Here is a 144,179-nt window from a genome sequence, read left to right as displayed (position 1 = left end):
CATTTTCTTTGCAGGGTAGCATTTAGGCTGGTCAAACTTATTTCTATATTGCAATAAGACTAAAAGTGAAAGTGCGGAGATTGAAGATAGATAGAGAGAGAAGAATTTCATTGAAAATAAATGAACCCCAGTCCAAGTTCACAGGGCGGCATAATTATCGCTAACATACCCCGAAGTGCTTTTTATATACTTTTGTTTCTGCTTCTTGGTGTTAAAAAAAAGAAAGTGCAAAGCACAGGGGTCATCGTCTACCTTGAACATTTTTCCAAGGCCCTATATACTAAAATCACTAAAATTTTAAGACTAATCATATGCTACCAGGCACACTTTCTCAGCAGCCAAGACGCGAAGTATTTGGCGGAGCGTGAGCAAAGTAGATAACCAGGCTTTTAAGCTTGAGTGGTAAGAGGCTTCGTAAGGCGAGCCTTCTGTCTGCCTCAAAACGTACACGTCATCCACAGCTTGATTTTCCCCGAAATGCTGACTTTTGTTTCGTAGCGCTAGAAGTTCTCAGTATACCCTTAATTCACTTACTGAAAGCTGTGCAGGCGAGCTTAAGATTGAGATGTATAGGGGGAGCGAATGTTTGCTCTCTTGTGAATTCAGTGGAAATGAAAGAGGACGGAAGTTTGTTTGCCACGAGAGTTGACCTTGTAGGGCGAAGAAATACTTGGTGGCTTTCCGGCCGTAGAAAAGAGCAATAAAACAGCAAAGCTAGCCTTCCTAGGATTCACACCAAAAAAAAAAAAAGCAGTCAGGCAGCGGGGGCTCTCTGACTAGCTTGTTTACTGCTTCTTATTATGCAAGTGGAAGATACGGCTAGTTAAGGCAGCTCCTTTGTCTACAAACCATACAAGAGCTGATATCAAGAACGTCTGCTGCGACTTTTTTTAAGTAAAACCTTTTTCGCTGTTCTTTTTTCTTCTGGTGTGTTTAACGGACAGAATTTTTATTCCGCAGAAGTCCCAAAAGAAATCACCGCATTTGTGTCAATTTTACAAATATATACGGCACATGAGACACGAACCAAAACGGATAACATCGCAAACGAATGCAGCAAAAATTCTAAATATACATTGTTTAGGAGAATCTAACACTTTTATATAGTGCCCACTAATGAGTGCACGTCAAAGAACCCCAGGTGGTTGAAATAACCGGAGCCCTCCACTACGACGTCTCCATAATCATATGGTGGTTTTCGGAGGTTATAACCCATATATCAATCAATATATAGCACCCACGACTCCTTTTCACAATTAATAAAATTCCTGAGGATCACACCAATGAGGCGAAAAAAATAGCGTAGCTTGCAAGCGTGCAGCTGATGTGATGAGCACCTTGTCGCGGCTTTTGCAACTTTAGTCTTGGTCATGTAATATTATACGAGCTTTCACTTGCTATTGTAAAGTTTCAGGAGATGGTGATTGTTCTTGCAGAGCTTCATGATATGATGGTTATTTTCGCTCTGTTTTACGATGTTGTGGTTATTTTCGCTACATTTTAAAAGGTGATTGTTGGTTTTGCTCAGTCGCTTAGGTGATAATCAGTTTGCTAAGTTTTTCAATGTCAGGCTTGGCTTTGCTCATTTTGGCGTAGTGGTGCTTGCTTGTTTTTTTTTCAGAGCATATACCATTCACTCCTGGGTAGTAACTTGGTTAAGATGAGAAGGCCCTACACTCAAGAAGTTGTTCTGTTTCAAGTTTAGGCAAATCCAACAGTGGCGAAATGGGGCTATGCTAACCTCAACGAATTCTGTAGAACTTATTGGATATTGGTCAATAAATACGTTATCTAATAATTCTAGACTACCACTTATTGACCACTCATGGTTATCTAGGGTGACCTCAACCAACATTTTGTATAAATTCGTCATTATATACTGATAAAATATATTTTAGCTTTGATTGACCACACCAAGTTATTGGTCTGACATATTTGGGGATACTGAGCACAATTGGAATTAATCAAGAATTTGTAGCTTACACCGATTGCCGATTAGCTAATAATTCAATCGATTGTATTGTGGTATTGACTGTAAGACCAGCTTTACTTAGCCAACCTCATTCATCGCCAATTAGTCAGGCTGAACTGATGATGAGTTGTAGAGGTCTGTGCAGCAGCTGGGACAACCACACCATAATGCAAAAAACTAGCAGTGTCCAGATGACGTCCCACAAGTAATGACAGAAGAAGTCAACAAAGCCTTGGAGGGAATGCAAAGAGGCTAAGCTGATGGTCAAGATCAGTTAGTATCAGATCTGCTGAAAAACGTAGGAGAGATATTGTTAGAAAAATCAGCGACCATGCTTACAAAGTGGCTCCTGACGGGGAGGCAACTAGAATCTTCGAAGAATGCTAACATCATCTTAATTCGTAAGAAATAGGATGACAATAATTTGCAAAAGTACGGGCCGGTCAGCTTGCTCTCCGTCGCATACAAGCTATTAAGGACTTTAGGTAATTGCTAACAGAATGAAGACTACATTAGAAATCAATCAAGCAAAGGAACAAGCAGAATTTTGAACGAGCTACTAAACAGTCGACCACATTTATACTATCAATCAGGTGATAGAGAAATGCTCAGAATACACCCAACCACTATACATAGCTTTCGTAGATTACCAGAAGGCGTTCGACTCAATAGAAGTATCAGCAGTTATGCAGGCACTGCAGAATCAGGTTGCCGACGAAGCATATTTGAACGTCCTGGAAGAAATCTACAGCGGATTAACTGCCACTATAGTGTTTTTTTATTTAAGTAAACGTCACAATACCAATAAAAAGGTGTTAGGAAAGGGATATCATCTCCCCAATGCTATTTGTGGTGGCCTTACAAGAGCTTTTCCTAGGCCTAGATTGGCGAAAGCTAAGGATACGAGTTAATAGAGGGTACTTCAGTAACCTGCGCTTCGCCGATGACTCTGCATTTCTGAGTAATTAAGGGGATGAATAAATGTAACTTGGTTAAGATGAGATGCTACTTTTCTGCTCTCCTTGTCTACTTAATTAGACAAGGAGAGAAGAAAAGTAGGTTTTAAAATTAATCTCAAGAAAACCAAACTAATGTACAACCTCGGAAGAGAACACTGGTTTGAGATAGGTAGCAGTGCATTTGAAGTTGCAAAAGAGTACGTATACATAGGACAGCTAATAACCACGGATCCTAACCCCGAATTGAAGTAACTAAAAGAATAACAATGAGGTGTAGCACACAAGGCAAAGATTCTCATATCATGAATGGTATATTGCCACTTTTCATTAGGAGGAAGGTATATAACACTCGCATCTTGCAGGTACTTTGCTTGGCGGAACATGTGAGAGTCATTTGTCCTGCAGTGCACATAGCCAGGCTGGTGGTGATGATAGACCACTCATGACATAGCCTGTCTAAGGTGTGCTAAGCTAGGCCATATTAGAGAATTTTAGTACTGCGGAATGGTGCTACGTATACGCATCACGCAATCGCCTTGCGTTACGTGGCGTCTTTGCCACGAATGGGCTTTTATTACGCTGTAGTACGCGTGTATGTAACGAACGTGAAGCGTATTGCACCATCTGGTAGATCAGTATAGAAGTTCGTGTTGTTGAAGACCAATGTGAGTCAATGCAAGTGTGCTAGCCGAATTATGGCCTTATTTTAAGGCGCTGCAGTACCGGTGCTCACCTTTGATGCCGTCATTTTTCAAAACGAAGTCTCGTGCTGTTGAAAACGTGTTGGAGATTGACGCAACCACATCATACGTACGCACGCACACATAGCATGACGTAGCAGCCGCGTACGTAACTAGATACGTGTGGGTTGCGGTCTGCGCATGCGCACTGCGCAAAACGTGGCGTCCCTACGTCCACAACGCCGCCGCGTGCGGTACGTACAGGTTACTAAAACTCTCTATTATTGGGAATATAGCACGGAGCAACATTTTGAGTGGTTTTACTTTAAAAATCAATTTTTAAATTAAATTCACAATCAAAATCAAAATCTCTCTGGAAAACAACATTTAAAATTACACAGGAAAATGTTTGACACTAATTTCCAGCAACTCGACAGAACAGATACTAAGAAATAAGTGGTACATAAATATACCACAGTCTTCATAGCCAGGCGGGAAAAGTGGTACAAATGTGTACCGCTGTCTTCAGGTGGTAATAAATTGAAAAAAAAAATACATCTACCGCTAGTGGGAACCACGTGTGAAAGCGAAGCAGCGGAGAGATGGTTCGCTTGATCTACAATTTTGAGAGCTTGTGCTGGTGCTAACGGTGACACTGGCATTGGTGTGAACGCTGGCGCACATCGCGGCGTTGCGTAGGAGAAAGGGAGGCGTGCGTTACATCAGTTTATACCGTGGAAGGCGCCCCCAGCAAAGTATACTGCGGTCGCACTGCCTGTCATGCGTGCCGCTCGGTAAAGCAGAAGTTTCGTAGTGAAGATAGTAAGGGAGCGCAGGAAAGGAGAGAGAGAGGCTGGGGACATGCCTGCGCTGTGTGGGTGACATCAACGTCACTTACAAATCTTGTCACGTGAGCACATCAACTACTTCGGAGATTGCCCTGCGAGGTGCCATTCATTATATCAAGCAAGAACGGACTAATCAATGGGCAGTATTCTGTGACTCCAAGGCGGCTCTACAGTGTCTTTCGTCGGCACTTCGTCGCAGGACGCATGAACAACTTGTGTGGGAGATCAGAGAAATGCCACACTATGTGAGCGGAAAAAGACCCAGCGTTGTGTTCTAGTGGATACAAAGTCATTGAGGTTTCTCCGGCAATGACCTCACCGATGAAGCAGCCGGAAATGCACACGCACAAAGAAAAATTGCTTCCGTATACCTTTATTTAAGATTGACGCAGCTGGATACTTAAGTAAGCTGGTGCAGAGCATGATAATCCAGAAGAGGCAGTGACCACAGTTCGCGCATCATCGACTGTATTCTCTCAATTCATCTCTACTACTGTGTGTATACCTTCTGATTTTTCCAGCAAGGGAGGTACAGCGTCGTGCCATATGCGTCTGGTTGTAGCCTTCACCAATGCCTCTTTATTTAGATCGGTATAAAATCAGCGTGAAGTGCAACGAATGTGCTGTCGATGAGACTATTGAACATTTTTTTTTCGTTAGTGCCCGACATACACAAATGGGAGGCTTCAACTCCGCAGTGTTGCCGACTGGACAGGAGTGATTTCACTGTCAAGAAGGTATACTGGGACCATGACACTGTCCATCCCAGTTCCGAAAGGCAAGGAAAGCGCTGTTGCTTTTCCTCAAAGACACCGGCCTGGTTCATCGTTTGTTATGTGAGACGTAAAATACGCTTCGGCCCAGTCAGTCTTTTTTTCTACTCCTCTATAACTTTACCTCCTCTCTCACCTTCCCCAGCGCTGAATAGCCTACCGGGGCTCGGCCTTGCTTGACCTCCTCGCATTTCTCTGTCACTCCTTGAAGAATCAGTGGCAAATCAAAGGTAAAAGCAAGAAGCATGCATTTCACAGAGCTGTGATCGTGAGCATTCGCGCTCATAAAGTGAAATATAGCATATATGTTAATTCATGCACAAGTGACACTATGCTTTCTGGTGAGAATGTCATGTGGAGTTTTCAGTATCTGTAAGGCTAAAAATATTTTGCATTTTATTAGCACATAGTATCATTGTCGCTTCAATTTTCAGGTGAAACTGCGGCTCTGTAGCCACCCAGCTGTTTCAATCGTTTTATTAAATTTCAGCCGGAATATCAGTCAATGGCCAATTACGAAGTTATTTATGTCCAACTGATAACTAAGCCCTTGTCTCGCCTCTGATAGTCTTATTCTATTTTATTGGCTAGTAACAAAATGGTGCCCCTTATCAGATCACCCAAATAATGGCACTGCAGTATATCCAGAAGTTTTCGCTGTGGGAACAAAAAGTTCAATTAAGAATTTAGTTATTGAGTCTACAATATGGAATCGAAAACCGTTTTTTTTTCTTAAAAGATGTTTACGAAGAAACAGCTAACATTACGCGAATTGAAAAGTTTCCTGTCTTTGTAAACTTAGCGAACTATTGTATTGCATTTTTGTCTTCAGGAAACAGTTCACTTTGTCAAGAACATACTACTTCTATATGAAGTACACACGCATCTCAGGACGTCAATTAGTATTGAGTAACGTAATTCCCATGAATATATCTTGGTTGCACACCTCATTTGAAACTGTCATGCTTGTTTCTCATAGAATTCATTAACCTGCTTTGTATTTCTCTTGGAACACTAAGGACGTCAAACCACGGCATTTCTTGCTCATTTTAATTGCCCTGCTGTGCCTCTTGCTCAAACAATTCATCGCACTGTTTTCCACACTCGGCAAAGAAACAGACAATATTGTACATTTTAATGAAAACACCTCAGTAAAGTGCGAAATGTGCGTTTGTCAGAAATTAGGTTTCCTTCGGTGATATTTCAGTTTGTAGCAGTATATATACTCCGGTCCATATTTCTACGCTTAGGTCCTATACGTTTCTACTCACTAAGGCAACACCGCTTTGGGCACCATGACAAACGTTCGGTCGACAGCTGCTGGCACCTAGCTGGAGACCGCATGGTACGCTGCCGTGCGTAGAAGGCTGATGTGTCTCCGTGATTCATCAGGTCGTAAAGCGGCTATAAGTAGCACCAGGCTCTGCTTTACTACGGTTTTCTCACCACTCCTTTTTTTTTAATCTGTACGCTTTATTCGTGTGTACTGATGTCTGGCCCCCCTTTTCCCTTGCTCGAATTAGGGCTGCGAAAAAAACAAACTGCACTTGTGAACTGTGAAATAGGCTTGGTATAGTCGGCAGTAATGAACACTCGTAATGGAATACGATCCCACTGCGCTTTACGCTGCAGAAAAAGTGCGACGCGGGAAAGAGGTTGTCCATAATCTTAAGCAAACAGGGTTAATGCGTTCGTTGTGCCAATCCTGTTATTGCATTTAGAAATTTCATGAATTGTAAACAAAGTGCTTGAGCCAGAGAAGGGCATTCGTTGGCCAAACGCGTTTAGAAAGCTTACAAGGGTCATTGGGTGAGTTAGTGGCTAACTATAATAGAGTTGGAGACACTGCAGACTTTTTCGTACTTTTATCTGTGTAAGTGCATGTAATAGACATACATAGAGCGTACGCTGCAGCTTACAATTGCTCTGCCACTCTGCAATTATGGCAAATACAAAGTTTCGAAATTTTCTAAAAAGTGCACGCTAAATCTTGACAAGAAAAAAATAACACAATCCGAAATTAAAGGGGAGTTCTTTGTCAACGTCATGGTTGCTCCTTTGGGAGAACACGTTGTACTACTGCATTGTTTTAGATACGTCATCTCTCAGGTACAATATCTTACATAAATATGTCATTAAAGAAAACAATCTGACCATCGTTTGTGCGAAAATAACGCACTGAAACTCGCCCATCGGACACATCCTAAACACAGCCTATGCTGACACATCTAACATAGCGTGTATCATTCTCTAAAGGTGTAAATTCTGAGCATGTGACGTGTGGTCAACGCCGACACTCACCTGTGTCCCATATTATTTACACGTATATCCAGCAGCAAGAAGGTTTACGTAAACATTACAGAATGACGTGTTCACGTCTTACATCCACGAACTGGGTTCAGTGCATGATAAATTGAACCAGGTGGTACAATAAAAGTGGAAAACTGGTATTCCAGCTTTCGCCGCTTCTCTCTTCCAGACTAGGATTTATTCCGCAATCGGCTCATATGTCACGTACGTTGCCTTCAAACACAAGGGACTATGAAAGTCACTATATTGCCGATGGCTCCACCAGAAAGCTGGCAAACGCCACGCTTTCAACGCGGGTGTGACGAGAGGCCGAGAGCATCTGGTGCGCGTGGAGCCGATACGCTGAAATTTTCAGGAACATACGTGTTTGGCATTTGTCAACGTCTACTCTTGGAAGCTAAGCGGTATAACGCATGCATTTATAAGGGACTCGACGCCAACTTTCACGCACCTAACGTGAACCCGGAAGAAGTAGAAATGGCGATGTGGTGAAGCTGTACTTTCTTGATGAAGAATGAAGCGAAGACTTCTGACGAACGACCAGAAGCAATTTCTATGGGTCTTATACGGTTGCAGAAATGCATAACGACACTCTTTTTTTCTGTGCGAGTTTAGCGGTTCTATAAAGTGCTATACACTTCGTATAATTTATGAGCTGTCCTCACGTGAACGTTTGACAAATTACGTTTTGGGCACACGCTTCTTTTTATTTAATTGAGAAGAATTTCTTTGAGGTGACATTGAGACATTTGTTATATTATGTGGCCATTTTTGAATGCAAAGGGTTCCTTAGCGACAGTGAACTTCAGCAACTTCGAATCTATCTATCTATCTATCTATCTATCTATCTATCTATCTATCTATCTATCTATCTATCTATCTATCTATCTATCTATCTATCTATCTATCTATCTATCTATCTATATTGCCGCCCACGTCTTAATACTCCCTTGATCATTCCCTTAGCTTGGGTGTAACCTAAAATTAGTGTGGAAGGGTGAGAAGGTAGGACGAATATGACCCACTGACTATGACACCAATAATGTCTAACTAAATAATCTATCTTTTCTTTGTAATTAATAAAATATAATCGGCTGCTACTCATTTCAGTCGGATAGTGTAAAATAAAACACGGTGGATGCTCATTGTGTTAGCTTTAGCTTTTGGTCATTAGGTTAGCTTTCGCTTATGTTTACGCTCCCTTGATAATGGTCCCACGTTAACACGTGTGACCAAAATTAGGGGAGGGAACGATTGAATGAAACGTTACTTGTTCATTTGTCGGTATGAAAAGGTGTGGCATTCAAGCCTACGCTTATCTTAGAACCGAAAAGAATTAGTTTCATTGAAGGTAGCGCCCAAGATAGATGACCATTAAAAAAAAAAGACAGACTGTGGTTTAATCCATTATTATGAACCAAAACAATCAGCTCTTCGATATAACTAAAGCTAGGTATGACTTTCCAAGATTGTAGGCAGGAAACTTCTGCTTAGGCATATTTACCAGGTGGTATTTTTCATGCGTCTAAAACATTGCCCGTCATTACTATGGTTGTCTTTCTAATTGCTTCTGAAAGCGTAACTGAAAGTGCAACCATCGAAGTGCACGCAGTTTCCTAAAATGTGCGGCCTAAAAAAATAAAAAAGCACTTTTATAAGTGCCTGCAACTTCAGCCTGAAACAAGTTAACAATTATAAATATTATGTGAGAATTTTCTTCTCTTCGTTCTGGAACATGGCGTTTTATTGCGCATCCTCACTCGACCTGATGCTGGACCGAGCTTCCGCAGAGAAACGCGAAACGAAGAAATTGCGTGGTCAAAATTTTCACTTCGTCGATGCATGACTTGATCGGTGCAATGCATGACTTGATCGGTGCATGAACGACGCGTTTTTTTAACTATTATCTCACCTGTCCAACTCCGATAAACGCATGTGTGTTTGAGCTTGTACGATCCAGCTGCTATCACTCACGGTAAAGTGAATAAAGGAATCCCTAAGTCCTGACATGGCCTAAGGGCATTCGCGCTATTCAGCACTTGCTTGGCGCAATCACTTGTAAGCTATGGAAGGTGATCCATTTCTTCACCGCAAGGTTTCCCGTAGAAGCGTTTGCAAACGGGTAATTTTTTCAACTAGAAGCAAATAAGTGATGCTTGCCTTAGCAGCTAACAATTGTGAAGTACGGATTGTTTGTATTCAGCCTTCCAGATAGCAGGAACACAAACTTTTAATGTTGCAGAACTCGGTCAACATCTCCTTCTGCCTACAATTGAATACTTTGACATTTACAGGCATTGTTTCACCCTATATCTTCATTTTTCGTTATTTTTTTTTTGGTGAAGCATCACCTTTCGAATTGTGCATTTTTTTCAACTTTTCGCGAACCTGACAACGATTGTATCACTTCTTCTGGGTTTGAATGTCACGTTTTTATTTTGTTTTCCTTCGCTTGTTGTCGCCTTCAAGACGCGAGATACGATATACGATAGATGGCCTTGTGAAAACAAACTCTGCCAGTGTTAGATTGACACCATGGGATAATATGCTGTATAGGTAGCTAATGAAGAATTCTTCACTGCCATTTTTTCTATCCAGCGACTCCCACGGAAGTTTTGTGCAGTGGCAATAGCAGCTACATGCCAGAGATGTCGCAGAGAGCTCAACGTGGCTGATGTGACGTGCTTGTTCATGCGGGTGCTCCCCATAAATAAAGATAAAGAAAATATAACAGACCTAACTTTCCTTATTTACAAGTAACGGGGACGTTGGGTCGAACCCTGGTCACAGTGGCTGTGCATCGAAGGGTGTTAAATGCAAAAAAAAGAGTGGGGGACTTGCATTTAGAAGCATGTTAAAGAACCTGAAGTAGTTAAATCAACCCGCATATTACAATGACTAAGCGTTGTTTTGTTGTGATTTTTTACTGTCACATATAGTATACGCTTGCGTTGTTTTCATAAATACAAAAAATTGCTTAACGCTATGTTGTCGAAATTTTTGGTGAATATGGGGAATTATTGACTAAGATTTACATGAATTCTAGGGTTTTCGGAACAAAGAAAAGCTGATCACGACCACAATGCAAAAGACAGAGTACTCGTGCCAGGAATCAAATGATCATCAGAGCTGTCCAAAGTAAGAACATCTGGCCTTGAGGGGCAGAGAAATGGACTCATAGAGTTTTTTTTTTCTACCACAAGATTTAGTGGAAGTATTCGAGGCATAATACTTACGTAAAAAGAGGGAGCGGAAAGGTTTTTTAATGTTTTTGTTGAGCCTGGTGTAAAACATGTCTTCGTTCTCACAACGTTCATCTCTCCATCCAATTTCGTAAAACCTCTCGTGGTTTTTCACAGCGTCATCTATCCGCCGATTTTTACTTCAGAGGTTCACATGGTGCAGCAAAGCTTCATATTTCTAGACAGCAAAGGGACCGACAACAAAGTTTCATCTTACCAATTTTCTCTGGCGTAACGGAAATTTCATCGGTCTGAGTATCTTAACACTGGATGGTACCGTGAGAGACTCTGTCAAACATTTCTTAAGAGATGTGCGTCGAAAGTGAAAAATGCGCGAGTGATAGCACATGCTGCAAGCAGTAAGCGCCAGAGCACTTCGTCTTGTTAACGTTTCGAAGGTTGATGATGGCATTCCAACGCTGCCACCAGTTGTCAAGGGTTCGAAGTCGATGGCCGTAACGGCGAGCTTCTTTAAGGTAGCTGGCTTCCCGCCGTCGTCCGCATAGCCAATCTTCACTAGTGAGCGGACGCGTTACGAGAGGTAGAACGAAGGTTTATTTACATGATAGAGGAAAGATAGGAACTGCACAGGGATACTGAAGTTCCAGCATTATGTGCAACAGAGATTCAGTTTATGATGCAGCTCATGATTCCACCCATGATTTAGCTTCTAATCAACTCACACTCACAAAATGAAGCCTGGAAAGTCAAAGCAAAGACCAAGCACCCACCACAGCACAGCACCATGTCGTGAAGTCCATCTCACCTCTGCCAAGCAGTTTTTAAGGTTTCGAAGATTGATGAGGGCATCCCACCATTGCCACCAGTTGTAAAGGATAGAAAGTTGATGGTGGCATCCCACTGCTGCCACCAGTTGTCAAGGGTTCGAGGTCGATGACGGAAAGCCAGCTACATTAAAGAAGCCTACTACTTCTGCCATTGACCTCGAGCCCTTGACAACTGGTGGCAGCGGTGGGATGCCATCATCAACTTCCTACCCTTTACAGTCTTCAAGAGCGACAGTTTGCTGCGCATGCGTACCGCGACTAAAAGTGGTCCACTGGCTTCCACGAAAGCAGCACCACACCTCAACATGTGACTTCTTTTACCTCTTGTAAGCTGCAAAGATTAGACCGGAGGGGGGGAGGAGAAAGCAAACAAGCAGATAAAACAGAACGAGATCCGGTTAGCCACTGGAGGATCAGGCAAAAAGACAAGAAAGACGAGAAAGAAGGAAGAGAATAAAATGAAATAGATTAAAAGTTAACCTCACTACAGCGTGTAGAACTCAGCCGCAAGTCAGAGGCGTTCACAAAAACCCGGCGTCCTCAAAAAACATGAAAAACTTTCACTGCCTTGTGGCCTGTTCAGAAATGTGGACGGTGCTGTAAAATCACTTGCACAGCTATTGGCCGATCATCCAGTCGCCGAAATGCGTTGGCAAGTACTTGTCTCTGAGGCATATCGAGGGCAGAGATAAAACAGGTGCTCGATATTTTCATAGGTGCCGCAAATATTGCCTGCCGCAGTCAATGATTCTGATTAAGGAGGTAGACACTTTCGTGAAAGCAACTCCTAGCCAAAAGCGATAGAGAAGTGAATCTTCACGTTGGTGCAGACCAGGTTGAGGTTGGAGTGGATTTATAATAATATAGATAGTCTGATTAAGAGGTCTAATCTTGGTGCGTGTGACACGATGAGACTGTGTGTGATCAATTCCTAATCCAGCTTCAAGGTTCTTTCTCAAGGCTACGTAACATACCTGTTTTTTGTTCCATTTCAACGTTATTTATAAATATAAATCCTATTCACAATGAGAAGAGGATGCTGGCACGTGTCACTACATTTCACAGTACTTTCATTTGTGTACAACGATCTAAACACATGTTGCGCTTAGTTTCCAGTTTCTGTAACTATACTTACGGAGTTCTTAGGTGGGGATCTTTATCTGATCTTTCGAGATGTCGCCTATTGACAGCTTCTCCCCGTTTTCAGCGGGATTATTTGTCTGCCTTCTTTGACACAACAGCTACGCGTATTGCATAGAAATCCTAAATAGTAACGGTGTTTTCATGGAACAAGCAGGCGCTAAAATAATTTGACTTTCACCTGGGCATTCGTAATATAAGCAGGCGGTGAAAGTCCCGGTGAGTTTTTAATCAAAAACTTCTCTTAACGCACTAGAAGTCTTTAACCTTATAGTGGCACACCAACTTGTCCAGGTAAATTTTATTTTCGTGAATTCTTTGCATTTACAGCATGAAAATGACAAAAAGCGTGTAGTGCATACGAATTGTTTCGTTCGTCTGCAAAACCTTTACAAGATTGGCCCTGTCATCTCCGACCCAGTCATCTCGATCACCTGGATTATCGGCCTTCTCAGTTAGTCTTTTTATGTGTTGTTTGTTTTCGTGTATATTGGTCAGCGATTCGCGTAATCAATACACAGCACACGCAAACGCTGTTCCAAAACACCTTGAAGAAATTATTGCTTGTCATGAATAGTTTAGAATAGTTGTTTTCAAATGCGGCAGCGGAGGCTTCATCTTTTGTTTCAGATATGGAGTGGGTCTTTGATAGCCTTCTCGCAACAAAACCACTTTCGAACGTCGCATCTACGAACAAAGAAGCAGTGTTACTGAGGATCCTGTGATATAATGTGAGTTTCTTCTTAGCTGACAAAATTGTGTTTTTTGTGGGAGATCCGATTTGCATATTCTTTCCGCAAGCGGTGGAGCGCCGCACCACCTGATGTTCAGCGCCAAATGCATGCAGGTGCCGCTATTAGCTTCACATGCCGCCATATAATACCACTCCGGATCGAGTTATGCTGTCTATGAACAAAAAAGATAGTGGCCGCAGGGTAGAAAATATTTTTTGAGCCAGATTCACTCTTAATAAATTGCGGGTGTCGTATCATCGTCATCCATCTTGCTTTACGTATCGCCTTGCTCAATGATGCCCGGTGGAGTTCCCTTAGAGATTCATGTTACTGACGGCTGTTTTGCTCTGACATTAAAAAAAAGCCTCTTTTCATGGCCGAATGAACTGGAAGAAGCCAAAAGGGTTGAAGTGCCCCCTTGCAAGCCGTCGACACACTACAAAGCCGGGTTACTGCAGAAGTACTGACTGCTGATTTGAACTTCTAGATTGCGTGAAAGGTCATTCCTAGTCATACGGGAAAGTAATGAGAATAATTGGGAAAGTATTGGGAAAGTAATGAAAATAATTTGGAATGATTGTTCTCTGGCCTCCTAGTCTAAATACTATTCGAATTCGGAATTCGTGGCGTAAGTCCCAAAACAGAGTTTATTGTGAAATATTATGAGTTTTAAGGTATTAACAAAGTTATACGCTGTTCCATCCCCGCTGTGCTAGAAAATACAAGCGCATCTTGCTATTCGATTGCACTTATTGATGTGGCGTGACAGTGAAGACAACCTCTTTTGCGTAGTGTGTAATGGCCTAAATGAAGGACATTGATTTAACGTTGTTTTCTGAATTAAATGCAGTCGAACAAGGTATAGAAATGCTTTCATGACGCCTCTTTTAATGAGAAAGCCCACTGAAAAATTCACGCATTTTTTCTAGTTCTCAAATATTTTAGTTATTCGCGATTCTTCATTACAATTTAGCCATAGACTTTGCGAGTTGACATAACTTAGAGACACTTTTGATTTACGCCACGCTGACACACACACACAAAAAAAACTCCAAAAAACCTTTCCACAGATTGATTTCCATAGCTCTGAGGCGACAATTTGTGCCATGAGACTCTGAAGTCTTGGTGAGAGAACAATTTTGAGTATCCAGTAAATAAAACAGGAAAAAGTCCAGACGTAGAAAGCAAGTGCCTAGAAAATTTTGTCAATCTTTCTGTGAAACTGACTGTCACGCAGCCAAGCACTCGCACATCACGATAATAAATAAATAAATGCACAAATTAGTAAATAAAAACACACAAGAAGCTTTCACAGCAACAAGATAAATAAACATTTAGAAATTTGTACACGAAATCATGAATGTCAGCAAAACGTTCATGAGAAACAAACTTTAACTTTCTTATTCTCCTTATTTTTTGCTTCTTTTTAGTTTTTTCGTGTTCTTACAATAAGGGGCTGGCGAAAACCATGACAAGCTCCATTTTCGGAGTACACGAGTGCTCAAGGGATAGCGATTTTGGCGAATGTCACCTAATGGCGTCTTGTTCTTTTGCTATATTTCATTAGGGGAAAAAGGTCACTGGATGACCATGGAAGTGCCAAGAAGACATCGCACTTTGTTCGCCGTCATAGGAGTGTACACGCGTCTACAGAAACGGAAGGAAGTCGAGGGACAAGCATCTTTCAAGAGACCTTGCAGTATACTTTCTGAGCATATTCAGAAAAACGATGCCAATCGCTATTCTGGATCCCGAGAAAACGCGAGCCCACATAGTATGGCGGAGCATGCAGCCTGGAAATCAGAATAAATTTTTAAAGCCTGTAGAAAATTGCCTTTTCTTCTCTCGACAAATGACAGTACAAGCTAAATAATCACTCGTTAGGCCATTGTATCAGCCGCTGGTTTATTGGAGCATGGCGCTCTTGGTCGTTACCAGAGGCGCCACGACTTGGGCAAAAAAAAAAAAAAAACGATCGTAATTCAGTTGCAGACAGGGAAAACAGAAAGTTTACTGCACGTGAATGCTTAGTTTCAGAAGCTATTCTGGGCTTTCTAGAACAGAATCTGATAGAGATGAGCATGTCAGCCGAGGGGACCCTCGAAAAGAAAATAAAAAAACGGGAAGAAGCACTGATAACAAGAAACGCTATTCATTATAGGCTTTTGTCTATATTTCAGAAGCACCTTAAACTTTCTTTAAAGTATATGTTGAATGTTTAAAAGTTTTAGCTCTCAAAAAATCAAGGCGGAATGTTTGATGAGCGCTGCCGACAAACTGCAACTCAGACCAGGGTGTTTCTATTTTCCGATTTCATTATTTTCCGAACTCATTTGGGTGCTACAGCACTTCCTTCGTAAAACAAATTTGCTGTAGTTGCGTGTGACGGGTGTGATAAAACGCGTACGCGAGCTGAGAGATTCAGTGACGCAACATTCTCAATATTGACATTTAAACGACAACCAACAACGTTTCTGCATCACACAAGATTGATTGATTGATTTGTGGGGTTTAACGTCCCAAAACCACCATTTGATTATGAGAGACGCCGTAGTGGAGGGCTCCGGAAATTTTGACCACCTGGGGTTCTTTAACGTGCACCCAAATCTGAGTACACGGGCCTACAACATTTCCGCCTCCATCGGAAATGCAGCCGCCGCAGCCGGCAATCGAACCCGCGACCTGCGAGTCAGCAGCCGAGTACCTTAGCCACTAGACCACCGCGGCGGGGCTGCATCACACAAGAAATAAACTAGTAAGGGAAAATACGGTCCCATGGTCGTTTCTTTACGCTACTTTGTACTATTGCAGAAATATCCGGACATACTATGTCGTAAGCATCACTCGTATCATAAAAAGAAACATAAGAACAACATATCACAGCTGGTGCGCCATTGTTCCGTATAAGTGCATCATGAGGTCGGCCATCAGATGTCTGGCACAGCCGTTGTTTTCAACACCTTTTTAGACTGGCAGAAATCCGCCACTGCAATCTTAAATTTTTTAATGTAGTCGTGGACATACATATTTTGTTTTTGTTGAAATCGACTGTTTCGTATTTTTTCCGGCACTTGTTGCTTCATTTCCTTACTTTCTTTCAAATTTAAAAAAAAACTGCGAATGTATTCGCCAAAGAGCAGTTCTATAGAGGTTCAAGTTCTCTGATGGATGCTCTCAAAATACTTTCCCCTACACACGTAACTTTTTTTTGCGTAAGCCACAAGCTTTTGTTCTGTTGTAAGCGAGACGGTAGCATGTGTGCTTCGAGAGAGAGAGGAGGTGAGACGGTCGTGTACTTCGCTTTCGGTTTTGAAACACACATTACACAGAGCTTAGGACAAAGTCTCACGATGCGTCCATCGGCTTTCATGCAGTGCAGTATTACTAGTGGGAGCTTTTAAAAGAATGTACAAAAAACGTCATTAATTCCGAAATACTCTTCCACACAACAGCATACAATAGAGAAGTGCAAGGTGTACGTGCGTGGCTAGCTCGTATTTTAAGAACACACATACTCTTTAACGATGCAGATTATCTGAGTCCCTCGGCAAGTAAATATAGCTATTTCAACTAATCTTTGTCATGTCGCACGTAGGCATCAGTATGTGGCAATAGGCTGGTGGCGAACTTTTGTGCTACATGAATGAATGAGAATTATCCTCGATAAATTATTTTCTATTGGGCCTTTGTGTTTTCTCATTTACGTCAAAATAGGCCTTCATTTCACCTTCTATAGTTGTGGCTAATGCTAGCAATAAGATCCCGGGAAGACACTTTGTTTCAAAAGGGTCACCTAATAAATGTTTGTGCACTTTTTCCACAAATATACAACATGTTAGTATTTGATACATTCACGTATACACGGGTAATTGTCGAATAGCATAGGAAGGCTACGTGATGAGTTGCGAATGGGTCGGTATATCACCACACATCTTAAGTTCATTCTCGTACCGGTACTACCTTCCAATTATCTAGAGTTCAACAGCGGGCTACAAACACAAAATTTCTAATAGCACTGGATTGAGTTACCACGCTTGTACCCGAAGGTGGAGATTAAGCAAGCACACTCATTTGGGAGGGTTATTGTGCTGGATTTATTGCAGATAATTTGACTTGGGAATGCACACACACAAAAAACACACTTTTCATTCCTTTCATTTCAGTCATGCAAAGGAATCTGATTTTTATAGTGATTGTTCTTTGCGGGACGCTCGTTGAAGCGATTGTATCTGGCAATAACATGAACTTCGTAAGAATGTGATGGAGGATGCCCAGTTAGACCCGAAGCGGCGCAAGAGGTTGTTGTTGCTACGCAGGGACTAGATGCCCCAGAGTTTTCGAAAGGCGACAGCAACGCAAGAATTCACAGTCTCGCGTAATGGAGCGGCCAAATTGAACCCGGCCCCGACAAGACGCGAAAAAAAAATGCGAGTGTCCAACCTTAGACCCTTGCCAACTTGGCAGCGACAAGGTTGCAATACCTGCGTGAAGCACATGTCTCCTCTTTCTTCACTCCCTTGCTGACTTGCTCATCAGGCGAACAGAGAAAATACGAAGATAATGAAGGGGTCGTGCAGCTGTTGCGCTGAGGAGATGTTTAAATGGTGGAGCTTTTCAAGTCGAGCATTGCTGATTACCAGCCTAAACCCGCACGCGGTCTTTTCGTCATCTGCATTGTTTTCCTAGTGATTTGTTTCACATGTAGGAGATGTCCTCCGAGTTGAGCAACTTTCGTGAGTAAGAAAGCAAGTACAGCCAGTGAGAAAGAGATACATAGGAAAACAGAGAAAGTTGGGGAAAACTTTTTTTGATGAGGTGGGATTCAAACTTTGGTGCCGACTATCAGCAAACAAGTGTCGAGGTCAACGGGCTGCCCATGCACGCTAGCAGAGCACACCGTAATGAAGAGCCCTGTATAGTATAGTACAAAAAGATGGTGGGAAAGTAAAATTTGGCTGAGGAGGCTTGAAAAGAGGAAAAAAGTGACTAAAGCAGTGCATGTAAAGAACGTGAGAGGAACAGAAAAAAAGAGAAACCAGGCGAGAAATAAAAAGCGAGTGAGAAAAAACTTGAAAGAAGCGCCCAAATGAATAAAGAGAGGGAGAAGGATGAACAACAATAAAGAGAAGGTACCAAATCAGCCCAGATACGCAGTCCTATAGCGCTTGGCATCACCAGTACTAAGCTGCCTTTGTTTTTAATTTTTACTTCAGTGTACAACACGTGCAGCTTCAGCATGCACGCACTTTTTTTTTAATGTGGGCTTTGCATCTCCTAGTACCTTGAAATAGAGTCGTCTGAGGCCTCTCCTTTGAAAACGAAGCTTAGACATATCTTTTTTGGATGAAATGTACTGAGCAGCACTAACTCAGTAACCTCGAACATATTGCAATATACGTTTAATAAAAACGTGTGATAACCGCATAAAGCTTAATGTGATGACGTGCGATATCAGCATAAAGCTTAATGATGTTCATAATTGGTAGGAATAGTCGCAAGTAATGGCGACCAAAAAAGTTGAATAATGACTTTTCTTTCTGCTAGTTTTTGCATATAAGCAAAATGAATTATGCGTCCAGCTAATTGCATTTGTCTATTACGAGAAAATTATATTTCGTAATTATTTGATATTACGGGCTTCGTCGTTGCACTTTTTTCTTTTGTAACTGCGCGGCGCGCATCGCCAGAGTCAGGTATCGAAAGAAGAACGACGGTAGAGATGGTAAGGTACTGATAATAAATTTATATGGCTGTGATGAAGCGCCCGTCTTAGCTTCACACAAGAGAGAGGGAGATAGAGAAAAAGGAAGGCCGTGAAGTTAACGAGATATTAGCATTCGGTTCGCTACCCAGCACTACATGTGGGGAAATAGGGGCAAAAAAGAGGGGGTAGATAGAGAGAAAAAAAACGCACGTGCACTCATGAGAAAACGAAAACACATACACGAAGGTGATTCTGGTTACAATAATTCAGAAAGGCCGCTCAATCGCCAAAAGTGCAGTAGGGCTTTCAGGGCCTTCTTTGTGAAGTTGCATCTTGTCGATATTGTAAAGTTAGTTCCTCCGACAGGGGTTGATTATCTAGTTTTCCGAGGTCCTTGCGAAAGCATAGTCGTTGTCTACTATACTCTAGACAGTCACAAAGGACGTTCACGAAAAGATGCAGCTTTGAAATTTTGCGTACAATCTTCAGGATTCTCAATTCATTCGTCGGAGCATTATTTTATTTACGGCTGTACAGTTTTGACTTTATGTATTAGGAATTCATGGATACCAGACTAGAGCACGATTCTTGAACTTGACAAAAAAAAACTGGCAGATTCCACCTGCAATCGAGTCGATGATATGCGAAGCACGAATGAGGAAGGTTGATATGTCACCTTAAAGTCAGCTCAACGTTACGAGGTGGAGGTAAATGATGCCGTACCAAACTTCTGTCTCATGAATATTATGTTTGGATTTGTCGTTAACCTCCGCCATTTATTCATGTCACGTGATACCAAATTTATTATAAATGAAGCTAGCGAAACGGCAGCGAGCACGCTATGAGCATGGTGTGTTGTCATGCTCTTACATGACACGCGTGTCAGAAGTATCATGTTTGCACCAGTCATATATTTCGTCATCCATTGACGTCACGTTTCACCAATTTTGGTATATGTGGAGCTAGCAAAACGGCCGCGAGCGCATCATTAAGGGCGCAATATACTTCAATGTAGCGCTGACGCGCGCGCACGCTGGACGTTAGCGAAATTTAGTTTTAGCGATAGCGTTAACGTAAGCACCAGTGGCACATACCCGAAATAGGTATAACATTTGACCTCCAAGGTGGTGCCGGTGAGATTTCTTCTGTGCGTTGTTTAACAATAAAAAATAGTGCTCAATGTACATGCCAAGGCTGCTAATGGGGAATGAGAGACAGGAGCATTCGGCTTTTAGTCAACGCGCACGCTGCGATACCCATTAGCAGCCATTGGCATGTACATTGAGTACTGTCGGACAAGAAAGGGTTGCTACATTATACTCGCTGGGTTTAACCTCCGTAGTTTTAGAAAGTTTTAGCGAGCGTAGAGCCGCAGGGCCATCAATACAATGAACTAGTATATACCATGAATGAATTCAAGGTGGTTAAAGGGGGGAAGCAGATACGAAGCGCAAGCCGTAGGAAAGTAAAAGCTGAATCCTCCTGTCTTTCATTACCCCTTAGCAGCCATTGGTATGTACATCGAGCACTTTCTGACAAGAAAGAGTTGCTACGTTATACTCGCTGGGTGTAACCTCCTTGGTTTTAGAAAGGTTTAGCGAGGGTTGGGCCGCAGCGTCATGAATACAGTGAACAAGTAGATATCATGAACTCAAGGTGGTTAAAGGTGGGAAGTAGACACAAAGCGCAAGCCGTAAGAAAACGTGCGTGTGCCTCCTCTCGTTCATTCCTTGGAATGTCAATTGGATGGATGGCGGTGCTTCTATATGAGGAATATATGATGAAAAGATGCGAGGTGGTGGTATTTGGAGTGTTTAATTGGTGGACGAACGGACACACAGATATATGCATGGATGGACGCACGGATGGCTGCACGGACGGATGGACGCATGGATGGATGCAGGAGTGGATGCATGGACGAACGCAGGGACTGACGCCATATGGACGTGCGGATGCGCCAACAGGCGCACGCACGGACGGGCGGATGGACGCACGGGCGGCCACAAAGACGCACGCATGGACGGACGGAAGCAAGAACGAATGGACGGACGGATGCTTCGCCCCACTCTCCTTCATTCACTCCATGGATATGCTGCCATTTTTCTAATTTATTTTATATCTCTCTATCTCTATCCTCTTTCCGACCCTTTTCCCCACCCCAGTACAGAGTAGCAAACCAGTTCTTCTGGGTCAACCTCCTAGTATCTTCCTTTTATTTATTTCTCTCCCTTCCTTGTTACAGCATCATTTGGTGGAAAAAACGAGAGTTAAAAATGACGCTGCTAGAAAAAAGTGCGAACATTACGTTGTACCAGGAACAGCCGTTTTTAGAAAACGGGGTAAATGCGGAAGTGAAAGAACCCCGAGGCTATTTTGAATTTATGGTTCTTGTGTCAACACATTCGCCCCATGATAAAGATGTCAAAATGCCAAGCATTGTTCGGACTTCTGTGGGCGAGTGCTCGTTAGAGGAATTAGCATATTTATTCGAATGGGTCGTATAGTCGTAGGCAGTTTTGACTGTACCGAACAGCGATTGCGAACTTCGAACTTTCCAATGGGTAAAACTCTTAACTGCCGAGCTTCATTTGAATATTTTGCCATTACTTCCTCGTGTGCTTTTTTTCCCAAAAGGTGTTACTGAATGGAGTGATTGCTTTGGCAGGTTCTCTTGAGAACCGCTTGCCGAATGATGAAGACATATAGTGAGAACGCCTAGCGCCAGAAATTTTTATACAAGTCGCCGCCTGGAAGCATAGTCGTGCCTCCGAAAGCTCTCACTCTCGAAGCCGTAAGACTGATGATAGTAGTAACAAATACTTTGATATAACATAAATTCTAACTAAAACACCTTTTCATGTGGTTTTGGGTTTTTGTAATGAAAATGGCGACGTCATTGTCACAGTGTACAAAAAAAATAGTCAGGGAATATTGCATAGATACAGAGTACTGGCTACATCGTATTGTTTCGCCTGTGAATAAAAATGTAAAATAAGAATAACTGTAGTGCGAATAGCTGAAAAACAAAAGCCAAACTAAATATCTTTCATCCACAATTATTATCTAAGTAAAATATATTATCCCAATTTTACGCGGCTTTTTTCAGTGAAATAAACAGTGAGTATTATTATAAAGCTGACATATTTGTGACCTTGGTGCCTGAGGTGCAGTATCACCACCCGTTTTTCTTGTGGTCAGTCAATTTTCGTGGAAACAAAAGCGTAAATAATAAATAAAAACATAGAAAATCACCGGTAGTACTGTTTAGGAGCCATGCGTTGGCGCTGTAAATAAAGATTATTATTTATCATCAATGTTAAATTAAAGTTTAATTATTCATAATTTAGTATATTCTGGCATTTGTCGACATTATTAGAGTAGGTAATATGCCAATCGAATAGTTCAATAATGTATTAACATTTTAGTCAGTCACTGTGACGTGACAACACTGGCACTTTGAGAGCCACGGCATTGACAGCGATAGTGAGGCGTTCTTATACACGTATTTGTAAGTCTGTAGAAACTTGAGCTGAATGGTTCATATTTACAGTAGAAAACATCACTTACAACGAATATAAGAACGACCAAACATGATTAGCTTTGACTGTCAAAAATTTGCCAGTACGTTGTGCTGAATGTGGTTGCGATAAGAACTTCAACTAGAGGCGCGTTGTGCCTCACCACTGAGTTAATCGCGCCCGAAAGATATGTCAGGGTTTCGCCATCCGTGCTTAAGGTCACTCATATGCCAGCACTCCATGAATTGCACGTTTCTGCAATTGCATGAATTGCAGAAAGAAAGATCAAGTATATGAGCATATCCAGTTACTCCACAAAGTCAGCCGTATATATAAAACATATGTGACTAGAGAACGCCTATGTATGAGTGTATAACATTTGTACATATGTATAACGTCCCTTCGTAACGTGTTGCTCTACAAAAAAATTGAACCACAGCCACCTTCACTCCGTATGCATCGAGAAACCTCGATTCCCATGGCACATGGAATCTGCCGAAATTGCTTTAACGCTAGCTGTTCAAGCGGCAAAATCGATTGAGATAATAAACTGTTGCGACGTAGACCGGAGTTTCAGCACTGTGTTGAGGTCGTTGATAAGCACAAAGGGCGGACTTCACACTGAAATGAAACCTACATCACCTTGAGGCGTAATAAAGTTCCTGGGTATCTTCGAAGCAGTCCCTGTAAGCCTTCTTTTAAGAGACACAAAAAGAAACAATAATTTGATTAAAATTGCTGAACTGCAACTTGTAAGCTCAGTAGCTATAAATATCACCGTCATAAATTCATGATTAAGGGAAACATAATGCTTGAGGTTTTAATTTATAAATTCGCGCCAAAATTCTCGTGTTTGTTGTCACTAATTTAAAAATCTATTTGTTCGTATATTCGCAACATTCGTTCGGTGAACTTTTCTGAAACTTCTTATTCTAATCCTATGACACCCACACATGACAAGTTACATTATTTTTAGTCACTCGAAGATCCGTAGGACCCAGTGGACACTTTCAAAATCTGTGAGGTGACTGTGTTTGGTGCGGGAGCCTTGAAGTCTCATTGCCACTCACATTGTTCTTTGCGTATTTTCTCGCTTACCAAACGTGGTTTTGCAGTGAAAGTGATGTTTTCAGAATTCAAAATTTCTGCTTTAAAAGACACAAAAAATGTTTTTTTTTCATTACTGTCTGTTTAAAGTCGTGAATAGCAACATGTTTGATCTAAAACAGTCGAAGTGGAACTATGACAGTTAGCAGTACGAAATCTTCTCTGTATGCGCGTAGAATGCTGTTTTGCACGTGACCATATTAGTTGGACGTTTTATTTCTCTTCCTTTCCTCAGTCTTTCCCTATATTTTTCTCTTTTTATCATGTAAAAAGCATGCTGTATGTCACATAGCTAAGGGCCCAACCTTTATTTTTACTTTGTTTTCTCTTTCGCTTGAGTTGTAGTAATCACTTGTTGAAAGCTGCCTCTAATCAGCAGAGGCCACAAAAATTTCATGTGAATATTTTTGGATTATAACTTCTTGTTGCTGTGCTACAAGAGTTTACATTACGCAGATGGTTATTTCAATAAAAGCTACTGGGTAGTTGGTATTGATAATTCTAAAACTAAGCATGTACTTCTAGTATACGTCAAAGCAACTCAAGCATTCAAAATTGATCCGGCGTCACTACGTACAAAGCTGCTCCCTACACATGGACGTATTATTCCGGCGAATCAGTTCACACAAGACAAAACACAGGAAAGCAGGACGGGACAAAATTCGTCTTGTGTCTTCCTATTTTGCTGCCTTCGTTTTTCGTGCTGTTTACCTCGAACTTTTTCAGTCTTTCTCCCTGGGTGAATGTGCTTCAGTGCTACATGTCCGTTCACAAACATGAAAATGTGCAACAGGTTATTAATCCTAATCACATTGTTGCTTTGCTGAAAGTTCAGTGATTCTTTTAATAACGTTCAACCCTGCAGCTAACATTGCTGGTATATAAAGTACATAATTATACTAAAAGCTGAATACCCACCCCAATTTCAAGCTCGGTGGCGCTCTTGCGATTGCTCCGTCACCCATTTCACTAATAATTGGCAGAAATTGACCCAAAAATCTCGTTGAAAACTAGTTTGCTATAATGACTGCCACCGAGGTTAATCTTCATTAAGGTTCCGGAAAGTGTCAAGAGAAGCTCGTTGAGGTAATGGCACTAATTGACACCTTCACGTGCCGTCGGGTTCTGTGGCTTCTTCCACTTATTAGTCTCATGCATTGCACTTTATCCTCATTTTTTACTTGCACCGCCTCAATCACTAACCACACCATTTTCTTGGTATGGCTCCTACTAAATAATTATTGGACGTACACGCTGAGAAACTTTATTTATATTTTGAGGCTTGGCGTTTGTATTGCATGTGGCCTGCCTTTTTTATAGCTTTCGTTACCTGCTTCTGAACATTATGGTCCATGTGTCATTCCATGTGTACCTTTGTAATATATATTAGCTCGAGTTCACCCGAACAATCGTTTGCATAGCAGCTAGTATGAACATATGGATGCTGCCACAGGAAGTGCGAATCTCGTAGATGATACCAGTGTTGTTAGAATGTGCGCTTGCGTGAACATTCTAACATTAGAACTAAAACAGGCAGTTTTTGGCAACACACTATGCTGAATATGCATGCACACTAAACTTCCATCAGACGCGCATTGTGTTGCATTGCAGAGTTAACCACGACCGCGAAATAAATGAAGCCTTCGTCATCCAAGTTGCAGGTCACTCATGTATCCGCTCCTCACATATCACACTAGGAGACAAACAAATTAACTGTCTCTGCACTTGAGCCTTCCACGTTATTTCTACAATCAGGGAATGTGCGCATGTGCCATAAAAGTCTCCCTCCACTTTGGTTTCCCCTTTCTAGAATGCCTATATCTTTATACGGCAAAAAAAAAGTCACAGTATTGCTAAAAGGGTGAAGCAATGAATGTGATAGGAACATATTCGAATGTTTTACTATGCAAGGCTAGCTTTTTCAGGAGCAATACCAATTGTTGTAAACCTGCACAGGTAACCAAGTTTCCTGCGGTGCATTTACAGTAGATGACCACTACAAGGTTCGTGTAGTGACGGCATTGATACACTAAGTGAGGCTGGCAGTCCACTCATTTAGATTTGATCTCGCGTGACTTCACAAAACGCTTGTATGAGAAAACACGGCGGCTCCAGGTACACTTTTGGCACCATTTTTTGTGTTGAGGGCGCAGCCCGCAGAAGCTCCCGCCTGCTGTGGCCCAGAGCACAAGCCTGCACTGATCGGGACGGCGGCTTTAACGTTGGCATTGACGATGACGGCAAAAACCAGCTGAGGCTGTTCATATCATTGCTATCTTATGCGATGTTATGAGAAGCATGCTGACGGGAGGTGAATGTGTTTTATTTTTTTATTGAGCGAGACGTTCGGAAGCGGCGCTAAATATTTGCACGAATCCACGTGCACACATACGTTGAACATCCGCGTGTGTTTTATAGTAGCAATTGTATACAGTTTCGTATCGATGCTAACAGGAACATGGATATTAGCAGCATCAAAAGCGGTAAGCTGATATGAAGCGCTTGTGTTTCTGCTGGTGCGTGCGGGGATCGCAGCCCTCAACACTGCTACAAAGATCTACTGCAGCGGATGGCACGTACCTAAAATTTACGTTAACCCGACAGGACTGCTGTATTGTATGAGGACATATGTAATGTTTATAGAATCGCATAGCCAGTACTGCAACTACAATTGACGTAACACGAACATTGGGGTTCATTTGAAAAGTTTATCGGAGGGCTGGCGGGGCCCTTTTGTTGAATAAATCATTCCCGCGCTGAATGCTTGGTTCAATTTCTGCTACGACATTGACATTTATTGCCTTCATTTGTCCGGTTAACGCTGCTTATGGGAGCTTTTTCTTAACGTCCGATCGTAGAATTACCCATGTCTGTTCTTACCATTGCATTGGCACATACCCGCCCCGGGTTTTTGCCACTGCTTTCTTTTTCTAAAGTGTCAGACGACGCATGCGACTAGATTATGACATTATTTATGTCATTGATTGATATGGGGGGTTTGACGTCCAAAAGCCACCATATGATTATGAGAGACGCCGTAGTGGAGGGCTACGGAAATTTAGACCACCTGGGGTTCTTTAACGAGCACCCAAATCTGAGCACATGGGCCTACAACATTTCCGCCTCCCTCACAAATGCAGCCGCAGCAGCCGGGATTTGAGCCCGCTACCTGCGAGTCAGCAGACAAGTACCTTAGCCACTAGACCACCGTGGCGAGGCCATTATTCATGTCATAACCAGTGAGTCGTATTCGACAAACCATCTTACCCTCCAGTACTAATTGGGGTGTACCCCAAGTTTAGATAGATAGATAGATAGATAGATAGATAGATAGATAGATAGATAGATAGATAGATAGATAGATAGATAGATAGATAGATAGATAGATAGATAGATAGATAGATAGATAGATAGATAGATAGATAGATAGATAGATAGATAGATAGATAGATAGATAGATGGATGGATGGATGGATGGATGGATGGATGGATGGATGGATGGATGGATGGATGGATGGATGGATGGATGGATGGATGGATGGATGGATGGATGGATGGATGGATGGATGGATGGATGGATGGATGGATGGATGGATGGATGGATGGATGGATGGATGGATGGATGGATGGATAGATGGATGGATGGATGGATTGACGGATGGATGGATGGATGGACGGACGGACGGACGGATGGACGGACGGATGGACGGATGGACAGATGGACGGATGGACGGATGGACAGATGGACGGATGGACGGATGGACGGATGGAAGGAAAAAATAGTGATTTGCGGTGAAGTGCGCAGATATATTAGTTAGATATCTCCCCGTGGTTGAGCAAGCATTTTGCGACTTATAGATTCTTTTGCACCTGTAGCATAGTGACCACGGTTTTAGAAGGAGGTTTGCAAAATAGCGCACATGTGCTCAATCTCACAGACGCCAAAACACATGTGCCTAAACAGTGATGTTAATTTCTGTCTTTTGATCAACACGAACCCAGTGATGTGGTCTTCTGTCGTTGTGGTCGACTCGAACTATTTGTGAGCTGACAGAGCTTGCGAAACCCAATGAATGACATTTAGGAATGAAATTTTCGACTTGGCAATTGCGCAGTTGAACACACGTGTCCATTGTTTTTCACAAATGCATGAAGCGTTTCGTTTATCTAACACAAAAAGCACTCATTGATGAAATTCGCTTAGCTGCATCTTTCGTAAGCATCATCAAACGTAGCAAGCATTAGCGACCACGTGTAAATCAAGTTATGCTTTCTAATACGCAGTTGCGTAATAACTCATGAGGTTCTTGTGATGCCACCACGGGTTGTGTCTGTGGATGTAGAGAACCAAATTACAATAGGCACCTAACATGTACGCTTAATTGCTTACAAAGAATAAAGCCATTGCAAACTAGTCACGTGCTTTGTGTGTGACAAATCGTTCGGATCCCCAGACGTGTGAATCGAACGCTGATTTATTTATTGAATTATTATTTGGGGGGAGGGGCGATATGTGTTTACGTACAAAAGAGCATAACAGCTTGTGGCAGAAGCTTTGCATGAAGAACATATGTTAAGTTGTCGATGGTTCGCTTTTATTTTATGAAGTTCTTCTAATTTCTAGCGAAAGCAACGGAATGATGATCTCCTTGTCAGATGACATCACTGATCTGTGTCTCTTTTACGAACTGGTGGATGTACCATGCTGAATAAAGAAAAATGGCATATATAGCTCGGACTTGCACTACCTATATATGAAGTGTTTTCTCTACACCAACTTGCTCGCTGACGCACATACTGGATAGATGTTACAGAAGCTGCTCAGAGCTTAAGAAAACACCAAGATTTTCTGCTCAGTGTGGCAATAGAGCTCTAAACGTGTCTTAAGTATTTGAATAGCACAAAAACTGAGTATTGAAGCATTTTATTGATTTAAAAGCATAAAGGTACCTATCAAATGCTTTTTTTGTTTCGCAGTCTTCTGAATGAAAGGTGGTAAGCCTTAAAAATTATTGTTTAAGTGATGCTATGCCATTGTCGAACTGAACACGTACGCTTGAACCGCACTTTGTCACTCGGGAAGAACTAGTATCAGACTTTAAGCCACAAAAAGGGCCTTGTACTTAAAATGGCATTCACATAAAGAGCATAGCATTTAAGCAAGAAATAGAAACGCTCCTTTAAAATTTGTGCAAAATACTAAGACATTTTAATGGCAGTAACTGTTGTCACAGCGTACCTTAATTTCACTAGAAGACGTCCTTTAAGTTTTTGCTCTGAAAGCATGAGTCACTTGGACATACAATAAAAGAACGTATTATTCATACCATTTTTATATTTCACTTATTCCCTGAAGATTACCTTGTGTTGTGTGCATCAAAGCATGGTCACTCTTGCACCACAAAACTAAACACAACCCAATAAATAACAATGCCTGTGCAGCACGTGCTGTAAGTGTCGGCGAAAAGGAGTCAATGACCATACTCTGTTGGATATATAACAAAATCATTAGACCTCGGATGTTGACTAGTCACCAGATGAAAGGCGGAAGCACCGAACTGAGAGTAGTGGTCGCTGCAGCAGGAATTAATCAGTAATCCTCTCTCGGATTGTCGTCGCCTTTCATTTCCTGGGTACGTGCGTCTGACCAGCAGACGGGAGTGGGTGTAATACGTGCCAGACGTTGACAACCTCAACTCTTCCTGTTGACTGCCAAAGAGCTAATTCCAGCTGGCATGATGTGACTTTCCTAGCTTGTATTTTTATGGCAGAGCCACACATCATATGCCTTCAGCAATATGAACCTCAATCTCTCAACAGAAAGACAGTTACACCAGTACAGTACAGGAATTTCGTTCGTGCACGTGTGGAAAAGCTATGTTTACAGGAAGACGCCTTATTGCACCGTCAGCCAGCATAGCGTAAATAGTTTGCATGACAAGCAGTGCTACCGCAGCTGCTTGAAAGCTTGTGCTTCACGAGCAGCATTTATATGCATGTTTTTGTCACAGTTTTTCGCTTATTAGTCTCAATTAAAACAACTAGCTAGAGAAATAAAAATTGTCAGAAAAAGTTTTTCAGAGTATGAATACAAATGAAGTGTGATACTTGTGATGAAATCTCTTTAATTTTTTCGTTTGGGGTTCAGGAGGTACTGCAGGCTATATTGGAACACTGTCTTAAAGTTAGTGGTATTGCGTAACCTGGAAACAATTTTTTCCTTACAAAAATAGAAATGTAGCTTTTTATCATCAATGCCAGGGTTGCAAACGGCACTTTACGAACAAAAAAGCAGCCAAGAGCTGACAACGTGTTAATTATCGGCTTTATATACAGTGAAACTACCACAGTACTAGTAATTGGCCATATGAAGTTAACCTCATGCAGCTTCCTTAATTGGAAAATTAGATCAAATTCTGTTACACACAAAAGAGACTTATGGCAAACAGGTGGCAAGGGTGTACATTTCGTACAGCTGACTTCACGAAAAAAATACAATGTGGTTTTTTCACTGCTATGGTAAAGTGAATAAAATTACAACAATCTAAAAATAATTACGTGCGTGAATACATGGTGTGATTGGGTCAGAAAACGTCAGTGTGTGGAAAAGTATAGATAATGTTTGTCGTTGTGGAAATAGTTCGGCAGAAACAATTTGAACTATTTTCGAAATAGTTCGGAAATAGTTTGGCGACAAAAGTTATTGTCCGTGGGAAATGAAGAAGTTGTTTTTTTTCAGAAAACTTTTTGGGAAGGCAGCAAGGTATTACGTTGTCTTCTCTTAACGTAATAATGAAGTAGCTAACTAGCGTAGAACAAAAACAAAGAGACAGAAATAGTGTGAAGCCTGTTAGCATGTTAGCAGCTATGGCTGCCTCAAAGTTTGGCATGCATTGAAGTAGTTGTTATGCTTTGACTTTGAAGAAGCGTGGAGAAAAACTAAACAAGATAATCACAATAGCTGAAAGCGCATTTTATTAGTTACACTTGCTAGAGCACGTCACAAAAATAATTGTGTTATACAGCAACTCATATACAGTACAGCGTTGAGAGTAATTGATTGCATGTCCGCAGCATCGGTCCCCTTCCGACTATGATCTACTTATCATCCTTATGTAATGCTTAACGCAGCAGCAGGGCTTTATTTATAAACACATCCAGTCATTCTAGTGACCCCACGTTCACGTGAACATTACCTTGTTGCCGCGCTAAACTTCGTTACACGGGTGTGCGCACATCCCTAAGCGCTACCCAGGAGCTTTTGAATGAGCAATCAATAGTCAGTGAAGCGTCATTTAATTTAGTTAAAAGCATAGGTGTACGCATGGGGGCCACTGTAGCCACCAGCATAATACATTTTACGTGTAATGCGTTCCTATTGTAATTGTCTAAGTGAGGAGAGACTGATTTATAACATGCAATGATGGTAATTGTATAGCAAAGCATGCTACCATTATCTAACCAGGTGAAATATTGAAGTAATTTGTTTTTTCCGCAAAACTGCACTCAAGGATGCATGCCAGGATGCGACACAGAGAAACGAAGTCACACAAGCGATCTTTTGCAGCGGAATTTCTTATGAAGCCACAACACGGTTCACGTGCACGCCGTATCTGTCCGTCGCCACCACTGCCGCTAGTGTCCGCGGACTATCGCATGAAATGAGAAAAAAAAAACTTTGTAAAAAAATTGGCCATGGATCTGCGTGTTACACTGCAAATGTCGTCGAAAGACGATTGTCTTGTGACTGGAGAGAGTGAACAAAACGTTTATTTTATGTTTTGCACAAGAAAATTGGTGAATGGTATTCTGGAAGCGCTGCCTCAGAGTGCCTCCACCGTGCAGCGGAGGTGAACGAGCACATCGAGTCACGTCACACGTGAGAGATGAGCGCTATCTGGCAGTTATCTTGGAAAACCAAGCGAGCGGCGCGCGCACCCTTCTCAGAGGCGATAAAGTGTAGAACGCAAGGCGACAGGTAGGTACCACCACCGTGTCGTCTGAGCAAAGCGTTGGAAACACTTGCCTTTTCGTGCAAGCGTTGCATGGTCAGCGCAACGTGGTAAACAGTACGGTAAAGTGAAAAGTTGGGCGAGTTGGTGCTGGTTCATGATGATACGGGGCGCGAAAAAACGACACACAACAGAGAAGAAGTACACAGACGACGCGCTACTAGCAACTAGTAGCGCGTCGTCTGTGTACTTCTTCTCTGTTGTGTGTCGTTTTTTCGCGCCCCGTATCATCATGAAACAGTACGGTCCCTGAAACTACCTATGTATGCATTTTCTAGTAAGAAACACAGATACAGAATATTGACGTGTTATTATGGTGCCTCATATATACGCAATAAATGATTTCAATGGACAATTGAACAAGTATGAACGCTGAATCTTGAGCAATATTGGTGGGCGCTGCAGATGGGGTTGGCCGTTTAAAGTGTCGTTTGGCCACTTTGGGGCTGTTTATAGGTTATCGTTAAGGGCGGACAAACAGACAAATGCATGAACAGACAGACAGAAAAAAAAATTCTGTCGAACGTCCCCCCAAAATAGACTATTGTCTTTAAACCACCAAGGAGGCAACGGGATTCGAACCAGGGATCCCCTTCCTGCTAGCCCAGTATTCTACCTCTGAGCCACGTCGGTGCTGGAAACTCCCCTGCAAACTGGCTTTAGGAAGCTTGACGTCGGAAAAAGTTTCACGTTATTATGAGTAATAAATTGATTTAAAACAGCAAAGAAATGGTCAGGTGTCACATAATGCGATATGTGCAGAGTGGGTCGTCGACTGTTCCAACCATTTACAAAAGCTTGATCTTGTTGATATATTAACAGTAGAGCATACCCACTGCGCAATATTTTGGGGATTATAAAAGCCTGTGCCATAATTCATGGTCGTCAAGCACTGCACTGAAAATTGCACAAAATTCCTGCAAGTGTGCAACAGGTACCACGCTTCTCCGAAGAATAACAAAGGATGACATAGTGAATGCCTGCCTACTGCACAATGATTAAAGACGTAGTGGGTACCCTGCAAGTATGTGTGATAGTTACCTAAAGAGTGTTTAAAAAGGCTTTTGAAGGCCGATCTTTCAACTTTTGCTGTGACAATGCTGCTTGGTGTGTGTTTTTTTTGTGCCTTTATCAGCCTGTGCGGTGTCCTTGTATGTTGCAGTGTGGCCAGTTCAAGCTTGGCTTAGCATATTGTTCACTGCTTCGTTAACAGAAAAACAAGAAAATAATTTTTTCAAGCGTTTCCATTTTCATAGCATGACCACCTCTGAAAGATGAATTTAAGGCTTTTAAGTGGGATGTATGACCTGTTTTCGGCAGGTATACACTTTGTGCCATACGTATTCTCAAGATACATTAATGAAACATCTTCTATAACAACCCTATAGTATTTAGATGAAGTGTAGTTTAAAGACAGAATGGTATTTGACTTTATTCGGTAAACCCTCAAATTTCTACAACACGCACAAGCGCACGCACAGGCACACACTCATGCACACGTTACGCCTTCCCAAACGTTAACTTACTTTCGCATATCGGTGGAGACCCAAAGTCAAAAGGTAAACGCCATCTGGCTACTATGATTTCTGTTGCATTCTCGAAGTTCAAAGCAGTCATCCCTTACCAACACCAATAAAGTAAGAATGTGGTCCTTGGCTTCCTGTTGTTGGACATGGGCTTCCACATCTGTGAGTTCATCAAGGTTTACCTAATATTTTCCTACACTTTAGTTATTTGCCCCGCCACGGTGGTCTAGAGGCTAAGGTACTCGGATGCTCACTCGCAGGTTCGCCGGATTGAATTCCGGCTGCGGCGGCTGCATTTACGATGGAGGCGGAAATGTTGTAGGCCCGTGTGCTCAGATTTGGGTGCACGTTAAAGAACCCCAGGTGGTCCGAATTTCCGGAGCCCTCCACTACGGCGTCTCTCATAATCATATAGTGGTTTCGGGACGTTAAACCCCACATATCAATCATCATCATCATCATCATCATCATCATCATCATCATCATCATCAGCCTGACTACGTCCACTGCAGGACAAAGGCCTCTCCCATGTTCTGCCAGTGAACCCGGTCCTGTGCTTGCTGCTGCCAATTTATACCCGCAAACTTCCTAATCTCACCTGCCCACCTAACCTTCTGTCTCCCCCTAACTAGCTTCCCTTCTCTGGGAATCCAGTTAGTTACCCTTAATGGCCAGCGGTTATCCTGTCTACGCGCTACATGCCCGGCCCATGTCCATTTCCTCTTCTTTATTTCAACTATGATATCCTTAACCCCCGTTTGTCCACTAATCCACTCTGCTCTCTTCTTGTCTGTTAAGGTTACACCTACCATTTTTCTTTCCATTGCTCGCTGCGTCGTCCTCAATTTAAGCTGAACCCTCTTTGTAAGTCTCCAGGTTTCTGCTCCGTAGATAAGTACCGGCAAGATACAGCTGTTATGTACCTTTCTCTTGAGGGATAGTGGCAATCTACCTGTCATAATTTGAGAGGGCTTGCCGAATGTGCTCCACCCCATCCTTATTCTTCTAGTTACTTCAATCTCGTGGTTAGGATCTGCGGTTATTACCTGCCCTAAGTAGACATAGTCTTTTACAACTTCAAGTGCACTATTACCTATCTTGAAGCGCTGCTCCTTTCCGAGGTTGCTGTACATTACTTTCGTTTTCTGCAGATTATTTTAAGACCCACCTTTCTGCTCTCCTTGTCTAACTCCGTAATCATGAGTTGCAATTCGTCCCATGAGTTACTCAGCAATGCAATGTCAGCGGCAAAGCGCAGGTTACTAAGGTATTCTCCATTGACTCTTATCCCTAACTGTTCCCATTCTAGGCTTCTGAAAACCTCATGTAAGCACGCGGTAAATAGCATTGGGGAAATTGTGTCCCCCTGCCTTACACCCTTCTTGATTCGTATTCTGTTGCTTTCTTTGTGAAGCACTATGGTAGCAGTTGATCCCCTGTAGATTTCTTCCAGAATGTTTATATATACTTCATCTACGTCCTGATTCCGCAGTGTCTGCATGACGGCTGATATTTCTACTGAATCAAACGCCTTCTCGTAATCTATGAAGGCTATGTATAGTGGTTGGTTATTCTCTGAGCATTTCTCTACTACCTGATTGATAGTATGAATGTGGTCAATTGTTGAGTAGCCTGTTCGAAATCCTGCTTGTTCCCTTGGTTGATTGAATTCTAATGTTTTCTTTACTTTGTTAGCAATTACCTTTGTAAATAGCTTGTATACTACAGAGAGCAAGCCGATAGGCCTGTAATTCTTCAAGTCCTTGTCAACTCCTTTCTTATGTATTAAGATGACGTTAGCGTTCTTCCAAGACTCTGGTACTCCTCCCGTCAGGAGACACCTCGTAAACAGGGTGGCTAGTTTTTCTAACACAATCTGTCCTTCAGCTTTCAGCAGATCTGATGTTACTTGATCCTCACCAGCAGCTTTGCCTCTTTGCATGCTCTCCAAAGCTTTTCTGACTTCTTCTATCATTACTGGTGGGGTGTAATCTGGGTTACTGCTAGTTCTTATAGTATTAAGATCGTGGTTGTCTCGGCTACTGTACAGAACTCTGTAAAACTCCTCCGCTATTTTAACTATCCTATCCATATTGGTAGTTATTTTGCCTTCTTTGTCACTTAGTGCATACATCCGACTTTTGCCTATCCCAAGTTTCCTCTTCACTGCTTTGACGCTTCCTCCGTTTTTCAGAGCGTGTTTCTGATTCTCTCCATGTTATACCTTCTTACATCGCATACCTTACGTCTATTAATCAACTTCGAAAGCTCTGCCAGTTCTATTTTGTCTGTTGTACTTGACATTTTCATGATTTGACGCTTCCTAATTAGGTTCTTCGTTTCCTGTGAAAGCTTGCCAGTGTCCTGTCCAACTACCTTGCCTCCAACTTCCACTGCACACTCCGTAATGATACTCGTCAGATTATCATTCATTGTATCTACGCCAAGGTTGGTTTCCTCACTAAGAGACGAGTACCTGTTCGGCAGCGACACTCTGAATTCCTGTACTTTCCCTCTCAGTGCTAGCTGATTGATTGGCTTCTTGCGTATCAGTTTCTGTCGTTCCTTCTTCAAGTCTAGGCGAATTCGAGACCGTACCATTCTATGGTCACTGCATCGTACCTTGCCAACCACTTCCACATTCTGCACGATTCCTGGGTGTGCAGTCATTATAAATTCTAATTCGTTCTTATTTTCGCCATTAGGGCTCCTACATGTCCGCTTGCGGTTTTCTCGTTTTCGGTAGAAGGTATTCGAAATCCGCAAATTATTGCACTCTGCGAATTCTACTAGTAGCTCTCCTCTGGCGTTTCTAGTGCCGATGCCATAATCTCCTACTGCCTGGTCTCCAGCCTGTTTCTTCCCTACCTTTGCATTAAAGTCGCCCATCACTATGGTATACTGTGTTTTTACCTTACTCATTGCCGATTCCACGTCTTCATAGAAGCTTTCAACTGAAGCGTCATCATGGCTAGATGTAGGCGTTCAGTTCAAGGTGATATGTATTGTTCAGTTTAATTACAATACATACCACCCTTTCATTATTGCTATATAGTATTCCTCTATGTTGCCAGCTATGTTACTGTCAATTAGGAACCCCACTCCCAGTTCTCTTCTGTCAGCCAAGCCCCGATAGCAAAGAACGTGCCCATTCTGTAGCACAGTATAGGCCTCATCTGTCCTCCTAACCTCACTGAGCCCTATTATATCCCATTTAACACCCTCTAGCTCCTCGAATAGCACAGCTAGACTTTCCTCACTAGATAAGGTTCTAGCGTTAAACGTTGCCAAGTTCAGGTTCCAATGGCGGCCTGTAGTCCAGAGATCCTTAGCACACTCTGCTGCGTTGCAGATCTGACCGCCGCCATGGTCAGTTGCTTCGCAGCTGCTGGGGACTAAGGGCCGTGACTAATTTGACGTATGCATGTGGGAGGTAGTGGCCAGATACTGCACCAGGGTGGCCCATTCTTCTCTGGTGAGGGAGTGCGTTCCCGGCGGTGGTTACCGGTGAGGCCGCACCCCAGGCCTCTTAATGCAGTTCCATCAACACGCGCATTTTTTTTTTTCGGTTGGGAATTGCGCGGCACCAGGATTTGAACCACGGACCTCTTGCATGCGTGGCGGATGCTCTAACCACTACGCCATCGCCGCACCATATTTTTCTTATTTGATACTAAATCATTTATCGAAACAAATTGACATTCATGTGCCAGATAGCTTTCAAGTAACATGAGTGGGAGCCCGGGAATGTCACAATGGTTTATTTTTTCGAATAAAATGCCGTGGTGAATGCAGTCAAATGCTTGTGTGAAATCTACAAAAAATTTCTGACCACTTTGTCTTTTTGTTGAAACTGTTGTAGAATATATATATATATATATATATATATATATATATATATATATATATATATATATATATATAAATAAATATATATATATATATATATATATATATATAAATATATATATATATATATTTTTTTTGATCCAGTTGGACGAGTTTTGTAGACTTACTTTTTTGAAAGTCATATTGCGATTTTGTCAGGCCATGTTTAGTGCAAAAACACGATAAACAACTAAAAATAATTTTTTCGAAACCTTTAGAAAATACAGGGAGAATAGATATTGGTCGATTATTTGCAGCGTTATGCTTGTTCCCTTTTTTATAGAGAGCCATTACGTGTGCTGTTTGCGTTTTCGAAGGAAAAGCCTCTGTCGAAACACAGAGATTAAATATGTGTGTTAGTACAGGACTGATCTGATCGATAACATATTTCACTGGTTTTATATGCATTCCATCGGCGTCGCAGCGGCGGCTGTTTTTTAGGGGGCGACACTGTATCAATGCCCAAAGCTATTGAACCACAATCCATAGTGTATTGCGTAAACAACAAATATAGCGTTTTGTTTGCTAGAAAAAAAATGGTGGCAATACTGTAAGAATTTAAAGTAGTACTGGTAAGAACTCTTTCAGTTGTTTTTATTGCGATAGCAATTATATTGACACTCTCGGCTGGATTTTCCTGCCGGTCGGCGTCACTCACCGTATATGTATACGTATGTATACATTGTTATGTGCCGCTCACCTCGAGGACGAAGTGAAAGACTAGGTGTGTCTGATCTCACCACACAAGACGGAAAATGCTTTTGGTACTGGGTGGTGGCTGAATCTGTACGTCTTCGCGCGGCGTCATGGCAGCAGTGTTAGAGAGCCGAAAAATTGCTGCTTGATTCGTCGGCTCTTTGCTTCTTCGAACCGTCAGCACTTCCTGATACTGTCACCACACTGCTAGGACACTGATAGTGTCCCTGACACTGCTCCACCATTGATGGTGGAGCAGTGTTTATACACAAGCAAGTGAAAGGTGCCGTCAGGGATTTCTTTGAGAATGTGGCTGACTTTGTTGGTTTCGGGCATTTGGCCATCAACTTGCCGGCACAATGCTAAGAGGTCTTGTATGCACACCACGTACGGCTCAGTTGAGGTTGGAGCCCGGCACGAGAGTTCTTTCTGGGCGGCTCGTTGGCATGCATTAGGCTTTCCGAAAAGGTCTTTCAATTTTTGTGTACACACGTCCCAACTGGTCAGATCCACCTCATGCGTATCAAACCACACACTATCCGTACCCCTGAGGTATTAACTGGTATTTGCAAGCATCAAAGTCGGATCCCAGCAATTCGTCTTGCTGGCGCGCGGTTAGCCGTTCAGCCACTCCTCCACGTACACGTTATCAGTTTCGCAGAAGGGGGCCAGGGTCTCGAAGGTGGGTCACAATAACGTGGCTCGGTGCAGTCGGCATAGCGAGGGCTGGATTGACGGAATTGTCTTTCGACATGATGGACTGTTCAAAAAGCAACGAATAAATCGAGCAATGGTCTTCCTCCTCGTCCATACAAACCCACTCTGACATCGTTCACGTTGGCCGTTTGAAGCCTTACCACACACCGGACTCCCCCAACGCACATGTATAGTGACCACTCTCACTACCTTCTTTCTCCGTCTGCAGCGAGTCGGTGCCTTCGCTGCCGGAGGGTAATGTTATGTGCCGCTCACCCAGAGGACGAATAAGTGAAGGACTAGGTGTGCCTGCTCTCGCCACCTTGGTTGTTTTTGGCTGCACTACTGTGGGTTGTGAATATTGTGAATACTATGCCCGTTTTATTTCCCCCCCGTAACATCATATATAATATCAAAATTCAAGAAAGAAAATCAAAACTAGATGGAGACTCTGGCGTTCGGAACCGAACTTGGGTCCCCCGAGTCATGAGCGCGAGGTGTTAACCACTGAGTTACCGACGAGCACGTCCTTCAACATACAAATGGCAAGCTATTTATATCTACCACTTACCGCTGCTGACGGGCATCTCGGGGGGAATTGTGTTTTCAGCATTACTCTGCAAGATGCCACTATAAGCGCGCACTCTAATCTCCCAAGCGTACTTTGCCCTGCTCAGGGAAAGGGAGCGACGCTCCCTCACGCGCCCTTGATTCATGGTGGGAAAGTGGGGGGGGGGCGGATAGTAGGTCTTCGCCGGCCTCGGGATTTACCTGGAAAGATTCTGTTGTAGTTACCAGGCACACAAAGGCCACTGCAATCTTTGCACAGTCTCTGTTTTCGAAAAAGGTGCGCTTTTCAGACACAGCGAAGTAACAGCTGTGACGCCTATTTGTGTGCATCTGCACTTGGGAGTACGTTTCGGGCATCGTTTGTGCGTGAGAAACGCGGGGCATGTTTCGATCTGCTTTCCATTCAGCGCGTCACCTTCCAATTGGTTGCTTCCAATTGATTGCTTTCAATTGATTGCCTTTGCGGCAAAGCTGTGACTTTTTTGTTTCATTCGTGTCATATGATATGCCTAGACTTCAGAGACCTAAAGCATACTTCCTGACCTCAATGTTATGAGGAAGCTTAATTCAATCTCTTCTTAAAATTAGTCATCAATTTCTGCTGTACCTTGACGTCACGTTATGGTATGAACGTCCCGTAAATTGTTTGCGCAAGGCATCTTGACGTGACCGCAACCGCTTCTTTTCATCACCGATTCAGATAAGCAGAACAAGCCATTTTTTATATATTTAGTAGCTCACATCATTAAAACTAGCTATGCTGGTACGCTCAGCCATCAAAATTCATACCGTAGCCTAGACACACGCCAGCATCGATACCAACTGGTGTGCCATGCAAAAAGAAATTTGAACGTCAAACTAAAATACCTCATGATCTTTTTGTGGGCTTTGGAGTTGCTCAATGATATCTCTGTATACACGAGACTAGTATTGCGTAGTCAGGTTCTAAATTTAGTGTATAGGTACCCCTGGAAAAGAAACTCCGGGGACTACTACAAGTTTTTTTTTTTCTACGAAGTCCCTAAGTTGAGACAAAGCTCGTAACTTATGGACTAGCACCAAAACTCTTGACGCTTTTTTCGGTTCAAATTCACCCCACATTCAACCCTCGATTACAGGCACAGCATAGGACGAAGAAGAAAGGCCACCAAGATTGAAGCAACATTTCACTTCTTTATAGGGGCGTCTTACTCACATGCAACTGTGAAGAAGCATCCTGCCCAAAGGAGCACTAATAACTCTGTCAAAAGTAGTTTAAAAATGGAACATCACAAAACTCAGTTTACGTCAGTAAGAAAATCTCCAAATGGCCTTGCGTTAAGTGATAGTCTCCAAAGCGCTCCCTATGGTGCATGACAGAAAGAGAGAAGAGCAGTCTTTTACAAAAACGTCATGCACAAAACAAAAGTGCTGCGAAAACCAAATTTTAGGCCGCGATCTCAGCACTTCCCAGAAGTGCAAGATTAAAAAAAAATGCTTGGTCGCATTCAGGGAACGTCTTTTCTTCTGGCGTAAGCAGCTGTCTCGCTTCATTACGATCTCGATCACTTTTTTTGCCTCGCGCCGCAGCTTTTCACGCATCAATAAGAAGGTATGTAGAAAGCTAGTGAAGGTAATATCGCTGAATTTCAGCATTTTCTCATTGACAATTTTCCAATCGTGTGCGTTGTATCATGCAGTGTTCTACTCGCTCTTTTGGACAGACCAGCTATTAGTGTCAGTGCAGCTCAAGCATGCACAAGATATGCATATGTGGAACAGTGTTACAATATAGGCTGGTATGATAGGTGCTTATAATTAGGGATTTTTCATGTTTCTTAGTATTAAGCTTAGGTATTTATAACAACTAGCGTCACCCTGTCTACAGTCGCATTGCACCTTCACGAACACCCTTTGGTCAAAATTTTGTAGATGGTCAGAATGCCGTAGTTTTGAGACGTAAAGCCCCATTTATATATTTTGCACCCTCTGTAATAACTTGTGATGTAGTTTGAGTGGAGCCAAATAATAATTATGCAACACGAGCTCACGGTTTGTCTTTATTTATTTATTTATTTATTTATACATATATTTATATACATACTGCAGTCCTGTAAAAGAGCAATTGCAGGAGTGGGATCATACATTGTATATAGTGCAGAAAAACTCGCAACAGCAAAGATACTTGAGAGATAACCCCAAATCCACAACAAAAACACAATTATAGCAATAAGGGAATAAAGCTTTTGTTATATAATAATCTTCAAAAATAGTCACATAATCATTCAGTGCCAGCGATCAAATGTGACCACGTAAGAAATTACATAATACGGAGAAAGAAAATATACTTAAATGTATCCATGCATGCAAAAAAGGTAGCAAGAGTTGCTCGTGAAAGTTACGCGTGTAGGAAGGCTTCGCAAATGACAAAAAGACTGTGTTTTCGAAGTGCGATATAAATGGTTGACTATGTCGTGCAAAAATTATAATGATTGTGCATCACGACGTACCGAAAGAAGTTCTAGCTTTGTTCTCATTCGCATTCATTTTGTGTTGGACAAAGAAAATGAGCCCCTGAATTTACACCTACAAGCTTCATTTAGAGCGAGGGTCTCGTTCTGGCACATTTAATTCCTTCAGCTAGTGAGTGAAGCACTAGTGGTCAGCTGCCAGCTTGTAATAACATTGCAGGCTACGTGATGCCCCCCGGCAAAGAAAGTGTGTTTCACATTCAGCGTAATGGCTTGTGGTCGCTCTGAGTGACACTGTCGTGTTTAAAATGCACATAGGTGGACTCAAGGATGACCCCCTCTGTAGCTCAATCGGTAAACATCAGCTCAAAAACCACACATTTGCTCCCTCCCAGCGGCAAATTATCTTATTACCTACGTTTTTAGGGAGAAGCACAGCAGCGAATGCTGCACAGTGACGCACTGGAGTACCAACTCAAGGCTGTCCAGAGGGCCCGTGTGGCGTAATATGGGCTTGGCTTCTCTGTCCCGACGTGGGAGCAGCCAGCGTCAGTCGTGGAGTAACCCTCGGGACGTTGATGAAGTTCTATTCGTGATGTCCATCCGTTGGTAAACCACCACCCGTCATCTATAGGAGATGAACAACAAATGGGTTGTCAGAATACTGTCAATGAGAACAAAGTAAAAGGCCACAACACTGGACAAACACAGAGTATTAACCCCCTAGCAGCAGTAGTCTTCAACAAGCTCCGATGAGCTGCCAAGTGCAAGATGAGTGAAGGAAATGAAATCATCCATGTCCTCGTTTTACTGCTAGGCACAACAAAATGAAAGCAACAGAAACGTAAGCGACAAAACGCATACGGGACATTCTTTGTTGTTTTTTCCTGCATTGCAATAATTACGACATAAACTTAAATGAATACGTTGGGTGCGAAAAAACACCGCTTCTCATGGCAAGGTCTGAACCCAGAAAGCTCGAATTACACGCCTTATGCTCCACCAATTCAGCTACGACGAAAGACGCTTTCTCATCCTCTTTCTTGATATTTTCTGTGCATGGGAGAGTTATCAAGCGCCACTCGGAAAGATACGAGTGGCATGACTGCCGCTCCTTCACTGTGGCAGAGGAGAAGCAGAGGGGGCTTTCACTGTGAAGAAATGACGTGTAGTGCCTCACTCTCTCTGCCTGAATGTTTTCCTGATCGCTTTTCTGTTTAGCATATCACCTTTTACGGCACTGGTAGGCGAAGCAGATCTCATGTGCAGTGAACTGTAGGAGACGAGTCTGTCGTATTCTGCCATGTGATGTCGCCGCCAATCAGCTTAATGCTCCATGTGCATAGAATATTGAGTGCGTGCTCGCGCCGAAGAGAAGGCTTTTCCCTCTTATTCTTCGAGCGACTTGATCAAGCTCACTCATCACCTGTAGAAAAAAAATACTAGTGTGCTTGACGTAATGTAGGCATTAGCACGCATTAACTCCAACACGGAACAGAAAGACATAAAAAGAAAAAAAGGAACAAAAATTAAGAGACAAAAAAATGAAACAAATATTGGGTCAGGAATAAATAAATTGCAATGTAGAGAACAAAAACAAAAAAATGTAGCATTTGGTGAAGAAACAAGAAGGAGCAAAACAAGAAAAACAATGAAGAGGAACAAAGAAGGCTGCCGACCTCCGCATTTCCTTCGAGCTTGAAACCATTATATTGCGAAATCACCCTAATTTTTAAACACTAGTTAACATCCATGCTTCTCCGCATGGCATTGCTCTTTCTGTTTTCTGTTTTTATTGTGCCCTCTCAGAGAATACAAGAATTTGGAAGATTGGTATAGAGCATTCTTAGATCTTGCAACAATAATACCAACGAAACTTGTTAGCTTGATGGCTCCCTCATCGCAGCACGAGAACGTTAGTTCAATTCCTGGAAACAATCGTACGAAATTTGGTTGCTTAATGCCTCCCTTATCGCAGCACAAGCTCGCCAGTTCAATTCGTCAACATTGTGGCTGCATCTACAGACGAATTTGAAGGGCATAATCATCGCCGTACCTAAGTGTAGGACTTTGATGAACAATACTTGTAGGTCACATTTGATACGGTGTCACCGTACTATGGCATGCCTCGCGACGGTATTAAGGTTTGACATATACAAACGGAAAAGTTGTGTTCATTAAATGTTTGGAGCCAAAAGTTGGTGAAGTAAGCTTAAGCACTTGAAAAGAAAAACACAAAGTGTCAAACAGAGAATAACACTCCAGCTAGCGAATAAAGTTTGCAAATGCTCGCTCACTGATACTAAATGCCGTAGCAAAAATCCTAGAGTGCACTTAAGACTAAAAGGACAGTAAGACTACCAGCACGGAATTCGCATTCTACTCCCCAAACATAAAAGTAGCCGGGCAGTTCCCAGCGAAGAATAAGCACAGGCACAAGCCGAATAGAACAAGAAGTTTTACGACACCCGCAATAATAGTTTAGAGATGGATGTAAGGGATCGACCAGCCGCGCACAAGCTTGCATGCTCGAATACGCTGTTTTCGCCAGCAGTATATCGAGGGAAACTTGTACCGTAACTCTGCCACACTCTACAGTGGCTCTAGTTACGGTACAAGTTTCTGTACCTGTATTTACTTCGTTATGTTGTTCCATTGCTTTACTTAAACTCAGGATTCGGCTGCGACAGTCCCCTGAGAGGCGCCATGGTGGCGCGGGAGGCCAAGCTTGGGTAGACACTGGCTGTAAGGCGTTGATGTAGAATCCAGTCATGAGCTTCGTCCCTGAGTGCCCGTTTTTTCTTCTGTCCTCGTTCATTTGGAAGAAAAGCTGTGGTTAAGTAGGAGAGAACGAGCCATCACTTAATCATTAAAGAACTGATTCGTTTGCGCCCGTGTTTCTTAAGGCGTGTACACAGTTTACGTTTGAATGCCGTTTGGAGGCCAAATTTTGAACAAGCTGAGAGTGTTCTGCATTAAAGCATTAAAGCGAAAGTGCTTCAAAGAACACGCTTAAGGTGATTCTTGCTAAGACACAAAAATGAAAACAAGGATCAAAGTCGAGTGTGTAAACGATGGCGGCTCAAACATGAAAAGATATTGAAAATTTATTATTGTTAGTATAAAGAGTAACTGAATCATCCATGCCCTATAATGTTTCGTATACACGCATAAGATTGCATGAAACTGTAGTGTATCTCTCTTTTTTGTTTGTTTTTGAAATCGCTATCACGCAGACTAACGAAGAGAACTTTCACTAGCCATTTCCCCGTGAGTATCGGTTCACTAATAAGCGATTATTGTAGACTGAATGCGCAAATCAAATAATAGTGACCATTAGTCTGCATTCGCATAAGTCGCTACCCGATTTGAAAATAGTACTTTAAGCATTTGGAAAAGGCTTCGTTCCCACAACAAGTCAAAGCCACCTGCGCCTCTTGTAGACAGTCTTGTCCTATAAGCGAAACTTTAGGTTGACTGCTGTTGCATTTTTGTAGGAGAAAAGAATTATCTCAAAAGCTTCTCCGTGTACTTTCACTGAAATTCGTTGCTGTCCTCGTAGGTGCACCCTTTCGAGAAGTGCAGTCCCACTTCGCTGGAAACGCTGGCAGAATGTATTCTGAAAGCGACGTGACTTCTTTTCTGAGAAATTTGCACTTCGACGAGAAGGCAGTATTGCAGCCGCGGCGGCATAGAAACTAGCTGTCAGTCGCAGATGCGGCAGGGAGCCAACAAAGTGTCGTGAATGTCTCTACCAGCTTAACCAACGTGAGAACATGGGCTTTCTTTTCGAATTGGTGCAATATTTTTTTATAGAAAAGTTCGTTGTGGGGCAAGCTAAACAGGTACCTGCACCATTTTGTAATGTCGTTCACTGGAATATGCACTCCCCATTTCGCCATCTGAACCGTCAATCTGAAGATAAAAGTAAGCATAAAATCTACTGAGCTTTGGCGAAAAGAGTCAGTTATGCCTTCTATTAAAAATAACGCAATTTCTTTAAAAATATACTTCATCTTTGTTCACTTAGCATAGGCACAATTCTGAGCATTCAAATTTTGACGCATTGCTTTAAAATTTTTGAAAGGCATTTATTGACAAAAAAGTAGCACTTTCGCCATAACGCAGTGCCGGCACAACGCGGCACAATTATTGCGATAGTAAGACATCGAAATGTTATACGAAGTATGGCTAGAAGATTTAGAAACCGTACAAAATGTAGTGAAGAAATAAATTGCGCTTGAATTGACAATAATGTAGTAACCACAGTATCTAAACACGTGTTGTTGTTAACAGTTCACCGCGTTACGTCTGACAGGAAGCGAAGTCAGTGTTCGGCATCCAGAAACGTGACAAGCCACTGGTTTTCACATTGAAGTGCTTTAACTTTGAAGCCTTCGGTGACTATCTCCAGCAAAACCCGTAGGCACACCGCGCGGAAGTTGTGCAGCAAGAAGATCATATGGTCAGTCTGCAAGGTTCCTGGTGAGGTGTACACTGCTGTGACGACGAATCCGTGCGATGTTTTAACGGTGCAAGTTTCACCACAACTCATGTGGTGCAGCGAGTTGAGTTTGTTTATCTAAGGTGATTATGGTGGTGCGCCTTTCGTTTGGAACCCGAAACTCAGAGGCACGACAGGACCAGCACCTTCCCGAATTGTTCAGAACTTGACTAGAGCAATTTTTCCTGTATATATATATATATATATGTATGGTACATGTTGGCGATGGCACTAATCAGCTGATGAAACTGTCCATACAACTGCTATTCCAATAAACGTGAATAAAATAGAGTATACGAAACAACGGCGTCTACAGGCGAGGTATTGCATTTTGTAATACGTTTTAGGGGCGGAACACCTTAGGGTATAACCTTGTCCGTTCTCCATTGTCCGTTGTCTGGCAAGACCGATGACGCTGATTACAATGAATAGGTGCCCTAGCACATGCGCAGCCAATGAAAGGCAATGAGGGTGGCGATTTGGGCTTGTTGGTATGGTTGCATGATGATGGATGGTAGCGCAGACAACGAACACGGACACGGTGTTGTGTCTATGTGCCTTCTTTTGTCCGTGTTCGTTGTCTGCGCTACCATCCATCATCATGCAATGAAAGGCACTCACTAAGCACCATGACGATGACGATGACGCTAATAACGATGAAGAAGAAGAAGCGCTTTAGCATATTCAAAAGACTCAATCACGTTAACGACCATAGAACATTCTCTTTCTGCCTTGAGTAAAAACAAACGTGGTTAGCTGGTATTGGCGGCAAAACCACCAAATTGCCAAGCGGGCTTAGAGTTGAGGGTTCGGAAACTCATAAGATGCGTGAGCTAGAGGTGAGTGACGAGCTTCCCGAAATGGCTGTGGTTTCGATTTGACGTATCTACAACGAGAGTACTCGCTCTACTTAATTCTAGCTGAATGATAAGGGAGGTGAAACAAAATGGAAATGATTTGGAGTTCACGTGAATTCTAATTGACCCATGCGTGGCCAACGTAGCCTTAGATCGCAAGACGGGTGCTATGGGCAAACTACAGCAGTTTCATTTTGTTTAGGTGAGTGCATTAAGCGTGCCGTAATAGCAAGGTCGTTTGTACTGGCTCACTAATAGTGAGTATAATAAAATCGAAAAAAAAACGCTTGAAGAACTTGGTTGAAGTGTCTCTGCGCCATTGCATTATTGTAAGCAACGCCAGTCTTGTCCATTCCTAAGAGAAGGATCGTTTCTACGTCCCGCCGCGGTGGTCTAGTGGCTAAGGTACTCGGCTGCTGACCCGCAGGGTGCGGGTTCGTATCCCGGCTGCGGCGGCTGCATTTCCGATGGAGGCGAAAATGTTGTAGGCCCGTGTGCACAGATTTGGGTGCACGTTAAAGAACCCCAGGTGGTCTAAATTTCCGAAGCCCTCCACTACGGCGTCTCTCATAATCCTATAGTGGTTTTGGGACGTTAAACCCCACATATCAATCAGGATCGTTTCTACGACAAAAGTAACAGCATATTCAACTACATGACTGATGATTTTAAACGTCTGCAGAAACACTGATTGCCGACACTGATAACCGGTACCTCAGAGGCTTTCAAGAATAGACTTAGATCTAACGACAGAGTTTATCATGGTATTCCGAACACTCGCTCCGTCACGCGGTCCCTGACCGTGTTGCACAACTCAACTACACACTTAAAGGGGCACTGACATCAAATTCACTCATGTCAAGATTTTTGCGTCAACGAGTAGCTATCGATCAGCTAGAAGCGATTCGCGACCTAAAACACGTCTGAATGACCAAGTAGTATCTGTAATATTGATTAATATATCCGCTATCGCACGTGGATCAAACTGGGTCGAAAGCACGCCAAATTGTAGTGCTGTCAACGCTACCACGCGGTCACGTCGAGGCCGCTGCAAAGCTGCTGCTGCTTCTACAAAAAAAAAAAATGGTGATGTCACGCACACTGGCATTTCGTCTGCTAGCAGCGCACGTGCAGTCAGTACAGCTGTGTCTCTGATGATGTAGATGTTTTCCACCGGCTACGTTAAGTAGCACCAACTCATTCGTCCCTTCTCCTTTTAGTCCCGGTCATGAGAAGGAGCCTGGTACTGCCAGTAAAATTCAACTGGTTCGCCAACACAGGATTTACCCTGTAGCAGTTCGGCGCGAAGTGAAGCGAGCAAATGTGGCTGTTCTTCACAGGCGTCCAGGCTCTCTGTTCATCGGCGCGTACAAAGTAAACCTACTGGCTGCGTTGAGGTTCATGATTTGAAAAGGCATGAAACGCCACTCCCTTTCTGTTTTTTCCGGACCTCGACGTGCAGGGTGGTTCCTCGACATTCCGACACGTATTTTCACTATAAATGATCGTACTCATGCTCTGGAGCCCACGTCAAACCAGTTGATGCGACATCATGAATCGCACGCACGCTTAAACGCATCAAGGAGAGTCGATAGTGAGAGCATGACTGGGAGTCGACTCCAAACACGCTCAGATCGTCGATGTTGTTGTTACTAGCGTATCGTCACTCAGGAACGTATTTCTGGAATGTATCACACCGAACACGTAGCACTAGTGTCGATGTTGCAAGGCAGTCTATTTTATGTTTTTTCTGCGTGGGTTTTCTGCGCTGTTTGATGTCGACTTGAAATAGGTTCCACGCAACGGATGCCATTCAAATATGGCTAAGAAGACCTATGCATACCAAGCGACCGAATGATGGGCACATCTCGATCTTAAAATTTGATGTCAGTGTTCCTTTAAATCTGTGCTGGTGTTATTTTGAGTGCTGAAAAGCCACCTACAATGAATAATCCTGCTTGTCTCTGGTAGGCAAGCTCGTACTAGACCAGAGCTGCTTTCCATCAGCCTGCGCCATCAACAACAACAAAAAAGCCATGCTACAAATAACATCCGCCCCCCAAAATATCCTGCATTTGTCATGCGAAAACCCGGCCACCAAAAAAAAAAAAAAGCCAAACCTACGTCCTCCGTTCTATTCCTAAGGTCAGGTCCTAAAGCCACGTTGGGTGCCAACTGTGAGTATTGCGCATGCTGCTCTTTTCCGTTTTAGAAGCTAGGATGAGGGAGGCCTTAGGTCACAACAAACAAAAACAATTACGCACACCTCGATACCCATGACAGCGCTGGCCCAGGGAAACAAAATGCTAAGGAGATGATCGCAACATCCAACAGCACTGATCAACTAGGCGGAAGGTAGAATTCATTTTTCTTCGTAGCCGAAGCACCTCTCCCTAAGGCCGCACAAGCTTCCCATTTTGAAGCGCACATGCGGGCCATGCGCACCGCCACTGTGGCGCTATCTGTGTACTAATTAAAAACGCTCTGTTACACACGGAAATGTGATTCACCTGCATAAGTTCTGTTTGTCTCAATTTCCAAGCACAAGAGTAACTCTATAGTAAAATATTAGGCTCCCACGCAAAAAGGTCTGGGTTCTAATCCTGTTTCATTTGAAATAGATTGTTCAGACATTTTGTTTTGTTCTTACTTTCTGCGAAAGCGGTTACGGACACCACCAGTGGCAGTGGCAGCTGACAACTATGGTGCCAAGAACAGCCGTTGTTGTGATCTCATAGCAGTTTTCACTGTAAAAATGAAGCCGACGTGACCAGCGTAGTAGTAAGAGTCGAAGTGCACCATTGCCAGCAGAAGAGAACGTTGACTTAGTTCCATGAAATTCAGAGGCTGTGTTCCAGCTGTAGACTTTACTACACATCTCCCGACTAATGATCAGTGCTTTCCAGTTGTGAGCCGCAAGCTCACGCGTTCCTTTATTGCACTTAAACAAAAAAGCTGGCACGTCATAGAATAGTTCCACGTGTAACCGTGTTGCCTGGTAAGCTATCCCTCACCAGCGAATGCTCCAAATAGGCGCTAAATAGAGAGCGCGAATGCCCTGAAGCCACATCAGCGCTCCGCGATCTCTTTCCTTCTTCACACAACCACGAATTAAATCCGAATTATCGTACCCGCTGAGGCACACCCAAAACATTTAGGGTCGGACAGGTGAGATAAGAGTGAAAGTAAGCGCACTGTTCATGCACAGTTATAAAGCCGTTCGAAGTTGCGCCGTGGAACCTTGGTTCAACACCCGGGTGAGCAAAGATGCTTAAAGAACGAGTTTGCATGCGATGTTCTAGAGCAAGGAAAACAAACTCTCATAGCGTTATTTGTTTGTATCTTTTTTATACCATTGATTTTCCCAAACTGCTATTGGCAGTCTACACTTTCGTTTGTTTCACGCCTAAACAAGCATGAGCAAAACACCTTTTTTTTTCTGTGATCTAGAAAACTTTTTGTTTTAGCAAAAGTGGATACTTTGGCGATTTGCTACAACATATTGCAATAGAACAGTTGAATAAATGCATAAACACTGTAAAAAATACCGAAATGTTCAAGAAATTCTAGGCTAAGCCACTACTCTGCATGAAAACATTAAACAACAACAACACGCAAGAACGTGGCACTCATGCAAGCGAAAATAATTACCAGCGTGAGATAACGGTTTTATTTTGATGGGAACACTTCATTTGATCCAGAAGATACGCATGCTGGCCAAACACATGGGACTGCACCTGCACAATGGCAGCTGATGGCTGCTTCTTGTACATACGCAGAGATGGGGCTGCGAAAAATTTCTTATTTGCAGTCGTCGATTCACCAGCGCTGTTGTTTGTGTCCTCTACCTGATCATCTCTCTTTTGCAGTATTTTATTTTACCTTTTACAAAGATCTTGGGTCGCGCACATGTTTATAACGACAAATAGATGAATAGTCGTCATCACTACAATTTATCATCTCTTAAACACCCTTTTCTAGCTACTACACGTGACGGGGGCGGGGGAGGGGAGCATCAAAAAGAATGTGGAATTTATTACACAATAGTAAAACAAAGTTAAAGATACCCTGATTCAATTTCATTACTGTTTTGATTTCGAAAGCGAAACATGAAGACAGAGCAAGAGTAGAAACATATTGCAAAAGAGCAGAACAACTGGTAGACACGAAGTTACTTGGCAAAGGGGGCAAGTTAGGAACTTAAAAAAAAAACATGACAGTATATAGGTGCGCCTGATATTATTAAAATCCTGCTCCACCTAAATATTTCCTCTATGCGATAATTATATTCTTGAAGTTTAAATCGTGCAAAAGCCAGCATGTTCAGCGATGAACGCTTTCTACTGGTTACTATTCGACTGACAGCACCACGATAAAAGCCATGAAATATTAATGTTGTAGTTTGGTTGATTACAATGAAATCTTAATTTTTGCGTAGTTCTTCAACACAGACTAGATTTTAGTACACATCTATCTATCTATCTATCTATCTATCTATCTATCTATCTATCTATCTATCTATCTATCTATCTATCTATCTATCTATCTATCTATCTATCTATCTATCTATCTATCTATCTATCTATCTATCTATCTATCTATCTATCTATCTGCCTAGTACTTTTAGCTCGCCTGGCTGTTTCAGAAATGTTATCGATACCGAAAATGGGATGGCATAACATGACTACATGGCGAGCAGAAATGACTAGTCAAAGCACAGAAACAGTAACATGTATGCCATGAATGTGAAGATTTGCATTTCATGGTCTTGCTGCTCTTGTGATTGTTACGTTTGCATGACTTATTCGGTTAACATGAATCGACATTTTTGTGCTCGTCTCAAGGGTAATTTTCAAATTGATTGAAATTGTAGGAGCATTGCGAGGTAGGAAACACGCTCAAGCTCTTGCGTGAATGGCGTACCACCAGAGGTAAATGATGTATCTTCATAGCTCACCATTACAACACCATCGCATCTTGGGTGCGTGGTTCAGTATTCTAATGCAATCCGCTGCAAGGTTAGAGTTTCTGGTTCAAATACCGGGTTGGATGTTTCGAAATTCGGTCCCTATATGTCATTATATTATGATTTGTTACTGGATTATATATATATATATATATATATATATATATATATATATATATATATATGAGACATGACGGCGATGCTAACATAAGAAATATGCGAAGACTTTATGTATTTGCTATTGCAAAAATTCATTAAATTTAAGTAAATGTACAATGATAAAGAGCTAAAAAATACAGAGCTCTTAAAACACCATACTTAGTTTTACTAGCAACAGAAAAAAAGAATTCTGTAAAATGAAGAAAAAATGTTATCTGATGTTCCGTGCCAATGTATTGAAGAACATAATACACGCTATGAAAGACGAGTGCCAAAATCTTTTTATATATATTGCGTAAGCAATTATACTCTGAGAAATTAGGTTACCGCAATGTGAAAGTGAATTTCAAATGAAGAATTAGTTGATATAGCAGGGGTTTTTCCTAAACAAGGCAAGCTGATTGCTGGCCACGCTAGGCCAATCATCTAAGCAAAACAGGTCACGAACTTGAAAGAAATCTGTTTTTGCCATTCTCTCAGTTTATCACAGTAAACAGTTTTTTTCCTTTGGGAGGGAGAAAAACAAACACATGCAAATTTAGTATCTTGTTTGACTGACATTAAGCGAGTGGCTTGATCTTACTGTTGTTCGAGGTGAGGAAAGCCTGTAAGTATTTTCGAACTGGTAATAGTAAAGAAATTTCATAAATTACGCTGTTTTGCTATGACACCAACAGCTTAAAACACGAGTATATGCAACAACAGAAGTTGTTGGAAATTATTAACTTGTTAATACTTAGCAAGTGGCGTAAGTCAGCATTTATTGTCAATGAAAACATCGAAACGACCGGACGGAGTTCCACCTTATTATCCCCCTGGAAAGTGAAACGCTAACAGCGGTATCAAAATACTGCACACTCGCACAAATATTTGTAGCTTCATTGGTCCTGTGTATTCTGTACTAAGCATTATAATCAAGGAATCGTATTCTCGCCGATACATGCTGTAACAAAAACTGATAGCACTGCACATATGTGAACTCTCACGATTGCAGCGCTGAATTGGTGAAGTGCATGCTTCTCGTTTCCTCTTCGTAAGAAGTGCCTCTTATTCTTGACGCACGCAGCTTTCAACACTACCCGAGAGGGATAGCAATGCACGCACCACAGCATCAGACAGTTCTGCTTGTCTTAATTTCTATATTTGCATCGACGATGTGGTTGTGGCACGCAGATCCGCTCATCATATTCAACAAACATACACAAAATTTACTAGATCTTCAATAAGCAATGCAACGCCTAGCTGTTAGTTGGAGAATTGTTTCTTTTGCAGCGTTTTATTATTTTTTTACTTTTTCTAGTGATGAAACGGCAAACACACTGGTTAGTACGTTGTTATGGGTGCTAATGCCTCTGCCGTGCTTTTCTTTTTGGGACAAAACCACTGCACCGAGGTGGCTCCGTAGAGAGCCTTTGCTGCGTCATTCTCCCGCACGAATTTTGTCTACAGGCTGCACACGTGCACACTCCCCACTTTACTCTAAAGTAAAAAAAAAATGCAGATGTGGTATTGACTAGCTGCAAAAAAAAAATCCACTTTACTGTGGGAACCACGGAAGCAGCGCTATTACATCGGCTGCAGCAAAGCGCGAGGTGGTCCGCTCACAATGGCACGATGCCGCGAGCGCGCTCCAATCTGAGAAGAGAAATGACAAATTGTGTTCTCTACCAATGAAACACACCGGCCGTTGTCGATGTCGTGCGTTCATATCTGCGAATATGCATACGTACGTACGCATCAAATGGGCAATACAAAAATAACGCGAGAAGGTGTAGAATTCGAGGCTGTTTTCTCCACCGCCTCGCCCAGACGGCGCATCTCATTCTGGATCGAGCTGGGGACAAAATTGAAACGCGACTTCAGAGCCATTTCTCTCTTTCATACGGGTGCAAAGTCCCTTCCGTCATCTAAACGAGATCGTCGCGTTCTAGCTCGGCTTTAGCTCTGCGCCCCTCCTTGTTCTCCACCTCATTGTAATAATAGTAAGAAACAAAGCAGATGGTAAGGCACAGGCGATTTCGTACAGAATGTGAAAGGCAAAATCCGTTTTGATTTTTGCGCTTTTTTTCGGAACGTGTCACCATCATCTAAATAGACCCCCTAGGCAAGGAAGTCAGCATTCAAAACGGGAATTGTTTGGATAACTACGTTTAGCTGCTTGGCGTGCTTATTGAAGCACCGCCAAGGCTTTCATGGCCTTTTGAATGTCTTCGAAATTAATATGAAAGGCACAAGTTGTGGTTTACGTCAATTGGTCATAAAAAGAAAAGATATAAAAAACAAAAGTGTGACCACCAAAAGATATTCGCAACAAACACAACATCAAGAAAATCTGATAGATGACGAGTAGGACAAACAGGCCAATGAGACATTGGTGGCTGACGACGTGGGCAAATATAAGGAAGCAGCTGGAGCGCAACGAACAAAAAAAAGCACATGATAGTGCCCCGAGTGAGCCTACTGTATGCTAACACAACGCTGCAAACAGAGGTAGTTGCTTCATCGAAAGAGTACGCACTCCGAGTCGACTCGTCGAGTCTTCAGGACCGCAGAGAACAGGGCGCGAACAATTTGCCACCAGCAATAATTGGTACAGCCAAACTGTCTTGCATCTATCTATCTATCTATCTATCTATCTATCTATCTATCTATCTATCTATCTATCTATCTATCTATCTATCTATCTATCTATCTATCTATCTATCTGTCTGTCTATCTATCTATCTATCTATCTATCTATCTATCTATCTATCTATCTATCTATCTATCTTGTTGCTTACGCCAGGGTGCTCTCATGGTAACCTCCTTACCTTGCAGTAAACCAAAATTAGTATGGGAGGCTAAAATGGTTTGACGAATACGACTCAGTGGTCATGACATGAATACAGTCACAATCCCTTCGCGTGCATCGACACTTTCCAAAAAACAGTGACGCATACCCGGGGGCGAGTATCTGTCACTGGTATGCGGGTCTGTGCCACCGGTTTTAGACAGTTTATGTCCACCCTGGAATGGCGAGAGCAGACATGGGTAATTTTAACGCTTGATCGTTAGAGAAAATCTGACAACGGCAGCGTTGACCGGACGAATGCAAAGAATAAGTGTCGTGGTTCCAGCAGGAATGGAACCCTAACATTTCGCATGCAAATAAAATATTTTACCACAGAGCCATGCCAGGTCTCGGAACTACGATTCAAATAGACCCTATAGATTGTGTTTGTGAAACACGAATTGTGGTTGCAGTGCTGACTTTCCACTTTCATAAACATTACGCATGTGCTACTATGATACTACCGTTAAGTCGGGTTAATACCAGTTGTATATAACTAGGTGTCATCCCCTGAAGTTGATTTTTGTAGCAGAGTACACAGCTATAATCCTCGAGAGCAGCAACACTTTATATTGTTTCTTCTGTGTTGCCGAGTCCACTGTGGCACTGAGCATTTTTAGGCGTAGTGAAGCATTTTCTTCTTGGGCAATGAGGAGCGGATGTATATACAAACAATGATGGATAAGCGGGCGGTGAAACTGCGCTCTCTTAATCATAGCTGCTCGTTCAAGTAAATATACATACATGTAACATTGAAAAGTTTCTTTGTAGTAGACTTTGATCCCCTCCTCCATTTTTCCAACATTGCATGACATTCCCATACAAGTCATTGAGGTCCCCAATTGTCGTGCATGTCGATCCTTTTTGCCTCATTCATGGCAGTTGATTCGGTGTTGTCTCCCTATACAGATGCACATTTGAATACAATCAACAGGTTATGCCGCAAATAAACACTGAAACAGTCATGAACAATCTTATTTTTTCATTAAGATTAGCAATTTTTTTTCACAATAATACTCGTTTTACGTGGAACAGAACAAGTGCATTCTAAAAGAAAGCACTTGAAATATCGTTGAGCTCATGTGAGAGAACGCTTTAATGTCATTTCGTGTGCGCATTCATTAAACCGAGTCCTTCAGACAGCTGCTTCTTTTAATACGGGAAGCATACGATTATTGTCTAGAACTTAAAGAGCCAGAGGTTTTAGTTTTGCATTGAATACCTATTCAGAATGCAAATTACTGTGCGCAAAAGATTGTTCTTCGGGGGAGTGATGCATAACTACGGAAAAACGCTGTGTTTGCTGCTTTCTTTAGCTACCTGGGAGGTTATCGCCACGATCTCTATAGCTCAAACACTCTCGTCTTGTAATCTTCACCTAGCACAGCGCTATGGCGACTGCCAGCGTCTTAAACAAAGGCTATTAAACATTTTAGGTGAAGAAAAGATAGCCTCATTGCTTATGTAAATGACAGCCAAGCAGCACAATTTGCATTATTGAACGGGTTTATAGCTCTCGTAGCGAATGGTTGGAGGTCGGTTCCACCAAAAATTTGAATTTTTGTTGACAGTGATTCGAAAATTTTCTTTTTTTTTCCAGAACTATACGCTCTTCATGCACGCACAGACTTCATTTCTCACTGATTCAACGTGAACTCGCCTGCCAAACGCATTCTGTTGTTTTCATTCTGTGCGCCGAGGCAACCTCTCAGTGCTAACGGTGGCGTACTTTGCACGGTAGTAAATATTACGGCTTTAGTGAGCATACTAATTAACACCTGTGATAGACAAAAAAATTTAGCTCTGAAATCTTGCATTTCTAGTCTGGTAATGAAGATTCTTTTGGATGGCAGCTCGCAAGCTTCCGTAACGGTAATGAGCAGCGTCACCAATTTCGTTGCTGTAGCTGTCACTGTGCGGGACGAAATCCGAAGACACAAAAAATGAGAAAAAAGAACACTTAGGAGCAATTAGGTTTTAAAACTCGGGGTGTGGCGGGTCCTGCGTGGCATTCGAGCGGTATATCACAGAACTACGCTGGTACTTGAAACCATTTTGCAAAATGACCCTATACAGGACTCATGCCGAGCACTAAATCGCGTTAACCTATTTAGTTTAATAGTATTCAATTTAAGTTGATTATAGCGTGGCAAAATAGTAAAATAACAACCAGCCATTACAAAATGCTTATTGCGCAACGACTGTGGGGTTTAATGCTTTCCAGGTACTGTAAAACACTCAGCCATCGTCATTTATCATCATCCCCACGCAGCCCGAACAAAGTGCACATGATGCCCTACAGAGATGTAGCGGGTATCTCGCTTATACACAGAGAAACGAATATTGGTGTATTAAGTGATTTGTTACTCCCCAAAAATAATAAGCCGAGTGCGAAGAGCTGGGCCCAGACGTGCAGTTTAATGACCCACTACTCACCTTCCATGAAATTACCTCCCACTACCGACACAACACAAGCCGATACCCTTTACCCCATTCAAAACTAGAACGCGCGCAAGAAGTAGCCTTTAGAATGTTACAAACGAGATCGTACCCATCACGGGGCCGACTCAGCCATTATAACTCAGACATAAATTCACAGTGCCCAGATTGCACAGAAGTGTACTGTTCACTCGCGCACATGCTCTGGCAATGTCCCGCGTTACCTCAGGGACCTCTCACCAGTGAGTCCGACTGGGAGGAGGCACTCAGGAGCCCCAATCTCCGAAACCAACTTAAGGCAGTCCAGAGGGCCCAAGAACTGGCGGAACGCCACCACGTTCCCGCCCCGACTCGGGCGTCGCCTACGGTAGCGGCTGCTAGGATGTCCCACGTGGGCACCCTGGTGGCTTAAACTCCTCAGGACCATATATTAAAGTTCTTGACTGACTGAGTGCATACCTCGCGGAAAGCCGAAACTTCGAACAGTTTGCGTTGAAGGAGCAGAAGCATGGGATCAGATTTCGCATTAGGCATTATCGCAATTGTTGGTGAATTTTCTGATGTCACAATCTTCAATAGCGCAATGCGACATGTAGGCCCACGTACTCAGATTCGGGTGCACGTTAAAGAACTCCAGGTAGTCGAAATTTCCGTAGCCCGCCACTACGTTAAACCCCACATATCTATCAGCATAGCGACATCGAGCACTCGTCATGAGTTACACATTTGTAGTGACTGCCAGCATTCATAAACGCACGCACTTGACCCGCAGGCGAAAGGCATGTTGTGCGTTATATGTTAGTCTTAACACTCGCTCCTTCTAAACATAACCTCGTGGCGACTACGTCTGAGTTAGCTCGTCCTACATTCAAGGCCGTCTTTCAGGTCACTTTTCCTGACCTGACCCACCATTTCTCTATCCACCCTACCTTTGTGTAATGTTTCATGGTACACTTGAGATTGAGTGAGTGAGTGAGTGAGTGAGAGAGTGAGTAGGTGAGTGAATGAAGGAACGATTGAAATGAAAGTAGGTAACGAGACTTGTCGAAACGGAGACCAAATACAAAACAAATAAGCTGACAATTACAATGTTAACTTTAACAAATATACAGCAATATTCCTTAATAAAGATTTTTTATCAGTACACAAAATATATTGATGACTCCTTGCTTGAGTGCGTTTGTAGAAAAGGTGTTATTCTTCTTGTGAACACCTCTATACTATAAGAGACACTTCTTGTGATAAAACATAGGACCATGGGACTTGGTTTTGCACGGACATCGTACTGAGTAAAGTTGCCCCGCCACAGTGGTCTCGTGGCTTAGGTACTCAGCTGTCGACCCGCGGGTCATGGTGTGGAATTCCGGCTGGAATGGCTGCATTTTCGGAGGAGGCGAAAATGGTGTGGGCCCGTGTGCTCAGATTTGGGTGCACGTTAAAGAACCCCAGGTAGCGGAAATTTCTGGAGCCCTCGAATACAGCGTCTCCTATAATCATATCTTAGTTTCAGGACGTTAAACCGCCCATGTAAATCAATCAATCAATACATAAGAAAGCTGCGACTTTCAGTTTGTCAGCGTTATTGAAGGAAAGTGCCAGTCTCTTCATTTCTCTATCTACCCATCCTTTGTCTCAGGTTTCCTGTGACGTTTGAGATTTAGTGAGTGAGTGAGTTGGTGAGTGAGAGTGAGTGAGTCATTGAGTGAGTGGGTCAGAAAGAATGACGTCAAAGGTGGCCTTCAATAGAGGACCAACTAACCCATACTTAGTCGTTACGAGATTAAATTTGGAGGGAGTGAGAGTTAAGACTAACATTGCTTTCTTGCTTTGCACAAGTCTTTCAGTGTGCTAAAGCTTTTTTTAAGAAAACACTCAGCGAAATCAGCGAGGCCGATTCATCGTGGCTATCTATCGATATATTCATAAAAAACTGTGGTTTGGGCTCGTGCTCTTAATAATAAGAATCAAATTTTGTATATACCATGGATTGAAATTATTACAGCACACTATACAAAAGCAAGTTCCGTGACCTGTGACTGAACATGAACCTCCTGTACATGGCAAGTATGAATAAAGGCCTGCAGCATTTTCAGTAAGAAAATTCACAATTTAAACTTTATGATAATTCATTATGCGCATTTCAGACACATAAAACAAAATAAAAACGGGAAAGCACGTGTTCTACTTGACAATGACGCAAAAAGGAGATTAGCAAACCTAAACTGCATCGAAAATCTCGAAGTTGTGCTACAGCTTTGATGTAAAATAATTGTGATGTAATGATAAATAAACCCATAAGGAACTTTTTAATTTTTTTGTCAAATATGTTCACTGTCATAGATCTTAGGACGGCGTTTAAAGCACAGTGCTGCAATTTGTAAAGACTTCCAGCAGAATAATTCTTTGAGACAGCCCGGTATGATAAATCCACGTGCTGAATATATTATTAGCGACGGTGAACAGCTACTGAAAACAAAACACATAAAATAAAAATGCTTTAGATTTTCTAACACGTCATTTTAATGCGGCAGTCCTGTTTTATTTTTGTATTTCACGTAAGAAAAACTGTGTGAACTTCAGCGAAAAACAGAATTATGCACGTTAATTTTTTTGTTGTAAACTGAGTGTTCATTATATGCATGCTTCCTCCGGCACGTGATGCTTCTAGTATGGCCAAAATTAGTCCTCAACACCGTTAAATAACAAAGTGCATATTAAAATAATTAAGGCGAACAAATGTGTGCTGTCTCACACGGCACTCACCAGAAGGGAGAAGAATGGGTTGATGAAGGTTGGGTATGAATTTAAAGCATGAGTAAGGTTCAAAGGTTCAAGAGTGCCTATGCTAATATACGTAAAGAAAAAATAGTAGGACTTAGTAGGGATTATCCAGCATAAGTAATGACGACTGTTGGGACCGGTGTGGTTTATAACGTTTTGAGGCCAATCTTTCTTTCTAACGTTTTCTGAACGCAGAATTTTTTAACATACCTCTTTATTTCTGCTAGAGCAGGCTTCCGTCTTTGCTGCGGGAATTTCGCGAACATAAGCAAATTTTTTGAAAAATGAAACCGCAGTCTTCGTCGACGTCTGTTGGTCCTGTCGTCCTGTCGGTGAAACGCGTTTTTTTTACAGGGAGTAAACTGTCTTTATTCGCAGAAGCAGCGAACACGCTTGTATTTGCCGGAAATAGGAGAAACTGGCACAGTTCCAGAACTGCAAGTGCTTTTCTAAAAATTGCTGCTGTATTTGCTAATATAAAGAGCCTTGCAAGAATTTAAACTAAGATCATAGGAGAAGGAAACTAATTTCATGGATTTTCTGTTTTCTCAAACCATTTTACGCACGTGAAAATTCTCTCTGTTTTTGTAACATTCCTTACGCGGTTTCAAAGATTGGCAGGCATTCTTTTGTTCAGAACTGACTACGTCATGAACCCAGGATGTCAATGGAGTCAACTTTTTGACGAGTGATCTTCATTCTTCAAGGCTGAAGGAACGAAAACAGGACAGCTTGTCGAAATGTTCAGTACGGTGACGCACCACGGTCAAAAACTCTTGACCTCGCAAAGCGTCTGTCTTCATCTAAACTTGTGATTAGTTTAGTAATTAGTCAATTAAACATCGCCTGCATGCTTCGTACTTGTCTCTAATAAGTTATTCACACTTCATGAATAAGAAAACGTGTTATGGTTTCTTTTCGAATTGCGTGTGGATGATGCATGAATTTAGGTAAGAGTGTAAAAGAAGACCACGATGCTTGTTTCCGTCTCCCATGACACAACAATCATTTGAAAACGTTTCATGAAAGATATGCCATCGCTAAGAGCACTGTATACCAAAGTGCCCTTTGTATATAAAGAAAATTTTCATGTTAGACACACTAACTTCTGGCAACCAGTCCGGTCTGTCACGATGGCCATAAATAACGCCTGTGCTACGCCTCTGAAACATGGTACTCTGTGACCCCAATACGAAGGCTCGTTAAATAAAGTGCAGTAAGGGAGCGAAAGTGGTCTTGTCAACTAGCTGCGCGACGAAGATAACGCGCTGGCGATGTAGGTCGATGACCGCAGTACGTTTACGCGAGCCCCAATGAACCGCGAAATGCGTAGCCACGGCCATTTCCCGGATCCCTGGTTCATGTTCCAAGGAAAATAAAGACAGATAAAACGACTGAGGGGACGACGCCTTACATTTGGCAGACAGGCTTGACCCGGGGGCAAGTTAACAATCGTACAGCACAGGCCTTCAATGATCAAACCTACTTGCGTTGCAGTCTTTAGCTAACCGGGCAAAAATATTATGTTTATTACCCCTTACACAGCATTACAATAGACGCAATAATCACTCCGGTAAAAAGCAGAAATCAAGCCCGGCAAAGAATAGGAGCAACCAAGGTTAAAAAAATGTTGTGTATTGTATACGTGCTGGAGATGCATTGACGAAAATTGACAAGAAAATGAACAAATATAGTGGCAGAAAGGAAGAACAACCAGAAGCTGCACTTATTCTCCGCCCATAATATTAGGAGCTACATTGAAGTGAGGAAATAATCACTAGGAAAGCTATAAATTATGGTGTCTGGTTCCGAAAGCGTCTCATCCGTGAAGCCATTGCGTTTGTTTTTCTTCCGCCTCAACGTCAGCACAACACGGGATTTTCGATACTCAGGGCTAACACGATACGATGCTAACACTTTGAATTGTTTTGGGGTTATTTCGCTGTGCTGTCTTCCAGCTATACTTGCATAGTTGATAGAGAAGAAGCAATCGCGAGTTCCGACATGAGGTTTGCGATGCGGCCTAGGGCTGACGCTTATTGTGATAGCACATATAAATCAATCTTCAAGTTAAACCACTGACTATTCACAACTGACACATTACATGCTACGCTCATTCCGGGCGACTATCCCATTGCACATTATTAAAAAATGCAAGCCGAACCGCAGAAACGTTGCGTAGAAGTGTAAGTGAAGAAGCTCCACTCCTGCATTACTTTTTTCTATTTATAATTCCGCTTATTAGCAATAGGTCCTTGAGTGGTAGTATAGAAACACATGTATCTCCAGCTACAAAACATTGCAGGTTTCAAAACGACCGAATTACTCGGGGTCCTGCGCACGATGTCCCCTAAGCGAACTAGAATTACGTGAAAGCATCATGGTATCATTGTCGTGTACTGTTTCACACGAAAAACTCTCTGACCCAAATTATCACCACATTGTCACAAACAAACGCGATGAGGGCGCCAGCGAGTTCCGGTCGATGTCACTGCACCAGTGCTCGTCCTGGCGGTGGAGCTGATGGCTGAAAAACGAGTGCTGGCAGTCTCTCTTTAGCATCTATTTTAAACAGAGGTACTCTCGTGTACAAAAAAAAAATTAAAATTATAAAAGTTGAATAGGAAGCGTCTCCTTCGCAGAAATTTTACAACTGCCAAGTACATTCTCTCGCATCATCTCGTTCGTAGTAGTGTCATGTTACCTCTATTATAATTGTCGTTACGAAGTCTTCGCATTTTCCCTGCCGCTCAATGAACGCGCAGTGCTCCCGCAACAAGATAGCTTGCAGAAATGAACATGCAGTGCGGAATCGCAATGACGCTTCGGCCCACCCATCCTCCTCTCTCCTTTAGGCGCTGCTTTCTCGGGCGACCATTTAGGCCCTGAGCTATACGAATTACCCGGGACCCCTGGTGCACGCCCACCATTACTAACATCAGCTGAGCGTGATAAAGGGGTGTTCATGGAACTGAGGAGTTCGCCCCATTTTAACGACGGCCCTCATCAGACGAGTTTTGTTAGACCATATGCATCGATATGGAGAGGACAAAAAATAGCGCATTCCTAGGGAGCATGTACGCGCTGGTGTTGTATATGATAGGAGGGGACTGCAAAATTTGAAAAAAAAAACACAATCTGCATATTTTGGTCATAATTTCTGCAGAATAACCAGACAAAGTGTAGATGTTACGTATGACTTATAGCGTGACCCGAAGGATGCGGTACTGAATTGAGGCCACGCGGCCGTATTTCGATGCGGGTCTTAATGTCAGAGCCTCGTGTGCATATATTTAGCCACACTCTAATGAACACCAGGTGTCTCAAAATAGCGCATGCCTCTTTTATAGAGATATCTCGTAATCATACCGTGAGTTTAAGACTTGATCATAAGATATTTATTCATATTTTCTCTCCATGAAGCAAATAATGTTATCAATTTACTGAAGTATGCATTGCCCAACCAATGGGATGAGACCGGGAATTAAGTGCACTCCGCATTTACACCCCAGTTTGCGGTCAAAATACTTTCTACGGTCATGGCCAAATAGACCGAGAGTTAGTAAAGATATTTTCAGAAGAACATGTTTGTCTGCTTCCATCGTTCCTTCCTGCTTTAAAAAGCAATGAAGTGCTGTAAATTGGTGTTTCGTCCTGCTGTTTTTCTGCAAATGAGTAAAAGGCGTCTGATATATATGACTGTTTGAATATGGTCAGTAAATATTAGTTGATATATTTCTTGCCGAGTGGCCGTTTGTGCATCTTTAGCAGGCGCACCTCATTTATTCGTTGGCGTATAAATATTTATGGAGAAAAACAGTTGTAATTTGACACGGATCTTGTCCTTCATGCCCTTCCTATGTGTTCTTCGTTCGATTTTATTTATGAGTTCGATAATTTACGTCTATGCACCGCCTTATTTCCACTTAGTCTCCTTCACACAAAGGTAAGATAAAATATAGAACATCCTCAGCTCTAAGGAGCGGACGTCATAACAGCCGCTCTTTAGAGTATACTTCAGCGTAATAAAGGTACGCAAGTATACTTCAGTGTAATAAAGGTACGCATTTCATGAAGCAAAGGAGAAATTTTTGTGCCTCCTTTTTATTGGCCGTCCAGAAAGACGTTCAAAATTAAAGCTAAAACGTGTTTGTCCTGCCACGAGTATTAAGATTATTTTACATGTGCTAGGCTAACAGCCACAAAGACTGTTAGCACTACTCGGCGCAGAACATGCGGTAACTTTAGAGAAGGTTCGAACAGTGCTGTTCCTTAATAAAGCAACAGAGGCAATCCAGGCTAGTGTGGAAAAGCGAGATGATCTGTGTGAATAGAGATGTTTAGGCTTTGCAAACTCTTCCACTCTTCTTCCGGTGGTTCGTATCCTTACAACTACTTTCACAATAGTGCCATCTTGCCGCATCACAATAACTTTTGCCCAATAACTGCAACACGCGGCCTTGTTTATGTTTAATTCTTCATAGGGCTCCATTGAATGCGTTCGAAACAAAGCCTTCACTTCCCCGGGAAAGGCGTCGTACCTAACAGTAAGCAACTGTAAAGTCTCAAACGTCTGGCTTCAATTCTTTTGCCATGATACAATGCGCCATGCCTTCGCATGCCGGTTGATAAACATACGTCTCAAGAGTACTGGAAATTGGGTGAGTTGGCACTCATTCATGGCTATATTCTCACAACATAAACACAGACAAGAAGAAACAAACGCCATGTGCACAGACTCATTCTGAACGCTCAGTTGTTGCGTCAAGCTCGCTACTTCAAGGATCTGATAAAAGTGACTTTTGCTAGAGAACAAACTTTAAATAACAAAAAACAGGAAGTACAGGGAATGCTGATGAACAGCTAACAATGGCATCGCAGCACTCTGGAAATTTTTTCTCGTTAGGCTACCCAGAAAGAAAAAATGAACACAAGGTACCGAACAGAAAATACTTGTTCTAAGTCAACACGACATTCCTCATAAGCACATCCAGTTACTCAAACGTTGTCCGAAGTTCACATGGAGTGTCGCCGTCTGGAGGCAGAACGCGTTCTGCCGGCAGTTGTTAAGAAATACCGATGAAGAGTACCACCCGAGGTGCTTGTCAGAATGCGTAGATGTAGAGTATCGGACAAGGAGTCGTTGTCAAAAGCCTGTGAGTGTTCGACCACTTTTGTGTTTTCTTACTGAAAAAAAATGTGGTTAATATTCTGAACGGTTCCTTTGTTGGGTTGTCAGATAGCTTCTTCACAAAAGAAGCCAGTGGAGTCGTTGAGAATAAGTTTAAAGAAGTGACAGTCCAGTCTGCCAAAGTAATGGAAAATGCACTGCGTCTATTGTCAAGTCTATTGGCACTGCGACTATTGGACACAAATGCAGGAAGTCTTCAGAAGGCACAAGGAATAGAGGTAGACATGTTTTTTTCTTGACAAAGTGCATAAAAATCGCATTCCTTTCCGGGCGATATTGTCATAAAGACACAAGTGCTTGGAAGCAATTTCGTGGTTTCTACAACAACAGTTGTCTGTCCTGAACATTATTGACCCTTACAGAATCTGCAACTAGCAATCTTTGGTTAATATTCTTCAGAACAATAGCTTTAAAAAATTTGTGTTACGCCAATGGGCAATAACGCTTTCGAAAATTTTCAGAATCACTTCTAGCGGTTGTATTTTTGGCAGGCTTTGCGTATAAAGGGTATCTAATGCGTTCGGAAGACCAATCACATTTGAAGAAAGTTGTTCTCTCCAGTTTGTTATGGTATCGAATGATTTTATTTTTCCGAAAGCCCGATTACTGTTAATGGGCGTTTCTCGACGCAATATTCTATTTAGTAGCAATGTTTGCCTTCAGCACAGTGCTCTAATCGTTTATAACAAGCTATATTTTACGTGTGATGCACCATTAGAAGTAATCTAAACCAACTCACAACTACAATATTATGATGAGGCAACAGATTGATGGTTCTTCACCTCAAAGTGTTGAAGCGCTGAATTGTGCCTTCGCGACCTTCCTCAACTTGGCGGGAATGAACAGAAGTGATTTTCCGAACGCGTGAACTGGGTCAAAGTAATTTTAATTTCTATTAAAAACTTTCCCGTAAAAGTCTTCAAACTGTCATTGAAATTGGGATGGACTTGGCAGTTTTATGTAATATAGTTACTCATATTTGTGTGATAGTTCATGGCAGCGATCTTCTTGATAAATTTCCAACTTCTTTTTTCTGATTTGTCACCCAGTCCAGTGATTTACACTTCGTCGCGTATTCTGTTTGACATTTCATTCGAGTTTACGTTCTTGTGCCCCATTTCTCCTCTACACTTCAATTTTTTACCACACATGCGTGAATGCAGACGCCTCATCATTTTTTTTTCTTTCCCGTCATTTTTACCCGTTGAAATGGAATCAATGATTCTGGTTATATTAAAACGAAATAAAGCTCGCCTGGTTTAATTCCTTCTTTCTTATTCGTCGTTCTCTGAACCGAAAGTCTTACGCCTCACATTTCCGTAGTGTGTGGGGGAAAAGAATAATATCATTCCAAATGAGAGGTAAAGCGTGAAAGATGCGAAGGTGGGACACAAGGCCGTGAGCATGATTTTACAGGTTTAATATGGCTTGATGACATAGCGCAATTTTCATTTCACTGTTTTTTTTCAGTTTTTGTTGTTCATCAGGGAGACCGCACTCCACTTTTTTGAAAGCGTACTGTCACTATAATTAGGCTCATAAAATCGGGGCGCTTCCGAGTATTATGACAAAGCAAGTCGACGTACAGCGGCGAAGTCCTTCCCGAGGCAAATCCCACTCTGGAGGGACAAATTGACGTCTTGACGCTTCCACGCTCACAACAAAAACACGGAATTGTCTTTTATAGTTGTAGAGTTGCGCTGAGATGGTGGCACCAAAAAAAAAAAGAAATGGCGCATACAACAGACGTTTATCGTTTGCTCATGCTCTGTGTCAGGTGGAGGACACGTAGTGAAAGTCTATGAAGATTAATGTAACGCCCTCTATAGCGGTCAGCAAAACTGTGTACATGCAAGTCTTGAAAAAGAAGTGCCGGCGCGTGACAATTCATTGAAGAGAGTGAGTTGAAGGTTAGGGGACATACAAAAACTCTGCTCATTGAACTGATCAATATTATCTGGAGTTTCACGACCGAAAACCAAGATATGATTTGGAGTGACGCCGTTGTGGATGGATTCAGAAATTTAGACGATCTCTTGTTCTTAAACATGCACTGACATTGCACTGTACATGGGCTTGTACCGTTTCGTCTCCATTGAAATATTACCGCCGTGGCGGGGACTCGATCCCGCAACCTCCGGGTCAGCAGCTGAACATCGTAACAACTGTGCCATTGAGGCAGACGACTCGTAACGAATACTTTTCTAAAGGAAGCGACATGAATATATGCAACAGTCATTGTACCAATTTCTTTTAAAGTTTGTCAAGTCTTTGTGGAGTTTCAATCGCATTATCTGAGCACATGCCAGACACAGCATAATATATGAGCCCGAAACGAGGCCACATTACTAAAGTGTATATACGCGTCTCGCTGCTAAGCGACTTGGTTCTTTGAGCAAACACGATAGCTCTGGTTGTAAGCAGACATGCATTAGGGAATGACGTCGTAAATATCGAGGTCGGGACTTAGCACATGGGCCGTAAGCGGGACCCTCAAAAACGACGGGAATATCAGATCGCTCTACTGAATTAGTTGGCTGATATCGCTGCGAGTATAAAAAACAGCATAGTTGTGAGCCTAAGATATGCTTGTAGAGATTGTTGCTGGGCCATTATGGACCGAGACAAAGCTGTGACCCAAATAGTTTAGCGATTTTAGGATTGATGAATATGAGTATACTGCACATAGTCTTAATCATGAGCTCGGATGGTTAATCTGAAGCTTTCGGGTGTAAAAATGTTTTTTTTTTTGCACCGAGCTTCTGCCTAATAACGTATTGTTGAATTTGAGTGACGCGCGGCAAACGCTCTCGCATTGACTGCTCTAACTGTGCACGCTGTCACTATAGAAGTGAATTGGTGAGAAATGCACACCACTGAGTTGCGGCCATATGGTCTACATATGGTATGGCCATATGGTCACTGAGTTGCGGCCATATGGTTTAGTGATCTGTTTCAATACTTGAGTGATATATTTATACCAAATATCTAAGTTTTCAAGCAAAATGTTGTACACGGCAGTCACAATCAAACAATCAAGCTGGCTGTAGAGGCTTCCCGTGTGCACCTTAATTTGTGCCTATTTGCTGCACAAACGCATGTTGTCAGATGAGCGACCAATACTGGGAAGGAAATGTTCGTTTCACATTGGAATGTGATACCATAATAGAGCACCGATGACATTTAGCTTGCCCACCCGCAGTTACCTTCGCTTTAGAAGAACAAAGCTAACTTTACTTGGTCGAATTCAAGAATTTTAGTATTCGACGTCCACATTGAACGCATCACGCATTATAATATACGTAACATTTCGACATGCACATAACTGCGCCCGAATCATTCATATCAACCAATGTTTTAATTCAGTATTGTACATGATGTTTAATGCACGTCTGTGCTTTGGCTTGTTTCTAAGCACATATGCTCATATGAAGGGCTTTCAGACACTACAAACTAAACAATGTGCTGTGCTCCGGGGTGCTAATGGAAAATCGAAGCCTCTTTAATTCCAACACAATCAACACAGTGACCAATGATATAATTCAAGTTTTTATCGACAATATGTGAATTATATGGCCGAATATATCTTGATACAATGTTTGAGGTGACAAACTTTCGCTTTTTGCAGAATAAAGAATCGATTGCCCGAAGAATCCGATTAATGGGGCTGACCTCAATAGCGGCTAGAGGAACTCTACGGTCTCCTATGGACACTCCTAAGAATATTTCTTGTTCTTTGTTGATTAATGTATTGAATCGTTTTCGCGTCTTCAATAGCTTGCTGCATGCGTGAACCTTTCACGATTTCACACGTCCTCGAAGATAAGTTACATTGGATTTTTTTTACGCCTCACCTGATTCTAGAATGTGTCCGTGATGGGTCCCAGTTTGGGTAAGCGGTATTGTCATGTGATGACGACATAATGTTATGCTAAATTATGGCAAATCACGATTACTTCAGAGGGTAACATGATGAAGTAATGATGTTCAATAAAGTGGAATGCTGGGCCAGTTTGTAAAACATAATGTGGAAATATATGAGCACACAAGGTAGCAGGAAAAGCACTTGACAGGAAAGACGCTGGGATGATGGGATGATGGTTTCTCGACCAATTGTGTTGACGCCGATACCGTGGGACGCCAACAACGCTAACGGTTCTTTTTCACGTTTGACGAGACGTTTAAGGCTTTCCGCCTTAACATGCTGTCTTGTGTGTCTCACGTGCTTCGAAGGTATTTATGACAGACTGCGGTAGTTCAGTGACTACGTTATTGAACAGCTGAGCACAAGTTCGTAAACGCGATCTCCGGTTCAGGCTATCACTTTTATATGGAATTGAAGTTAAAACACCCCATCGTTCTGTTTGTGCGTCAGGTGTGTGTTACAGAAACCGAGGCTTTGAAAAGATAATCAGTTTGCATGATATCACAACCGAAAGGCCTTATTTTTGGCTCGTAAAGTTCCACAATTTATTGTAGTTTCTGGGCACCAGCTGTATAAAGAGGTCGTACGCTAGCTGTATACTGTTTATGTCGTTGGCAATGACATTAGGCTTTGCGAGCTGACGTCTTCATAAAAAAAGCAAATAAATTGCACCTTCCACGTCAGGCTTTTACGTTCCCGCTCCAAACCTTCACAGATTTTACGTTTCAGTTTTACGGTGCACACAAACATTGTTTGCTGCGTAAACGCCTTTGTTTCCCCTATTACAAAATGCATTCCTAATGTTAAATATACAAAACATCGTATAAGTGTTGCAGCTGTCTCAAGAAGCTTTAATATTTGATGCGTTATGCTTGCAGTAAACAAGTTTTCAAAAGAAACAAAATAGCTGCCAAGAATCTTTACTGAAGGAGAACTACCTGGATATGTTTTAAATGTTTCCTGGGAAAGTTGGTATGAGCTTTTTATCGTTTTCTACGTTTTAAGGGCTGATTATTCTTAAACTTTCTGCGTTGGGCAGCAAAGCAATTTTGAGTCAGCCACTAACTGAATAGGTGCGGACATATACAACTCCTATACCTAGAAAATTGTATAAAGGGATAATGTTATATATTTCAAAAGGTTGCAAACATTTCATTTGCAATTTTGTGAGCAGCGTCACATAACAAGACGTTTAGTAGCACAAGTTTCAATTTCGCGCTGCCAAAAAAGTTTCACCATATTTACAGAGCAATTAGGACATGTTAAACAAGCTGGATTGTTGCACTAAGTAAGACTAAAAGCTCTATAGGGACGATGTGCTTTTGTTTTGTGCCCCCTAACAGTGGGCTCTTGTGCATAAGCCTATAGAGTTGTGTTGCTGCAGGTCTCGCGGGCAGTTGCACGTTGTTTCTGCTTGCTGACGCACATGCAAGCCCGGGCTCTTTTTCAACGAGACTTGCATTTCACTGAAGTTCCTTCACCGGGTCTGTGACAGCGTCCATTGCGCGTCTTCGATATTTTACTGCATAGTTCTTAAGCGAGCGACACGAGTACTTCAGCTAAAATGCGACCACAAGTCAGCAGCGCCAAACAATTAGACACAAGAAAGGCGCACGATAGCAAACGCACGGTGCAAAACTTCTATTACAGGTCTGATTCAGAGTAAAATAGATTAGCGTGTGGCTAAAAGCCGCTTGATTATATTACCTATGGAATTGCATCATGGTACACACCTATTGTAATCACTAAAGATGTTTGAAAGTGATTCAAAATAGAGTAATTTGGTTACTATGATTTTCCTCACATAGCAACAGTGCTACAAAGTCATCACACGTGAATAATAATTTGTGCTTCATGGATCTATTTAATATATCCTCGCCATTTTTATAATTAGGATATTATAAGTTTTCACAGCAACCATCCTTCCACAGACATGCCTTATTAAAACTACCATTGCCCCGCCATGGTGGTCTAGTGGCTAAGGTACTCGATCGGCTGCTGACCCGCAGGTTGCGGGATTGAATCCCGGCTGCGTCAGCTGCATTTTCTATAGAGGTGAAAATGATGTAGGCCCATGTGCTCACATTTGGGTGCACGATAAAGAACCCCAGGTGGTCGAAATTTCCAGAGCCTTCTACTATGGCGGCTCTCATAATCATACGGTGGTTTTAAAAAGTTAAACCCCACATATCAATTAAAACTAACATTACAAGATTCGTGAGTATCTCACAAACTAGGGTAAAAAGGCACTGCATTTTTCAGCACTATCACTGCAATATCACATCGAAGTACCATTACGTTTGAAATTCGTTGAGACTCACAGGTGTAACACTAACCTTAATTATTGTTAAAATTCTTCGGATGATCCTTTATCTATAAAGTACTTTCCTCATTTTTTGTTATCAAATATATAACTATTTATTCGTCTTCCGCCCTTTTCGCTCTGTTTTCAAAATTGCTATTTTGTAGATTTCACTATACAAGTTCAATGGCGTGCTTTGCAGATTTTCTACGATGAAATGTCGTTTTTTTGTTCCTTAAGGCGATGTCTACTGTTTGATAATATTATTTTAAACATGCGTGCTGCCAACCAATATTGTTTGCTGTATTACTTACTTTCATTATGCAAAGTTGGTCTAATTTCAGAAAGTGAAGTGGGACCTTCTTCTGTATGTGCATCTTATACAATCATGACAATTTATCAACATGAATAATTTGATTCTGAATATCAAATTTAGTATACAAAACTGTCATTTGCAACTTACTAGAACAAACACTATAACACACTAAATATTTTCTCATGTGCAAGCTAACCCGTTGAGGAGCTGCTTGAGTCTTTCCATTTCACTGCCGATTCGTCACTAGAGCCTATGCGTGTGGTTGTGCCACAATTTCCGCAGTGCTTTGTGGGATGAATCCACGACTGATAGATGGCGTGCTACTAGTGTAAAGCGCAGGCCTACAGCTAAGAGAGTGACGATTTGACTATTAAACCACTGACATCATCAATTTTTTAAGTAGAGCTATTGCAAGCTTTCATCTCCACCTCTCAATCTATAAGCACCTACTTTTTACTATAGGTAGCTCATTAAAAATGACGTGGTGCAAGAACTCTCACAAAGTAAAAAATACCCATTTAGTAATAATAGTGATAATATTCTGAATTCACAGTCTTGGAATTATACGATTGTGAGAGACGTGTTAGTGGAGGGCTCCGGAAGTTTCGGCCACCTGGATTTTTTCAACGTGCACCTAAGTCTATAAGTACACGGGCCTCAAAGATTTGCGCCTTCATCTAAAATGTTTACCAATTCAAATACAGCGGTGTGCGTTGACCTACTTTGTCAATTAAATATTAAGCTACAGTGGCTTACTTCCCCACTTGAAAGCTGATTTTGACAATGCTCAGTATTTAAACGTGAAGGTACATGAAATGGTCCATTACCTCCAGTCAACTTACGTAGAGTTCGAAAATATACGCAACTGAGAAGTAAACGGCAGTATATCATTCCTGAACTAGTTTGTAAAGAAATAGTACGAGAGGGCGATTGGTGGTTAAGTAATAGCAATGACAATTATCTGGTTGCTCTGGAACGAGATACAGAATTATTTTTAGCGAAACGATCATTGTGAATGCTCATGACTTTTTTCTGGACTGGCTCAGTGCCATCACCGCCAGATTTAGCGATGCCATTCCAGATCATAGATACATATTCAAGTTGAGAAAGACATATTGCGGTGTACAATTTATACAAGGCTGTAAAAGAACCTAATTCTCGAGAAATTCTGCAAACACAGCAGAAAGAACGAAGACCATGCATGGCTGCACGTTTAATTCAGCGAAAAAAAAATTTGCGGGCTACCGAAAAGAACACTAGCATCACTGAAGTCATAACACCTACATAACGACTTGCAATTCAGAGAGAATGTATATCACACAATAGATGTTTTGCGAGATATCTTCCTGAACTTGGTCTTTGAGATAATCAAGAAGTTGTCTTCACGTGTTGTTGTGTGGGTTCGCGCACACACATTGACGCTTCGACTGGCCACCTGCAACACATCAGATCATTGCTACAACCACGTGTTCATCGTTATTTGTCAACCACTAAGCCCCATATGAATACGTTCTAGATTTCTCAATAAACGTTTCATTCGTTCTGCTGACTACGTTAGTATCTTGCTGGGTTGCACTGCTATGCGCATGCCATGACTATGCTACACAAGCGAAAGGTTACTCTTATCACACCACTCCCAGAAAGTATAAACATTACTGCAGCATGCAAAAGTCGCTAACTTAAAGATATTTCCTAAATATTCCAATGTATTCAGTATACAAGAGGAAATAACAATAACAAATTACGAAATAACTGTCGTTAACGTGAACTAAAAATAAGAGTGAGCCTAATACCGACCCTTGATGAACTTTACTAGTCTTTTTGTACAAGGAAGACAATTTGGCCATTGACGGCATCATAACATGATCTATTACGTAGATATCTGTGTGGCGAAATCACAACAGACGAGTCAACATCGAAGTTTGCAAGTTTAAACAAAAACAGCGAGTGAATTGGCTATGTCAAAAGCCCTGCACAATAGACTACATCAACCTGTCCTCTCTGAGAAATAGGGAAAGTGATTTGCGTCATGGAACTAGCAATATTTGTGGTAGTTGAGCAGCAAGGAAGAAACCCATGTTTATTAGGGGTCAATGAATTATTTCGCTAACATACAACATATTGTGAAGACCCAGTTTAAAGATCTTTAATACGGCACACAATATATAAATCAGATAATAATTAAAAACTTCAGTTTTCCAGCCTGAAATAAATACTGCGCAGTTTTTTGCATGCTGGAAAATGTAGAAGACATCATACAGTCGTTAAAAATTGTAGTCAGTACTGGGGCAAATACACTACCATAAGACTTTGGTATGGCGGAAGAGATGCCATCTGGTCCACACGATAAGAATGGTTTTAAGCGCCCAATGCATGAAAAGAAGAGCTTTTCATCTTGCGATGGACCACTAGACGTGCTAACTGCCTTGGGCTGTTGTACTATCTGCGTCCTAGCATCTGATGCCTTATAAACTGATGAAAAATGCATGACAAAACAGTGGCGGCATGCACTTCGGCACCGTCCGAGTCCAGTAGCTTCAAGGACTCTCCACTTTTCCTAGAGTGTTGGCGTACTTACTTAGGAAACTCTGCTGTCCTGTCAGATTTTTTTTCTAATGATGCAATATAAAAACTGTGCTCCCGTTCATATAGGCGTTTAGAGAGAGAGCTTGAAAAAAGCTGAACACTTCCTTTCACTTCCTCAATGAAGAACAACTAACCTTCTTTTGCGTGCGATCTTTATGCTTCAGTGCTTCTATAAGTTCAGGGAAAATAACTGAGGATATTTACCTTGTTTAGGTGTATATTGCGGTAAAAACTGACGCATGCTGTTTATTACAAGCTGCGTAAACTGCTAAACTTGTTCAAGAACTTCTGGTATAATAATAATAATAATAATAATAATAATAATAATAATAATAATAATAATAATAATAATAATAATAATAATAATAATAATAATAATAATTTGTGTATTATTAATATTATTATGTGTATTGAATATGGCGGGGCCATTGCCTCGGCTCTTACCTTAAAGGCAACTTTATGGGTCGTGCGAACGGTCAGTGAATCACGTTTTTATTTCCATTTTTTTATGCAAACATTGTATGTCATTTCAATGACTTGTCTTAGAGCCCCATTTTTTGTGAATTTTGAGTGATTCTGTACTGAAGCTGACTTCTAGTGGAATTCCTCGATTGTAAAATCAAATGTGTGTTTTTGCTTGATATCGAAATATCATTTGCATACAAAAATTATATAAAGATATTGGCTGTAAGCACTCGACAGTGTTATTTTTAAAAGGCAGGGTCATTTTTGAAACCATGTAACCTGAATGTACTTGTGTGCAGTGCGAGAAAGTTGATTATCTTGTTATGCGTTTATTTTATGTACAGCAAACATAGCCTTTATTGCAACTTTTACAAATAAAGAACAGCGGTGGGTGTTGCGCGCGTGTTTCACAGCTGTCAGTATCTATGTCACGTGGTATGTCTGTGATTGACGGGCACCCGCAGTAAGTATATACATAGTAGTACAGAACAGATCGAGCGTTAGAAACTAACTGTCTAATCGGATGATTGATTGATTGATATGTGGTGTTTGACGTCCCAAAACCACCATATGATTATGAGAGACGCCGCAGTGGAGGGCTCCGGAAATTTTGACCACCTGGGGTTCTTTAACGTGCACCCAAATCTGAGCACACGGGCCTACAACATTTCCGCCTCCATCGGAAATGCAGCCGCCGCAGCCGGGATTTGAACCCGCGACCTGCGGGTCAGCAGCCGAGTACCTTAGCCACAAGACCACCGCGGCGGGGCTGTCTAATCGGATGTTTTCATACGAACTTACAAATATTTCTTTTGAATTGTTCACTCAGAGCTGATGGTTTGAAAGTAAAGTATTGTATTTTTTCGAATTTCCGAAGCAATGGAATTTTCGTCAATCTGACGCCCCGGTCCGCACCCAACTTCATGTGCCGGTGGTGCATTTTTTCTCTCCTTATATATATATATATATATATATATATATATATATATATATATATATAAATATATATATATATATATATATATATATATATATATATATATATATATATATATATATATATATATAACATATTTATAACATTTATATATATACATATATATATATATATATATATATATATATATATATATATATATATATAAATTATAAGGGAAAACAGTGTATACTTAAGTTATTAGACCGAATTGTCAGGTAAATGTGAAAAAAGACAAGTGGGTGAAGAGATAACTTGCCGTGGGCCAGAAACAAACCTGCGACCTTCAAATACCACGTTAGATGCTCTACCACTGAGCTACCATGGCGGCTATCCTCCCAGCCACTTCATTATATATGTGAGTTTAAACGTGGGAGTGTCAGTCAGCGCCATCTGTAGCCATGGCGGCGAGTGTGGCACACTCTTTTATGAGCCTGTGTGGCGTCCCGTAGTACGTGAACTTATTACGACATTGCAGCTGACTAATAGTTCCTCGTATGAGCTGACGAATTGTCCCTAAGGCTGACCAATGGTCCCTAAGGCAGCAAGTCTGCCAGTACGAGACCCTCGTTAATGAATAAGGTAAAGAAGTGTATACTTAAGGGCTCGTTTTTCCGCGTTTTGGCACAATGTTAATGAAAGAAGAGAACTTGCCGTTGACATATATATATATATATATATATATATATATATATATATATATATATATATATATATATATATATATATATATATATATATACTTTCTTGTGCTTCTCTTTCATTGTGTGTGCGTAATGCCACATTGAGGAACGTTCATTCAGTGTAACATTTCAATAACTTTGAAAATATAAAAGTCACAACATTTCTCCTCAGCTCCAAAGTCAAATCAAGTAAGACGTCAGAGATTGTAAACGCGGCCTATATCTTAACGACGTGGAACTTTGCCATTGTTGGTGCAGTATCTCAATCCAAGTTGTCCTTTTTTTTCACATGAAATGCCCCCGTCCTCCCCACCACTGGTCTTTCTGCGCGTGATATGTAGAACACGGTACCGCCATAGTGCAAAGCGAAACGTATGAGAGAAAAGCTAGCTTTGTCACTTAAGGTTTGCAATATAATCTTAGTTGACACATCAATAAAAAAAATACGGCTTATTGTCTGTATTCTGTATTAACGATGCCATCCTCGAATACTCAATTGAAAATGACACGCTACCCTCAAAAGTTCAGTTTTTCGAATGCTGAAGGAATGAAATATTGTCAGTATTTCCATCCGTAAGCAACGAAATACGGCGCTGTATGCAAGAAAAGCCGAATGCAAAGATTGGTGTTTACAACAGGAAAAAAATTTCTTTTGTTAGAGTCAGCGAAATTCACGTCTTAGCACGAAGACGTGAAGACGGGAAGAAAGAAGAAGGCAATAAGAGATTGAGTTGGCTACCGTAGAGACACAAAAAAGAAAGAATATACCGAAGGGTGCAAATGGTATGCATATGAGAACAGCTGCTCAGATTTGGCAACGGGAATTGAGGACGTGAAAAGGACCTCGTGGCTCTTTTATTTCCACGAGGCATAAAAAGAGGCCACAGCACCGTGATTCCTCGTCTGTAAACTTGCCTGAAAGAAAAGAAAATTTCCGAGAGCACCAGTGCCCGACATACTCTCATATTTTTGCTCCAAGTACACATAGATAAAAAAAGGATGGTCTTATTTAGAAAAAAAAAAAGAGAACTGCGTATGTCTTCTTTTAGGCACTGCTCTAGTCTGTCTCTCTTATGGTTATTTTTATAATTTCGAGCAGCTTTCTTTCTAATGTTCATTTTTGTTGAAATCAATAGTGCATCAGCGAGCATCTCCAGTAGGTTCTGTCGGTGGACTAATTTTTATGAAATTTGTGTAGGTAACAGCATCAATGTTTAAATATTCTAAACATTTTTTGTTATTGGCAGTGTTGGTTTGTTCCATCAATGACCTTATCTTTGAGGATATACAGAAAACTTTTGTTACAAACAACAGCGAGCATAACAGTAGGAACGATGAGAAAAGGTGTTGTCAAAAACATATGGCGTGCGTGTGGATATGAGACTCGACAATTTCGCACTGAAAACAATGAAAATTTACAAAACAATGTCCCTAATACCGGTATTTTTCGAGACTTCTAATCGCGTCACAGCGTCACTTACAGCTCTCCGGTTGTACAGTACGGTTTACTGCTAATTGTCGGCTTTCTTTTTTTTTTCAAACACATTCGATCAGTTTGTTTTTTTCGCAGCCTGTTGAAAGACGAGTAATGTTCCTTAGACGGATACGTCGTTAGAGAAAAAAAAATTGGTATTTTTTCCCTGCATACGATTTGCTATTGGTTCTGAACGACGAGTCCTCGGCCATGACAAATCGAGACATACTTTAGATGCACAAGAAATTGTTAAAGCATTTTGAGTGTTCAGTGCAAATTTTAAGTGTGGTCAACTTTCGCTGAAGTCTATTTAAGTATTCGTTTTTGTTTCAGTTGGCCAGGAAGCAAATTATGCATTATCAGTCACCATTCCTTCACTTATTTACGAAAAAAGCATTGTGCTAAAAGCGCTATAAAAGAACGTAGCAATCTTAGTAATTATAAAATAAAAATGCCACACATATTATTCTCATGCCACGCCACACTGATGGCAGCGCTAGTCTTGAGAGAACGTCCTTTATAGTCTTCTCTGCCCTAAGGATACAATATAAGGCGCTTCCTCTGCGTGTCTCTCTTAGGAATACAGATTTGATTCGTGGTTTCATCTCATGCAAGAACATGAATAACAGTTTATAGCGTATGTATGCAGCTGTGTGCAACGCAGAAAAAAAAACTGAGATAGAATTTACATAGATATTCAGATATTTCATATGGGCAGATAAAATTAGTTTTAATTGCTCAGAATTTAGCGTAGCGCAGCCTTAGGTCGATAGAAGTACGTAGAAATCACTGACTCACTCAAAAATTACATGTTGGGGTTTGGACTCGATCAGACTCGCACCTACGAACATTTTCTTCAACTGGACTCACTTGAACTCAGACTCGCACTCGTGGTTCGATCTGAGTCTCAGCAAGTGCGAGTGAGTCAAACCCATGAGTGAGTTCACCGACTTACGAGCGCAGCCGATTTTAGGCAGGAAGCAAACGCGAGATTTTCAAGTCTATAGGCCTATTCCTGCAAAACAAGACGCCTGAATGTTTGGCCAAGCCGAGCGGTCCTCCATAACACGAAGAGTTGGACGAGTTGGCAAGTTTACAAATCTTCTTCTATGTGCAGCACGGCAAGTATACATACTTGCCGTACTGCACAGAATTTGACGGCACCAGTGCTCGTGCAACCAAAATTTATTTGTCTCGTCTACACTACACAGCATGTTCAGGCAAATATGTCGTGGCCGTGAATCTCCACGTGACAGGGTGCAGAGCTCCCAATTGCCTCCACAATCCCCGCTCTTCGCCCCAGTGCCTTTGTGATCAGTGGGAACGTTTCTATGGCGGTGCCTTCTCTGTAGCCTGCCGGTCACCCACCCTGTGGGAACACAGGTCATCGCTGAAAACGCCATATATATTCGAAAATATAGGGAATGAACTCTTTACCCTTTACCTTTATTTTTATTGTAATAATCCGTGTGTTTAAAAAAAGTGTTGAAGAATTCCGAGTACATTGTACTCAACTATGTGGGAGCAGTCCCTATACAACAACACGAAAACATGGGGAATTCAGACATGGATGCAATATCTCTGTTCGTTCAAATGACCTCTCAGAACGACTTTGATCTGGCTGTCTTGCGTGCGTCTCTGTGTGCGTGAATGTGTTTTTTCGCTTTTATTTGTTATTTCTATGTCTTCTGTCAACCCCTATTTTCCAGCTCCTACGCGGCGTAGCGAAGAGGTTGATTGTATCAGGTAAGCCTCTTAGCGTTTTCATTGAATCTATATCATTCTCTGTCTTGTCGAACGGAAGCATCCTATAGCACTGAAAGCCACCCGCACGTGGGAAAGGATGTGTCTGCGCCGTGATGCAGTGCTCGATTTCCCGCAAAAGCGGTCGCCACAGCTGAAGATCTCGTTCCATCACCATACTATTTGCAACCTGCAATCGCACATGACCTAACCCTAAATACTCGCAGGCCACGCAGTGGTTGAATAAGCCTCAATTCATGTTCCTTTGATGCGCCTGTGTGAAATTGATCTCGCGGCTGCGAGGAGCCAGTCGAGAAATGTTAAGCACGCTATTTTTTTTTCTTTTCCGTGCCTGATACGCAGTAAATCGCAATATTATCGGAGCATGTTCTGTTTTCTTGTATTTCTTGCCGAACTCTCTGAGGTTCAATTGTTAGAAGCGTGTCGTACTATCGCTTTCTTAGCTATGAACATGTTCTTGGAGTTTTATCCCATGGAGCGATTCCCTTATCTAATTATTTGTGTTTCAAATTTATTGCCTTCGCAATGAATGATGGGGCCACTTAAGGCTGATTGTCTTCATTACCTGTTGCAATCAGGACTCAGCTATATATATATATATATATATATATATATATATATATATATATATATATATATATATATATATATATATATAACAGGGGCACAATGAAAAGTAAATCATAGCTAAAATAATTGCAGGGTACCCGACTGTGGATTCGAAGCAGCAACTTCTCGCATCGCAGCGTACTCCTTTAAACCAATCAGACATGCACCGTTTTTAAGTGAGTGACGCGCCAAGCCTGCACCGGTGTAGGTACCAGGCTAGCTATTAAGCTGTTAAAATACACCATTCACCACACGCAGTACCAAGATGTTGAAAGAGCCTAATTAAAGTTGTTGTCGAAGTATACAGTTGGTAATTCGTCATATTGTGAGAAATTTAGCGCAACTTTGTTCTTCCACAAACGCTCCTATATTCACTCCCTCATCCACACGTGGAACTCACACACCGCTCACTACCAACTGTTTATTATGCTTTAATGACCCTCTTATACACGTACAGAAAAATGCGCAAAGGTAATGATCAACAAAGGTGCGCTTGTGGGAAGCATTCAACAACCGACTCATGGAGCGCAACCAGCCAACAAGGTAACAAATGAAACATTTAAAAAAAGAAAAAAAGAAGAACAGATAACCCAGCAAGAAGGACTAAGTCATTGGCCAGAGAAAAGATATTTCCCATGGATGTCACACCAGAGACGGCTCGCCGACACAACTGTCCTTATTTTTTCAATATAATATCCTTCCAACGACAGACGTGCAGATAATTTGAAGCTTCTTCCTAGAACCTGCGTCTCTGTAAATCATGGTTCACACCCACATGCGGCAATATGTGGTGAATTCCGGGCAAATGCATCAAAAAACAAAAAAGACTGTGCCAGTACAATTATACTTCAAATGGAACACCGCTGACACACCTTCCGTCTCGTTGTTGAACATATGGATCCAAAACATTTTTCAGTAACACTGTTATTATTCTGAGCCACAAAGGTAAAAGCGCACGGGAACTTGCTGAAGAGTTCTTGATTCGAAGTCAGGTTACAGATTGTATGTGTGTATCATATGTTTGTATTAGAATGCGACGTACCCTAGTTGAATCGTTTCTTTGACGTCACCCATTTTTTTATTCCTATGCAGGCATGCGTTATTTTTCATTGTGCATGTTTTTGTTTCATAAAGCTCAGCACAATATATATATATATATATATATATATATATATATATATATATATGTGTGTGTGGCATATATATATATACATATATATATATTGGGAGCGCGACAAGTGAATGACTCTTCATTCTCTTTGATATCATCATCACCTGTACATTTTCTTCATCTGAAAATATCATGACCAGCGTGATTTAGCTCGAGCCTGGCTGAATAAAACCGGTTCCTCACAAGTGGTGGAGGTGCCGCCGGTTATGTATATATATATATATATATATATATATATATATATATATATATATATATATATATATATATATTTATATATATATATCTTGCGCAGAATATCATGCAGCTCAACCAAGACTCGTCTTATGGCACTTAACAAAATTCCAACACCAGCAAATAAGACAATGTTACGGAAGTGAGTGGCAGATATGCAAACTACAAGTTTTGTACATTGATATTCAAACAAATTGGAAGGATTAGATTTCCTTAAAACTCACATAGTTTGCTTTCGTGTAGCGGCTCATATGATAGCCATACGTGCACGGAGGTGTAACGTATTTGGACACTTAATGAAAAATCTCGTCTCGAAATGGGCAATCGCAATCGACACGAGAATAAAGTGTGTTGCATAATGCAAGCGGAGGCACTAAGCCTTTTCAATTCTTTTTGCTGGATATACGAGGGGGCTAAAATTTGCAAGCAGATTCAAACATTTCCTGCGTACGTCCAATGCACGCGCGAACATTGTTCTCGAGTGGGTTTAGAAGAGCTGCTGCGGAACGCGTGTATGTACATACGTATACCCACAAATGGTTTGTGTACCAGGTTTCGAATTGAATAGGTTTCCATGAAGCCACGCATCACGGGACACAGCAATGGTCTTTTCACATCTCTTTCTTCATTTTCGAGCTCGCGCGTGTGATATGGCGAAACTAAAGGAACTACGGGGCTGCTTCTCAACGCGTGACACTTTGTAACCTATCTCCTTTCAAGGTTCACCCTGCTAGCATCGTTTCCAGCTGCAGCCGCTAGGTGATGAGCCCTCACATAAAATCTCCAATTTTCTGAACCTATGCACGACTCGCTGGAAACACGAGGTCCTGCTTCGGTACAAACAAAAACAATAAAAACGCAAAAATATAGTGACAAGCACAGTACATATAGCTTAGAGTACAATGCTACAACTGCCACTACAGCGATATCGCAAAACACCAGGTACACACGAACCCAACGTTTGTAGAACCGCACAAGTCTGGAGGCATGAGACTCCTTCGAATGAATGTGTGAACAAGTGCGGGGACTGTTTCTTTACGTTTCCCTTCTCGCCCAACCGCTACAAGTGCATGAACTTAAGCGTGGTGGACTGCGAAAAAAATAAACGCCCAAAAAAACTTAAAAGTGTGTGCGGAAGAACTTGTATTCTTCTCGCCTTGCCTTTCCAGAGCGAGGCAAGTTTCTTTCGTCACCTTCAATTGCCAAAGAGCCCGGACGACAAGTGCAACTGTTTGCGGTCGATAGCACTACTCTTGTGGCCGTGTCCGACCCAAGAAGCTTTCGTTCCTCCGATCGATAGCCACAACCTACAACGAATCTTTCCCGCAAAAACTTTATCCTTCTGCCACAGAACACGCTAAGAGAATAAGTGCTACACCGAAAGAGGCAGAAGTAAGGTCCATTTGCTCATTTCCTTTAGAAAAGGGAAGTGTGAACTTCCTTTTTCCAAATCAATGCGACCGAGGGCGTGTTCTGAATAGGTTCAAAAAGCAGGGACACCTTCATTCCGACCATCGGTGCCTTATGACAAGTCCTACTGCAAAAATGTATGTAGCCTACGTGAAGGATGTTGAACAGATTAGGTGTGCTGTGTTATAGTTAAAGAAAACGCCATAAACAGAAAATAAAACACAAGCGGTTTTTTTTTCAGTTATATTTGGTGATGTATTTATACATTTATTGACGCTTCATCAGAGTGCCTTCAAAAATCACAGTAATGTTGTTTCTTCTTTCTCTCTTTATTATTATTTAGTGAAACTTCACTGGATCGTTCTTCAAGGCACCCCAAAGAAATACCCGGCAAAAATGAAAGGTCGCGGAACTGAAATAGCCTTGTAACTTGCTTTGTGGAGCTAATTAAAACATCACTTATAGAAATAAAATTTGAAACCGATTGTTTGCGATGATGCACATCGTTATGCACACTTCTGTGGACTTATCATGTTTTGAAAATTAGTGTAATTCTATGCTGAACTTGTGCAATTTGGACTGCATTGGACCTCAATTGAGTCACTATTCAAACTTTCATAAATCTTATCAAGTGAAACACTCTGTTGGATGGGGAAGCACACTTTTCTTTTTTTCCTAATAAATTGGTGGTTCTAGCTGAACGGTTCCGTTCTTCCTCTATAAAGGCTTGCTACTTCATCCTCCTCTTTCTCCTGCTGCAGAACTTTGGCAACAATTCGTGGCGATCCACTCTGCGCATATTCCTGCGCAGCCTCCACCTCACTATCTTTCGGCTCAGTGTGATATGACTACACTCACCATCGCCTTCCGATACATTCTGATAAGCTACAGAGCCACCGTTGCATCACTAGAAGAAGGAGTCGCCACTGAAGGCTACTAAAAAAATAGAATGCCCAGATTACGAAAAACGTGTTACCGGAACTTCTTGGCGCATGCGTTAGGAAGTACAAAAAATAAAAATCCCCCACGACCAACAAAGCGTTTGGGCGGGGGTTCTGCCGTCTGCCGTCGCCTTCTTTTCTAATTCGTCATATTTTCCGCTCACCAAAGTTTACTAAATGCTAACCCGTGTCAGCAAATTGCCCGTGTGTGCACGACTGTGTTCGCAACGCTAGCCAAGAACGTCTTGTGGTGACGGTGGAGCAACATCCCGTACAGTGAGTGCGCTGATCTGGACAATCAGAAGAGCTTGTGGCTGCCTGTTCGCCGCCTACAGTTGGTTCGTCACAGTCGGGAATACGAACAGTAAGTGGTGCTTCTGCTATTTTACTTCACGTGCTATAGTCCTTGAGGTGTGTGGTACTGCACAAGGTGTCCCGTTGAGAGAACAAGGAAAAGCAGAAACGAAAAATTTGGCCGTTCCTGCGTACCTTAGAAATCGAAGTTACGTGAAACATGCGGAGTAAAGGTGACTGTGTTGTAATTTTTATCGAACGAAACGCTACGAGATGGCACTAAAGCTAAGTACAGATGTTGTTCGCACAAACATATACTGACCAACCAGTTTTTTACGCTTGCGTAACGATGCCTACAGCCAAACGAATACTAGCAACACTAAGAACCGTAAGCTTATATGTAACGCTTGTGGACTCGACATTGGTAGCCCTGCACATTGGTGCATAACTCAGCTTATGTGGATGGCGTTTAAGCACAATTTACGTAACCCGACGTGGTGGCTGCATCATAGGAGTACGTATTTATTGTTTCTAAGATTGGCCAGCCAGCAGTGCAACTATAATTGACGCTTAAGCAACATTGTGCCTTAATAGCGTTTTTTTTTTTCAAAGCAGTATCCAGACGGGGCGTGGCTCTATGGTAGAATAATTGCTTGCCACGCACAGTGCTTGGGTTCGATTCCAGCTGCGGCTTTGATATTCTACGCACTCGCCGGGTCAGCGCTGCCGATGTCAGCTTTTTTTCCTAACTCTCCGGCGTTAATATTACCAGTGTCTGTTCTTGTCATTGCTGGGCAAAAAAGAGAAGAAAACTGTCAATCACCTGGACACAGATAGGCTGCCTGTTCGTCTTAAATCAGTTATTAATTGATCAAATGACATGTAGTTTAAAGTCTCAAAACCACCATACGATAACGACACATGCCGTAGTGGCGGGCTCCAGCCCCGCTGCGGTGGTCTAATGGCTAAGCTCCTCAGCTGCTGACCCACAGGTCGCGGGATGAAATCCCACCTGCCGGCGGCTGCACTTTCGATGGGGGCGAAAATTGTGTAGGCCCGTGTGCTCAGATTTGGGTGCACTTTAAAGAACCCCAGGCGAGCAAAATTTCCGGAGCCCTGTACTACAGTGTCTGTCATAATCAAATGGTAGTCTTGGGCCGTTAGACCCCACAAATCAATCAACATCAAGAATCATCAATCATTCACACTTCACAATTTTTCGAGAAAACGACCGCCCTTATAGGAGCGTTGTCACTTATATTAGTTGTGTGCAATAGTCATTGCACTAAAGTGAACTCCGAACACTCAGCTTCACGAACGCTTAGCCACACGCTTCTTCTTTACAGAGGTAACGTATGGAGTAATCAGGCGAGAACTTGAATCCTGAGTTACGAAGAGCTCCTCGAACAGTAGCGGGAAAACGGAGTTCGTTACAAGCGTGGGCCGTCCTGCAAAGCGGCCTTTATTTGGGGGCAAATGGTGGGTAATGCGTAAAGCACACGCCACGTTTAAGACACGTCTACTGTGCGCAAACAGCCACTGGTGTCGATATGCACACTGCGCCGAAGAGATCGCTTCACCAACAGTTGCATCTTTAATCGTGCTAAAAGCAAGTCATTCTATTAGCATTGATATGTACGCAAAGTAAAACCTATGATACTTAATTCTGAGTGCTGCAAGAAAACTGATCTTCTCGGCGTTTATGACGTTCACCGTAGTAAGGACGCGAATTTAGAAGTGATAAATTGTTTTTCATTGTTTTAAAAAAATTGGTTAGGTTAGTTTTGCAGATTAACATGCAAATACGGGCCAATTTTTTCCCTCTTTTTCTTTTTTTTTTCGCTCTCCGGAAATTACTACCTGACTAGAAGGTGAGCAAGGACAGCGCTCCTTTGCTTTATAGTTTCTTTTTTTTTGCTTTTCAGACGGCGATTATCAACAGATACACGCCCCCCCCCCCCCCCCAACAGAAGTTGACGTCACCGCTAATCCCTTTAGAACTAAGACGCCAAGAATGACATGGCACCTTTGAAAAAGATAGGTCCTCCTATCGCAATGTCGGCCGGCCAGCCTGAGGCACTTTCACTGATAACTCTGATTTTCCCACTACGTTGTTTACATCTGTCTGCTCCCATCTAGATTTAAAATATTTTATACACACCTGATTGATTCATTTGTGGGGTTTGACGTCCCAAATCCACCATATGATTATGCGAGACGCCGTAGTGGAGGGCTCCGGAAATTTTGACCAGCTGGGGTTCTTTAACGTGCACCCAAATCTGAGCACACGGGCCTACAACATTTTCGCCTCCATCTGAAATGCAGCCGCCACAGCCGGGATTTGAACCCGCGACCTGCGGGTCAAAGCCGAGTACCTTAGCCACTAGACCATATTTTATACACACCTAGAGTATTTGGAAAGTGAACATACACCAACATGACGGGCATTCACGCAGTGAATGCCACCAATTCATTGCCATCAGATCATGCTTAACGGTGTGACGCTGCGGGGGCAAAATATATTGATTTTCGCATTTTTGTGTTGATTCAACTTTGTATGAATTCTGTATTCTGCATACTGTATTTCTGTATTTTCAAAGCACTCTGTGACCGCATAGAAAGCTTTAAAGCAAAGTGGCGTAAGAATCGACATAGAAAAAATTGCTGCAGAATTTTTGTAGTCGGGGTAGCGAGAAAGTGCGCTGAAAAGAATGCCGCTTTGCTAACGTCTGGTATGCTTGTAGTATATGATCTTGTCCATCTTGGCACATCCTTTTGTCACGCAAGTTGTCGGAATTTTATCCCTGTGAACAAGAAAATCAGTGCATCTGAATCCCTATAGAATGAAACTACAGTGTCGCATGTGGCCCACATCGTTTCGGATATCTGTTGCGTGGATGATATTGAGGCGGTCACATGCACGTGTGAAGTTTTATGGTGCAAAGTTGAAAGTCAAAGTGGAGAGATCACGTGCTCTTACGCATTCAATGTCGCTACCTTTCACTCGCTTCGATGTTTTGACTTGTACCAGTCAGTGTTTAACAGTTATGTTATTTCTATACTTAATTATTTGTACATTTATTTACATATACTGAGTCTCAGTTTTTGAGCCAAGGCAGGGATGGATACAGATGTCCAACACAATGAAAAAATACAATTTAAAAAACAGGTGATTACGTAATTCTTTTCATAATGCTCAACACAATGACTGTGGAGCTGCCCATCACGATCATTCCAGATATACACAGTTCGCAAAGAAAAGTACATCTTAAAATCTTTAAGAACACCTTGAAAGAAAATATTATTTAGGGGACCGAATCATGGGGTATGGCGTGCAGAAGCTGCAACTAAAGAAATGGGTGTAAGGACACTCTAACCTGTGTGATCATTCGCATGCTGGAGGATCACGCAATCGCAAATGCTCCAATGTTTCAGAAAGGTGAACAAAAAATATACTTTCCAACGGCGAGGTACCTTTGTTTTCATATTCATTTCTTCACATTTGCATTATAATTGCTGCTGATCATATATCCATACTTTCTTTGGCGTTATTGTCTATCAATTCTCATTTACCATTTTGTCTTTGAAAAAAGACCTGCCCTTACCTTTACACTTACTTACTTTATTCATGGCAGGGTCTCGTCCTGGCAGACTTGGTGTCTTCAGGTAGCATACGAGAGTCATTGTTTAGCTGCCAGTTTATATTGAGATCACGTGTTACGTGAGGCCAACAAGCAAAAAAAAAAAGCTACAGCATATTCAGGGAGTGAATGATGATGAGTGGGGTGGAGCGTTCGTCAGTCCGTCCGTGCGACTCTCCTCCGTGCGACCGTTCAACAGTGTGTCCGTCCATGAGACCGCCCGTGCTTGAGTCCATCCATCCGTGCTTCCATCTCTTCGTCCGTCTGCCTGTCTGTATGTCTGTCCGTCCGTTCGTCTACCCATCCAGTGAACCCTCAAAGTACTACCATCTCGCATCTTTTCATCATACACAACAAGCACCTCCATCAAGCCAACATTCTAAAGGCTAACGAGAGGTGGCTATTACAGCATACTACAAACACGGCTGCTTTACTAGCTCAACATATACCAATTTTGGCATCACGTGACGGCAATAGACGACGAAGGTAAATGACACGTCCAAACATGATAATCATGGCATGTGTGTCATGTAAAATATTACTACATGCTTCGCTCAAAGCACGCTCGCGGCCGTTTCGCTAGCTCCACATATAGCAAATTCGGTATCGTGTGGCGTGAATGGACGTGAAGGTAAACTATAAGTCCACACGTGATAATCTTGTCATGTAAATCATGTACACCATAATTTGCGTCTGCCTTGTAACTTTGTGCTGATTTTAAAATGCCATATTAACCTTCCTCATTCGTGCTTCGCGTATATTGTCGATTCCCGCTGTACGTGGGATTGGTCATTCTTTTCAAACAATATATGCGCTCTGCATACAGTTTCGCGCGCAGATAATTTGCACCTGCGCTTCCCCTGTGCATGGTGTACGGACAGGCTGAAGCTGAATAGATATCGTGAGGTCCTAAGGACATTCGCAACCAAAACAATCTGACCATTGTTCAGTGGATCACGTGTCGGTCGCCGGTCTTTGTCATTGTGAAGAAAGAGGTTATTGGTTCGACTCCCGTTGACTAAACTTTTTCTTTCTCGCTTGATCCCGTTAATTTTGTCCATGATGCATATTTTGGGATGAAAATATGTCACTGAAGTTTATTATGACTCCGACATCAGAAGCTTTATGTATTTCAATACGAACAGATAGACTGTTGTGTGCCACAATGAAAGCCTCCTTTCTTCAATGAAAACCTCCTTTCGTAAGCGACTGAAAACATCTGTTAAGTGGTTCTTAAAATCTTGGAATTCCACGTTTCCGGGACGTACGAGAATGAAGGGCAACTAATGCACAAGCACCGAGCTGTCCGAAGTCAAATACTGTAACGCGTTACACCACTTACTCAGCTGGACTATTTACTAGCGGAAGGCATCTTTCACTTTCTTCTATTAGGCACGACAATGGTAGCATACGGTTCCTGCCTTTCCGCGTAATAGGGCACTTTTATGCAGTTTGATTGCCCCATCTGTCTCAAAACATCTAACTCTAGCAGTAGAGCACAATAAACTGACAATAGCTCTTTTATCTGTTTTCGAACACATTGTGCATTTGGATTGAAAGAAAACAATTTTCCTTAAACTGCGATGTTTTCTCCAATTGGCAACGTTAGATTCACTAAACCGAAAGTGGTGCTCTGAAAACACCCTGGTCGAGGAACCATAACAATACTACATTTCTACGTGGAGGTAATAACGGAATTTCAGTTCAAATTATGGCTTTAGGGATTAGTTAAGAGCCGTCGGAGGGCCAAATCCGATTAAAGCTTTCAATGCCGCTTGCGCAGTCTCTTCGTGAACAATGGCTCTAGGGAAATGTGACTGCAGTGCGCAAAGATGTGCGCGCACTCGCAGTCCTCACCAATCTCGCTCAATTCGAATAAAGGTTGTGAAGCACCAGATGGCAATTCACGATGAGCCATTTCGTTTCGTTCAGTCAGTGTGTCGCGCAAATATCTGTGGTTGTTCATCAATATTATTTACCCCACTGATAATTTTTTATCACTTTCCCAAAGTTAAATACAAAATCGCTGTTAAAGTGGTGTTATTAGATGCGATGCAGCTTATGGGAAAAGCTCAATCCTATGTGCATAACCACCTTCACCGCATTTTTTCGTGTCCAGAAACACAATTCATGCTTCCACAAAGAAATACATGTCCATTGCATTTAAACCACAAGAATTTGCACCCTTTGTGCCAAACAACTGCCGAAAGACAACACTTTCTGGTCACAATTTACTGATTTTGTGGCAAAAGATTAAATGTCCTCAGCGGGACACGATGTAGAGTGGATATCGAAAAATGGACAAGTCAAGAAAACTTGTTCTTTGCAAAAGGGTGATACCAAATTTGGGTTTTGATTGCCTTCCTGAGGCGGTCATTATATACCTCGAAGGAGTGAAAGCGAGCATAAGTACGCCCTCTAGTGGTTGGTAAGACCATTTCTTGCTCGGCCACTAAAAGGCTCGGGTGGGCACATTTAGGGGCGAAGCTCCTTATAATGGCACCCGTTCGTCCCTCGTAGCCGTTGTAGTGTGTAACAATAATATTTTCACCTCCAAGGTGGTGCCGATGAGAGATTTTTCCTGTGCGTTGTTGAACAATAAAACATATTGCTCAATGTACATGTCAGTGGCTGCTAAGGGGGAATGAGAGACAGGAGCGTTCGCTTTTTAGTTAACGCGCACGCTGTAAATAACATTAGCAGCCATTGGCATGTACATTGAGCACTATCTGACTAGAAAGGGTGGCTATGTTATACTCGCTGAGTTTATCCTCCTTAGTTTTAGAAAGGTTTAGCGAGCGTTGAGCCGCAGTGCCATGAATACAATGCACTAGTATATACCATGAACTCGAGGTGGTTAAAGGTGGGAAGTAGATACGAAGCGCAAGCTGTAAGAAAGTAAAAGCCGAATTCTCCTGTCTTTAATTTCCCCTTAGCAGCCATTGGCATGTACAGTGAGCACTATCTGACAGGAAAAGGTTGCTACGTTATACTCGCTGGGCATAACCTCCTTGGTTTTAGAAAGATTTAGCGAGTGTTGGGCCGGAGTGTCGTGAATACAGTGAACTAGTATATACCATGAACTCGAGGTGGTTAAAGGTGGGAAGTAGACCCGAAGCGCAAGCCTAAGAAAGTGTGCGTGTGCCACCTCTTGTTTAGTCTTTGGAATGTCCGCTGGATGGCGGTGCTTCTATATGGGGAAGAGTGTTGAATAGATGGACGAATGGACGCAGAGACAGATGCATGGATGGACGCATGAACGCACACAGGGGCGGATGCATGGACGAACGCAGGGACGGACGCATGAACAGGCGGACGTATGGACGGACGGAAGCAAGAACGAATGGACGGACGAATGCTTCGCCCACTCTCCATCATTCAGTCCGTGGATATGCTGCCATTTTTTATTTAGCATATTTCTCTATGTTGTGGCCAGTGAATAGTTGTGCAGCGCGAGCACTCGGTTTTCAGAGATGACCGTCTTTCTTGGTTGGTCTGTCTGTCGACTTGTCCGTCTGTCAGCCAAAACGGCTTGTGGTTTTTCCTTGTATTCTGTTTGCCTTGCTGTCCCAAACCCAGCCAAACCTGCTGCACTCACTGATATTCCTCTAATTTTTCGTTGATACTTCTGCGCAGTATCGACTAAGAAGCAAGTGTTGCGCATAATTGAGGCATAACATCAACACCTAAATATGCTCTGGTATGCTTCTTAATACTGTAAAAGTCACACATAAGTAATTCTAAGGAACGTAGCGTTTGTTACGCTACGTTAAGGTGACAATTCAAGGCCATGTGCGCAAAGGGGGGTGTTTCTTGCGCTTTGCTAAGACGATACGGTAGCGGCACCTACCCGCTGCTTCATGGAGGCACTAGAGTTACTTTAGACAGTAGAGTTGCGCCAAGGTACGACATCTTGGGTTCAAAAGTCTTGCGGCAAAGCCACTCGCCACCCGCGTAGTAGCAGTGCTCGCGCTTCAGCGTACTAGCGTTGCTTCAATTATTTTTAAATGCGAAGCATTTCTTAGCGATCTATCTATCTATCTATCTATCTATCTATCTATCTATCTATCTATCTATCTATCTATCCACCTACGACATTTAGCTCTTCTGGTCGTTTCAATGATGGTATCGATACCAAACTTGTTATGGCATAACATGACTGTATGAAGAACATATTTGATTAGCCATAACATGAAAATCATGACATGGATGTCATGAATGTCATGATTTACATTTCATGGTTATGCAGCTCTTGAGGTGGTTTCGTTCACATGTAATGTTGCAAAACTGGTATGGTAGGACATGATTGCATGGCAAACACAAGCAAGAGACCCTAACATGAAAATCTTGACATGCGTGTCATGTAACAACATGACTACTTGCCAAGCTCATGATGCGCTGGCGGCCGTTTCGCTAGCTTTACTTATACCAAATTTGGTATTGCGGGAAGTGGATGGATGATGAAGGTATGATACTGGTGCAAACATGATAGACATGAGAGGCGTGTCATGTAACAACATGACTACGTAGTAAGCGCATGATGCGCTCGCGGCCATTTGGCTAGCTTCATATGTACCAAACTCTGTATTACGTGACGCCAATCGATGACGAAGGTATCTGACAGGTGTAAAAATGAGAATCATGAGATGCGTGTCATGTGAGAACATGACTACATGCCACAGTCAAGACCCCCATACATTTCGACGTGACGTGGTGCGTGTGCTCACCGGCGTTCATTTTGTTGCGTCATGCCGGCATTGGCACGCCAGGCGCCAGTCCTGCGATATACTCGCAGGCGCGCGCCACGCTACGTTGCTTTGAAGCATGCGGATTTCAGCACGTCCGGCGTCCCCGCATCACGAAAAGATGCAGACGCAGTTTTGTCTGGGTAACGCTTCGGCGCGATATGCAGCATGTCGCATTTCGCGCCAGTTGCCGACGGACGCTGGTCGCGCAATTGGATTGAATTGGATAAACTTTTATTTGGTCCTCCAAAACACAGATCACTGTGCTGCGGGCAGCTCCCACGTGAGGACTGAGATGCCAAGCTCCTCAGCCGCCTCGCGGGCTTGGTGGACAGCCCAGAGCTGATCTGCCAAGGATGAGCTGCGGATTGCCGCCTCCCATCTGGCAGAGGTGATGTTTGATATATGAGCGAATTTGGAGCACTGCCAGAGCATGTGTTCTAATGAAGCTATTTCCCCACATGGTGGACAAAGATTACTTGGGTATAGGTCAGGGTACATGATGTGTAACATTTTCAAAGTAGGGTACATCCGCGTTTGTAAAAGCCTTAACGTAAGTGCTTGGGGCCGGGTTAGATTTTTGTGAGGTGGAGGGAAAATCCTTCTAGACAGGTAGAAATGTTTAGTGAGCTCGTTATATGTTGTAAGAATTTCCCGGTTATCACCTTCACCGGTAGAACGCATCCCCGGGGAGGCGCGGTTGGAGAGTTCTCGCGCCGCCTCGTGTGCTGCTTCATTGAGATTGGGAGGGGAATCGTTGATTTGCCCAAGGTGAGCTGGGAACCAACTCAGAAGATGATGCGTTATGTTTTTGCCTTGCAGTATTCTCAGCGTTTGTTCAGAGACCGTCCCCTTGGCGAACGCCCGTAGTGCTGCCATGGAATCACTGTAGACGACTTCAATGTTATACATCTTTAGTGCTAAGGCGATGGCCACCTGTTCCGCAATGATTGGGTCTTTCGTCTTCCGTCGCTGAGTTGACGACATGGCCAGCCCCATCGACCGCCACTGCCACAAACGCTTTCCCATTGGCGTAGGAAGCCGCGTCAACAAATACGACCCCTCGTTCCTCGTTTGAGACTTGACGAAGTATAGTCCTGGCCCTCGCTACTCTTCTTCTGACGTTGTGTTCTGGATGCATGTTTCTTGGTATAGGAGACACCGTGATGACACCTGATGTTGTCGGGGATATCATTGTAATTGTGCCTGATTGCCATTGGGTGTTGGCCCAGCTCCTGCAGGATCATTCTCCCCGACCTTGTTGTAGATAACCTTGTAAACTGTGCTCTCTCTTGGGCTTCTGCTATTTCTTCGAGCGTGTTGTGAATGCCAAGCTCAAGCAGACGCTCCGTGCTGGTATGTATGGGTAGGCCCAGGACCTTCTTGATAACTTTCCTGAGGAGCAGATTCAGTGTCTCGGACTCTGTTCTTGACCAGTTGTGCATTGCTGCCTCGTACGTGAAGTGGCTAAGAACAAACGCATGCATCAACCTGATGAGGTTGTCTTCCTTGATCCCATTTCTTTTGTTGGCCACTCTGCGTATGAGGTGCACCGCACTGTCTGTTTTCCAAATTAACTTGGCTATAGATTTGCTGTTGGTGCCAGTAGACTCTATCAGCATGCCCAGGACTTTGATGGAGTCGACCCTCTGGATGGAATCCCCTTGATTTGTACGAAGGTGGATGTCTATCTGGTTTAACGGCTTCCATCCCCTGGGTTTCGGTCCCCGGCGTGCAGTCCTATACAGTGAAAGTTCTGACTTACTCGAGGAGCACTTGAGCCCAGAAGGACGAAGGTACTCTTCCACGGTGTCAATCGCCTCTTGCAGGGCGCTCTCAATCTGCCCCTCGCTTCCACCTGTGCACCAGATGGTAATGCCATCTGCGTAGATGCTGTGCTTCAATCCTTCAATGCTCGATAATTTCTTTGACAGTCCAATCATGGCAATGTTGAACAGCATTGGTGAAATCACTGCCCCTTGCGGCGTGCCCCTTGCTTCTAGTTCGATTGCTGCGGTCTCGATATCTGCAATCTTCATCACGGCTTTCCGATCTGTAAGAAAGGACCATACGTAGTTATAGAAGGCTTTCCCCAGACCAAGCTTGGAAATTGCTTCGAGTATGAATGAGTGGCGGATGTTGTCAAACGCTTTTTCTAGATCTATGCACAGAATGGCTCTCACGTCTCTCGTTTCGTTGTCGATGACCTGGTGTTTGATAAGCTTCAATGCATCTTGTGTGGATAGCCCTGCCCTGAATCCAACCATGTTGTGTGTATATATGTCGTTATCTTCCAAGTACTTGTTTATCCTGTGCAGTATGGCATGTTCTGCAACCTTGCCGCTACATGATGTCAAGGATAATGGCCTCATGTTGTCCAAGTTAGGGGGCTTTCCTGGCTTAGGAATAAGGATCGTCCTGGCCAGCTTCCACTGCTCTGGCACCCTGCCTTCTTTCCATGCTGCATTGATCATATCCTTCAGGGTTTCAATTGAATCATCATCAAGGTTACGAAGCTGGTCGCGCAAGGCGTCAGACTATCAGTGCTCCCATTTCGCTAACGTAGCGTCGCTGTGCTCAGCGTGCGCGTGCGTCAACGCTACATTGGAAAAATAACCACCAGGTTATTCTTTCACCCACTTTTCTTTCTTATTTACATTCCATTGGTTCTAATCACTTCCTCTGTACATTCTTTGGCATTACTGTCTGTTATATCTCAGTAATATTGTGTCAAAAGACGGAAAAACGAGCCCTTAGGTATACACTTCTTTCCCCCATATGTATATATATATATATATATATATATATATACATGCGGCGATGCTGACGTCGATGCCGGCGGCAGAATGCAGCTGAGAGTGTCCATAGAGTTCCTATCGCAATAATCAGAACTATGTATATCATCTGGTTTTAACATCGCATAGCCACAATATGATTATGAGAGACGACGTAGTTGAGGGTTGCGGAAAAGTTGACCATATGATGTTTTTAATGTCCACTGACTTCACACAGTGCACAAATATCTTCTACCTTTTCCATTTCTACCTTTTCCTCCATTGAAATGCGAACACCATGGCTGATATCGATCAATGAAGAACCACTTTTCTGATAGTGTATGATGGTATGCATTTTTGCATAGTTAGGCCACCGCTTGCGCGTTCCGTTTAACGATTGGAGCACCTGTACTATAAAATCATTTTTCGCAGACTACTGGCTTAACTCTATCAACTACTGTACAGGAAAATTATCCCGAGGTCTACACGACAATACTAATCTTCGTTTATATCTTATGTGATACGAACGTGTACAATATAGAATGAAACCATTTCTATACCACAATGCTTGAATTTCACGGTAAAAATGTTGCTTAAACACAGTCATATATATGCCATTGCGTGCTGGCATAGAGAGAACTTTTCGTACGAATTGTATCTACCCTACATTTTCTTTGAGGAGCCTTGTCAGGGCCAGTGCCGTTTCATCACCAGGTAGGAAAAGTTCCCAATGAGCGTTGCGGCACAAGTAATTTCCTGGCATTTCGACGGAAACGTGGCGAACTTTCTTCAAGCGCCTTAGTTTGGACTCGTTCGTCGGCGCATGAAAGTGACACTTTCTGAAGGATCTGCAACATCCAGTTCCAGGGAAGTTTTGCGACATGTTTGTTGATTGATAAGTTTGACTGGTGGTGACTGATCGGCCACGTATGATACATATGTCTTGATTATTTTGCCTTCTCCTTCTTATCGTGATAGTTTTGTTGCAGAAGTATAGACCAGACTTCTTATCACTCACCCGAATGGCAAGCCAAGCTGCTCATTTCTTCTGGTGTCACATAGTTGATGCTCGAAGCCAGTAGTACGACACCCAGCATATCTTTTGCTGAAATTGTAAATACAAGCGTAAATATCCTAAAACGCCATTTTTGGCTGTCGAATTTCTAAACATGGGGATTGCGATGGAGCCGATGTTTCGGGAAGTGCACTTTTCTTCAAGGATGGAATTGGTTTCAGTTAAATCAGTTGCAACCTAGAAGATAAAAGCCAGTTTGTCGAAACGTGGGCTTTAGCATACACTCCCTATTTAGAAAGTTTCCACTACAAGCTTCCACTTTCCCGTCTCTGCCTTTTTATTGTTCATTGTAGTTAGTCGTCTTGTTGTTTTTCTATTTGCTCCAGGCGCTTACTATTCGTCAGTATAGCACAGCTTCTATTGAAAAAAAAATAATTTTCCCGCGGTGTTAAGGAATCACGTAGAACTATTTTGGTGCCATAGTTGTCCGCAGCCACCGACGCTCGTGCTCTTAGTGCTATCGAGTGAAATGACAAAAAAAAAGTGAGCAGCGTCATTAGTGCCGCAAAGCTAGAGCCACCAGCCATGCTAGCGTTTTACCTAGAGAAGTCTTGCTAGCTTTTGATGGAGATGCCAAATCCTTACGATTCTAGATGTAAAGTATGGCTAGGCTTGGTTAGACATGTCACGTGACCACGTGCTAAGTGATGTGGTTTTAATGGCGTGACTACCTATTACGTTTTTTGGCGAGAATATGTAACCTGAATACCTCTTTCGTATGTTGAAATATGTCATGTGGCTATAGGTTTTACGTGATTTCGGGAGATTGTCTCGAGAGTAAATGTTAGGTGATTTTATCACGTGTGTAGCCAAGTGATGGCGCATGATTTGCTGCATTGCTGACGTGAGTGCGTGTTACGCTAACTTCAGTCGCATGAATAACTAATACGTATTACAGTATTCTTATCTCACGGCTAGTTGTTACGTGATGATACGTAATTTCTGTCCCCTAACAAATTCGCGCATCAATGTTTTTGTATTCCACGGGGGGAAATTGGCGCACAAATTGTGGTTGTGCCCTGAGAGAATGTGTACACTTAATCTAAAGGCCAGACTTTTTTTAGATGCGAAGTAGCTCTTTGACTCACGCGTGTAACGCCGTACGTACGTGCATCTGTACGAACGCGCTGCAACGCGTTCCCTTCGACGGAGGTGTTGCAGCGGTGTGAAGTAGAATATGCCGTAGCTGCGCGTTGACGTCATGCTTCCCTCGCAGTTGCGCGCTGACATCACTCTCTACCTCACTCGCAGCACGCTCGTCGCAGTGCCCTCATCTGCCAGTTCCTCCGCCCCTTGCAACACACCTGTTCTTGCTTCGCCCTCTCCACCGCCCACAACAATTGATGGCACGTTGTGTGCAAACATTCTTTCGGCTCATTTATCTGTAATGTAACTTACACGAAACCCAACCTAACCCAAGCTTACGGGTTTGATCCCGACCATGGCGGTCGCATTTAGTTGTAGGTGAGATGCTTGGAGCCTGTGTACTGAACGACATCAGTGCACGTAAAAGACCACAAGATGGTCAAAATTTCTGTAGCTCCGCTCCCCGGCGTCCCGAATAATAATATCGTGGATTTGAATGTCCTCCTAGATATTTATGTTATACTCATATTATTATTATTATTATTATTATTATTATTATTATTATTATTATTATTCTTGTTGTTGTTGTTGTTGTTGTTTTTGTTGATGATGTTTTCGTTAACTTCCCTGAGCTAGTGCTTTGAATAATACATTGTTTACTCAAATAAATACCTGAAAATGTGAAGTTCTTGAAACGAATGGTGGGGTCAATGTTTGGGGAAGACTTCTGGTTTATTAAGACAACAGTATACGCCCACAGACACTCCACACGATCCTTCGTAAAAATGCCGGATATGTTTTCACCACATTCAGTCGCGTAAATATTAACAATTCTTAGATCACGCAGATCACAGATAGAGTGTCGGTATCTTAGCTATGACAAAAAATGAATGTTCAGAAGTCGAATCAAGCGACAATATTCGTACTGAAGCAAATGTACTTTGCAAGTGTTCTCTAAGAAAATCAAGTATGCACTGATACCGAATGACTAAACATTTTGATCAGACGGTAGGTTTTGGGTAGTATCTATGACTCCAATGAAATGTTGCGAACCTTCCGCAAAGAGGACTCCAGGCAAAGCCCCTCAAAACACTTACGTGTAGTTAGTGAGCCTTTAGAATGGAAGTCTATAACAGCGATGTTTAGGAAATATTGCCGCTGCCAGCTTGGCATTCAATCAGTTTATTGAAAGTCGTGCACTTCATGGGCATTCATACGAAGATTTAACAGGCTGTCATAGGCATTTATAGCGTTGAAGAAATACGTGCTACAGGCATTAGTACTCTCTATGGCCATTAGTATGAACGATTTCTTGTGCGGTCTTTCCTCCTATGAAAATTGTGCTCAGCGACACCCCGCAAGACTGCACCCTGTCAGCACAACGAGCCATGAGGCGGAAGTGTGAAACCGCCAACTGTTGCCTTGTGCGAGATGGCACCATCTTCTTTGTTAAAACAATATGTGTAGCTGATGCTGTCTTCTTCACTGCCGTCAACACGATGCTTGTATGTATTTTGTAGGTATACGAGGAAAGTTTTAAATCTTGGTGGATCGAAGGTATGCTTGCTATCTAGACGTGGGAATAAAATCAAGCCCGCTGCTTGTATACTTCTTCTCTCGAGCTGCGTTCGTTCGATTTCTGGACACAGCGGCAACGCTTTCAAAAAAGTTCGCTTCATGGTTAAACATTAAGAAATAAATGAAAAATTCTTTGTGCATCGCAATTTCAGGGCCCTATACCTGAATTAAAGATGAAGCAAAGGCAAAATTTTGTTGAAACCTGTTTAGCAGGAGCCACACTTGGTTAGACGAATATAAAACAGTACAGTTACGTGATGGCACACTGTCACTGTGGCACGGCTGTTGATGCAGCATTTCCGCCATAAGACATATCCGGAGTCGCGAGAGCATCTCCACTAAAACGTTCTGTGAAGGTACATAAGAAAGCAAAGCACTTTCGCAATACATTTACACTACACCCAAGTGAAAACTATGTGGCGTCCCACACTTCAAAATTGTGTCGTCTTTTTCAGTGCTTCTCTTACTTGCGCAGTGTGGCATGCATTGTTATATTAATATATTTAACAAACACACGTGGGGACAAACTGTAAACTGTTGCTGTTTTATGAAATACGCTAACTACCACCTAACGCTACTCCAATTACAATAAACTTAGTGGAGGGTACTATACCGGTCGTTCTAGACTGGTTAACATCCCCGCCTTTCTTTCTCTTCCTGTTGCTTCCTTTTTTCAACTTATTATTACTGTCCTTGGTCAATAAGAAGCTTTTATCATCATGAATTTTTGTCAAAGTGATTAGCTGTGAACTTCGAATATCGCGCATAAAGCCATATTTAAAGAGGAGGAAAAGCCAAGTTGTGATAACTGCCAGAAAAACTTTCTAACGAGGTTCATCGAAATGTTTGGGTTAGACAGACTTTGTTTTGTCAGTGACCAAAACATCCGTAAGGAAAAATGGCGAAGCTGTTATCTGTTTCCTTTGCTTTATAAAAATAATACACGAAAATTGACGCACTGCAAGGATGCTAAACAGGAACATAGCATGACACAACAGATAAAAAACCTCAAGAAGCAACGCACATGCTGAGTCTTACCACGAGAGCGTCTCACTGGTTAGTGCTTGAAGCTTATGCGGGGCTCATCTACGTAGCGGAGTTGTAAAAAGGGAATGTCGGCACCACAGAAATTTGGCGAACAGCAGGGAAACGCTCAAATGTAGGCACGACAGAGCAAGTAGTGCCGAAGACAGGGCTGGCGAAGCCTGGCAGCCTTCTGCTCGGTCGCGCGGACGAGGGACCACAACCAAGAACTCGGGCCTACACCCGACAGTGGACCTGGTGGCTGCGGTAGGTTTCCGCTGGCACCGTGAACCGTCGAAGCTTGAGGTCAATTGAAGCAGGCCGCTATGACTTTGACCTCTGCCAAGCACTCGGGGCAAACCACGAGCGTGACGATGGTGAACCGCCTTCCCCTTACTTCCACCTGAACTGAGACCACCTTCTGAACTGCTTGGCGCTCTTCGGGCAGACTCGTCGGCTTCCCATTGGGGCTTTCTGGGTTGCCGTGTTTGCAAGTCATTGGTTCGCGAAATCTTTTTGGTAATTGCTGATTGGGTCACTTTCTTTTTATGTTGTTGACGTAGAGCGCGTTCTTGCCGGTGTTCTTCTTCATGATATTGACCCGGTTTCTGTTCGCGCGTGCACTGCTTGTATTTTGAATTTTAGTGTCGCACACTTTTCCGGGAGTAAAACTCAACCTTCCGACCACTCTCTCTGTCCCCTTGAGCAGAGCTCTCTCAGCTGCGTAGCGGCTGTTGCTGTAGAAGGGAGTGGAAGGTTGGTTACTTGGTGTTCGTCTTGTCTCGTCGTGTTTGCTGCTGCTTGTCAAGGATGGAGACCAGCGCCTTTCGATACGTTGCGACAACTCGACTTTATGTACAGCAACAAGACTCGTTCACCGTTGGAACCGTCGCTTGTTGCTTCGGCAGAGCCGATAGGGCAGAGCGCTCTTTGCTGCGACCAGAACAAGACGGACACCAAGCAACCAATCTTCCACTCCCTTCTATGGCAACAGCCGCTACGCAGCCGGGAGAGCTCTGCTTAAGGGAACAAAGGAAATGGGTAGAAGGTTGAGTTTTACTCCGAGACAGTCATTTAACGCACGCACTTCACTTATCGCACACTAACAGTAGCAGGCATATTAATTGAGTGTTCACATTTTGAAGTATGGTGACAAAAGCACTTCCTCAAACTCACACATGCCAATTCATTCTTTCGATTTAGAAGATGATCCGCTGGTACTAACGAGATCAGTTATTTCTACCTAAGAACTTTATAAACGAAATGCGAGGTGCCGAAGCCTATGCTCTAGTACCAGAGAATTTGCATAGCGCCGGTCTTAGATGCCTCATCAAACGCGAAAATTTGTCATCGGCGTCCTGAGGCGTTAGGGAATGCAAACTCATGCATAAAAATCATTTATTCATTTTGACGTCACATTTAGCCAAAATGCCTGACGTCAATATGACGTCACCATGACGTCAACCCGTGTCATTGAAGCTTGGCCAAAGGTGGACTGATCACAGAGGTAGTGCAAAATCAGGTGAGCTGCCTCCTATCTTAGAAGCAGAGCAAAACCGCGTTAGAAATAGAAAGCTTTCGGAAAATGGTGGGGCAGCATCAATACACAGTTCGAGAAAAAAAGAAAGATGAATTTTGCTTTCGAGTCGACTTGAATATATGCATAACAAACCTCGTGCATCTTTCACTGCTTTTTGCAGAACCAGCGTAGTCGTCGTGGCTCTTTATCCACAATTATACCTAATTTATATAAATAACAAAACTTGATTCACAATTCCGATGACCTTGCACGAACTTCTGTGGGTACCAGGGAAAGGCATCCGATTAAATACTTGCACTCACGAGTGCGCGTCCTGCATGTTTTTGTCCTGAGGAGAAGAGAAGAGTGTGCATCAGGAAATAAACGTCATCGTTGAAATGAAGAAGAAATAATCAAGGGCATGACACCTAGAACGAAGGTGAAATAACCGCTGGTTAATAAGGATCACATACTCGATTCCAAGAGACGGGTGAAGGGGAGACAGAAAGTTAGGTAGGCAGATGAGATAAAATGGTTTGTGGTTATTAAGTGGCAGCTGATGGCACAGGACCGAGTTGGCTGGCGAAAAATGAGAGATTTTCCTCCTGCAGTGAGCGTAGTCAGGCTGGTGATGACGAGGATGATTGTTCTAGCGATATCCAGAAAGCATCTTGCAATTTACTATAGTTCATCATCATCATCATCATCAGCCTGACTACGTCCACTGCAGGACAAAGACCTCTCCAATGTTCCGCCAGTTAACCCGGTCCTGTGCTTGCTGCTGCCAATTTATAACCACAAACTTCTTAATCTCATGTGCCCACCTAACCTTCTGTCTCTCCCTAACCCGCTTGCCTTCTCTGGGAATCCAGTCAGTTCCCCTAATGACCAGCGGCTATCCTGTCTACGCGCTACATGCCCGGCCCATGTCCATTTCCTCTTCTTGATTTCAGCTATGATAGTCTTAACCCCCGTTTGTTCCCTAATCCACTCTTCTCTCTTCTTGTCTCTTAAGGTTACACCTACCATTTTTCTTTCCATTGCTCGCTGCGTCGTCCTCAACTTAAGCTGAACCCTCTTTGTAAGTCTCTAGGTTTCTGCTCCGTAGCTAAGTACCGGCAAGATACAGCTGTTATATACCTTCCTCTTGAGGGATAGTGGCAATCTACCTGTCATAATTTGAGAGTGCTTGCCAACTGTGCTCCACCCCATTCTTATTCTTCTAGTTACTTCAGTCTCGTGGTTTGGCTCCGCGGTTATTACCTGCCCTAGTTAGGCATAAGAGTTAGTTAGGAATAAGAGTTAATGGAGAGTACTTTAGTAACCTGCGCTTGGCCGATGACATTGCATTGCTGAGTAACTCAGGGGACGAATTGCAACTCATGATAACGGAGTTAGACAAGGAGAGCAGAAAGGTGGGTCTTAAAATGAATCTGCAGAAAACGAAAGTAATGTACAAAAACCTCAGAAAAGAGCAGCGCTTCGAGATAGGTAATAGTGCACTTCAAGTTGTAAAAGGTTACTAAGGTACTCTCCATTAACACTTATCCCCAACTGTTCCCATTCTAGGCTTCTGAAAACCTCCTGTAAGCACGTGGTAAATAGCTTTGAGGAGATTGTGTCCCCCTGACTTACACCCTTCTTGATTGTTATTCTGTTGCTTTATTTATGAAGCACTATGGTAGCAGTTGATCCCCTGTAGATTTCTTTCACGATGTTTATATATGCTTCATCGGCGCGCTGATTCCACAGTGTCTGCATGACTGCTGATATTTCTACTGAATCAAACGCCTTCTCGTGATCCATGAAGGCTATGTATAGTGGTTGTCTATGTTGTGAGCATTTATCTATTACCTGATTGATAGTATGAATGTGGTCGACTGTTGAGTAGCCTGTTTGAAATCCTGCTTGTTCCTTTGGTTGATTGAATTCTAATGTTTTCTTTACTCTGTTAGAAACTACCTTTGTAAATAGCTTGTATACTAGAGAGAGAAGCTTATCGGCCTGTAGTTCTTCAAGTTCTTGTCATCTCCTTTCTTATGTATTAAGATGATATTAGCGTTCTTCCAAGACTCTTCCCGCACTCTTCCCGTCAGGAGACATCTCGTAAACAGGGTGGCTAGATTTTCCAACACAATCTGTCCTCCATCTTTCAGCCGATCTGATGTTACCTGATCCTTGCCAGCAGCTTTGCCTCTTTGCATGCTCTCCAAAGCTTTTCTGACTACTTCTATCATTACTGGTGGGGTGTCATCTGGGTTACTGCTAGGTCCTATAGTATTAAAGTCGTGGTTATCCCGGCTACTGTATAGATCTCTGTAAAACTCCTCCGCTATTTTAACTATCCTATCCATATTGGTAGCTATTTTTCCTTCTTTGTCTCTTAGTGCATACATCCGATTTTTGCCTATCCCAAGTTTCCTCTTCACTGCGTTGACACTTCCTCCGTTTTTCAGAGCGTGTTAATTTCTCCCCATATTATACCTTCTCACATCGCATACCTTACGCCTATTAATCAACTTTGAAATGTCTGCCAGTTCTGTTTTTTTCTGTTGTACTTGAGACTTTCATAATTTGACTCTTCCTAATAAGATTCTTGAATTCCTGGGAAAGCTTGCCAGTGTCCTGTCTAACTAGCCTGCCTCCAACTTCCACTGCACACTTCGTAATGATACTCGTCAGATTATTATTCGTTGTATCTACGCTAAGGTTGGTTTCCTCACTAAGAGCCGAGTACCTGTTCTGAAGCGAGACTCTCAATTCCTGTACTTTCCCTCTCAGTGCTAGCTCATTGATTGACTTCTTGCGTATCAGTTTTTGTCGTTCCTTCTTCAAGTCTAGGCGAATTGGAGACCGTACCATTCTATGGTCACTGTATCGTACCTTGCCAACCACTTCCACATCCTGCACGATGCCGAGGTGTGCACTCACTATAAAGTCTATTTCGTTTTTATTTTCGCCATTAGGGCTCCTCCGTGTCTACTTGCGGTTTCCTCGTTTTCGGTAGAAGGTATTCAAAATCCGTAAATTATTGCATGCTGCGAATTCTACTAGTAGCTCTCCTCTGGCTTTTCTAGTACCGATGCCATAGTCTCCTACTGCCTGGTCTCCAGCCTGCTTCTTCCCTACTTTTGCATTTAAGTTTCCCATCAGTATAGTATACTGTGTTTTTACCTTACTCATTGCCGATTCCACGTCTTCATAGAAGCTTTCAACTTATTCGTCATCATGGCTGGATGTAGGCGCGTAAGCCTGTACCACCGTCATCTTGTATCCTTATTCTGTTTAATTACGATACCTACCACCCTTTCATTAATGCTATAGTATTCCTCTATGTTGCCAGTTATGTTTCTGTGAATTAAGAACCCCACTCCCAGCTCTCTTCTGTCAGCCGAGCCCCTGTAGCAAAGGACGTGCTCATTCTATAGCACCGTATAAGCCTCATCTGTCCTCCTAACCTCACTGAGCCCTACTATATCCCATTTAAGACCCTCTATCTCCTCGAATAGTACAGCGAGACTTCCTTCACTAGATAAGGTTCTAGCGCTAAACGTTGCCAAGTTCAGGTTCCAATGGCGGCCTGTCCAGATCCAGAGATTCTTAGCACCCTCTGCTGCTTTGCAGATCTTACCGCCACCGTGGTCAGTTGCTTCAGCTGCTGGGGACTGAGAACCGTGAGTTATTTAACGTATGCTTGTGGGAGGTACTGGCCAGATACTGCACCAGGGTGGCCAATCCTTCTCTGGTGAGGGAGGGCGTTCCCGGCAGTGGTTACCGGTGAGGCCGCACCCCAGGCCTCCTAATGCATCACCACGCGGATTTTTTTTATCCGGTTAGGAACTGTGCGGCACCGGGATTTGAATTATGGACCTTTTGCATACGAGGCCGATGCTCTAACCACTACACCATCTCTGCATCTTACTATAGTTAGCGTACATTTATTATAACCTTGTTGACGGGCCCCTTCAACGTTCATTTGTAGACCTTTTGTTTTGGCCTAGCCTACTTTTTGTCGCATTAAAGAGCCAGAATCATGGTAGCTCTGAGAATCCGCGCACAGTTACTTCGTTGATTTTTCGGGTGGCAGCATGGTCAAAAAAAAGGGAAAATACTTCTTCGACCTGCACTTACCGACCATCTCATCTCGTGTATGGTAGTGTTTGGCTTCTCGGAGAATGGAGCTTACGCAGCATTCCTCATCCGTCAGGCCAACAGACTCGTCTTTTCATGTACGATGTAGGTTCCTGTGTATCTTTCAGTCTTGAGCTTTATAAACGACTGTTCAGGGTCGTCGGGAGGTTCGATGTATTTGAGCTTTCCAGATGCCTTATTTTCTAGACGGCTTTTCGAAGTCTAGATTTATAAACGCGGTCATTTAAGCTTGCTTGGTTGTTTGCTCAGCTTCTTTCCTGCAATAACAAATAAAAGTCGATAAAATGATCAATATATAGTGTCAATTTTATTTGTAAGAGATGAAAAACAACGCAGCAAAATTAACAACGGCATAGTTTCGCAATTCAGGTCGTTTATTCAGCTTTCAGGCTAAATGTGAAAAGTTGCAATGACATGGCCATCCGTCTTGTGATCAAAATTAGAAGAAAAATTACCAGCATGTGATACGCGACAGATAAAATAGGGTGTATTTAGCAAAAAAGGGTAACGATTTAGAGCACTAGATACTACTTAGAAAACTCAAGAGAGCCGGCATTAATAGGTACAATGTAGGCTGAAATATTGCTTGCTTATCTTGTAAAACGACGTTTTATCATACGTGATCTTTAGGTTTTTTTATAATGCATTATTTACTGTGACCTGCGCAGTTTCCTCCATAATTCTACATACCATTGTTCCGTTTCTTATAGAGTCAGCAATCAGTACTCTAGCACAGTTATCATTTCTATAAAAAATTCGTACCTAGTAAAATAAATCGAACAAAAAGACCCAACCCTTAGATAATTCTCGGAATTATACGAGCAATGGGCAAAGTAAAACGACTAAAAAATGCTAAAAAAGGATCAGCTCATGAAACTCGCTTATCGCTCACTTCAGCTGTCACTTTTATAAAATCAAAAATAAAGGCCTCAAAATTTTTTTATCTCTCTAGTAGGCTTACAAACTTTCATAAAACTTCACCACAAAAGGTTCGGACTCATCTTAGCCAAAAAAAGCCAAAAGGAGGATTCTATGTATCAAGAAGAAAATAAAGAGAGCCAACCTAATGAACAACTACATTAAGTCAATTTTGACTGATGACGATGGGATCCCACGACATATTCACTCCCACGATTCGGATAGAATATATGAAATCTCCTTAACCGAAACAAGAATCCTTAATTTATTCTTCAAATTGAACTGCAAAAAGAAAACTGGACCTGATGACATACCTAGTGAATTTTTAAGGCGGTATGCCGAATGAATGGCAAAATAACTATTCCTAATATTTTGGAAATCGTTAACATGTGCTCTTTCAAGTGAATGGAAAACCACTGAAGTAATACTACTCCGCAAAGCAGGTAACAAAATTTACACTTCCAATTTCCGTCCTATTTCACTGACCAGCTCAACGTGCAAGTTGTTTGAAGACATCATCGTTTAACACATGACTACGTATGTAAAAAAAGCATATTGTATCACCATTCCAGCATAATTTTCACAAAGGTCTTTCTACAGTAATTCAGTTAACCGAATTAGTACATGATATATCACAAGCCATTGACAATCAAAAACAGATAATAGATCTCATACTCCTCGACTTCTCAAAGGCATTTTATCGGGTGTCACATAAAAACTAACCATAAAAGACGAAGCAGTATTAGGTAAAGAATGAATTAGTGACTGGATCAGCGCTTATCTCTCAAACCAAACACAATTTGTTGAAATTATTCGCCAAAAACCCGAAATGACCCAAGTTACGTACGGCGTACCTCAGGGCAGTGTCTTGGCCCCCACTTTATTTCTCATTTCCAGAAATGATCAACCTGCATCTATCATTACTAACATACGGCTTTTTGCCAATGATTGTAATATATATAAAGAGGTTGACTGTCCTTCGACCACATGAGCCCTGTAAATAATCTAAAATCGGTAACCCGACGGTGTATCAAATTGCAGATGACAATAAACTAAGATAAATAAGGTTTGCTCAGAATAACCGGCAAAAACATTGCATCTAAATTTTTCTACTATATTGGGGCCACTCAACTAACTCCTGTTCAGGAAAACAGGTATCTTGAATTAATCATATCTAATGACCTGAAATGGGAGGCACACGTAAACCAGGTAACATCATCTGCAATAAAAATAATTTTATTCTAAAAACGCACCTTCATTCAGCACCGCACGCTACGAAGCTACTTGCCTATAACACATTTGTGAGACCAATTCTTGAGTACTCTAACGTCACTTGCTTCCCATCTACAAAAAAAACTTAATAAATAAACTAGAAAACGTTCAAAGGAAAACAGTCAGGTTTATTTTTAATATATACCCTACATTTGACTCCCCATCGGCATTAATGCAAGAATCGGGAATACAGGCGCTCAGGTGCCATGCCAAAATCGCCCGCAAGAAAATTCTGTTTCAGATTTCTCACAAAAAGCTTCGTATTGATAGGAAGAAATACCTATCTAATCCACAAAATAGGCCCACTCGTCATAAGCATCCCCAATCTCTTAAAAAATACAGGTTAAAAACAGACCGTCTCACATTCTCGCGTTTTCTACAAGCCAACCAGGTTACGAATAGTCTGCCAACATACATAACTACCTGTAATAACAAATAAAACTTCTTGCCACTTTTGAAAACCACAAATATTTCTCAAACCTGAACTCTTTGTGTAGTACTAACATTACCATTTTTGCTTTTTGCAATGATATCATTTTCGTCCTGTAATGAGCGATTCACACAATACATATGTGTACCCTTGTTTTCATGATTTTCAGTCATGCCACGTGCTTAGTAACATTTGTATTAATGTATTTATTCTTTTCTTTTTTTTCTTTCCAGGTGTGTTTGTTAAAGTTTACGTGCGACTTTCTTGTTAGTACACCAAATAGTTAGCTGCGAAACGAACACTCTTGTATAATGTTATTCTGTGTATGCCCTTCCTGCAAAAACTGCTGTTGGGATTGGCAGTATGTCTGAAAAAAAATTGAAAATAATTTTAGCACTCCCATAAAGATGTGCTCCTCACAAAAAATAAGCTTTGTGAAATATGAGATTATCTAAAAATATTATACAAGTGAAGAACTACGCCGGTGTTTGTATCAATAATTGATATCTGAAGATAGAGATGAATCTGGCCATAATCCAGAATAACTGCAGCCACCAGTGATTTTAGAAAACCACGGAATGGCAGTGCAAATATGTAGGGATTGTTGAAATACTGCAGAACACTGAAAATAAAAGCTAAATACCACTGAAACGATGTACCATATCCTTAAAGAGAACCCTGACGGCATGCGAAGCTGCAGTTGTGCCCACACCATGAACGCGGTTGAAACGGGCGTCGACACGGGTGCTGAAAGAACGGTTTGAAGGAAAACTTGGTGTAGCGTTTACTCTAGTATATGTTTGTTTGAAACGCAAAGACACAAGAGACGGGTTGGATTTCGAGTAAGTTGATCGCAGGTAAATTAGCCGAAGGAAAGTTTCCACTCGACGTGTTGTCGAGTGTTGCGGGTGGTGCAGAGGGTGAAGTGAGTGATAAGTGTGTTGCCAGCGGGCGCAGTAGCCAGCAGCTGCGAGTGCTTTGGCAAGTCTCCTGCGGGTGTGGGAGAGAGCGACGCCAGTGAGTGCACACCTGTGAGGGAACTGTGCGAGGGGACCATGGCGTGAACACGCAGCTGCAGCCTGACCTACTTGGCAACGCTCCAAGACATGTGGTGAAGAGAACGCGTTGCGGTGCGTTCGTACGGATTCACGCACGTGTATGGCGTTACACACGTGATGCAAAGAGCCGCTTCTTATCTAAAACTTATTCGTAGTGTAAGAGAAACACATGTTCGTATTAAAGGAGAAAGACATAGGTGTGGTTATATATGAACACTATATTACCAGAAAGAATCGGAACATTGTGTTTGTCAACGTATCTTGCAGTTGATAAGAGTGAACATGTCTATTTTTATCAAAAACATAGAATCTGTGACTTTCTTCTAAAACATTCTGGATAATTCCTACAATCTAGAAGCATGACACTATCATTAAAGGAAGGCATCGAAAAAAGAAACCCAGATGTACTCAACTGTTTGAAGTAGAAACAGCGTGCTTGTTTTATTTGACACGCAGCGAGCCTTTTGAGACAACTTGTACTAAAGAAGCTTCTCAGTAAGAAAAACAAGCACAGAGAAAGAAAAGTGAGATACACGATTACGCCCTCATTGGAGGCCACGAATGTCGCTTTCAAGTCGCACGTTTCGTGAAAAATACCTTTCTTCCAAACAGAAAATACTGTACCGCCTGCAAGCGTCACGCAATGAAAGTAAAACCTCACGGATATAATGCTGTATGCGAACAAGTGCGAAGATAGCCTTGGAAATTAAACGATGTAAGAAGAAGACGAACAATTTCTTTCATAAAGGCCTGAGTATTAGGTGGGATGTGCAAGAAGAAAAAAGTCAGAAAAGCGTAAGTTCCTCCGCATCAGTTCTCTTAGTTTCAGAAAGTCACCAAGATAAATCAGAAAAAATCGGGCTGCATATGAGAAATGTGAGGCCTAATGACCCCAAAGACAGATTTAGTACTTCTGGCAAAATGAAAAGATCGGGGTAATGTAGCGTTACCTGGGATAGATAATATATTTGGGTGGGAAATGTGCAACCCGTTTCCTAACCTTTTCAGTGTCACTTTCAGTTTTGTTCGTTCGAAATACCAAGTTCTCAGTTAAAAGTATCTCATCTATTCATCCAACTCAAAAACATTCGTTAGGCGCACAAAAACAGAAACGGACATGTAATTCGTACAAAAATTTATCCCTAACCTCAATTTTCCAGGAGTGGTGTAAAGGTGGGGGCATATGTTGTCACTAGTTAAAATTAACCGCAGAGTAGGTTATAAAAGTAAGACAAATTGCAAAGAACGATGACGTCACTTTACACTTTTTAGATTATTCGTCCTGTTTATAGCAGCCCCAGACTCTCGTATTGTCTCGTTGACTTTCACACAAAATAGAAATAAGGCCAATCAGAGCATATCCTCGAGTGAATGATGATGAGGAGGCGAAGCGTCCATCCGTGCCTCCGTGCTTCTGTACATCTGCCCGCACTTCTGTCTGTCCGTTCATTCTTGCTTCCGTCCGTCCACCGATCCGTCCGTCTGTCCGTGCACCCATGCATTCGTCAATCCGTCCGTTCGTTCGTTCTTAGCTGGCTCAAACAAAACAAAACTGTAGCCACGCGGACTTGATCTGAAATTGCGCACAGGTTCACGATGAATGAGTGGTGCAGACATTTGCTGCATAGTGGGAGCCATTTCCGATACCTTGAGTCTGATGTCCGAAGGCCCGGTCGAGGTGGAGGGATCCAAGTTTGTTGAGGACAACGTAAACCCTGCAATGAAAGACGGGTTTACGCAACCACCCGAATGTATCGTACAGATATAAATGCTGCGTATCGTAAGCTCTCTGTACCGGTCACAGCGTATCCATCGTTCAAAAAACAACAGGTCAAAGGAGGCGTTCATCGAAGCATGGACGACTGAAACAATAATAAATGACGTGAGAGCTCGAGGGCAAAACCAAAACCAAGAAGCACGCAAGCATAGACGTCTTGTCAGAGCAAAGATTCGAGGATTCAGTCTAGAGAACACCGAGAGTATTTTCCGTGCTTGCCTTGCACTCTTTTTGTTTCATCGCCTTTTTTTTCATAAAAAGGAAACATGAAGTGTACGTAAAAGCGAGAACTTCTATTTTATCTCGTTCATTCTTCGCGCTTTAAATTGCTGTCATGCTTGCATTTATGCGCAACTAACTTTTACATAATTCTTATAATCTTTGACACAAGCAATCTTCTAGAACAATTTTTTTTATTATTTTTTTTTCTCTTTTCTGGCACTACGCCGCGGCTTATCGCTAAGCTCAGCATTCTTTGGGACGTTAAACCTCACAAATCAATCAAATCAATCAATCAATAAGCTCAGCATTCGAGTGTATTCTTGTGATGGATGCTCTCAATGCGAAAAGAATGCAAGATGGCACGAATATCTTTTTGTTGTCGGGCGCTCTGAGGAGTCCCTCTTCTCAAGCTTAGTCTTCCTTAGCAGACTGTAAATCGTCACATCTTTACTTCTTTTGCTTTGTCGCTCCTCGGTGTCATTATAGCTTCTTGAACACACTGGTCATCCGTGAATGGGAAACAAAAAAAAGGGAAGTACATGACAACTATTCTTTTAGAATAACTATTTTATTTTCTGGTGATGGAAGCTTGCTACCGCGCACATTGCTGTCTAACGCTAAAAAAATCGCGACAAAAGGCGTAGAATATTTCTACACCTAACCATTGCAAATGTCCTTCCACAGGAAATAGGGCACGTGTTATGGAGGCCTGTTCCTTGCTTGCGAGAACAGGTGTGCGTTGGGTGCCCCATTGGGTGGAGGAGGGGACAATATTTTATCGCATTGCTCCCCCCCCCGTGCTCATTAGTTGAGACAAAAGCAAACATCCCTCCCAATGGAGAGGAAGGAAGAGCGAATTGCCGCAGGTAGTTGAAGACTTAAATTATTTCGTGGAAGGGTATGCCTAAAGTTACAGAAATGCGCTGAGGAATAAACGTCACAGAATTGCCATAAGGACGAAACAATCAATGTATTAGCAAGCAGTCAATTTTCACACGAAGAATGACAAGCCACTCGATAATGCAGCACGACGCCCAAGCGCGAAAGGAGGATGCTCGGAACCTTATTGCGAAAAACGGCATCTCCAGCGTGATGTCCGTACGTTGTTTGGCACTGGTACATGCTGGAGGCGCTTCTACACACTGGTATTTACTGGTACTTCACTGGGCGCACTGTGAAGTAGCTGTGTCGCACTGGTAGGGGCACTAGCTTAACCCCTTTGAAGCTGGTTATCTCTGGGAAGCAGCACTGGAAGCGCTGGAATTTTCATTGGCAAGCGCTGGTGAATACTGGAGCATGCACTGTTTCTACCAGCGCACCGTGCACATTTATGTAGTGTGTCCAATGGTATGTTTCCGTGTCGTAGAATATAAAATGCTTGATTTGACGGCATGGAGAGATGCTACTCTAATTGATCCCGAGCATACCTAGTTTTTGTAGTGCACGCATTGCAGCAATTAATGCACCTCTTTGGCATGCCCCCGTGTATACCAGCAATTTTCGCATCAGCCGTTTATTGCTGCAACGATTCCATGTTGCAGTGTTTATAAGCCTAGAGCTGGACCTCACTCCTAACAGCAACAGGAAAGTGCTTTTACCACCAAGTTGACGAAACGTAAATGAGCTCTCTCGATCACTTCGCTAGGTTTCAAAGCGGAGGCGAGAGAAAAAGCTGTCGTTCGATTCCGCCAAACCGCGTAAACGGACATCTGGCCATGCTTATCCTTCAACCTACTTCAGGTAACAGTTAGAAATGTTTCGAAGTTCAAATGCAGAAACTTTAATAAACTCACTGCGTCGAGAGCGGTATTACCCAGTGCCCGGCCCAGCGAGCATGAGATTGTGCCGGCCACGCCGGTGTATATGTTACCGGCGCTTCTTGCTTTGTTTACAAACAATTTTAAAGTGTGAGAATAACTGTAAAGAATAGTTTAGACATCTGTGAACCTAAATTAACTATTTTGCCTTGTGTCGATGTCCGCACAAGGAGAGCTGATGGTCGATGCCTCACGCTTTCGGCTACGCAGGCTGTCACCAAAAGCCGCCGGCCGCACTTAGCTGGTACTTCTCTGACTGATATGTAACAACACGAACTTCTAGTTGATAATTTGGTACGCATTAGTGAACTTACTTTTGGCATACGTTTTCAGCGGATTGCATTAGTATTTCTTTAGGCGTTTTTTTTAATTGTTCGTATTAACAAGTCTGTACACTGGCACGCCCGCTTGTACACTGCCAGCAGAGGCTAGAAAAACAGCAGTCGCCCGGTATCGCCACTTCTGAAATGCATGTCTGGCAATGATTAACCTTCTACTTACTTCAAGTACAATTTACGTAACAGTTATAAATGTTGCGAAGCTCAAATGCAGAAACTTCAAGCATCGAAACGGAGCTACGCCGAGAGCAGCCATACCCCAGTGCCCTGTCCCAGCGAGCATTAGGCTTATCGTGCCGGCCGCATCAGTGAAAATACTACTGGTGCTTTTTGCTTTAAGTAGGCACAAGTCTAAAGTCTAATATTGACTGTAATATTCAGTTTAGAGAATCCTGAGCCTACATCAACCATTTACATCAACGTGTGCGGTGCCCGCACAAGGAGCGACGACGGTCGATGTGTCCCCACAGGTCGCAGGATCGAATACCGGCTGCGGCGGCTGCATTTTAGATGGAGGCGGAAATGCTGTAGGCCCGTGTGTTCAGATTCGGGTGCGCATTAAAGGACCCCAGTTGGTCGAAATTTCCGGAGCCCTCCACTACAGCGTCTCTCATAATCATGTGGTGGTTTTGGGACGTTAAACGCCACATACCCGTCAACGGTTGATGTGTCGTGCTTTCAGCAACGCAGGCTGTCACCGAAAGCTTCCTTCCGAGCGCAGTAGCTGGTACTTCTCTGACTCGTATGTAATAACACGCAATTTGAGTTGATAATTTGGTACGCCTTAGTGAACTAACACACTGGCATACTTTTTCAGCCAACTACATGAGTAGTTTGTTCGGTGGTTTCTTAGTTGCCGGTATCGATATAACTGCAACTCTGTACATTGCATGGCACGCCGGATGTATACTGCAATATCTCGCTTGCGCGACAACGAAAAAATACTCAGTATTCTATCGTGTGCGCGCATATGTACCAAACAAGTCATTTTAAATCATCTGTACATGTTGACTAGTAGCAAGTGCGAGACCGACTATAAAAGGAAAAAAAAAATCGGCAGCAACGGCCGACAATCTGTGGCTGCTTCTCCAGTCAATTTGAAATTTTTTATAGTTAAGATGTAGATTCTTCGAAAAACTTTGCGCTCTTGCCAATATTCGCACATAATTCTGTGCCATGAAGCCTGTCACCACTGTCGAATTAAGACACAATTATTTGTGAAGGAATACCACGTCAATCTTGACTGTGCGGCTTGTAAACATCAAGTCGGACGACGTGTTCTCAGGATTAGTACTCATTTTACAACCTAACCAAAAATGTTCTGGAGTGGCTTAGTGGGTAGAGTACTCGGATTGGAATTCGAAGGTGTCAAGTTCGACTCCTGTCGTGAAATGTTCAATTTTTAAAAATTTTTATTGTAAATGTGCGTAATGTTGCTTCTTTCACTTCTATATTTATTAAACTGTGGTAAATGGGCACCCCCCGTTTTAAGCCAGTGAGTGTGAAGCCATTTTTCGAAGTGTACCCAGCACCTCCTCCCAGCGCTGGTACTGGGACGCTGCTGCTCTAGCGTTCCAGTACCAGCGCTGGGAGGCGCTAGTACCGGCTCAATACTGGACCCATAATCATGCATGGCGCTGTACGCTGCGACCCAGTGGCGCTGGTTTTTGCAATATAGAAAGAACGTGCAGATTCACACAGGGCAAGCGTGAACTAAGAACTGTCACATCAGTCAGCCGTGTGTGCTTCAGCAATATGCTAGCGAGTTGCTTGACTAAAAAAAAAAAAACGATTGCTCGTGCCGCGCAACTGTTCATCCTGTATGGCACTAGATCTTAATTTCCAAGGTACGGCTGTTTCGAGATTGTTCCGCGCGCGGTCCCTTTGTGAGGGCCATGGTTCTCGCCATTCTTCTTTTTTGGTGTACTTGCGGGTACATGCGCTTCGGTAAGGGTGGTACCCTCAGTCTTTGGAGAACGTCCCAAGATAGCTGCTTTGCTACCTCCGGGGTCGCCTCTGGCGTGTTGATCCTTATGCGTTGCAGTAACGTTCTTCCCGTCCCGTCCTGGTCTGGGACAGGCGGTAATACTGCGCTGTTCTCTGGGCTCCTGCGATTTCTTCCCGCGTGTTACGAACTCCCAACGCAAGCATGCGTTCCGTATGGGTGGGGGGGGGGGGGTATAGGCCCAGGGCTGTCTTGTACGTCTGGAAGCATACGTTGCAAGTAGCCCACGCAAGCCGAGGAGTTTGCTATCGCACTGCCACTGGCGGTCACGGATTGCCACATGGTTCTGAGTGACTCGAAGCCAGCAATAGTCAATTTCGCTACAAACAATGTGCATGGAACCACCGCAGCAGTATGTTCCACGATAACAAGAGTGGAAACCAAAGTTACCGTCAAGTGGTTCCCTGCGCATGCTGGGGAGCTGGACGCGGGCACGAACCGCAACGAGGAGGTAGATACGGAGACACAAGCGCTAACTAGCCGCAGGTCTTCGTCAACACATTCCTCAAGACCGGAATGACCCGATAACGAAGACGAAGAGTATTTCATCACGACCTACGACGACGTTCTTCAGTGTAACAGAATGAGCAGACGCCTCTACCCACCGCCTCACTGAGACCTACAACGCAGCAAAGCAGCCACACATGGCAGTTGCAAGTACAAACCACATGGACCCCCGTCTGGGCAAAGCACGTCTGCCCGGAGTTATGCTCCACAGATATATGCCAACTTTGCAAGAAGGCATGAGCCACTCAGAGACATCCCCTCTGGGACTGTGCGCCACCGCCGGGTAACCAAGAAGCAATGCCAACTAACATCAGCAGCGAAATTATGAGCCAAGCCCCGCCGCGATGGTCTAGTGGCTAAGGTACTCGGCTGCTGACCCGCAGGTCGCGGGTTCGATTCCCGGCTGCGGCGGCTGCATTTCCGATGGAGGCGGAAATGTTGTAGGCCCGTGTACTCAGATTTGGGTGCACGTTAAAGAACCCGAGGTGGTCAAAATTTCCGGAGCCCTCCACTACGGCGTCTCTCATAATCAAATGGTGGTTTTGGGACGTTAAACCCCACAAATCAATCAAATTATGAGCCAAGAGCCAAGTAACCAAAGAGACGTGGTACAGTACGTGCTTGGCATCCTGGAACGCCAGCGGCTCCAAGCGGCGTCCCCATGGGTTTGACGCCAGTAGGTTGCTGCTCCGAAACGTCCGAGCACGCTAGATTCTTCCTTTAGCTCCCATGTCTCTTCCCTCTTTATGCCGGATCAATAATAAAGTTGTTTCGCTCACTCACCCATGCACTTTTGAACAATAACAATTCACAGCGTAAGAGTTAACGAAAAGTGTACTGCAGGTCTCTGCATCCAATTCGGGTCTTCTCTCTATCATTACCCATTACCAGCGATTATCATGTTCCAATAGGAAACACCAGTCGATCACTGCGGACTTTGCGCCTCACCAGGTTTCTATCCGGCGCAACGGTGAAATAAGGCCCAGATTTAACGCCGCCGCCAGTGTAAGTGTGAGATCCCACGGCTTTGCATATACACATGGGTTCCTTTAGCAGGAATCATGTGTAATTTTCTTTGCTGACCCGCCGGTCGCGGGTTCGAATCTCGGCTGCGGCGGCTGCATTTCCGATGGAGGCGGAAATGTTGTAGGCCCGTGTGCTCAGATTTGGGTGTACGTTAAGGAACCCCAGGTGGTCGCAATTTCCTGAGTCCTCCACTACGGCGTCTCTCATAATCATATGGTGGTTTTGGGACGTTAAACCCCACATATCTATCAATCAATGTGTAATTTTCTTCAGTCTGGAAGGTCTGCAAGACCTCCATTAGTCACTTTAGCCATCTCGTCATGATGTCGTATGCAATGGCGACTCCCACAGCTAAAATAGAAAAGTAAGGCAAATGCCGAGCACTACGGCATAATATACCATACCTAACTTAAAATATGACTGGCATAGAACAAATTTCTTTTTAATTTTATTTTGTTTGGTATCACCAGTGGGCACACAAATGGACCACTTTGTCTCAAAGGCGGTTTTGAAATTTAACGACAATATTGAGTCACTGCATGATAAAAAACATGCGTAAGGTGACCCGAGCACCGCGTACTACCATGCAGCCTTCAATACTGTATATAAATAGCTCATCATTTTTACGCCGGAGCAAGCGTGGCGAGTGGTTGTGTTTAACGCACCACACTGTCGAGGCAGGGTCGAATTTGAATTCAGAATATTTTTTGTCTCTTATTTGCATATATTCACATACGCATGCATATCTGGAGCATAATGATGATGAGAACGGCAAAGACAAAGATCAGCCGAAAGTGCCGATATAATTCTTGTTCAAATAGAAACTAAAACGGCATCAGTACTGATGTGGAACTTTTTTTACGAGGTGCAATAATCGACTTTCTTAAATTTTATAAAACAAGATATCATTCCTCTTTACTCTAGCAGAAGATAGCGGGTGGTGACCACTTCTACCACGTAGTGTAAGCCCTCAACTGCTCAAAAAACACCATGAAGGTGCTGGAATCGGAAGTAGTAGACACGTCTGTCATCACATCTTTGTTTTAGGGCTAGTAGCATAAAATATAGAAATAAAAAAGCCCCATCAGCGCAAATGCTGTAGCTGACGCTTTCGAAGAACCGATGAACAATAGCCTCGTGCGACAGTAGTGCTGAACCTGCGAACGTGTTCTTGTTTCCGATTTCGATAAGAACTCAGGTAAGTGTCGAAGTCGAAAAAAATCCGAGAGAAAAGATCTTGAACTAAGCGAAAAGAAAGGATGGCTTCCAGCCAGTTCATGCCTCGTCAAAGCTCGTGAAAATCCCCCCCCCCCTCCTTTTTCTAGAGCTATTAGCAAGTACCAGTCAAGCGGTTGCCGAAAAGACGACAGATGTTAACGCCGAATGAGGAAGGGCACTCGAATGATGTCTTTTGTCCGATCTTCTTCCTCCTATACCGAAAACAAAACAAGGAAACTTTCTAAACAAGAAACGTTCGAAAACACCACGACTCCAACAAAAACCTCTTAACATACCGTTAGAATGCAAACCAAAAAGAATGTTTCACACGTTCGCTCTTCTTTAGATGTGTAGTTCTAGTGTTAACTTGGCTTACAAAAGAACATAGAAATGTAGGCGGCACGATTTTCCGAGAGACACGCAGTACCTCTGCGTGCAGAGAATGCGTAATCAGCGCTCTTGTTTCCGCAGCGTGGCTTTTTGTTGGAGGCACGTTGTTCTAATTCGAATTCGGCCGCTTTCATCAAGACATGGGGCTCTCTTAATGCCCCGAGAAGAAACGGAACAGCTACAATTTTTTTTAACTTAAGTAGGCAATACCTAAATACAGAGCGACTTCACAAACACCCAGAACAGCCAGCATGTCAGTACACTTCTGATATTCCTGCGTTAGTTTGTACGCTTTTTTTACTTTGTTGTCTTAACGTCTTCATTTGTTTAATAATTGATTGATATGTGGGGTTTAAGGTCCCAAAACCACCATATGATTATGAGAGACGCCATAGTGGAGGCCTCCGGAGATTTAAACCACTTGGATTTCTATAACGTGCACCCAAATCGGAGCAAAGAAGCCTATGTCGTCACTTGTAACCGGTGCTCTTCTGTCTTACACGGATGACAAGAACCAACGCCTCACTAGTGTTATAATCGTAAAAAGGTGTTTTTATTAAGCTTGATATCAGAGTGTGGTTTTAAAAGAAGCTAAATCTATCGAGCTTCTTTACAGTGCCTAATTTCACAAAGCAATCGCGTTTTTCTCTATCTTTTATTCTGTATAGTCGAGTCATGCTCTTACCACTATTGTGCCGTCATTTTCAGTCATATTTTCAGTGCCAGATAGCCATTCGTGTGATGTACGTGATAACTCGTGGTGTTTTCCGCGTGAACAGAACGATATTATTATGACGCCCACCATAAGGAAGCGCTTCGAAAATTCTAGCCGTGCACTGACACTGCACAGTAGATGGGTTTCAATCATTTTGCTTCCATCGAATTACGACCGCTGCCGCAGGAGTCAAACCCGTCACGTTCGAGTCGTTACAAGCATTAAGACCACTGTTCCACCTCGACAAACGTATAATGTGCCTGTCCATGCTAACAATCGTTGTTAGCACAATACCGGTCGTTGCTTTAGTGATAGTGAACTGCCGGGGCCCATCGTGAAGGCCCCGACCTCACATCGAGTGGCGGTCTGATGCTCGTGGACGTTTTTTCGGTATCATGCCACGGCTTTCGCTTTTCTTGAAGGCGAATCGCAAAAGCTGCTTTGTGCATAGGTTCACGCGTGCTGAAGATATCTTAGATGGGTGAAATTAGTGAGGACTGCCCCTTGCACTTTGAAGTTACAATTACAACCGGTTGTTAGCAAGTGGAACCACAAAGTGTCAATCAAGTATCTTTTGCCAAAACGGAAACATATACTCATTTACTAATACAAGTTTTGTAATCTTTGTGATTTTGTCGTTTATTTTTTCTGACAATGAGCTGGCGCATATTATTTCAGCCTCACATCAAGGGCTTTTATAACCCTGTGGTTTGCATTACCGCTATTACACATTATTATCGTATAGACAATGAGGCAGTGAGATAATCTTCTTGCTCAAGAAATGCATCAATGCAGTTGTACACCTCTCGATCAATTCAGGAAAGTCTAGCTTAAACTATGCATACTTGCATCTTATGTGTTATAATAAATGGCCCAATTCACGTGTAGGCACTTCAGTAGATAAATATATGAATAAATAAATAAATAATAAATAAATAACACGTAGCCTTGGTTTTACAATTGATAAGTTACTTTCACATATTTCATCATAACAAGCCAGTCGTATTCTTCATATCCTGCTACTGTATCTGCACAGGTACACACGGGCACAGGCAGCAAGTTGCTTGCTTCTATTCCGAGGAGAGAAAATAACAAAAATAATGAGCATCAGGTTCTTTTCTCGAAAACCAGAGATTCGCTTTTTTGCCGTCCAGCCATAATTGATTTCCCTCGTGGTACTTGCTTCGTTCTTTCGCTTTTGATACACTCTTCGTAATTTTAGGACTGACATGAATCTTGGTTTCGGCACTTATATTTCGTTGTTCTCTCAAATGTGTACCTCATCAGTAGGTACAAGGTGATTGTGTCTTTCTTATTTGTATCTCGTCAAGCTTTTCCAGGGTAAGAGTCATTTCGAGCGGGGCATACTGTTGTGTTCAATCTTCGTCTAGGCCCATATACTCCCACCGAAAAGAAAAATTCTGTTCATGATGTGCACTTTAGGGGAATCAGTGGCCAGAAAATCAAAAACTAATGTGACCTCTGATGTTGAGGTCCACTTGCCTGCATCTTTTCCCTTACATATTTGTATTTTTGTACGGCAGAAAATGTGACGTGTTTGCTGCTGGTGTTTCCCTATCATGAAAATCGGAAGAGAGTAACATAACTCCTGTGGTGGACGGAGTAGTGATTGTAATTCTTTCCACGTTCGACCAGCTGGCCCGAAAAGTCGAGCGTTTGATCTCGAGTACAGTCGCCGTGTTCTAATTTGACGACATGATAGATACACGTGCGATGCCATTGCACATCGAAGAATGGCCAGGTGATCTAACGTGACAGCGTACCTAATAAGGTGCACGAGAAATTACATTTCATTATATTCTAGGAGGCTCGCGTTAAGCAGGCCTAATAAAAATGTAATGCTTTTTGCACGGCAAGCTCCATATACTATTATTACTTCACATTTAAGAGTGTCTCCTACTTTCCGCCTCGCTACTCTCGCAGTTGCCATATTTCTTTGTTGGCAAATTGACTTACGTTGCCCTTGAGCAAGCTATAGTCCAATATAATTGTAATCAACTCATCATGCATATTAAGCAAAAAAGTATGTTTTCCCTTGGCTAGCCTATCATTTACTCCTTTTTTCGAAGGTGCTACGTCATTGTATAGTACATCAGTCATCGTTTGAATGCCATTTTCAGGAACACAACTCTGCTACGCATATGTTTAACTTACAGTACACAATATTTGTGGCATTTTTGCTCGTTGGCTTCGATGCATCTCAACTTTCGTGTCTTGCCTATGGAGTGAAACGCTCAATCAGGCATGCACTTTAGTGTGGCCTTTTCACCAAACGCCCCTTGTAAGGTTGTACTGAGTTCCCACACCATCGCGTTCATTTTGCCTTAGTCTCACCTTGTACGTCGACACTTTCGCTGAAAGTACGCCAATTAAAATGTTGATTTATCGAAGATAAAAGAAATAATCTGGCGAAATGAAAAAATGATGAAGGTGTTCATAAATACCCAATTCCATAGCTATGAAAGCCTTAGAGCTATGAGTGATGGCTGAGCCTGTCACTTGTCAAATTCAGTGACAGGCTCTGCTGCTTCTCAGACACTTCTCTTTTTTCCTGCTAGTTCTTTTTCTCCTGGTGAGCGGCACCTCAGCAGGAGCACGAAGTTACTAATTTTGAGAAGCTTGCCATATGTTTTCGGATCGATGATTCCCCCAAGGGCCAGCGAGCACAGCGAACAAGGCAGGTACGACAGTTCGTCCCCAGTGGACGCCTACCCATTTATTTGTGTGATTCAACGATCTGACCCCCTTGAGAAAACCTGCTTCCTTGATTTGTTGCAGCGGAACGCTGTTGTTTTCATTGCTAGTGACTAACTGTGCCATCTCCGTGACATTGGTCTTCCTGAGGTGTGTACATTTGTTCCCCGGGACACCACCACCAACCTTTCAGACTTTCTCTCCTTATCGTCTTGACGTTTCTTTGTGTCGACTGCGGCGACTCTCTTTTGAGACTGTTCTCCGGACCCTTGTCTTTGCTTTTTACTTATGCCTGCACCCTTTCCTCTTTCCCCACGATAGGAGCACTCAACTGGGAGAGGCACATGGAGCGCAGGGTTGCGACTCCGCAACGCCTTTCCACCAGCTCGTTGTTTTCGGTGCTGAAAGTTTTGCCTGCCACCAAGCCATGAGTGCTTCCATTGTGTGGTTGTTTGTATATGTGTACATTCCTTTTTTTCGTTTAGGGCACAGGCTAAGCCCTACGCCCGCCATGCATTTTAAGCGAAGTATATGTCCCTTTTTCTTCACAACCAGATGAGCTACAGTAATTATTTTACTATAATTATTATTATGAGGCACTCCTTGCCTGACTAAAGCAGTACTGAGAGATGTGATCCTCATTTATTTTCTTTTTTTACTTCAGGTGTCTCATTATTACTCGCCTATAGCTATTACATCTCCTGTTGTACATGAGCATTCATGACACAACAATATTTCTGCTATAGCATATTCTACATAAGGTTTTATAAATACTGACCGAAAACTATCATTCTAGATACTGTGGTTGTTGGAAAAAGCCACATAAGTAAAAAATCATAAATTGAGAAAATCACATTTAAAATTGGAAATCTGTATTATTTTGAAAGTACTAGGAGATAACAACAAATTGATGTACCTGTTTAATAGGCATCACTTAGATAACCATCACCAATATTAAATTTTTAGTTTTATATTGAGACGTCTTTCCTGGCAAGCCTCATTTGTCACCTGCTATACAGCCATGTCAGCGAAAAACTGTCGAAGCAGTTCAAGGGTGCGTAGGCCCTGCACTGTGCAGTGGCCTGGTAAAATTTTGAAATAGTACAGCACATTCACAGGGGCTATATTGGGATTATTAAACCTCAAGAGCGCATCAAGCGTGCATATCTTCAGTGTTTGGTGCCAGAGAAAACCATTTTTAAGGGGACGCTCCCACAAGACAATCCAACGACTCATTATGGTTTTGAGTTTTTTTCGTGGAGGTACTGAACGAGTAATTTAGGATAAGCTAGTACCGAATTACTTGGCTTAACAGCCTAAATAGGAGATGCCGGAAGAGGTTCTTTAAGAACGAGTGGTTCACCATTCAACAGGGCTTTGTTGAATTTACACCAAGTTAAGGCGTCCATCGAATAAAGGCCGTGAGATAGATTGGTATCCTTTGATGTCTTGAAAAAGATATGTGGACCGGACAGTTTTTTGCATTTCCTCCAAGCTGGTGCTATTTATTTCACTAGCCCAATAATAATAGTTTTGGTGCTTGCCTATGATGACACCACTAAGACGTTCTCGACCAGATAGGATTTACCGACATAAAACATGATGCCTCTTCATTCTTTCGTTTTGCGCACGCAGGAAAAACCATGCTCCTTGAAGCGGCACTCATCTAAACGTAAAAGGCTTGAATGAGGCGATGGCTTTTAGAGTGCCATTTCGCTACTGATGAGTAAAACGCGCTGAAGTTGCTGAGCTTTCAGGACCGCGAAGTGGTATATGATGCATATGAATTGCTTGCCGTTACGTTTGTGGAACACTTTTTTTGGCAATGAAGGGAAGACTAGGCTGCCAAAACAGGGGTATTCCACTGCTGTAGAATATTGTTACACAGTTGCGTCCATGTTTTTGCCCGAAAATAATAAATAACAACTCTTTTCCCAAGGAATGCTGTTTATAAAGAGACTTATCACGAACCAAGAAGATATTCATATTCATTTTACTTTCCGCAGTGTCATTTCGCATTTATCCACCATGGAAATGTCACACGATTTATGTGCACCTCAAAGTCAAATTGGCGTCTTCTTCTTCTGGTGAGCGCCCGTCGCCCTTTAGCTATTGCGATGATTCGCTGAAGCAGCTTTGGACAAATTTCACTCACAAGTGACTGTGTAAGCAAAAGAATATTTTATGCAGTGTTATTATTCTAACGCAGTCGTCATTCCAAGGAGTAGCCGCACTGAACTAGTTCACGCAATGGTACATGTGCAATAGCTGTGCTTCCGCAGATTTCTCTTCATTGCCAAAAAAAGTTGTCGGTGAGTATAGCAGCCTTGAAAACGTACGCTTCGTTGTTTACTGCTCAGCACCGCACACTGCGAATTGGTAGGTGTTATGATCGGTGCCTGTGCGGACAGGAGAGTGGCGTTCTTCGTTCATCAAACAAATCGTCAAAGGGCTCACGGCCTGCTGTCCGACGTGATTTCTTTTTCCTAGCCGGAAAGCGAGGCACCATGCAGTCCGATGTCCTTAGGTGTTTAGTGAGATGACCACAATCATTTCTGCGATGGGGACATCTTCCTGGAAGAGACAGTGGCGTCAGCCCTCCGACGACAAGTCATCCCGCTTAATAAATGTGGGGAACGGTGGGCCTTTTTCAGCGAGGGGTAGTTCGAGCGTAGAACCAGTGCCCTCCTTACGTCAAGGTAGACACGCCTTGGTGTCACAAGTGCAGTGTTGTAGCCATGCTCCAGTAAAAGACGTTGACCAAGGCACGTGCGGGTGGTACCGTCAAAAGTGGTTTGTTTGTCCTATGATTGAACAGTGTGATACAGACCTATTTTCCGATCTATGGATCTGGGGAAACGTTAGTCTTTATATTGAGCCACTGAACAAATTAGCCAGAAATTTTTCACTATGTGCACAATTTGATAAGTCCTCTTTTAAGTTTGCCTTCTTCCAGTATCTACATCTTCGTCTGAAGTCCTCGGTGCTCCAGAGGCTGGTCGCAACAGATGCCACTGGTTCGACACCCCGCGACAGAACTTTTTCTTCTCGTTTTTTCTACATTCTAATAGTAAACTGTTTTCAACATCATAACCATGACAGAAATACGTTGGTAGAACCGTGGTGGACCTAGCCATAAAACACTTCCATGTTGAAAAAAAACTCCCATCTTTGACATCCACCAGTGCGTGAGATACACTGAAATATTACTAGGCCTTCCCTGATAATATCATTTTTTGAGAGAGTCTGTCATACTCTGTCAAGTAGCTGAGAAGTTTCGCAACTGCATAGTTTTTGAATGTGACTACCTTCATTCCCAGGGTAAAGGAACAGGCCACGAGGATAACTTTAGTGGTTAATTACCTCGTCATTGTGCGATTAGTGCCAATTATTCTGCAGACAACACGACTCGTACACTCACACATTACACCAAGAAAAACACACCCTTCCGATTCCTCTGTCCAAGACAGACGCTGCAAAGCATCTTCGTCCCCTAGCACGTAGTGTAAAACATCTGGCGCGGAACATCCCAAGCATAAGGCATACGAGACGCCACCAAGACATTGGACCCGTATCTGCATGCAACATCGCAATTTCGTGGAAAGACGATAGTTTCCGCCTGGAGAAAGTGAACAAAACGTTTATTTGATGTTCTGCGCAAGAAATCGGTGAATGGTATTATGGAGATGCTGCGTTAGAGTGCCTCGAGCGTGCAGCAGAGACGAACTAGCGCATCAAGTAACGTCATACGTGAGACATCAGCGCTATCTGGCAGTTATCCTAGAATACGGAGTACGTGACGTGCGTGCCCGTGTCGGAGTTGATAAGGTGTAGAACGCAAGACGACGGGAAGGTGCCACCACCGTGTCATCTCTGCAAAGCGTTTGAAACACTTGCCTTTTCGTGCAAGCGTTGCATGGTCCTTCGAATTGCATGGTCCTCCGAACAGTATGGTTCTTCGAATGACTTATGTATGCCTTTTCTAATAAGAGACAAACATACAAATATTGGCGTGTTGTTATGGTGCCTCAGATACGCGCAATAATTGCTTTTTAATTGACAATCGCACAAGTGAGAACGCTGAACCTTGAGCAATATTGGTGGGCGCGGTGGATAGGGTTGGTCGTTTGAGGGATCGTTTGGTCACTTTGGTGCCGTTTAGGGTACCGTTTGGTTGGACAAACAGACAAACGTACATACAAATAGACCACGTTTTCTAGCGTCGAAGGCCCCCCAAAAGACTATCGTCTTTAATAAATGCTCAACTGGAACTCCAACTTCGATCTCTATCCGGACTCCATCGACGTGATACTACTGTTTTCTGTCCGCTTTGGTTGGGGGTTGCTTTCACAAAAGCATATACCGCTCTAAATGGACTGACCAACAGTGCGGTATGCGAGGTCTGCGGCACCGAAGACACCATTCAGCTGTTGTGCCGTCACCCTCGATTTGCCTATGAGAGACGAAAACTTTCTGACGCGTTGAAAAAATTAGGCGATCAGCCACTCTTCATGCAGATGTTGCTGGAGCACAGTCCTCGTCCTTCGTCGGCTCACAAGGCAGTCAGAGCCGTCTCACGCTTTTTGAGGGCTACGAGCCTATGAGAACGCCTTTGACATTTGTGTAGTGCCACAGCTGCATACGCTTCAGCGAACTCGCAACAGATTTATCGACTTTTTCTTTTCTCTCTCAGTCTCACTCTGTCATCTTTACACGCCCCCTTTTTCATTTAAACAGTGTACGTTAGTCAGCCGCGAATGTATTTGGTTAACCTCTCTGCCTCTTCCCCGTTTGTTCTTCCTTCTAACGTTAGCTTTATCATGCCTATTTTGCAAACTAATTTCTTTGTCCTAAGATGCATACTGCCTTAAATAATTCGAATGAAAACCACATCTCTGTCTATTCTCGTATGTATTTATTACGAGGAAAAAGCCTGCCATTTTTGTAACATGCTGGAACACCACTACTTCCTATCGGTAGTCCGTGACCCGAAACCCCTAGCGCCCTTTACGGAGCTGTGCAAGAACTTATGTGCGATGAAAGATCTCGAAGCATTGAAGTCTAACCCCACGTGCCTTTCAAGACTGACTTGAAGGAACTGAGCCATTAAAGCTAAATAAGAATGATAAGATACTGGGTTTCACAACTTGGTCTGCACGCTTCTAAGGCCAGTGCCTAATTCACTAAGCTACACACCCATGCCTAAAACAATATGAGTACGAACCACTTCGATGTTATATGCCTTGTATTTTCCCCGAGCAATTTGTGGGCCGGGAAAGAGGAAGGTATCAGCAAAGGTAATGCGAATGATGCCAGTGGGCACCACAGAACAACAGCCAACAATGAAAATATTTAAAGTTTGGGGGCATCGATAGCTTCAATAAAGACGAATTATCAGACAATGAGAAATATGTTTTTAGCAATGCATTTGGGTTCGGGGCTCACTTGGTGAATTCCGTGCTGAACGGTTGTGTCATCCGCTATCTCCGACGCCAGCTTAGCTCCCACCGATCGGCCCACCACCCGCGAATTCCTGACGCCGTGTTGCTCTAGCCGATCTGTGCCCCATCCTCGGACTCCTTTGATCAGGTCCCAATCGTTTTCTTATCAATCTGAACTTCTCACTCTATTCTTTTTATTTCTTGCTTATCCCATTTTTTCGTGAGCTACGGCTGAAATGTCACACTCAGCTGCAGACGTTTGCGGGCTCGCTTTTCTCTTCATCTTTTGCAAAACCAGTTTTCTGCAGAGACGTCAACTGCAACGGGAAGGCTGTATGCTTGTTTTTTCGAAAGCTGGTTGTCCCATATTGCGTGCGGAACTAAAAGCTACTCGTAACCTTGATGCCGGTGTCATACTCGTTATGTTGCCGGATACTTTACACGGTGTTTTGAATATTGAGGGGCACGGTATCAACCTGGTCTTTGATACCAAACTAGCATTCTGCACAACTCCTAAGGACATTTCGCCAAACAGCTTCTCTAGTCATCCACCTTCATATAGTGAAAATACTAGCAATAATTTTCTGTTTTATTTCAGATTAAATATCTCTAGAAGCACTCTTTCGAGTTTATTTTTCTTATTTGTTTTTCAAATGACATGCCATGTATGACATTACTCAGAGGATACTCGTGAACGTAGTGGCAAAAAGGATCCCTACTAACATTTTACAAGTAGGGTACGAGCAGCAAGAACACTGCGTCAAAAGAAAAAAAAGATACCTAATTACCTGTTAAAAGAAGAAGGCGTTTTTGTTTTTTACAATGTGGCTCAAGAGGCATGTCCTATCCATTTATACTCTTGTCCAAGCAATAAGTGGGCTGAGTGTTTGTTCCTAATCTCAGCTGTTAGGCAAGAGTTTTGGGAACACTCTCGTATATGCTCGCTGCCAAAATATCAGCTTATATGATGAGAGATACGACAAAAATATCATGTACATTAAGGCATCCGCGCAAGCCAGCCTACTAATAATTTGAGGAAAATCATTAGAGCATACGCGAGGTTTCAAGGAGGTAAACATCGGAAAAACTAAAGGAAGTACTTCGCTGAAAGAACACAGTGCCAAGTACCAGATCAGTACCGAAATGAGGGCTGCAGATACTTAAGTTATGCTTCTGAAGAGTGGCAGATTATATAACAAGCCTAAATAAGGGTAGTACGAGTGGATTTGTTTCGCAATGGCGCTACAACACTGCCTCGCCGAAGTTTGATCTTGGTTACGAGGTAACGAAGGTGCCACGCCTTAGATTCAAAATGAGATAGCTATACTTTCAGTTTATTTGACGCAGAAAATTATGACGCTAATTAAATAAAGCAGATGAAGAAGTGCAGAACGAAGCCCCGGGCATGCCGTTTCTTTTCAACACGTTTAACTGATAACTAACAAAAAATATAAATACAAATATTCAACGCATGGAAAAATTGGGCTGCATTACTTACCTTCAAGTTATTTAGAAAGCGGAAAAGCCCTTCCGACGTCTGCCGCTTCAATCTATGGGCATTTATCAAAGCACGTTCTTCCCTCGCTCTCTATGAGACGTGCCTATGGCTCTGACCAATGGTGTTCTATATCATGGGCAGAGTGCGATATGCTTGTCGAGAAAAAAAAATAATGAAGCAGTCAAGGAAAACCCTCTAACGCAAAAACAAACAAACTTTTGTTGTTTGTTATTATGTTGACTGTTCATGGTTTCGGTTGGAATATGCAGTGAGCTTCGGGCGGCGATTTCAGTTAGAAGCTTGCTCCGACGCGTTCTGTAAACATGCTATCGGACGCCTAGCATGAATAATGACCGGGAAGTTATGCGCCGAGATAGGAGCGTAGTCATAGATCATTTTCAGCCTTTTAACTTCCTCGTTCAACAATGTGTGCCACTTCTGCATAGTGCATTGATATTTCTCCATCTCGAGTGCCCAGAAGAATATTACGAATAAAATGATGATAGTCGTCATCAGAATTCTGACGATTTTGTGCAGATAAACTAAATACGTCGAATCGTGCAAATGGTATCGGTATTCGCCATATTTTTCTTGCTTATTCTGTATTTTGAGAAATGTTCAATTGAAAAATGACGATGAGCGATGGAGATATCAGTGGCATTATGACAACGCTCATGCAGACCCATATTTCGTTTAGATGACGGAGGCTGCCTACGCGGTTTTCTTCGTCGGCTTGAGAGAGTGAATCGGCAAAACAAAATAGTCTCTATTTTTGTCTCAGCAGTGAAGATTATAATTCTAGGGGTCGTAATCATGGAGAATATAACCATAGGTGAACACAACACAACGACAGGAGAAGGGTGAGATGGTGCTCCCAACCCTTCCTCAACTCCGAAGTCACTTCAAGGAAGTGCGAATTCTGCCACTCACCTTTACATAACTGAACCAGCCACGTCATAATTTGTTGATCTAGTCTTGAAGTTTTGGGAGGCCGATTTCTTGTGGCAATGGCAACCAAAGACACTTGCCGTTGAAATTCAAGAACCGATCAACTGCTGCCATAGCTTCGGGCAAGCCCGACATCGAAGTCACGCAGTAATATGATTTTTAGGTCGATTCAGAGACTTGGAAGTGCGTGTGCAAGACCAATGGGGGGGGGGGGGGAAGTGCTTTGGTAGTACTTCTCTCTTTGTCATGGCAAAGCCGGCGCAAGTCTATACAAAGTATGTAGCCTATTTGCCAAATATTATTTCTGCCCATATTTCAGTATATCTTATATTCAGTATATTTTCAGTATATCAGATATGGCACGATTACCACGAAGCGCTCGCGGAAGGTCACGATATTGTATTTCAGTGGTTGCCGAGTCATTGCGGAATCGTTGGCAATGACCGCGCAGATGAAGCTGCTCGATCGGCTCATGACCAAGACCAGCGCACGCCCATACCACTCTTGAGAACGGACGCTGCAAGGCTACTACAATCACTTGCTCGCCGTATATCTCTCCTACAATGGAATACGCAGGGTTTCTCCAACACGCACCTGTATTTGATCGACCCAAACTTGCAACTTCGTTTGCCATCCGGGTTCCCACGATGCGCTGAAACTTTACTGTGTCGCATGAGGTTGGGCGTGGCATTTACGAATTCGTACTCTCGTCTCCTTGGAATGGCGAGCATTTCGGCATGCAACATCTGCGCCTGCGAGGAAACGCTTGAGCACATTCTATGTCATTGCCCAGCATACCAGACCGAACGACGTATTATCGAAGCCAAGCTCTGTCAGCTGGATTCACGGCCGATTACAGAAGAGAAGATCCTGGGACTTTGGTCGACGGCTTCCCAAACGCGCAAAGCCACGAAAGCCCTCTTGTACTTTTTAAGGACCACGAAACATCACGACCGCTTGTGAAAGAACTGTGCGAGGCCGTGCTGTGTAGTCTGGAGCTGACTATTTATGCTTCTCTTTCTTACTCCTCTTCTTTTCTGTCTCTTTCCGTTCTATTATTCTCCTTTTCCCCCACCCCAAGTGTAGGGTAGCCAACCGAGCCAAGTTTGGTTAACCTTCCTGCCTTTCCTCTCTATCTCTCTCTCTCTCTGCCCATATTTGTAATCATTAAAATGTCAGACTATCACTGTTTTAAGTAGCAAACATTTTCTGAAGTGTCTACGCAAGAGTGTACTCATTTTTGCAGATAGTTTGATGTATAGTTTAGTTTTCGCTTTTACTAGTTCATCCCAATATTTTATGTGAAGTTTGTCGTGAATGAATACAACTTTATTATACTTCTAGTAAGGTTAAACGTGAGCCGGGCTTAAGTATTGCGGGAGAACCTCAAGGCCTCGCCTCAACACCACCTCTAGGTCTTCTGGAATGGCCATGTTTGCATGCAGAGGTCTCAGCGGCGCAGAGCGGCTGTCCTCCTCGACGATAAAGTCTCCAGATTCAATTCTAGAGAAATTATCATGATCCCACAACAATTAGATCATTGTTGCTGGCCCTTCATGGCAGAATTGGCACCTGGTGTGTTGATGTTTGAGAATGGGTTACTAAAGGTGTTCATCTGGAGCTGTCTCTATGTAACGACCTGCATCCTTCTTAACCACCTCCAGTAGGACGGAAATATCTTGCGGGAGGTAAGATATTGTCACGACGTCAAAACAGAGGTCTTGCCGCAGAGATTGAGACACCAGAAGCAGGTCGGTTCTTTGAATAGAACACGCAATAGAGTTCTTCTTTTTCATTAATTTCCTTGTACTTCATGGCACATGCACAACTGCCATTTTCTTTCTTTTTGACAAGCACGTGACAATATGCTTTCGTTATGCCATTATAGCTAATGAGCTTGTCCCATTTTGACAGAGGTGTGCTCGCTATTGGGCAAAAGGCGTGCCCCTGTGCAGTGCAGTGGCTCATGTCTCGCGCCGTGAGGTGTGCCGTCCCGTTTATACTCGGAAATGCGTCACCCTCTATTATGACCAGAGCAGGAAACCACGCGATGGCCGAAGTCGTGCTTTGTGGTCTGTCTGCTTTCGCCAAAATTGCCAGGGCTTCTTTGAAAATTCCAATTTACCGTATCTTTTAGTACTGTGTGTCAGCCACACAGGACGACTTCGCATTCCAGATCTCTCTAGGCAAGTGCGGTGCTATTTTGTCCGCTATTCGGGAGCATTTCGCCCACCAGAGTTTTGGCCACACGCTGCATGCTATTCCGGTTTTGGAATCTGGATATTCTGGAATGCCGTCGGGATATTCAGTCGTGTCGACAAAGCGCAGATTCCTTTCTTTACCAACGGAGTGGAGTAAAACCTTCGTTCTTGCTTTTCGCCTGCTTCGGCTTTAGTCAGGGTATACATGTCTAGGATATAATTGGCGCCATAACAATGTCTCTAATTTCATTTGGGTATGGAAATTTTCAGGTTGTACAGGTTGTGGCAGGTTATGCCGAACTTGTTTAGGATATGTCGTGTCGTCGTGGTGGTTTACGGCGCAAGGCGCTATCTACCCGTGTGTTGAGCAGGTAACGTAGAACATCAAAGAGGAGTGTGTGTAGCATTATGTGCAGAAAGGTTGACGAGAACCAGAGGGCATAATTGGGCACCCGGATATCGAAACGTTGGGCAGCACTGTTTGATGCCACAATAGGAACGTTCGTTCGCATTGTGCTTTCCCTCTTTTCTGATAAGTTTGAGCCCTACCTTTGTCACTTTACCCCGGATTGATCTATCAGAAAAACATACTACAGCGGTGTATGCCGACATCTATCTGTGACGTATGCACGCTCGATACATCACACCTGCAGCGGTAGTTTTAGACCAATGGCGTTATCATGTCTCAAGGCGTCATCATGTGTGTGACTTTCTGAGCGTGTGCTCTATCTTTCCCTTTCTCTCTATTCCTAACTTTAAGTCAAAGTCCTAGTTTAAATCTCCCCAATCTTTTTGCCCAGAGTAGGTTTGCTTACTAGTTATTGTAACCTGGTTGCCATCCCGGTCTTCCGTCTCTCTCCTATTCTATCCTTTCTTGTCTTCGCCTGCTCCTTCTTTCCTTAAGTGAAATATAGCTAGCTAACGTATAATACGTTGTCTAACTAAAACTTTACATTTACTTTCTTGGTGCAAGCATTTCGGCTTAATCACGATTATGATTGAATCCATCTCAACGGTGTTAGTGAACAAATGTTTTTACTGTGTACGAACACTACGAATTCTTTTGTATATTTTATCAAACAAATTAGCCCCGGACAATTAGTTTTTCTTTATACCTCTCCATATATATATATATATATATATATATATATATATATATTAATGAGATCTGCTCACGGCTGGTTATTTTTTCACCCACTTTTCTTCCTTATTTTACATTCCATTGGTTCTAATAACTTCCCCAGTATATTCCTTGGCATTACTGTCTGTTAGATCTCACTAATATTGTGTCAAAACACGGAAAAACGAGCCCTTAGGTATACACTTCTTTCCCTCACACACACACACACACACACACACACACACACATATATATATATATATATATATATATATATATATATATATATATATATATATATATATATATATATATATATATATATATATATATATTTAAATTGTTAAGGCGTTTATTAGCCGGCAACGAGCGAGAATATACAATGGCGACAGTCACAGCCAAGCACGGGCTCTCAGCGCGAGCGGCGTCCTTGTTGGGTAGCCCCGCTAGAAGGTACTCAAGAGTTCGACCCATTTCATAGTTCGGAGGCTTCGCTAGAATTACCCCGGGGTCGAAGAGGGAGCCGCCTGGCGACCTAACAGCTTGTTATTATGAGCGGGTCATAATAAGCCTTCAGGCGCTCCACGTTGACGATGTCTCGCCCACGGCGGCGCATGTCCGAAGATTGTTCAACGGGTTCGATCAGATAGTTGACAGGTGAGGTACGCTCGATGACACGGTAGGGGCCTTCGTATTTGGGACGTAGTTTGGAAGAGAGGCCAGCGGCAGAGGTCGGGATCGAGAGCCATACAAGCGCACCAAGAAGGAACGTGGGCTCAGAAGTGGTGGAGCCATCACGGATACTCTTCTGCCGCTCTTGCTCTTGCGTCGTAAAAGTCTTGGCAAGCTCGCGACACTCTTCAGCAAGCCTGGCTGTCTCGGAAATAGGTGTACACTCAGATGGATCCGGCGTGTACGGGAGTATCGTGTCCATGGTGTGCGACGAGTGCCTTCCGTACAGCAAGTAGAAAGGTGAAAAACCAGTCGTGCTCTGAGGGGCGGTGTTGTAGGCGTAGGTGACGAAGGGCAGTATATTATCCCAATTAGTGTGGTTGGCAGCGACGTACATAGAAAGCATGTCGCCGAGGGTGCGGTTAAAGCGTTCGGTGAGGCCATTCGTCTGTGGGTGGTAAGCAGTAGTTTTGCGGTGGACAGAATGGCACTCCGTCAGAATGGCTTCGATGACTTCCGACAAGAAGACACGGCCTCCATCGCTGAGAAGCTCTTGGGGTGGTCCGTGGCGCAGTATAAATCGATGCAGCAGGAAGGACGCAACATCGCGCGCAGCAGCCGCAGGGAGAGCGGCGGTTTCGGCGTATCGCGTTAAATGGTCAACGGCAAAGATGGCCCAGCGGTTACCAGCCGACGTCAGAGGAAGTGGTCCATACAAATCGATACCTACGCGCCCAAAAGGACGGTCAGGGCAAGGTAACGGTTGTAGACTGGCGTGCGACATGTGGGCTGACGGTTTACGGCGTTAGCAAGTGAGGCAAGAGCGAACGAACTGCTGCACATAGCGGTACATCCCGCGCCAGAAGTAGCGTTGTCGAATGCGATGGTAGGTTTTGAATACCCCAGAGTGCGCGCATTGCGGATCAGAATGGAAGGATTCACATATCTCTGACCGCAGACTGTGGGGTATCACGAGTAACCCCTGCCGGCCGTCGGCGTCGTAATTGCGTCGGTGTAGGAGGCCGTCACGAATGGCGAAATGGCGAGCTTGACGACGCAATGCACGCGTGGATGGCGTTGCGGATGGATCAGAGAGCATGTCGATGAGCGGGCCGATCCAATTATCCTTGCGCTGTTCGGTAGCGATGATGTCAACATCAATGGCAGAAACAGCAGCCGAGGATACTGAGCAGAGCACATCACCTTCAGACAGAGGGGAGCGCGAGAGGGCGTCGGCGTCAGCATGCTGGCGTCCGTTGCGGTACAGCACGCGGATATCGTAGTCTTGTAAGCGAAGAGCCCAACGGGCGAGACGGCCTGAGGGATCCTTCAATGATGAAAGCCAGCATAGTGCATGATGGTCGGTGATGACATCGAATGGGCGACCATACAAATAAGGTCGAAATTTTGTAAGAGCCCAGACGATCGCCAGGCACTCTTTCTCCGTGACGGTGTAGTTTTTCTCGGCTCTCGTGAGCGTACGGCTTGCATGTGCTACGACATATTCAGGGAATCCGGGTTTTCGCTGCTCCAGGACAGCGCCGAGGCCTACTCCGCTGGCGTCCGTGTGCACCTCCGTTGGGGCTGTAGGGTCGTAGTGGCGTAGAATGGGAGGCGACGTCAACAAATGGCGGAGCTTCGCGAACGCGTCGTCGCACTCGGATGACCACGAATTGAAGGGCCCGTTGCTTCCAAGGAGCTTCGTCAGCGGTGATATGATCGTGGCGAAATTTCGTATGAAGCGTCGGATGTATGAGCACAAGCCCACAAAACTACGCAGTTCTTTGACAGATGCAGGTTTGGGGAATTCGGCCACAGCCTGAAGCTTGGCAGGATCAGGAAGAATGCCGTCTTTGGACACGACGTACCCCAGTATGGTGAGTTGCCGTGCTGCAAAGCGGCACTTTTTCAGATTTAGTTGTAAGCCGGCATTGCTCACACGTGCGAAAACTTCTTTCAGACGTTGGAGATGCGTGGAGAAATCCGGAGCAAAGACAATGACATCGTCGAGGTAACACAAGCACGTGTACCATTTCAAGTTGCGCAGAACGGTGTCCATCATGCGCTCAAAGGTCGCAGGTGCATTACATAGACCAAACGGCATGACGTTGAACTCGTACAAGCCGTCTGGCGTGACGAAGGCGGTCTTTGGTCGAGCGTCGTCAGCCATGGGTACTTGCCAGTACCCATGGCTTGTTAAGGCGTTTATTAGCCGGCAACGAGCGAGAATATACAATGGCGACAGTCACAGGCAAGCACGGGCTCTCAGCGCGAGCGGCGTCCTTGTTGGGTAGCCCCACTAGAAGGTACTCAAGAGTTCGACCCATTTCATAGTTCGGAGGCTTCGCTACAATATATATATATATATATATATATATATATATATATATATATATATATATATATATATATATATATATATATATATATATATATATATATCCCAACAGATTCTAGAAACTGTTCGATAACCATCCAGCTTGGCGCCGCACGTTTTAAAACAGTTTGGCGAATGCGTTCAGCGTTGTATGAATGACACAGTACATGCTCGCAATATATGTTGAAGCATTTAACTTGCTCGTCTGCTCACTAGCATTTTAGCGTAATGAATTTGAACTGAAACTGAAACTGAACCCAATAGAGGAGGAAGAATCACTGCCTGGAGGTAATTTTCGTTGCTCTTCATTGTACCAGCGTATTTGCTCATAAGTTTGCTGGAGAGACTCTAGCCGTCCTGCTTGACAGCGATATTTTATAACTTCGTCACTGAACCGTCATAGCCCAGTGACGTTTCACTAATACTTTCGCCTAGACCAGCTCATCACATTTTATGTGTAGTACGTTATGGATTAATGAATACATCTTTATTAAACGTTCAGTAAGGTTAAACGTGAAGCGTGCTTCGTGAACGTATATGGGGCTTCCTTCTTCAGAGACGGAGCTACAGCAGCTGTTGGACCATCTGAAGATGGAGGTAGAAGCCAAGGAGAAAACGGGACAACACACGTCCTGTGTTTGTGACACACCGTAAGGAAGGCGTGACAGGAAGTCCAGTGCGACCTCTACCACTTCCGTCTTGCACAAAAACTTACAAAGCGACAGCGCCGCAGCAACAAATGAGACAACTCAACCACGACAGAGCAAAAAATCTGGTGCTTTTAGGGTGAACGAAGTAAAGACAACAAATTTGAGAAAAGTCTTCTAAAGCGGATAAAGAAGAACATCGTGGAAAAGTCGACATAACGGACGCTTGTGGCAAATGAAACTGATGATCGAAAGCACAAGTTCAGAAGCACGAGCTTGTCTCAAGCGTAGGAAGCACAGATGAAACAGCAGTCGCAGGAGGAAACCCAGATTGGCCCACACTAATTGACCTGGACTTGTACAAGTATACTCGTGAACAAACAAAATGGGCTTATTACGTGAGTGCATTAAAGTTTTTCACCGTGAAGCAGCACTTTTTAAAGATGGAAAAGTTCGTTCATGTAAGGTCAGAATGGCTCACAGCTGTTCAGGCCTGTGCAAAACTGTAGTCCTTAGAACTCGCCACCTACGACGCCAAAGTTTGTTAATGCTTTTTTACGTTTGTGTCTTGAGTTCAGAAAAAACTGTACAAAACTGTACTCTTTAGAACTCGCCACCTACGGCGCCAAGGTATGTTAATGCTTTTTTACGTTTGTGTCTTGGAACAAGCATTACCGCAACTTCCTTGTGAACGAAACTATAGCCTTTTTTCTCTACTCGATATGATTCTTGCGCAAACGGGTTGCATCGGCGGAGCTACTAAATATGTGGCCTACAAGCAGAGCCATGTTGAAACTCAACCAAGCACAAATGGGACCAGTAAAATGTTCGGGTTTTGAAAGAGGTGGTGTATCCGGCAGCCATCACTTCAGTTTGTTCGCAAAGGAATTCTTTTGAGTGACTGAGCACTAAACTGGACAAACAACGAGCATTCATAGGCTGCCTACTTTTTAAAGACTGTAGATATGAACATCTAAGGAACGATATTAGCACAGAAATTTTGGTATGCATCTCACGCAGAAGCTAATAGCCTTAACAACGGATCCCAATGAGATTATTCAGAGTTCTTCGTCAACCATTGAGTAAACAGAGCCATTGGTACGTCTGACAAAAGAAGCCATAAAAAACAAGGGTGGCCAGAGTTAAGAGATCATCTCGTTCCAAGACCATATAAGAAACACCTCTCGTTCATGCTCTTTGAAGAGGCTGATCCTTTGAACGAATTCCTTTAGATAATTGCATGGATACCAGAGTCAGTTTTCTATGCGTAGTTTACAGCGAAAGCTGTTATGAAATGGCAGTGCAACGGGTCACACGTGTCATCGTAGCTGTCCGCCGCCACTGGTGTCCATAAACACTACAGCATGAAATGAATGAATCAACCAGCTTTATTTGAAGTCTGACAGTTTCATCGGGGAAAGGTGGGGTAAGAGGAGGTTAACCCCCGTCCCTTACCACCCCCCGTCGATTATGATAGCGGTGCCTCAGGTGACCACTCAAAGTCCTTGGACCCGGGTGGCATCTTCACCTTGCCGGACGGCCCAAAGCTGGTTTGCCTGCTCGTTCCTGGTGAGTGCCGCCTTCCAGCGGCAGCACACCTCATGCTGCTGATCCGCAACAATAAGAAAAAAAACTCAAAGAACACCAAGGACTTGAACCTGGGTCCACTGCGTGCGAGCCCAGTGATTTAACACTGAGCCACGCCTTGGACAGGCTTGGTGTCAAGAAAGGAATCACGTTAGGATAATTAATAAAGCTTTTTAGAACAGCAGAGAAACAACAGGCGTCAGACAATGTGATTCGTAACAAGTGGGTCGTCCAATGCTCCAACGCATTACAAAAGCTTGTCCTTCATGACCTATGAACTGTGGCACATACGCACTTCAGGCGTAATTCTTCATAGACGTCAACCACTGGATAAAAAAAGGAAATTCGCACGAAATTTGTAGTAAGTGTTAAGCGAATACCACGATTCTCTAAGCATGTTGAAGAATGTCATAGTGAATGCCTGCCTATTACACAATCATTAATGGCGTAGTGGGTACCCTGCAAATGTGCAAGCAGCAGCCACTTAAAAAGTGTTTAACAAAGGCGCATGCCTGCCGGTTTTTCGTAGGACCCTCGCATTTCATCACAGGAGTTGGCTTTCTTTTTGACTTTGGTTTGTTACGTGCATGACACCTGGCTTGCAGTGCACTGAGCTTCTTGTGTCGGAGTTTCATATTTACCATAACAACGTGGTTCATTCATTTGTCATAAGAATCGTTGTAACATGAAAGTCAAACGAGTTTTTTGAAAAGTTGTTTTATGATCACCGTACATTGATAAATGAGGACTTGCACAATGTCTGCTGGCGTTTCATGACTGTAGCACCGTTTGACCTGTACGCATCTATATTTACATCTGATAATAAATCTTCATCGTGACGACTAGCGTCAATAATTAAAGGGATCAATTTTTGAGGTAGCAGAAGTAGTTTAAGAAGTCGTCATTTAAGGAGTGAAACGGCTACGCGAGTGGTCTTCAGTAAGGTTCATTTTGCCTCTTCTCCACACCACCCCACAGTACTTAAGGAAAGTGGAAGGCAGAGCTCGTTGCTGGAGCAGTGACGTGCGAAGGCATCCTACTGCCCGCTGTCATGTCTCAGCAGCAAAGCACCCACTGAAGCTGCATCGAATCAAAATGAAGCAGAAATCGGATAGGCGGCCTGCCGGCCACGGAGTCGGGCACCTCTGGCCAACTTTGAACGACGGAACATTCGACTCATCAAAGCCTGGCTTCACCTGTGAACAATCCTTCACGCGTTTGTGAACGAGTGGTATACCTACATGTCATTGAAGCAAATGGTACGCTTCTGAATACTAATCATTTATTTTTTCCAACAATTTTTTGCCTGTTCACTATTTAAAGTTGACTCCATCTGAGCAATTTTCCTAATTACGGTCAAACCCAAGTGCCTCAAACTTGAGAGAAGTTATTCATAATTTATATCGCGCTATTCTTTAATTTCAAGATGCCTTGAAGTTATAACATGAGGAAATGTCCAGCTGCGTGAAAGATAGCGGGAACACATGATATATCGAACATCCTGCAGTGTGACAAGTCCGGTGCACCAAGCTGGCTTTACGTCAAAGAAGTTAGGTTACTCTTCCGCGTGTGTTGGGCAGAAAGTGGTGTTATTTATTGCCGCCGCACAGAGCAAATAGGCCACTTGCCGGGGGGGCGGGGGGGGGGGCTTTCTACCTGCTGCGCCCGTTACCACTTACATTGTCGTAAAGCAGTGCTGTGAATCCAACTTACCCTCCTAAATTCGCAACAAAATATCGCAAACTGCATAACAGTTTTATATGAACTATACAATATGTGAAGTTTACTTGTGTTTTTTAAGTGTGATTACACTTTATAAGCGACCCCAAACCATCCACCGCCGTCGGTGGCGTCCGCAGTCTTCTCTCTATCTTTAAAAGAAAGAGGACTTGGCGGACCGCAGCGCGACGCTCTACCGAATAGGCCACGGACGCGACGCTGATAGTCCCCGTCCCCCTTCGCTCGCTGCTCCGCTCTCCTCGCTCACTGCAGCTGCGCGCGCACCCCTCTCTCTCGTGTGCCCGCCTTCTCTCTCAGTCTCCCGTCGAGAGCGGGTCGTGCGATGGATGTCCCAGAGGCAACGCTACCATCTGGATATAAGGCGCGTTACTGACACCGATATCAGCATCGGCCACGGTTTTTAACTTTACTCCCCCTCATAGCATCACCCCGTGCATTCGCACTTAACCATGTTCACCCTCGGGGAAATGCTTGTTTTTTTTTCTTTTTGTGAACTTGATGTACGTTGGTACAGTGCAAATTTTTTGAGATCCCAATCTCGTTTTGTACACCCTACGGACGTGGCAGAAATTTCTATCAGCGAGCTGAAGTGAGCTTCTGTTATTTTACTGCACCCGCCCTTTCCTCCTTCACCCACAGGATCACTTCCCAAATCAAAAAAAAAGGTGAAAAAAAAACCGCCAGGCCTGCGCGGACCACGCAGCACAGACACAGCGAAAGCTGGAAGAGCGGCCTTTCAGATCTTTTTTTCTAAACACTTTTTGGGTGTCCGCTACACGCAGAATAAGTGAGCACCCCACTTCTGCATTAATAATCATAATGTTTGTAGTGTAGTAGGCCGGCATAATTACAAAATGCCCTGATCAGCCAATAAGAATTACCTATATAAAGAGCATAATCGGGGTGAACAGTGGAAGAGCCTCAGATGACTGGCCGACGTTTCGATAGGAGGATGCTTTAACAGAGATAGGCCCTCCTATCAATATGTCGGACAGCCTGTTTGAGGCACTTACAATGTTTGCCCTCATTATCCCACTACGCATTTTCATCTGTCTGCTCCCGACTTCATTCTGCTTAAAGAGCAGTATGTTTACAAAATCCTTCAATATAAAATTCGACAATGCCTGCAGCAAAACTTGTAATAGACTTACTTACTCACCTACCTACTTACTTTTTTTTCTATCTATCTATCTTTCCTTCTTTCTTTTTTTTCTTTCTTATTTGTTTACTTCTCTCTCTATTCCTTTCTTTGTCTCCCTGTCCTTTTTTATTCTAGCCGCCACTTGATTTTCCGATTTCCGCATAACCATGGTTGCAGCCTATGAGAACTTTCATTCGTAAGGACCTTGACGTTAATGGCAGGGTCCTTGCGGTGGAGCTTCCCATCAAGTTAGAAACCCTCGAAGGGGCACTTGGCATGGAAGGCGTATGCTACCAAGCACATTCACCGCATATTGCTTTTAAAAGTCTCCATTGTCTCTTTCACGTTCAACCGGTACAAAAAACTCGAAAATTCGGCCTGCTGTTCTGTCACGCACCTACCTTTTTGGCAAATAAAAGAGGTAAAACAGTTTTATTGAATATTGTATGTCTCTGTTAACTTTTCATAAGTATAAAGACTAAAACCACGAAAAAATAAACGCGCAATAGTGGAGGTTGTAGATGCCGTGTTCCTTTCCATTCGCACTGTGCATCATATATGCAAGCGAAAAACCGAAGCCTTCTTATGCGCAGCCTGAGAGAAACGCGCAGCGTAAGATTGTACTTGGTTGATATAATACAAAAAGTTAACTCTTGTTACAGATCCCTTTAAGACACGATACGATGAAGGATGAGTACAAAGGAAGTAGGATTGATGTATTCGTCTATATATAGCCGGGTACTCAGCCGGCATTCAAAGTGGTGCTTCAGCTCACGCGGAAAAAGAGAGGAACTGAGTAGACCTTATACCAATCCTCGAAGGCACGTGGACCCTTGTGAATAGGATAAGTATGTATCTCCTCATAGATCACTCGCTATTCTGATTCCGCGTGGTTTCTTTCTTGCCTTTTTGTTTTCAGTTTATGGGATGGTGAATAGCGAAGTGTAGATGTGCGCGCAGTGTGCGACAAAGCTGAGTGGATTAGTTGTTTCACTCGTTTTTTTTTTTTTTTAGCTGGGCTGCCGTTCTTCACTACCAATTAGAACTTCTCTGAAACCCTCTTCAAGCTTTGCAACCCTCTTCAAAGCGAAAGCCTTGAAAGGCTCTCGAAACGTGCACTGCTCAAGAATTCTGCGAGCGGAAAATCAATGAACGCCGCCACAGACGAAGACTTGAGGGTGATTACGAATTGTTTACGGATACACAAGGACCACTCACGTTGGGAATATAGCAAATCAGTACTCGTCATAAGGTTTTATTCTCGCTATACAGATTTCAGTTTGAGGTATGATTCTTTATCCGTTTACGAATACCCTGATGTATGTGAGAAATTACTTAATTGTGTTGAGTGAATGATGCCACAATTTAGTTTTCCTACTTTCACCTAAATGAAGTTGAAATCACGTGGCACCCTCCCCCCAACCCAAGTCGAACAATACATACATACATACATACATACATACATACATACATACATACATACATACATACATACATACATACATACATACATACATACATACATACATACATACATACATACAAAATAAAATAGGTGTTCTCATTTGTGTTCCCTTTGTGTCCTCTTCTTTGATTGCTTACTCATTGGTCTTTAATAAGTGTCCGTTGAATGTGATGCACTTTTCTACTTAGTAGCACACAATCTTTTATTGTTGCGGACTATTGCTTTGGTGTATCACAAATACAAACGTTTCTAAAGGTGGTTACTGATGGGTTGACACACTGCTTGCAATCTATAGTGATCGGAGTTTTAGCTAAGGTGCTTACGTTTTCAATAATCTCATTTATACAGAATCAAATGAACTTGTTTGCGTTTTCTTTCCGCTTACTGTACAATAATAATCAGCATATAAAGTAAGACAATTAGTCTATGCAATGATTTGCTACCCTCAATTGCTATCTGTTTCTTTCTCATTTTAGTCGCATTGCACCGTTTGCACATGCACCGTTTGCGTGATCATTTTTTAGTGGTGGCTAAACAGCCACAAAAACGACTGATGTTCCCACCCGTGTGTGACTCATAGCTGTCGCTACGAAGAATTCGCAACTGCTCGCATCCTCATTGTCCCGTAAAATGAGCCGTCATTCCGTTACTGCTTGTTTGATTGGTTGAGATGTTTGCGACTGCAGTCACGCCAGAGCGAAAATTGAGCAGTGAGGAACCTAACTGAAGCAGTCGCTTTGCTACGAGAACAGACATTTGTGACTATTCACCTTGTGACTAGTTTATTCACGTGATCGGTGTGAACGCTGGTGTGAACGAGTTTTTAGTTCACTATCTTTTTCTTAAAAAAT

The 144,179-nt window shown here is 42.9% G+C and overlaps 1 long non-coding RNA gene across 1 annotated transcript; it reads left to right on the top strand.

The window, feature by feature from the left end:
• The first annotated feature begins 84,227 nt into the window (after nucleotides 1-84,227).
• Nucleotides 84,228-143,436, top strand: LOC142813946 (uncharacterized). Its single transcript, XR_012894751.1, has 2 exons — nucleotides 84,228-84,560; nucleotides 142,878-143,436. It is a non-coding gene; the product is annotated as an uncharacterized LOC142813946 (long non-coding RNA).
• Nucleotides 143,437-144,179: the final 743 nt, after the last annotated feature.

The sequence above is a fragment of the Rhipicephalus microplus genome, chromosome 4, assembly GCF_043290135.1.
Source record: "Rhipicephalus microplus isolate Deutch F79 chromosome 4, USDA_Rmic, whole genome shotgun sequence".
Lineage (NCBI taxonomy): Eukaryota > Metazoa > Arthropoda > Arachnida > Ixodida > Ixodidae > Rhipicephalus > Rhipicephalus microplus.
This window is presented reverse-complemented; position numbering and strand designations above follow the sequence as displayed.